The sequence below is a fragment of the Amphiura filiformis genome, chromosome 10 (assembly GCF_039555335.1).
Source record: "Amphiura filiformis chromosome 10, Afil_fr2py, whole genome shotgun sequence".
Classification (NCBI taxonomy): Eukaryota; Metazoa; Echinodermata; class Ophiuroidea; order Amphilepidida; family Amphiuridae; genus Amphiura; species Amphiura filiformis.
In genome coordinates this window covers 41720481-41864659 of record NC_092637.1, presented here as the reverse complement: position 1 = coordinate 41864659, position 144179 = coordinate 41720481, and the positions used below count along the sequence as shown (strand labels likewise).

Sequence of the window (144179 nt, the reverse complement as noted above, 5' to 3'; positions counted from 1 at the left end):
AGAAACGATTAGATCGATACTTCTTCTTTTTTTTTTTGTCGTGTCAACACACATTGTGTTTCAGCCAAAGCTGGACACAACTCTTAGCAATTGTTCTCAAGAAGGTCCTCAGCTTTGCATTCTTGCTCAAATAGAGGACATAGCAATTAGGTGCTCTATGGTTTGTGGTTCAGTCCCACATACGCAGGTCACAGCGTCATCATCCTATATCTTCGTGTCAAAAATTGCCCTGATAGTACGGCGAATCCACTCGTTCTTCAACAGCTACGCATGGCGATTTCGTTCAAGATATGCCGAGCGACTCAGGCTAAGCATATCACTTACATGATATGAGATACCGCATCGTTCCTTTCATCTCGGGGGGTTCACTCGCAAACCAAAGTGGTATGCATGCTCGTCCCCCGGGCTCTTCCCAGTACCTCAAAAATGGACCGTAAATGGCGTAATCAGTGTAGAAAAATTTCACCCCTTATTGGCGTACGGCTTTGTAAATCTTACCCCTAAAATATGGCGTAAAATGGACCTATAAATGGGGTAAACTCTAAAACAAATCCATTGAAGTTGAAAAAAGATACCCTAAACGTCGAAACTTTACCTGAAAAGCACCCTTTTTTCTAAAAACGTCGACGCCGCCACAAGGCGAAAAATTGGCAAAAAAATGACGAGCATGCATATCATTTTGGTATGCGAGTGACACCCCCGGGCCATTCATACACGTTTATACGATCTGCGCATGGTCAGTGCCCCATATGATGTTGCCATTACAAGAAATTTCGATTTGTTTCAGGTACAACCCAGGTTTTGTTTTCAATTAACTCACTGGAATTTCAATTAAGATACGATTATCGTTTTCTTTCAACACATGAATTTCACCGAAATGTTTTTAAATCGTAGGATAATAACGTGATATATTCAACTGTTTGAGAAATAATCATATGAAAAGAACAGGCATAGCCCATTCAGCTCAGATCCGCGTGCGCAAGCACAGGCTATAGAATATTAAATCGAACAGATGTCAGACGAACTTCTGGATGTTGTTTTAAACTATTCCCGGTATTATTAAAATGGTTATATTTGAACAAGGGTTTGAAAGATTGGCTAGTACCGAGTACAGATTATATAAGATAAAAAACTTATAACATAGAATAACGTTTTCATGATAACAATAAAAGGGTTTTTGTTTGTAAATTTCTAATTGATACAAATCTGTTGCCTCATGCTTGTGTTTTGGTTTTATTCGAGGGGTAGTAACCTTCAGATTTGCACTCGACCAATTTTTTTAGCGCGGTATAAATTATATAGTGTCACTACGCACTGTCAGTGAGGCATGGCAACACTTACTTACGTTCGTATGTGATCATAGTACAAGTACGGTGGTTTAATTTTAGCAAAATTGTTATTTTAGTCAACAGATTTTTATCAACGATCATTTATTTTTCATGTGTACATGTCCAATATCATAGTTCCACTAAATAATGTCAATATATTTAACATGATGGCTTATTGTATATACACAGTCATCAATCCTTTAACATAACTTTTGACAGTGTACTTCGGTTATATCTATAAATGCGCTTTTATAAATACGCACGTGACCTATGGGCACGACATACCAAGACCACAACACAGAAAGGAATAGGAGCTCTGTAGATAAATATCATCGAATTCAAGTATTAATTGAATTGCAAAATTATTACACATTTTGCAATTCCGAATTTGTAATATGTGATCAAAAACAATATTTTGAAAATATATGACGACGGAAAAAAATATTCAACGACGGAACCGTTTACAATATAATCACAAAGTTGAACAAAATAGACAATTTTGCTGCACAAAAGCAGTCTCATGTTGTTCCGCCTTTGCATTTAAATGTATAGAAATACCACTCACTATGTAGAAGGTCACTTCGAGAATTACCGTCTGTAACTTGTTATGGCAGCGCGGAGGTGGTCACGTGCGCATTTATAAAAGCGAATTTATATATATATATAACCCAAGTACACTGTTTGACGTAACAATTCAGGCTTAAATTGGTAAATTAATCAATCAATAGCCCCTAAAACAAATCAACTTCGCAGAAAGTTACTGCTTATGCAATTCCAAATAAACGACGTACAAGTTTCTTGGCTGGAATACCTCACCTAGGTTTCATTATCATTGAGGTATAGGACTTTTTATTTTTTCGGAGAAGAGCAGGTAGGGCAACTACTTGATTATATTTCTACATGTTCATACTACATACTCTGAAAATTTTAGAAAATTCGCGCGAGTCCGTTTTTTTTAATCACATTTTGTTCCTAAAATGGGGGTTATAGGCACATTCTCCGATAAAGTGTCCAAAAAGCCAAATTTGTGTCGCCCATAGTTTCAAGTCGTATTCAGACTTGTTTCGTCAGAAAGAAATGACTTTTATTAATATAACTAATACTTAAGAGTTGCTTTCTAAAATGTGTGAGGCTAGAGGTTGTAACATGCCTAGAAAGTATAAAACAATAAAGCTGATTATGCATATCCATTGTTTTCATCCATGTCGCCAGCCAAGGTGCGATCCGTATAATGTGTCCCTGTTCGCTATACATGCGCGCATAATAATGGATTATAGGTACTTTTTATTAGCTGGTATCATGCCCTAATTATAAAGTATAAAACATCACAACGCAGGTTATTAAATTATTCCAACAGGTCTTTGAGACTATGTCGCCAATATTGTTCACAGATACGTTACCATATTTCTAATGGATAGCAATCTGTCAAAATAACTACCTGTATGAATGTTCTCATATGTGATGGATCAAGCAGGCTCCATAGTTATATTATATATGTGGTACATAACACAATGGTTTCAAGTATAAAAAAAATCAGGTCTATAATGGCAAAAAATTCTGACGTTACGTTCATGTCGTCACAGATACGTTACCTAAATTCCATGTTTAAATGTCGGGTTATATAATTAAAGGGTATAAAAACGTTTTAATAACATTCCAAAAACATTTTTGAAAACTTGATACAAAACATTCTAAACAATATGTTATTTTGGGGCTGAAAAAATATTTTGCCAAAAATGTTTGCCCAAAATATTTGCAATAACGTTTTCAAAACGTTTTCATGACCTTTATATAACCCGACATTTAAATGTTATTAAAACGTTTTGAAAAAACATTTTAAGAACATTTCTGTGTTTGCTGGGTGCAAATATTTTAACATACTGATATTTAAGTGTTGACAAAATATTTGGCAAAAATGTTTGCAAAAATAGTTTACAATAAAAATATTGTTGTAGTGTGTTTTCATACAAAACGTTTTAAAACGTTTTCATGACCTTTATATAACCCGACATTTTAATGTTATTAAAACGTTTTTACCTAAGCCAAAAGCCAAAATATAACTTATTTAAAACATTTTAAAAATGTTTTTGTGTCTGCTGGGTTACCTTGCTCCATCGTCATTTTTAGGGTAATAATCTTTGTTTTATAATCCATGGGATACATTTTCAATACTATATCAACATTTTTACTTTTGAATAGATTATGATAAGGATAATGAACTGAGTGCAATGCATTCGTCAAGATAATCGCACGCGCCGTGGAGTTATTGCATTTAGCTCGAGAGCCGATAGGCTCGAGAGCTAAATGCAATAACTCCATGGCAAGTGCAATATCTTGACGAATGCATTTGCACGATACATTATCCGTCATACACTTTGAGTGTATTAAAACAATAGGCAATATTAATTGCTACATTCATTATATTAGTTTTAATATTAGGGAAAATATCTTACATTTGAAAAACACCGTCAGGCCATTGACCAGCTAGGTAGCATTTAACTGGTAAAGAAAACCAATCCCTGTATAAGTTAGCTATCAATGGTATCGATTGCGCCATACGTCATACTTTAGTAACTTATTCACGCATGGTTTGTAACCAATTGACTTTATGTTGTGATCATTTAATATCGTGGTTTCGAACACAGAGAGCACTGAACAAGTTCACCTGGAAACGATCGATTTAGATGTCCGACTAGTACTACGGTGAATCAGGGACCGTCTATACAAGGTCCCTGGGTGAATTGAGATGAGAGAAAAAAACATATCAATATTAACTGGACTTTATAATTTGAACTTTAAAATCTACTTATATTAAAACACACGACATTGGGATTTTACAATTTGTTCAGTATTATAAAGCATGATCATGATATTATGCGCTAGTGTGTGTTTCCCGGGCCCGGCCATGTTATTTTAGATATAGGCCTACATGTATTTCATTTGTTAAATGCTGAATATTTTGCAATGGTGTCATCTTGTATAATTATGATCCACCTGTTTTTGGCCATATTTAATTAATAGAAGCTCGATTATTCTCATTTGATGTTTGATTTATTTTAGGTCATTAATCATAATTTATGACAATGATATTTGCAAAATAGAACACCGTTTGTAACTATACCATTTTAACACCACAGAATGTATATTCGTACTTTTTTGATGGTATATATATCGAACAGACAATATATAGTTATGTGACCTCTGTGTCGAAAGCGCCACCTAACTCTACTATATAGTTATGCGAAAGTAGTATTTCTAGTATTTGAGCGTGCACGTATTATCTAGAATCTACTAGTATTGTTTAGCGTGCGGGTTTTAGATAATGCATTGTTTAGCGTGCAGGTTTATATAATTTGGGCTATGAATTTCCTCAACTGACCTGAAAAGGCTACAATGGTTTAATTTGAGCAAAGTTCTTATTTTTGTTAACAGATTTCTATTAACAATTATTTACAAACTTTTCTTGTACATGTCCAATATCATAGTTCCAGTAAATAATTTCAAGTAACATATTCCCAGTAAATAATTTCAAATAACATATTCCCAGTAAATAATTCCAATATAAGACTACAATAGTTTGATTTTAGCAAAGTTCTTAATTTTGTCAATAGATTTCTATTAACGTTTATTTACAAACTTTTTCTTGTACATGTCCAATATCATAGTTCCAGTAAATAATTTCCAATAACATATTCCCAGTAAATAATTCCAATATAAGACTACAATAGTTTAATTTTAGCAAAGTTCTTATTTTTGTTAACAGATTTCTATTAACAATTATTTACAAACTTTTCTTGTACATGTCCAATATCATAGTTCCAGTAAATAATTTCAAATAACATATTCCCAGTAAATAATTCCAATATAAGGCTACAATAGTTTGATTTTAGCAAAGTTCTTAATTTTGTCAATAGATTTCTATTAACGTTTATTTACAAACTTTTTCTTGTACATGTCCAATATCATAGTTCCAGTAAATAATTTCAAATAACATATTCCCAGTAAATAATTCCAATATAAGGCTACAATAGTTTAATTTTAGCAAAGTTCTTATTTTTGTTAACAGATTTCTATTAACAATTATTTACAAACTTTTCTTGTACATGTCCAATATCATAGTTCCAGTAAATAATTTCAAATAACATATTCCCAGTAAATAATTCCAATATAAGGCTACAATAGTTTAATTTTAGCAAAGTTCTTATTTTTGTTAACAGATTTCTATTAACAATTATTTACAAACTTTTCTTGTACATGTCCAATATCATAGTTCCAGTAAATAATTTCAAATAACATATTCCCAGTAAATAATTCCAATATAAGGCTACAATAGTTTGATTTTAGCAAAGTTCTTAATTTTGTCAATAGATTTCTATTAACGTTTATTTACAAACTTTTTCTTGTACATGTCCAATATCATAGTTCCAGTAAATAATTTCAAATAACATATTCCCAGTAAATAATTCCAATATAAGGCTACAATAGTTTAATGTTAGCAAAGTTCTTATTTTTGTCAATAGATTTCTATTACGTTTATTTACAAACTTTTTCTTGTACATGTCCAATATCATAGTTCCAGTAAATAATTTCAAATAACATATTCCCAGTAAATAATTCCAATATAAGGCTACAATAGTTTAATTTTAGCAAAGTTCTTATTTTTTGTCAATAGATTTCTATTAACGTTTATTTACAAACTTTTTCTTGTACATGTCCAATATCATAGTTCCAATAAATAATTTCAAATAACATATTCCCAGTAAATAATTCCAATATAAGGCTACAATAGTTTAATGTTAGCAAAGTTCTTATTTTTTGTCAATAGATTTCTATTAACGTTAATTTACAAACTTTTTCTTGTACATGTCCAATATCATAGTTCCAGTAAATAATTTCAAGTAACATATTCCCAGTAAATACTTTCAATAACTTATTTCTTAATCATCTACTGTGTGCATAATAATGTTTTACTCAGTCATTTCACCATTAATATTATCATGTTCTTTTCATGACCTTATAATCTTTTCTAATCCTGATGTCTAATTTTTAACAGGCCTTATTTTATTTCATCAATCCTTTTTTTATGTCTAAACTATGCAAGGCATTAACAGCTGCTATCGGTATGATAGCGCTGATGGGTTGGCGCCAAGATAGTTGTTAACCTCCCGTTTGAAGCTCATCCGATTCTGGTTAGAGATAATTGGACCAGGTTGAGCATTCCAAAGGTGAGCTGAGGATGGAAGGAATGACCTCTGGTGGCTGACCAGGTTGGATCTTGAGATTTTTACAGCTTGGTCGTGGGATCTGACAGAACGCCGCAGACGAGGATCAACTAGAGCGATAACCGCACCATAGCTGAACCATGTGGCTTCGGCAGTATATTGTGGTAGGCCTATACCACTGTCACCCTGAGTCTGTAATGGACATAATCTCGAAATGCTACGAAGGTATGAACGCCCGAGTGGTGTTAATGAAAGAGGAAAAGTAAAGAATATAAAATAAACTAGAGCAACTGTGCCCTTTGCAAGGGCACGAGGTAAGTTAGGCGGATGACTGTGACGATCTGATCAAGCAGCAATACTGTGCAGGATAGTATTAATTTTAATAAGACTGTTTCATTATTTGCCGTTTTAATATAGGCCTACCTTGATCGTGAGAAGCTGGCATTTTGAAAACTTGACTTTTGACCTCTGTATGACCCCTTAATGACCTTAAATGAATTTTAAAATATTTAAAACATGTTAAGAATGTCATAAGGATCATTGCATTTAAATTTCAGCTGAATTGAAGCATTTTGAAAACTTGACCTTTGACCCCTTTATTGCCCCTTAATGACCTTCAATGAATTTTAAAATATTTTCAACATGTTGAGAATGTCACAAGGATCATTGCGTTTCAATTTCAGCTCAATCGGAGGATTTTTGGAAAACTTGAACTTTGACCCCTTTATGACCCCTTAATGAACTTTAATGAATCTTAAAATGTTTTTTAAATGTTTAGAATGTCATAAGGATCATTGCATATAAATTTCAGCTCAATTGGAGCATTTTGAAAAAACTTGACCTTTGACCCCTTTATGACCCTTTAATGACCTTAAATGAATTTTAAAATATTTTTTTAATGTTTAGAATGTCTTAAGGATCATTGCATTTAAATTTAAGCTCAATCGGACCATTTTCGGTTAAAATGACCTTTTTGACCCCGTGACCCCTGGATGACCTTCGACGTTTGGAAATATTTTTATTATATTCTTTATGTTTTCCTCTTTCATATGACACCACTCATGGGGTCATACCTTCGTGGCATTTAGAGATATGTCCATTTCAGACCAAATGGTTAGTCAGTTAGTAAGACCTTTTTGACCCCCGTGACCCCTGGATGACCTTCGACGTTTGGAAATATTTTATTATATTCTTTATGTTTTTCTCTTTCATATGACACCCTCATGGGATCATACCTTCGTGGCAATTAGAGATATGTCCATTTCAGACCAAATGGTTAGTCAGTTAGTAAGTAAGCTAGTAAGTAAGCTAGTAAGTAACATTCACTCCTATAGGCTGATACCATTTCATGGTTCAGCAAAAATCATACGTTATGCAGTTATTGTTAACTACATGTATGCACACAACACAGGGGCACTCACATAGGTAATTGACCCGTACTAGTAGCGCTGTGCTGTGGGTATAGGAGATGAACTAGTTAGCGTCATATATCAAAAACTATAAAAGCTCTGATTTTAGTACTTGCTCTATGTTTCAATTACTTATTCTTTTCAAAATGTCTGAATTTTTAATACGGTACAAGCTTTAATAACGGGGTAGCATGCATTTGTATGAGAAAGGAAATCTACCATCTTATCCAAACTCCCGTGTTAATCCAATGCACATTTTGCTTCACCGGGCCGCCCTGACTTGGTCGCGTTTGTAAGAGGAGTGTCACCAAACCGTAATAGGTACAGATTTAGTACTTTCTGTCAATCAAGTATGGTTTATTTTCTACATGTCAATCTTTAAATTGTTAGCATGGTCCTTATAATAACGGTGGAGCGCCTTGATGACTAAATGATGGCAAACCAGTGAAAAATCCCCAAAACTCAGTCAGTTGAGCTCCACCCGTACATGTCAATAGCGTCATTATCGATTGGATTAGTCGACCATAGCGGACAATTCGATCACTCATTGGATTAATATTATCACGTGGTAAGAAATGTACATTGGACAATCGATTACTATAATGATTTAGTACTGCATATTTCGGTTTAATCTTCACTAAGCAGGGTTATGGCTGAAAAGGTCACGGTGAATTTGCCATGGACAAAACTGCACTATGACTAGCTTTTGTGACATTTGTCAATGTGTGCTTGCTTTACGCTCACGACGATCTGCTATGGCACTCGCTAGTGTGTAGAGAAATGGGTTTAAAGATGAATTGATTGGTAGAATGAAACCTACTGTCCATGCGTACATTTCTGGCCCAATCGTAAATAATCCACATTGTACGAACAAACAAACCAACGCCAACGGCACCCAGCATAAGAAGTCCGTTAGTACTATACCCGACATTTTCAGAGCCATTCTAATTTCTCTGTTCTGCGCTGCTGAATTTCGAACTGTTTTAGAAGAATTACGGGCGGTTTGAAACATTTGAACATAAAATACAACAATTGCGATGAAACAGGTGAGGTTGATACCAATGAATACAATAATTGATACGTAACTAGCTAATTTATATCCAGAAACAAATGCGAGTTTATAGTCAAATTCCTGACGAATGTTGAGGGTCTTTACCTCCCAGGGATCATGCACTGCTGTAATTACACTTCTGATCGCAAAATTCATATGGCTGTTACTTGCAGATTCGGGCATGTCAAAATAAGTCAAAACTTGTGGATCGAGGTACTCCTGGACATACATGGTAAAATTAACAATTGCGTCATTTTCTAATGTAACCACCCGTCTAACAATCGGGACACCAACACATACTTCTGAAATTTCATAAAAGCCAGGTATGTATATGTCTAATACAACAGGTCCGATAGAGATCAGAAGAGAAAACAACCAACACATACATACGCATACTTTAATTTTTGTGCCGCCCAATCCTCTGTTTTCAGCCAAAGGATATCTGATGCCGAGGTATCTATCGAATGCTATGAGTGTCACCAAACCTACAGAGGCTTCACTGGAGAGGGTGGATAAAATGGCAACTGTTTTACACAGGGCTCCTGTAATCCATTCACTTGAATAGGTTGGAAAGTATTTGGAGTAATACAAATCTGCTGACGATAGAATGAGCATGTCAATTCCCATTATCAAATCTGATAACGCAAGATTCAAGATGAGCACATTTTGTATTTCGGTCTTCATGTCTGTGAATAACCGATTAAATACTACTGCAATGTTAAAAACGACTGCAGCTGAGCCTACCAACCATACCATTATTCTTAAAAAAATATTCGGCAATAATCGCTTGCATGTTAAGTAAGTAGGACGAGCTTTTGCCGAAATGCACGTCGCCATTTTGTCTATAAAGCAACATGTTGAATATTCATCGACTAAAAGTGTGACGTTTCCTGCAATTTTGAGAGATACTTTATCTAATAATTTAAGTGGATTTCCTCTTAAATCGCACGTGACCGTCTGCGATGACATCATATCCGTCAAATAAACGTTGTCAATGTTATTCTGGGAAACATTTAAAATCTCAAAATTCGTAAAATATTTCCAACGAATATCAGACATACTGGTTAATTTATTGTGCTCCAAGTTCAAGAACTTGATATTCTTTAATCCAAACAAAGTATCATTTGCTACATATGAAATATTATTAAATGAGATATTGAGACTCTCTAGGTTTCCCAAATTTTTAAAGGTATTCGAAAGAATACTGTTGATTTGGTTGAAATCTAAAAAGAGAACTTTAAGCTCAAATAGCGTCTTAAATGCGTCACTTTGTACAGCGGTGATAGTATTATGCTCTAAATGTAAACGTTGTAAATTAATTTGATTTACAAAACTGTCAGTAGTTATCCGATTGATTAAGTTGTTGCCTAGGAACAAATTTGCCAAATTGGTGCACGAAGTCAGAGTAGGTACATCAATTAACAAATTGAAAGCTAAGTTGATTGATACCAACGAAATTAGTGGTGCAAATGTGGTATTTTGCAAATTACTAATCTCATTCCATTCCATATCTAAATACTCAAGTTGTTTTTTCATCTCAAACGTGTTCTCATTAAGATAAGATATGCCGTTGTAAGCAGAATCGAACAGTTTCAACCGTGAAGCAGATGTCAGAAGACCCTCTGGGAGTTCTTTTAGACTATTCCCGGCAAAGGTTATATATTCTAATTGAGTGAGGGTTTGAAATATTGTGGCTGGTAGCGAGTACAGATTATTATAAGATAATCCTAGCAATTTCAAAGTCTTGTTTGGAGTAAAAATACCTGAAGGTAAGACGGTCAGGTTGTTTCCATCAAGATGCAAAATTCGCAAGCGGTTTAACGTTCGAAAGGTATCATTGTGGAGCGTGGATATAGAGTTAAACTCAAGCTGCAACTCAACTAAGCTGACTTGGGAGTCAAATATTCCAGTTGGCAAATCATGTAATTGGTTCGAACCTAGCAATAGTACATTTAGTTTAGAAAGATTACTGAAAACATCTACATGTAACACTGAAAGCCTGTTCTGTTTCAGAGAAAGAAATCTTAATTTCGTATTTGTGCGGAATAAACCAACTGGCAACTGCTCTAATTTATTGTCGCGTAAATCCATGATCTCCAGCAGTGGATATAAGAAAGAATCATTATGCAGCTCGACCAAATTGTTACTGAAAGCGAGTACGAGTTCCATGTTCATATAGGAGGACGTATTTGGAAACGTCACCAAATTATTTCTATATATAAATAGAAAATTATTCACTCTACGTTCGTTGTAAAAACGCAAATAAGGTAAGTCAGTCAAAGCATTTTCAGCCAGGTGAAGTACACCCAATTTCTCTAGATTGCGAAATATACCATTTGGTAAGGTTACTAGCAAATTATTATTCAACCACAAAATCTGAAGACGAGTTTGTGATACAAATACAGCATCGGATAAACTGACTATCTGGTTGTAGCTCAGTCTGAGGATAAATAATGTCGTGAGATTGAAGAATAAACCCGGTTCTAAGGAAGTGAGTTCGTTGCTGTCAAGGTAAAGTATAAATAAGTTCGGAGTCCTAACAAATGCGGTTTCGTTGAGGAAGGCTAATTTGTTAAAGTTTAATGTTAAGTATCTCAAGTTTTCCGAGTATAGAGTGGGTAGCGTTGTCAAATAATTGTGGGATAAGTACAATGAAGCAAGATGTACAGCATTTTCAAAAAATTGTTCTGGTAAGGAATGTAGTTGGTTGTGTTCTAACCTTAGCAATGTTACGTTCGGCATACGATCAAAGGCATTATCACCAAGCGAGTACAACATGTTACTTGACACCCACAATTCCTTCACGTTTTTCAAATACAACTGTGGCAGTTCCAGTAAGTCATTGTTAGACAGCTCTAGAGTTAACAGATTATGCATACCGTCGAATAAGTCATTGGGTAATGAAGTTAACAAGTTATTAGACAAAATAAGCTCCTCTAAATTACTTAATGAAGTGAATAAGCAGGTTGGCACATCGCTAAGTTGATTCTCATTTAAATTTAAATAATGTACTTGCGTTAGATTTCTGAACAAGTCACATGAATCTAAAACAATTAAATTGTTGAATTCCAAGTCCAAATATGTCAGATTTTGTAAAGATTTGAATATTTCACTTGATATCGGTCCTGAAATATGGTTGTTACCCAAATGTATCTCTACAACTTTTCCAAGTGCCGAAAATACACTATCAGGTAAAGTGTGTATGTTGTTTCCATTAAGGTTACACGAAGAAACGTATAAAAAACGTATAAAAGACGTATAAAGTTGTTCTCTAAAACCGCGTTTTCTCAGCAATCAAATATCGCAGTGAGTCAAATGTTGGTTCATAGATGTATCTTAACATTATTTTTGTGTGTTTATACAAATTTTTAGAATCCGTTTGAAAATCCTTCGTATAAATCATTTTTACGCACCATGTTCACAAGATCAAAAACACGTTCCATGCAGTTTTTTTCAAATATTCGCTCCGTATAAAACCACGCCGAGTGATTGTTTTCTCCTTTTTTTGTATTGTACTACAAATCGACCAAAGAAATAATGTTGCCATGGGGAAGAAGCAAATACAGTACCGATTAAATTTTATTAGCCCGTTTTTGGGAACAATTTTCGAGAATCTTGTACCACAAAACACTGTTATGTTACATTATCGATATCTGGATTGTGGAACGTTAATTTTGATTTCTAACTGCCTACATTATTTCTCAAAAGTATGTCGATCCCTTTACCATTTGAATTTCACTCCAAATTTAAGCTACTTTTGCAAAAATCGAGGTTTTTCGCCATCGATACCTCCGACATTTACAGCGGTGGTGAGATTGTTTATCATAAGAGCCTGGTATGCACTATTCCATATAATAATAGTCAGTTTGAGATCAATCGATTTCACAGGTCACTCAGTAGCTCAATCGGTTAGCGCGTCGGACTCACGTTCGACTATATAATACTACAGTTTTGAGCTGGAAAACTTTGGTACGTGTTCGAGTCCTTATGTGGTCCATTCCATCTATTTTTTTTTCTTCTCTCACTTTTTTCTTTTTTCTTGTTCGTTTCTTTCTTTCTGACTGCAGCGATTGATTGTTTTTGCCCGGTTTTTTTTTCATTATATAATTCAGGAATTTTTAGACTATACTAGTCTAATAGGCGCAACCTATGAATATATTTTTACAAATTAGATTAACAAAATATTGGTTGTTGGTTTTGTTACTGTTGTTGTAGTTATTGTTGTAGGCCTATATATAGCATAATCAGGGTATAAATAGGCATACTAGACCTATTATAGCCTAGAAGCATTGATTTATTTCACGACAGATATCACCCAGGATAATTTTAAAAATTGAAAATTTAGAAAATCCAAAGGAAAATTGCCGAAAACGGCTGCCCACAATCACCCCCCCCCCCCATCAGCCCATATGGTCCTATCATGGTCGCCCCTTCCCTATCCCTGCAACATATAGGATGACTCACGAGCCGCGGTTTGTCCGTGGCCCTAGTTCAGATTGATACACTATTGTACGCGTGATTTCATTCTTTTCTGCATGGCTGTTTCCATTATTAACTTACGCCCCTCTGGAATCAAGCCTTGAAAATCAATTGTATTTAACCTTAACCCTATTACGAAGGGGGTGGGATGCGGGTTATACCCCCTAAGATTTTTATCCGTCACAAAAATACGCACGCGTTTACGCCCAAACGACCTAAGCTAATCGTAGATCCATCCTTTGCGCTCATTTTAGTGATAAAATTTTACCCCAGCACCTTACCCGGGGGTAGGACCTGCCATCAAAGATGCCCATAGGGGGAGGGGAGGTGAGACCCACCATTGGTTTCTACAGTAAAATCAATGCTTTTATTTCCCTCTAGTCAAATTATTCCAAGAGCTACTGACTTTTACGTGTCAGTTAGGTTGAAATAGTCATTTCCTTTTATATTGGGAGAAAATTCGGTGAAAATTGCATTTAAAACAATTTTTAGCCGAAAATGAACTTTTGTACATAGTCAGAATTTCCCAGATGATGGTGGATGCGATATCGCTATTTTTGACGTCGCCATTGGATTAACACATAATCATGAAATCTTCACAAACAATTCTAAATTTGTTATGTGGTGTCAAAGCAAAATTATCTTACTCTAAAACCGTTGGGGTTCTGCAAAGTACCCCACTGCAAGTATGTTAATTGTCCATTTATAATCGCTAACCGTGTATTGTGAATGGGCTGTCAGCCCTGTATCTTCGCCAGCCTCGTACGTCCGTGTTGCGTGTCCTATGCCGCCTGGAATTTCCCAAATTTGCATGGGCGCCCTCACATTATGACGTCGGAATATGACGTTTATAATTGAAAATTAGGGGGCGGATGCAACCCCAACCCCCAACCCAACCCTTCGTAGTCCGTGTTACAAAATATGGCTCAGTAGTTCTAGGGTTAATAAGGACTCAGTTGCTATTTTTGTGAGCCATGATGTAAACATGGTAAAAACGCAGTTGCGCAAAGTTAAAGCCATATTATAACATTTTCAAACAAAATAGATTGGCATTTCTTTGCCATAAAATGTTAGCTTTTACTGTCAGATATATCCCCTTTTATTTTTGAGCCGAACAACTACGGCAAAGCAAAGAAAATTGGAATTTACTACCAGCGCACATGTCGCCAATACGTACCACTCCTTCGGTCATGTTGTGGTACGACCCTTTGTTGGTTGTCTGCACGCCGTGTACGCACTGTGTGTTATGAACATCGTGTATGCGTTCGACTAATAATTCCATCGTAATAATAAAGCGCCGAATCCGGCGTTTTATTCAAAATATCGGATTTTGACAAAACTACAGCAAATAGAGTCTTGATTTTTGCAGGGTATATTGGTTTAATAAAGTACAATTTAATCGTGTAAAAAAGGAATTTTAAAAATTCAGTGAGGGCGTCTTCCTCAGCAAATGTTATAATATGGCTTTAATCAAAATAACATGAAAATCACAGTTTCACCCATGGTTTCAACACTTTCTTAACAGTACAGTAATTGACAGAACGCCTTGCAGAATTGTTTGGCAATCGTGTGATTGCTTTGGAGCACCAAGTGGAATGGCTCCTAAGATCTCCTGTTCTTACACCTCTTGATTTCGTCAGAAATCAAAGGCAATCCTACTGCAGACCTGGATGAACTCCAGAGGTATATTGCACAAGTTGACATCCCCCAGGCAGGACAGACCTCTCATAAGACTCTGATTTGTATCAATTTGTGCACATTTGATAGATCTTCACATCTGACCTTTTCAGTCCCCGTACTCCCTCTGTTTGTTAGCTTCCCAAGTGATTTTAGCTTTCGTGATCATGGTAGATCCTAAAATCAGAATTGTTCAGTATTGAAGTGAGCCATTATAATTATGCCATATGTTGCATTCAATAATATATAATGCCTACGTATACTTAACTTTTACTGTCAATTATATAAACTTTTTAATAACCATTTACTAGTATTTTGAAGTAACAAACATCATTATAATCTCGAGTTCAACTGAATGCGTTCATCATGATTAATAACATATTTTTATTTATCAAAAATCGACTATGGCATAGTCTACATCCTACATTTCCAGTATACAATGAACTATTCTTAGCGGGATTCTTAGTTTATGTGACCCCAGCAAACACACCCCCACGTGTAATCGCCTCCAAACGTGGACGCTGTTGAGGACCATGCAAACGTCTGAATCCGTACTCAATCGACATACCGAGGACGTTTTCCGCCATTTTGTTTGTGTATTTTTGTGTGTATGGAATTTAACCTAGCAACTGCGGACGTTATTTCTTATATACCGATAGAGGTCGTATTTCGCAAATTCATTTTAAATGCATTTGCGGTCGTTTCAGGCATCCAGAAACCGAGGACGGTCCCCCATTGCAGGGTGGTCCGCGGTTTGAATGTGAAGTGCGAGTGTGTGTCCTCGTTTGCTGGCAAAAACAAACGCAATTTCATCCAAGTAATAGCTCATTGGAAGCAGTGCCTTGTCTCTACACAGCACGTGTTTACACTACACGGTTGAGTGCATAGTATCATAAGAACGGTGTAAGTTTCTAGCTAGTGACTAGTGGAAATACGACATAATGTGATTGGTTTTTGCAAAACCCCGAGTGTTTCCTTCATCCAATCAAATTTTTTTATATAATCGAACGAAAGCTAACACTTCCCGCTAAAAACACTTTTTTTCATTGCGTCAACAGATGACGCAATACAAGGCGAATGTGGTAAATCTATTGAAAACAGCCTATTCACGCACATTTTTGACCGAAATGTCAAAACCCCGAGTGATCCTTACAATATTTTTCAATTTTTATGTCATTAAATCAACTTATTCCAGATTCATTTCAATGAGCAATGTCCAATTCTCTTTAAATCGCAAATCTTGTTCGAAAAGTTACTATTTTCGCCTATTTGTCATACGGTTGTAAATTCAATGAACATTATTACTTAGCTTCAAGAGCGCTTACAAATTGATATAAACAGAAAAAGACTATTATTAACCAGAGGATGATTTAAGGAAGGCCCATCATGCACTGCAAAACAAAAGTGTTTTCACTAGAGTTTCAACTGCCACTTTACTTTTAAAATCCCATTGAATTCTGTGCAAAATATGTTGTTTAAGAATTGTGTGTGTGGCATTATTACTTTGGTCGATTTCAGAACAAAAGTGATGTATGCATAAAGGATAATTCACACCTTCTGTAGATAACATAAAATGTGAAATCGACCAGCATTTTGAATGTGTTTTTATTATAAATATATCAGTCCAAATTCAAATTTAACCATGCACGTCTATGCAGTGTGCGAGCAGTGGTGCCATGTTCACTCACACAGCTGTGCTATAACCGCAAGTCAACACAGTGGCGTGATGGGTAGTGCTTAAATCATCCTCTGATTATTAACTGGCCTTTATATCCTTGTCATATAGCTCAACATTTTAGCGTAGCGTTTTCTGTCAACCTTTTTGAGGATATTAGACAAAAATTACAAAACTTTTTGTGTTTGTTGGGCCCAATCCATCATTCGATGTACTTACCGGACAGCAAAGCAATAATCCAAGTGTTATCACAGCGAGTATTGGTTGTACGAGTGAGCTTCTTCCCTATATTGTTCTCTCTGATAATAGTTTAGCCTTTTCTATAATTTTCTATAACGGTTTACGTAAATACAACCAAGTGGCGGTAATAGCCGTGCAAACGATGCTTTTAAAATAAACATCTCAAAAAAAGTAACTAACCCTCCTTAAACAGTGTTAAATAATAGTCATTATTCAAAAACGGGCTATTGAATTACAAATCTGTAAAATGTGTTTGAAGCAGAAATTATTTCTGCGCATTTTGACATCTCATTTGTAATATAATTGCCCGTTTTTGAATAATGGTCATTATTTAAGGGGGTTAGTTACTTTTTTTGAGATATTTATTTTATACCTCATTGGTCAATTGGTCAAGGAAAGAGATAATGCATTGCAACAAAATCTACAAAAAGGTCAAAATAGCACAGTATAGGATTTAAGTAATGAAAAGCTTTTAAAGTTAGTACCGTTAGGGTAATTACGTTTTAAATTTTAAAAGTTCATTTTGTATCTGACAAGGCCGGCAAAATGGGCTATTCCAGAAATTAGATGCACACCCCATATAGAGGAGTACGGATTTCCAGACATTTTGTCCAGTCGTGACGGTTGGAAATGTAGCCTTTTAAAGTGTCCAAAGGCGAAAAAATCCAGCAGAAAAATAGTTCAAAGTCAGAAAATCCTGAATTTGGGAGCTCATTTTAGACATTTCCGTGACTTTCCCTTCATTTAATAGGATTTCCAAGTTTTTTCAAGAGACATTGACAACTGGAATTCCAGTCGTTTTCAGAAAGCAGACTTGGAAATCCAGACATTTCGTTGATTAAAAAGTTACTCCTAGTAACTAGTATAGGGGGTGTGCATTTATTTTCTGGAATAGCCCAATGCAAGTTCAACAATCATAAATGGTATGAAAATGAAATGAAAGAATAAGATGTATCATTTTGCCTTTAAAGTTTAATAACCTTTTAGCGATGACAAATTTTTCAAAAGGGTTGAAAAGGTCGAGAAAGAGAATAGGCCTATACCCGGCCCCTACAAAGCTAGCTTGTACCCCGGGGAGAGGGGGGGTCTTCGAAAAAAACATACGGGGATGTGCCACGCATGCAGACTTTCGGATGCTGACTTTCTCTATACCTTTTTGCTGTTTTTGTCACCCATCAGTATACCAATTTTCCACAAAAACACCCAAAGAGCACCCAAATTTGCCTTAATTGGGTGCTTTTAGGGGCACTTTTGCCCAAATGCGCCCAATTGGGTGCATTGGTCTCCATTGAAAACCCACCCATCGATATACCAAAATTGCTGAAAAGGTACCAAAACCGTGGCACATCCCCGTATGTAGGCCTATACCTTCAACCAGGGAGAACCCCCTCTTTGGGGCTTGTACGAGACTAGGCCTATACAGGCGCAAACCGAAAATCACTGTCGCACTAAAAACGGACAAAAAAAACAAAAACAAAAAACACATACTACCTACCTTGATCATAACCCAACATTTTAGTGTTTTCTGACTACCTTTTTGAGGGAAAAGTAACAGAACGTTTTGTGTTTGCTGGGACCAATCCATTATTCGATGTCACTTACCGAGCAAGTCAACATATCGACCGCAATAGCTGCCCTGTGAACATTTGACAATATTTTACTCATCTATACACCCGGTCTATACATGGCAGCTACACATGCCAGCTATTGCACTTACCCACTTCTGGCACTGAGCAATCGATGTCCAGATTTTGCAACAGCGAGTAGTACCTGGGGGGTTCTTCGAAAAAAAATTTACGGGGATGTGCCACGCAGACTTTCGGATGCTGACTTTCTCTATACCTACTTTTTACTGTTTTTGCCACCCTTCTGTATACCAATTTTTCACAAAATACACCCAAAAAGCACCCAAATTTGCCCTAATTGGGCGGTATTAGGCCCATTTTTGCCCAAATGCGCCCAATTGGGCGCATTGGTCTCCACTGAAAACCCACCCATCGATATACCAAAATTGCTGAAAAGGTACCCCAAAACCGTGGCACATCCCCGTACACCTTCAACTAGGGAGAACCCCTCCGGGGAGTAGTAGGCCTAGTACTAGTAGTTGTACGAGTCAGACTTCTTCACTTTCGTACACTGAGTAGGGTAGACGAGGTATTGTTGGTCGAAGCAGCCAATTTTTTTTTCATTATCTAAATCAATGTAAGTCCTGTTATTGAAAAATAACACTTTGATGTTTTACAAAATTTCATTCTACATTGATCGTTGTGAATGAGTTATGTACGTTTTACAAAAGTGTTGTTGTTTCAGCTCTCATTACAACATAACTCAAGAACCACAGGACCTACAAAAGTATATCTGTGATATACGAATTCTTTTACACACTCGCTATATGAAATGATCAATGCAATTTTGCCAAAGCTCATACCATTCGCAAGATGCTGTGAACATAGTTGCTAACCTTAACCTTTTTTTATAAACGTTTTACGTCTATTCAACTAAGCATGCTAAGTGGTCATCTTTTACTGCAAATTATGCCTTTAAAATATTTTATACCTCAGTGGCCTCTTAGTAAAAGGAAAGAGCTCGTGCATTGGAACAAATTCTACAAAAAGGTAAATATAGTATTTATAGCAGAATTTACGATGTCGAAATACTATGAAAAGCTTTTAGCGTTAATTAAAACAAAACAAAAATCCAGGAAAACAAAACAATACAAATACCGTAAAATTCCGTCTACAAGCATATATATATGCCTCTAAACGAGTTTTTTTTGACACAAGAGATAAGAGGCAGACACTCTCAACAAAAACGTTATTTGGAGTTTGAACAACTATATTACTGATAAAGGCGGCTGTACAAACATGTATATTTGTAAGACCAATCTATTGCAATGTTTTTGAGAAGGGTATTGGCCTTTCATATCTTTCGTTAAAAAAACCCTCGTTTAGAGGCATATATGCTTCTAGACGGAATTCTACGGTAGTGGGTCAAAAATGCAATAAAGAAAGACATATTTGGGTTCCATTTTAAACATTCAGTAGAAGGTTGAAATTATATATCCAAATAGTAAAGTTGCCACCAAAAATGTTCAATGTTTATATGTCAAGGATATATCTGAGGTCCACTGAGTATTGCTTGTCATGAAACTTGCTGGGTGTGATCACCAATAAGCGCTGAAAATGTTCAAGACCATGTCAAGGTCATCTGAGGTCCATTGAGTATTGTTGGATTGTAATAAAACTTGGTGCATATGATCACAACTAAGTAAGGGTAGACTATGCCATAGTCGATTTTGATAAATAAAAATGTTATTAATCATGATGAACGCATTCAGTTGAACTCGAAATTATACTGATATTTATTACATCAAAATACAAGTATAAAATGGTTATGAAAAAGTTTATATAATTATATTTGTGACAGTAAATGTAAAGTATACGTAGGCTTATATTATTGAATGCAACATATCATAATGGCATAATTATAATGGCACTTCAATACTGAACAATTCTAATTTTAGAATCTGCCAGTTTATTATCCGAGTTAAAAATCGGAAGCTAACAAACAGAGGGCGTACGGTGACTGAAAAGATCAGTTGTGAAAATCTATCAATTGTGCACACATTAATTAAATCAGAGTTTTAAGCTTAAATGTAATAGCCAGAGTATGCACAATTGGCAAGTGGACTACGGAGAAGTCTAGTGCAATAATTACCCCCGGTGTGGTGAATTCGAAATGGTCAGTGCCCAAATCGCTTGCTCCCCCTTTTGGCCGTGCCAAAAAATCTTTGCCCCCCCTTTTGACATGCCAAAAACCTTTGCCCCTCCCTTTGATGTGCCAAAAATTTTGCCTCCCCTTACACATGCAAGATTTTTTGGAACCTGAATTGAAAACCTTAAATTGTCTTATCATGTAGGCCTTATGGGAGCGCAGCGAGCAGAACATTTAGCATATTTGAACGTGTTTCTATCGTTTTCCTACACCTTTTTAGGGTGTAATAGAGAAACGGTGCCCAAAATATCCAGTGGTCTTAAATGAAATAGTTATCTTTCAAGATAAAAATGCCGAAAATGTGTTTGGGATGTTATTATTAATGCATTTCAATTTAATTTTCATCAAATATTTTCACGACTTATAAAAAATACGAATAAAATACGAATAAAATTATAAAATGACAAATTTATGAATGACAAAATTAATATGTAGCATGACAAATATTTTTAGTGCATGACAAATTGATGATGGATTATGAATTAACGTCATTTAATTTGTCAGCACTAAAAATATTTGTCATACTACATACTTGTCATTCATAAATTTGTCATTTTATAATTTTATTCGTATTTATTTATTTATAAGTCGTAAAAATATTTGTATTGATGAAAATTAATTTGAAATGCAATAAATTGTTTCCTCAACATCCCAATCACCATTTTCAGCGTTTGAAAAAATATTTCATTTGCAAAGACTAATTTTAATTTGTCAAAATAAGACCACTTTTTATGACGAATTAAGTCTTTTCAGTGTAAATATATAGGGGCCTAAATAGCACTGATACATTTTAAAAGTAAATTCAGTTTTAAACATGAAACTTCTTGAGTACTTTTAAAATGTATCAGTGCTATTTAGGGTGGAAGCTCTATAATCCGACGGTTCTTTATTCCGACGGTTCTTTAGTCCGAAGGTTCTTTAATCCGACGGTTCTTTATTACGAAGGTTCTTTATTCCGACGGTTCTTTATTTCGAAGGTTCTATAGTCCGAATTTAAAAAAAGGTTCCCTAATCCGAATATTAAAAGAGGTTCTTTAATCCGAATTTTAAAAACGGTTCTCTAGTCCGAATATGAAAATAGGCTCTATAGTCCGAATTTAAAAAAAGGTTCTCTAGTCCGAATATAGAAATAGGTCCTCTAATCCGAAAAAAAAAAAAGGTTCTCTAGTCCGAAATTGCAAAACGGTTCTATAGTCCGAAACGGATACCGTGTTCTTTAGTCCGAATTGGTAAACGGGTTCTATAATCCGAATTTTATTTTTATCATTTGTTTCAGTGTCATATCATCAATTGTTAAATACAAATCCGCTGCTGTTCAACATGGTTGGTTTCTCTGGATATTTTCCGTAGCGTACATTGACGTTCACCTTTATTCTGGTGATATTTTCTTCATTTTTATCCTTTTTCATTCCATTATAATATTATATACTAGTAATACTCTACGATGTATTCAAATTTTCATAGCGCCATCCAGCCATGTAAATGCTGCGGCTTTTTCATTAAATTTTAGTCATTTAAACAAATTAGTTTACAGAATAGTTTTATCTTGCGATTTGGGGGAGGGGAGGTGCCCGGGGTGTGAAATGTTTCAATGTACGGGTAGTCTTGTGATTAAATCATCATCATTTTCGACCCGTTCTCTATACCCTAAAAACACGTTTCTGGCCATTTTTCAATACGAGGGCCTACTTTATTCAAAAATTGTATTATACAACTTTTTGGGCGATCCAAGTTCATGTGTAGATCTCAAATATTTATTTAAGCTATAACATGCCTCTCTTTTTTCACAGAAAGGCCAAAATCTCTAAAAATATTTTTGTTTTTACCGTAATCCATCTACATTACATCGTGATTTGGTGGTGTACGCCCTTTAAGCAGTAGAGTCATCTCGTTTACCATAAACTCTGCTTTAGTCTTATTTAGCAAGAGGTTATGTTAATGTTTTAAAAATTCGGACTATAGAACCTTTTTACTGATTCGGACTAAAGAACACGGTATCCGTTTCGGACTATAGAACCGTTTTGCAATTTCGGACTAGAGAACCCTTTTTTTGAATTCGGATTATAGGCCTAGAGCCTATTTCTATATTCGGACTATTGAACCCTTTTTAAAATTCGGACTATAGAGCCTATTTCTATATTCGGACTATAGAACCCTTTTTTAAATTCGGACTATAGAGACTATTTTCATATTCGGACTAGAGAACCGTTTTCAAAATTCGGACTATAGAACGTTCGAAATAAAGAACCGTCGGAATAAAGAACCTCTTTTCATTTTTTTTTCGGACTAGAGAACCTCTTTTAAAATTCGGACTAGCGAATGCTATGAACACGTGTTCGGACTAGCGAACCTTCGGACTAAAGGACTTTCGGATTATAGAACCTTCGGATTATAGAGCAGTCCCCATTTCACCACAGATTAGGCCTATAGAAGGTGATTTCACAGTACCGGTACACAGTGTCGACTTCCTATTCGATAAATATAAATTTAATACTCCGTTGGTGAGCGACGGGCGACTGGTATTTCACCGAACGCAAGAAAAGGAGTTCTATCTGATTGGCTAGCAATCGATCGCTTAGGTCGCTTAGTAGTCAACTATAAACTCAAAACTGAGCATCGTATTCAATTCGATTGAAATCGATATTCTATTATTGCCGTAGATAAAGAGAGTGATAGTGTGTCAATAATGTACATTGTATTGCAGCTGGATTTTACATGCATTCTTTTATATAATTTTTTTCTCAAAGAGTTGAATATGATCAAAATTTTTACTCAGGATTTCAAATTTTTACCCGCAAATTGCAGTTAAACATATCCACAGCAAAATACCGGTCCTCACTAATTAGTGTATTTAATTTCCAGTTAGTGTATTTAAGATAAAACCTGACAACAAATAAAATGTTCTTGCAATAGAAATATCATATGGGATACTGATATGGTAGGCCGCAACCGCCACAACGTGGAGCTGGATATAGGCCTACGCGTAGCTGACTTTTTGCTCCGTGGAGCCAAATTGACCAATCATGATCATGTTAGAGTTTTTCATTACTCGGAGGTAAAACTGACTAATTAAGTACGACATTACGTGAAGCGAAAAGTACGAACTGACTTATTATTAAGATGGACATGCACTCATAAGAAACTCATACAGTATTGTACATAACTATATAGCTAGGCAGAGTGGTGGTAAACTAGGCACACAGTTCTGCGATCTGCAGTGTATCGCCGGGAGCTAATTTGTATAACTTGCGCGGTGTCCCTGCGGAATTCGACCTTCAGCAAACTGCAAACCAGTTCGGATTTACTTTATATACTAGTAGTAGGCCATACATACTGTAGTTACTGTCCGTTTTCCTATACACAATACTCAGTGCGCTCACCATTGACGCGTGACCTCTACAAATAGTGTATGTTAGAAGTATAGGCCATTGCCTAGTTGACGTCACTACTGTGTAAAAAATAACCGGCCAATATTTAAAGTATTCTCTGAAATTCTAGAAAATATAGTTTTGTAACATGTCCTAAATTTTAGCTAATTTAGGTGTTTGGAAATATTGGTACATAAGTACCAAAAAATATGAAGAAATTATTTCTAAACCGTGTTAAGTCATTAAGCTTCTCATTTTCAAGAACGCTGGTTAACAATAAGCAGACTATTGTCTCATTTTGTAAACAAAAGCCCACAGTATTGTTACCTTGCGTTCGCTTTATAATCGTTCACCCAACTGAAACTATAATACCAGCTCATTGCTCATTGCACAGGTAAAACAGACACAAGTGCAGTATGTATTTAACCAGAGAAGATCTGATGTAACATAGTTGAGCCGTTTTCATTGAGTGTTATCTTGGTTTAATAGCTTTTAATAGGGTTTAAGTCCTTCAAAGGTCGTGGTGAGTTCTACTGTAGACATGACTGCATCATGATTATTTTTAAGTCAACAACATTCAACAATATGATCACCGTGATAGTATGAGAGTATCAGTACCGTGGGTGTCAGTGATCCTGGCCTGACACAGTAGACAAACAAACAAACAAACACGCCACACACATGACACATGCATGCAAGGTAACATTGACTATACACTAATCAAACAATTGTATTGATCCTGTACAACTGGTCGTGGTTTATTTACAATCGATTCATTTAAAATCCCCATAGTAAACATTAATTTTGGCAAGAGTTTTCTCTCTCTGGAACGAGGATGCATCCACTGGCTCCGCGTAATGAAAAGATCTAACATGATTGGTCAATTTAGCTCCGCGAAGCGAAAAGTAAGCTACGCGTAGCAGCTCCACGTTGTGGCGGTTACGGCCAGCCATATATTGATCATGCGAAAATCGTAAAACATAGAATAGAAACAGTGTGGCAGGCGCTCAAAATCTCAAATTGTATGCTTAGCCTGAGTTGCACGGCCTATCTCGAATAAAATCACCATGCGTAGTTGTTGAAAAACGTGAGGATTCATCGTACTATCACGGCAATTTTTAACACGAAGATATAGGGATGATGACGGTGTGCGGTAGGCTACCCGGTACCGTATTTCCCAGTAGGCCGTTTACCAAGAAATACCGATCATGATTTCTCACATGGTTAAATTATTCCACACACAAACAAATTGCCAGTACATGTACCAGGCAAATATTTCATTTAAGACCACTTTTAATGACGAATAATTAATCTTTTCAGTGTAATTAATGTATTTATTTTTCAATGTAAACTTATCTGTGGCATTGTCAATTTTAAAGACATTTCTTGTTTCAGTATACAATGTTAGTCTCTTTAACAGACCTATCTTACCACCATACCATACTAAGATACGTGTAGCTTTTGCCACAACGGACACCTAGTAAAAGAGAACATTTTGCTGGTATCCAATAACTTCATATACCAATACTACGTGTATTACGGCATTTACGGGATGGAACTACGCAATGTGGGGAACCCATTAACAAAAATGGCGACGAAGATGATCGGCGAAGATTCGGTCATTCATTCATGCACTGCATGATTTGTTATTGAAGAATAGAAGCAAGCTATGAGCAAACCAATTAGCATGGCTAATATGGAGAAGTTGGCACGGGCCTTTGAGGCTCTGAAGACTCATCAACAAGCGGGAACAACTCCCAAAGCTGACCAATCACCGACCCCTGGCAGGTGGGTTGGGACGTTTGTTTTCATTCATTCAATGATTCATCATGATGTTCATGACATTCACATTGCATTGCATGAATATGATTGTCATTCATGTCATTCCAACCATGATGATTCAGATACAGACATGTCAGATTCATAGATTTCATGATCAGTCATGTCATGCCATGCAATATTGATTGTTGTATGTCATGAAGACTGAGTGACAGCAGAGAGGAATGTACTCACCGGTAGAAGAAGATCAGTCAGGAAGGGACTGTTTTCAGCTAAAATGTTGTCAGTCATCAGTAGTCCGAATAATCAGACCCAGAACAAAAAATTAATTTCTGACATGATCCTGTTCTGGGTCTGAACTGTTTCCATATATGAAATCTTGATGGCAAATTGGACAATAGAAGCACATGGTTCTATGTCATATGTGACAGCTTTTTAATCCCTATATAGGTAACCCAGGCAAACCTTAGTTAACACATTTGCTAGTCAGCCAAAATCGCCAACAATGTCAATGCATATTTACATAGAAATTTAAAACAACTGGCATAAGAAGGAAACGTACGGTACGGTACATAAATATGTTTTCTATACTTCACTTGACCCAAATATATGATTTTTTATGGTGATAAGTCACCCGCACATGGGATTTTAGAGGGATTTGGATAGCAGTTCCATTAAAAAAAGCTGCTATCATAATGAGACTAAGATCTAGAAACACCCCCGAAATGCCGTTTTGGGGAATTTTGCTAGCTGAAACTTTTGATGAAAGTCAATCTTTGACAAGATGTAACTTTGCTACGGAAAGTGCTATGAAAAAATGGTTTTCAGTTTTGGCTTTGTTTACTCAAGGGCTTTGATTTGATATATAAAATGATGCAGTTTGATGGCAAATTTGAATTCACCTAGCATACCTACCCTATGATGATTGGAGAGGCTATTCATGTTACGCGTCGTGAATCACGCTATTGTGGACCATCCTTCTGATACTTGAGTGTTTGGACAAGCGGAACGGTGTCTACCTCTCTGTTTGTAAACAAACCAAGTCGAGGTCGAAATCGTCCTCCTCGCCGAATACGAAAGTCAGCGTAATTTAGTACGGCACTAAGTCATCAGCATGATCAGTGAAGTGCAATCATAATCAATTCAATCCAGGAATTCAATGCTGACAAACATGACTGATGCTGTCAAATCATGAAATAGTATAATAATTTAGTTTTTGCATATATTTTTTTTGTGTGTTGTAATTTGTATCACATCCCTGGTGTTGTCACTGCCTAGCTATTCAAATTCGTAACACATCATGACTCATGAATTGACAGTCACATGCATGACATGATCGTTCCCAAACTTGTCAAAGAACGTTTTCAGCATTTGACTTGTTACACAAAAACGGGTACAAATCAGCCTAAAAATTTACCCCTATTTTGTGCATTTCAAGTAGGGGAGATTGGGGTTAGTTGGAACGCGGGGTAAGTTGAAACATCGTATTTTTTCTGAAAAAAAAAATTAATTTGGTAAAATACTGGCACCTAGACAGTAATAGGTATTAGTAAGGGTCATCCACCAAATTAGCAACAGCACTGATGCCCCACCAGTGTTGGCTTGGGAAAGTATCTGTTTTTTGACTTACTGACTAATTTTTATACCCCTCAGAAAAGATGCATTATCTCCATGTTGTTTGAAGATTCAGGGGATTATTTTTTGAGTATCATAAGCACTAGTAGTAAGTCCCAGAATAATGTTAAAGTTTTATTACAAGCCGACGACGAACGTCGGCTTGTACTGTCTTCTTCGCGTTCTTTCTTTCTTTCTGTCGACCACATTCGTACGTATAACTCAGTCACGGGTTGACGTATTTTAACTAAACGCTTGTCAGAAGGACCGTTGGCATTGCCCGCACATGTCATATGACTTTGACTTGCATCTGACCTTTGACCTAGCTACAATGGTAAAAAACATGATTTTTTTTGCTTTTTCTTAGCAAAACGTGACATTTTGCGTGATTTGCCACATTTTGCCCTAGCTCTGCTATGCTTTGACCGATTTTGATCATACTTGGTCACAAACACCACTGACCATGTCCCCACATGTTACATGACATTGAACTCCATTTGACCTTTGACCTGCTCACAATGGCTAAAATGCGATTTTTACTATAAAATGTATCTTCTTCCACAAATAACATGTGATGGTGACATGCTTAGGTCATGTGACTTGACTTTGGTCGGTGTCTATAGGGTGTTCACATATAAGGGGTCAAAGGTCATTAAGGGGTCATTTCCGGTCTGAAAGCTAAAAATATTCAAAAATCACTGTCTTTACAAATTACATAGCAGAGAGTCGCCATTAGCACACATGCATCGCTACCAGCCAGGGTCTTTAGGATGCCTACAGTTTTTGGGTCAAAGGTCATTAAGGGGTCACTTCCGGTCAAAAACCAAAATTATTAAAAATGTTCAAAAAATTTTTATCTCAAAAGATAAACAGACCAGAATAATATAACCATCATACTTGAATCAGAGTTCCCTGATGTATGCATGGTATTTTTATTTTGGGGGTCAAAGGTCATTAAGGGGTCACTTCCTGTTTTTAGCTAAATAACTTCAAGAATTTTTATCTCAAGAACTAAACATGCTAGAATTTTTTAATAAAAATTGGAACAATGCATTTTGTCAGTGTACGTAAGGTTTTTTTTCCATTAAAGTCAAAGGTCATTAAGGGGGTCAAAAGGTCAATCAAAAATTTAAAAAAATCAAAATCCATGTATAAGTTCCGATTAAGCTGAAATTCACCAGGAATCTTTCTTATGACATCCTAAGCACAATGCAAGAGCAGTTGACCCCATCCGTGACCCAAGGGTCAAGTTATAGGGGTCAAAGGTCAAATTTCGAAATTGGTCCAATCGAGCTCAAATTCAACAGGAATTATTCTTACTTACGACATTCTAAACATGTTAAAAATATTCATGACCCCAAAGGTCAAAGTTTAGGGTCAAAGGTCAAATTTCTAAATTGCTCAAACTTGACCCATCAAAAGGTCGGCTTGTGTGTCATGTCTCGCATGACAATTTCTATATAGCTCTTGTTGTATTTCTTCTTTTGTGTAATGAACTTTGAAATGTAAAAATAGGCATCGGGTTAGTTGAAACTTTTGAGGTGGGGTTAGTTGACACGTGAAAATCGCATCTATGGTCATGTTTTTTGAGGTGTGCCCCATTTGCTTCACATTTACAATTTGTCAAAAATCAACTCATTTTTTGTATTTCTGATTATATTTCAAAAAGTTTTCACCTAAACTATGTAAAGGTACACATTTTCAGAAAGCATATATTGTCAGGATTGCAAATCTGTAAAGTTTGAATGGATATACAGGGTGTGCCAAAAAGTATACAGGGTGATTCCAATGAAAAATACCAAAAAAATAACATTTCTTTACCACTCCAATATTTCTACAAAGTGTAGGCCTATTAAATTTGAAATTGAACTTGATATTTGGAATGTGTGTAATTAGTCCTTTCATTAAATATATAGTTTGCACTATATTTGTAAAGCCCATTGTGTTATACCCGTGTGATATCGTGTCATATCACACGGGTAAGAACCAATAAGATTGCAGGAACATTCTCAAGTGTATTGGCAATGTCAGACACTTGATGATCACACTCGGCAGTCCACGCTTTTTAATGCGTGCCGGTTCGAAATTCTGAAAATTGGTGAAAGCGTGGGGGTTTAAACTTTTTGGGTAAAAAGCGTGGAATAATATAAAGCGTGGGATTAAAATAAAAAGCGTGGGGCTTCTTCCAACTTATAGTATATTTTTATTGAATGATAAAATAATCATAGTTCCAAGAAAAATCGCCAAAACTCGCACACCATGTCGCAAGATAAAATTCCATTTGATGCAGGCTAGCGCTTGTCGAGTGTCCATTGCAATGTACACAATATCCTCCCCGGAAGCCCTGCCAAAACACATACGTCATATGCAAATGTCCGATTTTCCATGACATGTTATTTTTCTTTACACTGATCGTATATGAGTGACGTCATAATCATGCATAATTGATTGAGCGAAGCAGCACGGAAGAAGTAGGATATAGTCGCTGTCAACACAGCGCACGTCAAGTTTCATGAGAAGAACAACATTTGAACGCCATAAAAGTACAGTTATTCATTAAAATGCTTATTATACAGTTACAGTAGTAGTTTTTCACATATAATTTGCATTGTTCACGTAATGTATCAACTTAATGGAGAGAAAAACATCGGACTCGCACGTGTGAAATAGGTGCAGAATTCGGCGTACTTGATTTAACCAACTTGCGTGTGACTTCGTCAATGTTTACAAATAGCGGAAAAAGCAAAAAGTGGTGGGGTCAAGAAATTTCAGTATAAAGGGTGCCTCAGTAAAAAGCGTGGGGGTCAGGAATTTTCAGTATAAAGGGTGCCTCAATAAAAAGGGTGGGGTAAAATAAAAAAGGGTGGGAGTCAAACCCCACTGCCGAGTATGATGATGTCATGCATGCATTGTCATTGTGGCAAAGTTCAAATTGAATGTTAGCCACTAACCAGTTAAATTAATTATACAGTAGGAATTTCATTTTCAATGGTATAAGAATAAAAACAGCTTTCAGTTTCAACAGATGTCCTCGATCCCACCGCGATCATATATCGCGTCCCATACTCAGAAACCACCCGTCCAATCTATACCAAAATTTGACCTATTTATTCTAGTGCCAATGGCCATTTTGACATCACTCCGTCAATGTGTTTACAATAAGAGATGGTACAACATTGATCTCAAATAAGATTTTTTGGACAAAACAATATTGTTGACATTTCTCTTGTACCTATTACAGAAAGAAAGATAATTCCCTGACTAAAAAAGACAGGATTGGACATTGCACCACCATTGCAGAAGGGATATGTGCATCCAACTTTAGGTAAGTTTACAAAATATTGCAGGGACTGCCTTTTGAAGATGAGAAAAGAGCTGTAGAATGCTCTTCTGGTCTCTTCAAGAAGAGCTTTAGAAGAGCTGTTTGCACCTGTGGCCATTAAAGCATAAAGAATTTAACGAGTCACCCAGAGGAGCTATAGTATAAATAGCTCTTGCAAAGGCAACTTAACTTAAGAAGAGCTGTAGGGGAGTGATTGCTCTCACTCATCTCAAAAAGCAGCCCAGCCGCGGTAAGCTGAAGACTTGAAAGTCTGTATTCAACCTGTTTAGGGCCCCTTATTGGGATATTCCAATTGAAATTCATACACCCCCTAATGGAAGACATCATGACCTTATTTACACAGGGAGTGTAAATTTCAAATGGAATCACCCATTTAGGTAACCCCATTTGAAATTCACACTGTGTAGGAGATGAAGGTCATGTCTTCGAATAGACAGTGTATGGATTGCAATTGGTATAGCCCGTGCAGGAAATGAAGGTCCCTACTGACCCAGATATTTTTATGTTTACTTGTTTGAAATTTAACGTAATGTCATTTTTTGGCCTACATGTAATGTACTAACGGTAATGTTTTATGTATTCACTTTTATTCTTCACTGCTTTATTGCCAGAACTGTAGCAGAATTTCCCAAGTTTTTGGGCATTGCTATGGAGCTGTTTTTTGCAGCATGTGATGATGAGGAATCCGACGTACGGCTTAAAGCTGACGAGTGTCTCAACAAAATTGTCAGGGTGAGTTCAATTAGTTTATCATCATAATTATTTTTTCCCGATCTTTTTTAAAATAAACTTGTTGCAAGTGGATATTGAGCAGCAGCAATCTGACATTGGCAAAGTTAATTAGCAATCTCTGCTAATAAATTTAGAGGATTGTCAAATAAATAATATGCATACATGTAGGTGGCAGAAGTGTGTGTGTGTGTGGGGGGGAGTTGCAGGAGAGGGTTTGGGGACTGGGGAACCACAGTCCCTAGATTTTCCATGGGGGTGTCATAATATAAGAAATATCAAGCAATAATTCCCCAGTACATCTCCCTTTTTAGCACGAAAAACACTTGAGGCCAAAATAGGGTAAAATTGCGCATCTTCATTTGTGACTTCTCTGTAGTCCGAAGGGTCGCTAGTCCGAAGGTTCTCTAGTCCGAATATAGAATAAGGTTTAGGGTTATGGTTGAGGTAATCATTGTTGATTTTGTTGCTTCTTCTAGGCCTCTATGGATGGCAACCTTGGTAGGGTACAGCTGGAACTCTACAAAGAAATAAAAAAGGTAAGATACTCCAGAATATTGCTGACTATATGGGTGTTATCGACACATGATTTCTAATTCAACACTTCGTCTTGGAAAATACGACAATCGACATTTGTGTCGACACTCGTAATGAGATCTAAAAAATGCTGAAAAAGCTTAAAATACACCGAAATGAGTTACGATCGCCGACTTGCGGTGTAAATATACTTGCTGAAGTTGCTGGTTTGTTCTACTTCCGGGTTCGGGTCAACTTTGGGAGGTAATCTCCAACTTGCCGATGAAAACATGATCTTACGGTAAGCTTATTTGGACAAAATAGCATGGCAATTTCTTCGAAAAGGGCCAGTTTATTTTGACATGACAGATTTAGGGTCATGTCGACGATAATACGACACGTACGACAATCGATAACACCTTTATTGCTGACTCCCAACTTGTTTTCCCGGTATGTTGTGCCACACTTCTTCTGTTGGCCTTCACCATTAAAAAATCATTATGTATGTCAAGTTTTAAATGCTACTTAATCGAATTTTCCTTTGAATAGAATGGATCCTCAAGAAGTCTGCGTGCAGCCATGTGGCGATTTGCAGAGATGGCACATTTGATAAGACCACAAAAGTGCCGTCCGTATGTGATCAACTTGCTGCCTTGTATAGCCAAGGTATCACGACGCCAAGAGGATGCCATACAGGTATGTGTGCTTCATAAGATCAAATGGGCTATTCCATTTAAAATCCACACTACCCCTGTGGAAGATTTCGGAAATATCTTCCACAGGGGGAGTATGAATTTCAGATAGAATGAACACATCAGGCAGCTCAATTTGAATTTCATACACCCTATGAGAGAGATTCAACCTGAATCTTCCACAGAGGGAGGATGAGTTTCAAATTTGCTAATTCCATTTGAAATTCATACTCCCCCTGTGGAAGACATTTCCAAAATCTTCCACAGGGGTAGTGTGGATTTTAAATGGAATAGCCCAATGCAGTTTATGCTTTGTTATTTACACAAAGATTCTGCCTTTTAAAGAACGGGGGCGCAGTGATCTGAGACTTTGACTCACAATAGTGAACGGTGGCGCAGTGATCTGAGACTTTGACTCACAATAGTGAACGGTGGCGCAGTGATCTGAGACTTTGACTCACAATAGTGAACGGTGGCGCAGTGATCTGAGACTTTGACTCACAATAGTGAACGGTGGCGCAGTGATCTGAGACTTTGACTCACAATAGTGAACGGTGGCGCAGTGATCTGAGACTTTGACTCACAATAGTGAACGGTGGCGCAGTGATCTGAGACTTTGACTCACAATAGTGAACGGTGGCGCAGTGATCTGAGACTTTGACTCACAATAGTGAACGGTGGCGCAGTGATCTGAGACTTTGACTCACAATAGTGAACAGTGGCGCAGTGATCTGAGACTTTGACTCACAATAGTGAACGGTGGCGCAGTGATCTGAGACTTTGACTCACAATAGTGAACGGTGGCGCAGTGATCTGAGACTTTGACTCACAATAGTGAACGGTGGCACAGTGATCTGAGACTTTGACTCACAATAGTGAACTGTGGCGCAGTGATCTGAGACTTTGACTCACAGTCGTGAACGGTGGCGCAGTGATCTGAGACTTTGACTCACAATAGTGAACTGTGGCACAGTGATCTGAGACTTTGACTCACAATAGTGAACGGTGGCGCAGTGATCTGAGACTTTGACTCACAATAGTGAACGGTGGCGCAGTGATCTGAGACTTTGACTCACAATAGTGAACTGTGGCGCAGTGATCTGAGACTTTGACTCACAATAGTGAACGGTGGCGCAGTGATCTGAGACTTTGACTCACAATAGTGAACTGTGGCGCAGTGATCTGAGACTTTGACTCACAATAGTGAACGGTGGCGCAGTGATCTGAGACTTTGACTCACAATAGTGAACGGTGGCGCAGTGATCTGAGACTTTGACTCACAATAGTGAACGGTGGCACAGTGATCTGAGACTTTGACTCACAATAGTGAACTGTGGCGCAGTGATCTGAGACTTTGACTCACAATAGTGAACTGTGGCGCAGTGATCTGAGACTTTGACTCACAATAGTGAACGGTGGCGCAGTGATCTGAGACTTTGACTCACAATAGTGAACGGTGGCGCAGTGATCTGAGACTTTGACTCACAATAGTGAACGGTGGCGCAGTGATCTGAGACTTTGACTCACAATAGTGAACGGTGGCGCAGTGATGATCTGAGACTTTGACTCACAATAGTGAACTGTGGCGCAGTGATCTGAGACTTTGACTCACAATAGTGAACGGTGGCGCAGTGATCTGAGACTTTGACTCACAATAGTGAACGGTGGCACAGTGATCTGAGACTTTGACTCACAATAGTGAACGGTGGCACAGTGATCTGAGACTTTCACTCACAATCGTGAACGGTGGCGCAGTGATCTGAGACTTTGACTCACAGTCGTGAACGGTGGCGCAGTGATCTGAGACTTTGACTCACAATAGTGAACGGTGGCGCAGTGATCTGAGACTTTGACTCACAATAGTGAACGGTGGCGCAGTGATCTGAGACTTTGACTCATCACAATCGTGAACGGTGGCGCAGTGATCTGAGACTTTGACTCACAATAGTGAACGGTGGCGCAGTGATCTGAGACTTTGACTCATCACAATCGTGAACGGTGGCACAGTGATCTGAGACTTTCACTCACAATCGTGAACGGTGGCGCAGTGATCTGAGACTTTCACTCACAATCGTGAACGGTGGCGCAGTGATCTGAGACTTTGACTCACAGTCGTGAACGGTGGCGCAGTGGTCTGAGACTTTGACTCGCAATCGTGAACGGTGGCGCAGTGATCTGAGACTTTGACTCACAATTATGACGCAACATGAATGTGTTGTACATATAGTCAAGGCTCTTCACCCCTATTGCATCTCCCCACCTGGGGTTACAAATGGTAAACAGCTTTATTCAATGCCGGGAAGGTAACATACTCGTTGTGGAGGAGGTGTAGCGAAACTACCCTATTCCCTATCTACTGCTTTTTGACTTAAAGGGGCATTTCCTGATCCACATCCCCCACTTTCTTAAAAAAAGTTGAGCTTCTTTATACCACTGGAAACCTCTGGCTACATAATGTTTATATACAAATCATTTCTTGCAGCTCAATTCGTTTAGCAAAATTGTCACCAAATTTGAATTACGTTCTGGTACACCAGAATGAAATTACAACACAGTGGCCTATGGAGCGATGCAATACACATTATCATACATAATTCGCAAATGCAAAATCAGAATCAATTTTGGGAATAAGTTTTTTTTTGATATCTCCTGAAAAATGTCATAAAAAGAAGATGCTAGGATCACAAATTACTTGTTAATGCACTGATGCATGTTTGAATTTGTGTATGTGGGGGATTATTTTAATATGTGGGCCAATGGGAAACTCACATTTTCTTTTCATTAATGGGGCATCGCCATCTTATGCTAGCCAACTTGTTCATTTGTTCTGTGTATACATGAGTGACGCCTGATCTTTTTGTTTGGCTTACTTTTTCTTTTTTTTTAGGAATCCCTGACTAACTTTCTTCAGAAGATTCTACCAATTTTAGGCTCATTTCTCACAGACACAGAAGTTAAGGTAAGGCGAAGTACATATTCTTAATAGTAATTTTTGTTTTACTTCATGCATCTATCCTCTATTGTATGATAGATAATAAGCAGGTCCAGCTGTTTTAACTATGGGTCCTGTGTCACAACCTGGGGTACCTTTGTGTTACATAGTAAAAAAAATGAAATGGTTCAAACATTTTACCTACACATATCATTTGAAGTGGTTCATCCTTCTGAGCATTTTGACACCTTTTTTATGGAAATCGGTTAAAAAATGAGAGAGTGCGGGCAAAAGCAATCACAAAGTAGGGAGGATGTAACCCCACCTCTTTTTTCCACACTTACAATCATTCTGAGCAAGTATTGGTCTTTTAAATGAACTTCTGCATTTATTTACTTGGTTTAGATGTCTGGGAGTTCATTTAGACATTTTTTTACTAGATTCAAATTTTTAATGGGGCTTTTAAATCAAATTTATATATATGAATCCCTCCCCCTAATCCTCCTCCCCCTAATCCTCAGCCACCCTTGGCACATTTCATGCCAAACGTCATAAGAAAATAATTGAAAAATACTTTAAAACAGGATAAAAACATGAGTAATATAGAATAGAATAAATTAGCCTCAATTTAAGACCTAATTGAATCTTCTAAGCGAATGAAAACTCAAGAGACAGTGTTTTGAAATCCAAACTGCACACCAAAATGTAACAAAGCCACCTTTTTGTGTACCCCAGTATATGGCACAGGATCTATGATAAAATATTGGTCCTGCCTATCCTCTATCGAGGTATGATATTTTCCAGAATCTGTACTTTTTTATGACCAATATACATGTATATGTTTTTCATTTATTTTTAGCTTGATTTTGGGTTTTTTAGCCTGGCTTTAATTTATGCTGTTTTCTCTTTTCCCCCTTATTTGACAAAGGATCAGGCCAAAAAAAAAAGTTGTTTGTTTGTCCTCCACCGCCCGCTCCTCAGATTAAGGCCTGACCAATATATTTTTTTTAAATAAAAATAAGTAAAATTCATTTTTTTTCAGATTTGGAGTATCTCTGGACCTAGCTAGAGCTAAATACTAAGATCTTTCATGGTTGAAAATAAAAAAAGCCCCCCAAAAACATTTTGTGTCTTTATATATGCAAAGTTATAACTTGTGCTCATGTCATAGTCTATTATTTTTAGTGACTTCCAAAATACAATGGATTTGAAATCATTAAAAGACTATGACATGAACACAAATTATAACTTTAACTGCATATTATAGAAACAAAATGTTGGTTTTTTTAAGTCACCATGAATGATTGTAGCATTTGGCTCTAGGTAGGTCCAGGAATACGCCAAATCCAAAAAAAAAAATTTGCCCGCCCGCACGTCCTCTTTCAAAGCTGTGGAGGACAAACAAACATTTTTTTTTTGGCCTCATTATCATGCCTGTCTATCGCACAATAGAGGAGAGTAATAAAAATGTTGATACTTTTTTCTCATTATTATTATTATTATTATTATTATTAATGAAAATATGAAGTTTGAGGGAAATATGATCATATACAATGTTTTATATCAAAATAATCAAAACAGTGATTTAGGTTTTTCTACTGCCTGAGAGATGACAGCCAAAATAATGCGATTTTGCGATTGCGATTTGCGTCCGATAAGATTTTGAGTTTATAATCTAGACCACACCAACTGAATACTTAGAACAAATTGTAAAGGGTATGATCATCAGTAAAAAAAATAGTACATGTGCCCTGTTTCCTTGAGTGACCTTTAGTCAAATCATAGTACCCCTTTCCCAACACATATAGCCATACACACATCAGGTTCTTCATAGGCGGGGGATCAGTGCATAAGATTTGTATGCCTGGAATGTGTGTGCGTATGTATACACACTTGCATGTTGAATTCATTATTTTGAATGGAGGCAGCTAGGCATTACCGTTTTATTTCTGTAGATTTATTGTTGATATCAATGTTGCATGGTTGAGTGGCAAACTGACAATGACTATTATCTGTTGCAAGGTTCCTTTAATGTGTTAACCTTCGCATATACGTGCGCGACGTCAACATGTGCATAGGACCTTGTGGAAAATAATACGCACTGGACGGCTGGCAGTATGCTTAATTTGTAAAAGGAATTCTGAAAAAAAAAAAATAATTGACATTTGTCAGGTAATAATAATGTGAATTGGACAATCTTTAGCTTGATTTTGTTGTTAAAAGGATTCAATCGTGTTTCACCATTGTTCATCATTGTTGAACAACTTGTGGTTAACTTTGCTTGGGCAGCTAAAGCTAAAGCTGCTGTAAAGCTGCCCTGCGAGGTAAGCCATGCCAGTGATAAATCCCTAAATGATGCAGTATAAACAGACAAGTTATTTTGTCAAAGGTCAAGATTATATTGATAATGGATTTCAGTTTCGCTTCCTTGTCAGTGGTAAGATGAAGATTTGAGTAGCTGACAAACAGGTTCTGAACAAATTTTTTCTGTAATCTCTTTCAGAACTTGATGAAAGTGCTGTTTCCCAACCTGAAGAACGCCTCAGCTGCAACTAGACGTACTGCTGCCAACTGTCTCACTCTCATATGCCAGTATGGGAGAAAGCCAAACCTGTACTTTGCTTGGCTCATACAGGCATTGCTCAGTAAGTACAGTGATACATATTCTCATTGAGATGTTAATATTTTATGAATATTTCAAAATATTTAATTGTGCCTACACCGGAGGTATTATGTTTCCTGGTTGTCCATCCGTCATTCCATCCGTTATTCTGTCCATTTATCCGTCCGTCCGATGTTTCGAGTGAAATTTCCCCATAACTGGAAAGGTGTATAGTGATGGTGAAGGGATGGCAATTAGGCAGTCTTCAAATTCCTGTAGGTTTTCTTCACAAAATATGCTAATTTGAGAGGACCGGCAATTTCTCGGAGCTGGACATTTTTATTTAATTATTTTGTTTTAGAACTGGAATTTGTTGTTTTTTCCCCAGCTCCAAGTGAAATCGCCCGATTAAATTGCTGGGTGTCAAGGTGAGGCATTGTGGCCGATGCTTTGTATCGAGAACCGCAAAATTCTAGTTTTGATCATGGATTGCCAGGTCTGGGATTGTTTAACGAGTTATCACAGCAGTGTTATTGATTTAAACGATAGGCTTTTACGACAAGTATTCATTATACAAATTGAGGAGGGTTGCAATGGGTTTGCCATCGGACAAGTGTAAACCTGTCAAGCTCTGCAGAGCCACATCTAGTAGATAAGATGTAGTCTACTATATCATTGGGGAAGGGGCAATCCACATGATACTCTGTTGACAAGGGGCAGTCTATAATCTACATGCAGAACTTGCAATAGTTTTATCCTGAAGAAGTCCTAATCTTGATGAAAGCTTGACAGACAGTTTTACACTTGTCTGGCGGTGAACACGTTGAAACCTTCAAGTCTTCATGTGCTGTTCTCCTAACAAAGCGAAGCTTATCCAAGGAGTAAGGTGATGATGCTCATAAATGTGCAGAGTGCAGAACAACAAACGGTGCAAGTAAAAAGAACTGGAGAGCTGATTTAGTGTATATAGTGTTATTTATTTTATGGAATTATAGGTGCATTTGAAAGGTTGTGCTTGATCAAATGAAAATTACCAATTTAAGGATAAAGGTGAGCTGCTTCTGTCATAGTTGCGCATTTGTCCAGGTTTTGTCCATCAGGGTTGTAATGAAACATGGATTTGAAGGAAATTGATGGAAGGATCGGCATACGATGACAGGAGGCATGGGATTGAAATCACTCCGTATGACAGATGAGCATACTGTAAAAGTGGACATGTTTGTTTGCGGTTCATTAATTTTTGCGCTTTTCACCCTCATTGCAGCTACCCTGTAGATAAAAATATTTGACATGATCAAGGGGAATGAGTCGCATGTCGACCCTGGTCGAAAAAGAGTTTTACATATTTTTATAAAGTAGACATTTACAGCTTTCAAAAACTGAAAACCCCGAAGTTATGTCAATTTATCACTCGCTGAAAACAATGTAAAACAAAAGAATTTTAACACCTTCTTTGCCAATATTTCAAAATCAATATTAGCAACATCCGACTCATTTCCCTTGATCGTGTCACATATGTTCTTTTTATGTAGGTCTCGAAATTGCGGATTTAAAAATAGGTGAAATGGTTAAAAATCGGCAAAGCGTGCAAATTTACACACGTGAAAATAACCACTTTACAGTAAACGTTTTTGAAGATCTGCACACAGATGCATCCGTAAGATTATAGATCATAAACTTCCTGATTTTTGTGTGACAATTCCAAGTTCAAAATTGTTGGATTTGTCACACAAAAAGAAGCATTTTTTTGTATTAGAAGATATTTTTGAAAATATTCAATGTGGTCTGGTAAGTCAGAATTCAATAAGGATGAGAAGGGAATTTTACTAAAATTTCATGCAGAATTGGTGCAGATATTTGATCAGCTATAGTCATAGTATTGATAACATGAGAGAATGATAGATATATTGTAATTTTATATTTTCAATCAACCACTTAGACCAGCCACCAATGGAAGGCACTATTTATACTTGGCGTGAGAGTAAGGAAGCTATAATCTTGATTCCAGGATGGTAACAAATTGATTAATAATAGAGATACATTGTTTACTCATAATACAGTTTTCAAATTCCACTGGTTAAAATTTATACTGGTACATAAAATGTATCATGGTATTTCATATATATACTGCAAAGAACACACACAGAGGGGCTGTCTTTTGGGATTTGCAGGAGAGCATTAAAAAGCTCTTCTGGAGCCTTCAAGGAGAGCTGTTTAGAGCATTTACAATAGAATGTAAGGAGTGAATGGTCAACTAAGGAGAGCTAAAAATAACTCTCCTATATCAGATTTAAGGAGAGCAGTAGAGAGTGATTGCTCTCGCTCTCCTCAAAATGCAGTCCCTGCATACAGTCCTGCACATATGATTGCAGCGTTTGTAGGACTAGGAAGGGACCAAAATAATCTAAGACACCTTGGTTACCCCAGGTCTTGGTGCCCCTTCAAATGTGTAATTTTAGACTCATTCTGTTATAGCATGTGATTCACCTTGGTGCCTTAACAGGATTTAGCCAAATTGTCATGAAAATGGGTACCCCTCACAAAACAAACTTTAAACCATGGTAAGGACATTAAAGAAAGAAAGATTTTATAGGAATTAATTTTGATTGCAAATTCCAAAATAACCTATATGCATATAACTGCGACAAAACAAAGGTTCAGTTTTGTCTGACTGGACCAATTCCCCTGATATTTCAAAGCTGCATAATCCTGCAACACAAACCCTGTCAACAATGTATTTCAATTAATTGATTTGTAGAAATATCCATATTTGGAATCAGGTGTGATGTCATGATACCGGATTGCCTGCATGCTGTGGTTCAGTTGTCTCACTCATGATGTGGGCATCTATTAAACTAGGAATGCACTGGGAATTATTGTATGGGATGGCCTTCTTTCCTGGTTGCTACTTAACTACATTTTGTACATTCTCATCTTGAAATGGAACAGCATGCCAAAAATAGGTTTCAATCTTGGCTTGGATATTTTTCAGCTTGAAATGCGGATATCTGGAAGAATGTTCTTGTATTCTCTGTAGGTACTCTATATTTCTGTTGTGGGTTATCTTTCACTGTTTGACTGCAGATTTCAGTCGTACAAAATGTCTGGAAGAATGTTGTTTTCTTCTTTACCTTCTATACTCTATTCTGGTGTGGTTCTATCTTCTATTTGAATTCTGGACTTTGGTAATAAAATGTGAGCATTAAGGGGTACTACACCCCTGGCCAATTTGTGCCTATTTTTTTGCATTTTTCTCAAAAAAAATTATAAGCGCATTGGTGACAAGTAAGATATGTATATTATAGGGGCAAGGACTACAACTACTGTACTGAAAATTCAGCAATTCAAAGCAAGTAGTTATTGATTTATTGATCAAATATTGGTTTTCCCTCATTTTTGGCTGTAACTCCACAAGTGTTGTATGTGCTGAAATAAAATTTCCAGTGCAGTAGTTGTAGTCCTTACCCCTATATTATACATATCTTACTTGTCCCCAATGTGCTATAATTTTTGAGAAAAATACAAAAATAGGCACAAAATTGGACAGGGGTGTAGTACCCCCTTAATAGTTACATAAAGAGTCTTCAGCTTGCCTGCCTACTTTGGGGTTTTATGTGACAGGAACAGGTCTAGATTGGGCTATTTGTGTTGAAATCCATTTACCCACTATGAAGTACATGACCTTAATCTCCCACACAGGGGCTGTAGATTTCAAATGGAGTCACCCATTTAGGTAACCCCATTTGAAATTCACACTCCCTGTGTGGGAGATTAAGGCCACATCTTCCATAGGGATGTATGGATTTCAACTGGACAAGCCCATTTGATAGAGATACTGAGAGATAGTTATAAATGCTAATAATTGCTGTATTTTCCAACAATATCACTGTAACAATGATATTTACTGTTGCACAACTATTTTTGAACCAAACCTGATATAAACAATGATAAAGTGGCAAAAAACAAACAAACAACAACAACAAAGGCCTGGAAAGAGGATCCAGAGGTCCATGCTGAAATCTCTCAATGTCCATTTTATCATTTTCCGTTTTCATAGGCCTGCTTATTAACTTTACATCTTCAGTATTCATCTGTGAATGTTTCATATCTTTGATTGTATTTTGGTTGATGGCTTAAAAATGATATACTTTAGAATCAGGGTTGTTTGGACCAAATCAAAGGGGTGATTGAGCCCATTGTTTCTGCTAAATAAAGTACTCAAACTAAATGCCATGCATTGTTACTCTTTTGTCATCAGTGTTTGTGGTACCGGTGAAAGAAGATCGGAATTCCCAGATGTTATTAGGAGTAATGCTTTGTCTCAGACATGCTATACCGCATCTTGCTTCACAAGAGGTCAAAGACCACAGTATGAAGGGAAGTTTTGGAGTTACCAAGCAAGAAGCTATTACTGGAGTAACCTCAGAACAATTTTTACAGGTAAGGTCAGATCTGTGAGGTTATATGTAGGGATGCAAAGGTCATGTCCTTCAAGAGGTCAAAGGTCATAGAATGAATTTTAGTTTTGGAGTTACCAAGTAAGAAGCTATTACTGGAGTCACCTCAGAACAACTTATACAAGTAAGGTCAGATCTATGGGGTCATAGGTTGTGATGTTTAGCTTTTCAAGGGGCGCGTCATGTAAGAGGTCACCGATCATGGTGTGAATTGAAATTTTGGAGTTACCTACAATCCTGGTGGCAATTCATTGGCACACCAGCACGTGCTGGTGTTAAGCATGCAATCGAAGCTAAATATGTGATAGTTCCGCATTATCTTTGTATAATAGTTGCAAATGCACATTCAGCTTACACTCACTCCTTCCCCACCCCCCCATATTTCAATGATGGGAGACTGTAATGTAGATATGATGACGATTTTGTCCAAATCAACAATGCGATAGGGGAGCGGGGAAGGATGTTGACCAATTAACGCTCTGTTGTGGCAACATTTTTTGCCAGGATTGTAGGAAGTTATTTCTGGAGTTAGATCAAAGCAACTTATACAGGTTAGGTCAGATCCATGGGGTCATAGGTTGTGATATTTAACCTTCAAAGGTCACATCTTGTAAGAGATCAAAGATCATAGCTTGAATTGAAGTTCCCAGAGGGAAGCTTTTAATGGAATTACTTCAGAACTATGTGTTTGAAACATTTACATCAATATTAAAAAAAATCTCTTTTGAGAGGACAATAATTGAGTGCTTTACTGATATTTTTGTGATGCAAAGTAATATTGATGAGTTTTAAATGACAAAATGATTTGTGAATGGCCTAAAATACCCTTGGAAATGCATTTTTTGGTATCATAGTTTTATAAAATTTTTAGGAAGATAAATAATTTCAGATTTTTTTTCACACCCCAATGGCATCTTCTGGAGGTTTTTTGTGAGCAAAATGGCAGAAAGCAAGTAGGAAAACTTTACATTTTGCTGAAATTTGGCATGGCATTGGTGGATTGCACAGAAAAAGCCAAATTGCACGGACTAAATCTTATTGCACGGAGAAGGGCAAATTGTTTGTCATTTTTAGATAGGAAACAAAATGTACTCCCACACATGCACATGATATGCAACAGCACACAGGGATGACAGTTTTCGGGCCAAATTTCCATACACTATTTATTTTCAGCCCGTTTTGAGGCTTAATAGCCCAAATTTGGGCACTTTTCAGGCTTTCCTACAAAGTCACGTCAGGCCACTGGCATCCCTGATCACAGTTTTGTTTAATCTCCTCAATCTTCTTTGCAGATCTATGAATTCCTCCTGTACTGCACTCAGCATGCAGACCACAATGTCTTGACGGCCACGCTGGAAACGCTTCAGCAGTTGCTGCGCACACCACCGCCACCCCTGCTGAAGATGCTGCTCTCACCAGATGGTCTGCCTTCCAAGTTGATCTTCCCTGCAGAACAGGACAGAGGGAAACCTGAGGAAGAGGAAGATGAGACTTCAGGTAAGGAAATGCTGGGATGAGAACTACATGCCGATTGGCCAAAATGAATATTGTGTCCAATTTTGAGCCAATAAAGGAGGGTATTAATAAAGTGATCAGCAAATGCAAGTTTGACCATGAATAGTTTAAAGTCTAGTTATAATTGGCGATTGAAATAGCATTTCAAGTTACCAACCAATCAGAAATACTGTTAGATGACCAGTAGTGTCCAGGGTGTTAATTCTTGTAATAAAATAACATCATCAAGTGAGTGCAAGAAAGTTGTGTGTGCAATGTCAGCCTCGTGTTAGAGTTTGAAATTGCATTTGAAGAGGAAGCAAAAAATGTAATTGTGAACCTTTGTAATGTACTGTAGAATTGCCTCATATAGGCCGCTAAATGAGCGTGTTTTTTTTTTTGACAAAAGAGATGAAAGGCAGACACCCTCCAAACATGACAATAGATTGGTCTTACAATAACACACTGTTTGTACAGCTGCCTGTATCAGTAATATAGTTGCTCCCTTGTTTTTGTGGAGGGTGTCTGCCTTCTGTTCTTTCGTCAAAAAAATATTTACCCTCTAATGCCAATATCATTCTAGGCAAATCGCAAGGAGCGTAGCATTTTTTTCGTGACATAATTTTGTCAGTTATCAGAAAAGCTTTTGCCAATATCTAATCGATAGGTTACTAGCATGCCACATGCAAGTACGATATGGCCATAAGATGCCAATTATTGCACCATTTCAATCATACCTAAAACAATGTAAAGGTATGCAAGCTTTGTTATCTATGCCCAGGCTAAATACAGACTGTATTTAATTAATGTGTTTTGCATATCAGTTTGAAGTGGTTATAGACATGACTGCCACATCAAAATATTATTAGTTACCCCTTGTTTGTTCACGAAGTTCATGAAGCCGAAGGCTGACTAGGATACGGCACCATACCGTAGGTATTATCCTTTAGTGAACATGAATTTTATTATCTTCCGACTTGTTTGTAAACTTTGCTGAAGGAATTTAGTTTGATAATCTTACTATAAAATAGGCCAGTTTTTCTTGCTGCCGGTGTGAAGTATGTGCGCGAGTGTTAGGATATACCGAGAGTCATGTTACCCAGATGCGCGTGTTTTAGGACTACGCATAATACGGGAAATATTACCTGCCTGTATTTTGATGAGGAGTACGCAGGTAATACCAATTTTTATCCAAGAGGTGTTTGACCAGTGAGATTGCAGAATTCTTATCAACTAAAGGATAAAATATTAGATCCACCTATTTTGTAATTAAGCTGTTATAAAGTTCATAAAACTATATATTTTGGTCATTTCAACTGGATCTACTGTAATTGTATTTTGATGCAACAGGCATTTTCATTAAATATCAGAACTGATGGGTGCCAATCATTTTGATTTGATATATATACTGCGCCAATAAAGTATCCTTACACTTGGAAAAATAATCACAATTTCAAAACTGAACAATATTGGGGTAAATTTGTTTTTTAATAGATGCACTATCTAATCCTGCACATTATGACACCACATTGAATCCAAAGTGACCTTAAGATGTAAAGTTAGAAGCAATTGAATAGACGAAGGTCCAGTTTTAAAAGTGACAAACTGGCCTATACAAGGCGCAAAAAGATTTCAACAAGCACAATAAAGAGACAACACAGTTTCTTCAATGAAGCGTTATTTAAAGCAGTTTTTATTTCAGTTTTTACTTTTTATTTTAATTGTAAGTACTTTTGTTTCAGTTTTCTTTTGTTCCTTTTGTCTTAAATTAAAACCAAACGCATAAATTAGCCATTCACCACTCTCAAACCAGATCTCTAGTCTGTGAAGTTTTGAATAGGCCAGTTTGTCACTTTTAAAACTGGACCTTTGTCTAATCAAATGCTTGTAACTTTGCTTCTTGAAGTCACATTGGATTCAATTTGGTGTCATAATGTGCAGAATTAGATAGTGCATTTATTAAGAAAACAAATTTACCTCAATATTGTTCAGTTTATAAATTGTGATTATTTTTCCAAGTGTAAGGATACTTTATTGGCGCAGTATATATCCTGTATGGTGAATTTCACATCACTTGGCAATATGTTTCAAACTGCATTCAAGCAGTTGCCTCTACTCAGTCTAACAATGCGATTGTCCTCATATTCTTTTACAGTAAGCAGCAGTATGCCAGGTGTTTTTGGTGATTCCAATCTAGACGAGGACCAAGATGGCGCTAGCTCCTTAGCAACGGCAGCCAGCTCCATCAGTGGCGACACCTCCTCCCAGACCAACTTATCTGACATTGGCATTGACACTGCATCTGAAGGGACATCTGATGCCCCAACGCTGAAATCCTTTGAGTCTTCTCTGCTCTCTGGGGAATCAGGTTATCCGGATTCGATCCCGGACGATTCCGATGTGATCCTCAATGAAGAAGAGGACGATGAGTATTCAAATATCGAGATCGGAAATGTGGCGGATGATTCAATACCAACAGTGGATATCGAAAGAGACCTGATAGAGCAGACGGAAGAACTTCATATACGAGTGGAAGACGAAGAACGATTAAGCGATATGCAGAGGGACAGTTCCACCGAGTTTCTTCGAGTGGAAGATTCGTCAGAGTTTCAAGATGATACTACGAGTCGGGAAGATTCTTCCGCTAAGAGTTCACCAACAACAGAAGTCAAGACAAGAAAGGGTGATATAGGTAGGAGAAAGTATGACATTTTGTTTGTTTTTCCTAGTGAAGGTGAATTTTGATTTCATTGAATACTGCAGCGAGTCTCTTTTGTATTTTAGGGCATTTATTTTTTTTTTTTTCATATTTCAAGGTTGTTGTTTTTTTCTTTAGTTGTCAGGGAAAAATTCAGAAAAAAAAGTGGGCCAAAAAGTTGTAAAAATTTGGAAAAAAAGCATGTACCTCTTTGCTGTGATATGGTATTTTGAAGTATTACTTTCAAATCAACATTAAAAACAAAACAATATCCTTAACTTGCTCTAAATCCATGGCAGAAATTAAACGTTTGATTTCAACATTTTACTCATAATTGGATGTCTTGGAAAAGGTCTAAGGCATGTATTTTCTACAGCCTATGCCCTGTAGTAAAAAAAAATGTGAAAATTTATAGTGATTTATTAATTTTGTTCTTCAGAAGACTACATAGATCCAGAGGTCCCTCTAACCCATTGCAAAAAGTTTACTATTAGAATTATAAATATGAATGATATTCATCTTCAATTGTGTAAAATTTGTCCTTCCTAAAACACAGGAGACTACATTGAACCAGAGGTCCCTCTAACCCACTGCACTCGCCTTCTATGCTCATCATACCTGCTCACTGGATACGGCGGTGGCTTGCTACCAGACAGACACGTGCGTATCAGTGTGAAGGCGTTGGCTATCGGTTGTGTTGGGTGCATTGTTGGCATGTACCCTAAAGCATTCTACACCAGACTCTTCAAGCCAGGGAGTGCTGATAATGCCGAAGAAGGTAAGGGGCTGTTCCAGTTGAAATCCTTACACCCCCTGTTGAAGACACAACCTTAGTCATCCACACACGGTGACACAGAGGGTGTAGATTTCAAATGAGGTTACCTGAATGGGTGACTCCATTTGAAATCTACACACCCAAGGCAGGGTTTTCTTTAAGCAGTTTGCTGAAGGGGTATTTTCAATTATTTGGAACCTTTCAATTGTGAATTTTTCCTCTGAAGAAGTCCAAAACATTGCCCAAGGGGTATTTTTTTTTATTTTGGAAGACGTTTTTGTGTTTTCATATTCAAATCTTGTAATATTTGAACGCATACGTTTTCAAGTACGCGTTGGATTTTGAACTTTGGATTTGAAGGGATCCGCAAAGTGCGTGAACGTGTAAATATGTGTGTTTTGTGCGTTAAAGTAAACCCTGACCCAAGGTGCAGTACAGGTAAATTTAGTTCGAGTCCGGGTAGCATACTAAGTGTGTACGCAATGTAAGACACGTGTATGCTGCCCTAAGTACCACGCTATGTGCGCATGTGTTTATCGCGGAGCCACTTGCGTTCTAAGTATTCAAGCTTGGCCAAGAATTACCTAGTTTACCTGTAGGATTGTAGTCATTCAGTGGCATGTGGAATTTTGCAAACAGTCAGTTAAGTGACAATATATTCACTTTGTCAGAAAATATTGGAAGGTTTTCTTATTTTATTTTTTCTGAAAAGGGCTAAATGACCCTACAAAAAATCACAAAAAGCTTGAAAAATCTGAAAAAAAATCCGTGAGCTTTTTTTTGCAAACATAGGAAAATTTTCTGATTTTTCCCAAAAAAAACATTTCAGGCAGAATCAATTCTCTTTGTTGTTTAAAGAGTGCATGAAATTGCATTGAAGAAAACATTCAAATTCAGTTTACCACTTTTTAATTTCCTTCTTTTCAGAGGAGCAGCTGGTTCGTGACATCCTTCTATACATCACCCATTCAGACCCTCAATTGAGGGCACAGACGGCGGTATTATTAGGCAACTTGCTACATTCCTCATTGATGCAATCAAGATTTGACTTCAATGGTTGGTGCTGGGATGTGTGTCAACAACAACTCCAAACAGGTGAGACCAAATTCACTGGCGTAGTGCTCATTAGAACATGACCATTGCTAGGTTAACTGGATGACACTTTCATTGTTACGAACCACTGATCGAAATGATCACAACACAAAGCCTATAGCATATCAAAATTCGGAACAGGTGTATGAGCCCAGGCTTGGAGCTTTAACCAGTGGTTACTAACATGCACTACAACAGCGAATTAACTGGCTATGTGCCTCATCAACCTATGTGCTAATTGGGGAGCTGGATTGTTATTTTTTTCAATTCTATTTAAATGATTAGTGTTGGAATAATGAGAACCAACGCCAACTCCCAAACAGGTGAAGACATATTTACTGTTTCTTGTGAAATAATTCAGCTAATTTGAAATTACCGTGGGCAAGGAACTGACTACTTTTGTCTACAATCCCGGTCAAAATAGTTGTAATATTTGTATAAAAGTAGGACTGATTTAAAGCTTACTTCCGTTATACCTGAAATACTAACATTTCGCTTTCTTTGGTGTGAAGTCTGAACCGTTTCCTTCTACTACAACCCTCCCCAGTCCCACTAATCAATGTTAGATGTCTCTAGGGGTGCATGACCAAAAAACAACTACCTACATTGATTGGGGGAATGGGGTAATATTTGAAGTACCCATGTTCTTCTTCTTCTTCTTCGGCCACCGTCACTACTGACGATTGGCTACCATCTGGCTGCATCTCCTTATCGCCTTCTTCCAAGCTGTTCTGTTCTGAGCTACACGATTGGCTTGCACTAGGTTCATTCCTGTCCATTCTTTGATGTTGTCAAACCATTGTTTCTTCTGTCTTCCTCTCCTCCTTCTCCCTTCAACTTTTCCTTCTATTATCTGGAGTGTTAATGTTAAAGTGTTCAAATGATTTTGACTGAGATTGTAGGTTACCCGTACAAGACCTCGGATAGCTGATCCTGGCTGTGATGGTTTATTGCGGTATATAGGGTGTGCGCTTCTTAGCTGCAAGTCCCTGATTATAGCTGAATGGTTTATTGTGGTGTGTCATGGGCCTGACAGTGGTCAGCAAATTTCTTTAAAGTGTAGTCTAAATCACTGATCTGTTTTTTAATTGCAATATTTTGTTGTATATTTCAGATCCAGTAAGCTTAGACTATTTGGTTTCATTACTTACAACTGTCCTATCAGATGAATCGACAGTAACAGTAAGAGCAGCATGCTCTGCAGTTAAGGTAATTAACCTGCTGATCTAACATTGCCTCTGATTGGTCAATTATGTGATATCTTCACTTAAATCACCAATCAGAATGGAGCTTTGCAAATAATTCACCCTAATTTTTTTGTGTGGTGAAATTATTCTAACAATGTTGCTGATTGGTCGAATCGATAATGAAAACTTCTTTTTCGCCAATCGGCAGGTAGATCTCATGGGGTTAACACATAGGCAAAGAAATGTTTGGTCATCCTCCACCATCCACACAAATTTTGGAAAACCTACTTGTGGAACCTAAGATTAAGTAAGGGTGGGCAACGCCAGGGTTTTCCATGTCACAATACCGCGGCAAAATTTATCAAGATATCGATCATATTGCGAAAAAATTTAAGACTTAAACAAATTGTAGTATAAGCTTAAAATAATGATGTATAATAATAATGTTTCAATTATGTAATTTCTAATCTTTCCCTCCCTCATTGCATCACTAGTGATTCATTATACAGGGTGTCCCAAAAAAAGAGGCCCCTCATTGCGCCCTCTTATTCTCCTATTTCTGAAAACTTAATCAAATATATTTTGGTATGTAAAAAAACCTTGAGTCGTTAGCTTTAATAAACCAAAACAATTTTATCAATTGGTTCACAACTTTTGAAGATATGCTCTTTTAAAGAAATTACCCGTTTTTCACTCTGTCCACGGAGAAGGTTTGGCTACTTCAAAGATTGAAAAGGAGTACACATACCATGCATGAATATCAAACATTCCTCAATGATAACTTTATAAAATAACTTTATTTATGGAATGGGCTTTACCGGTGGGTTTATGGGTAATGGATTTTGTTAATAGTGTCATTAATTTGTGGGTAAAATGGATGCCGAGTTCTTTTGCTTTACTTGCAATTATTTATTTTTTCTTGGTTATTTATGCCTTTTTGTTTTATTATGTTTCTTACTTTCTTACTTCTTGATTTCTTTTTTTATTTACAACATAAGTCATTTCTCTTTTTAGGATAAAAGGTAGCTCTAAAAGGCTGTTTGGTTTGTCTTTGGTTCTTCTGAACTGAGTTTACTGTGCTGCTCTGCCCTCTACCTGGTTGCCTCCTTGGCGAATACAGGTTTCATCCCGTCCTCATTGCATCAATTGCGTTATGTACCATCCTTTTATACGCCGGATACTTGCGAATGCACTCAGTAATACGTCTACGAAGATCTTAGATTTTGCCACAAAGGAAAACTATTGGTGTGAGGTCTGGTGATCGTGCAGGCCACTCCACAGCATGAGCCATCCCAACCACTCTGTTTGCTATCCGTGGACAGAGTGAAAACGGGTACTTTTATTCAAAAGGTATATCTTCAAAAGTTGTGAGCCAATTGAAATAATTGTTTTGGTTTATTAAAGCTAACGATTTAAGGTTTCTTTACATACCAACATATATTTAATCAACTTTTCATAAATAGGAGAAAAAGAGGGCGCAATGAGGGGCCTCTTTTTTTGGGACACCCTGTATTTAGAAAGGAAAAGTCCGACTACAAACATGGAATCTGACTACAAATTGGCGACTTTATTTAAATTTCATTTGGGAGTTGTTGAGTCTATAGTTTATCGTGGGGTCACCGATGAAGCAGTGAGAATTATCACATTGCGATAATTAATATTTTCTCACGATATTGTTGCCTAGCACGATATTGCACACCCTTACTTAAGATGTGTTACTATTTAGCAATGCATGCTGGATATATTGAAGGTAATTTTGAACAAAATATATCTGAATGAGCATGTTGTCTTTGTCTGTGTGTCATTGGCCCTTGAACATGTTTTAAAAGGTTACCTGATTGACAGCCCCATCCCTCACTTTACCCCATCAAAATGCAGATTTTGGTATCAGCTGAAAGCTCATTTTTTTCTCATTAACATATTGAAATTAGGCATTCCTAATGGGTACATGATTTGTATATTTTTGAAGAAATCAGCAAAAAATTAGTCTTAATTGTAGTATACCACATTTGAGGCTAATTCAACTTACAGTGTTTTGATGATATCTTCGGAAATACACCGATTTAGAACTCCTATATTTCAATATGTTACTGAGAAAAATAGGATCTTTCATTTGATATATCGGTTTATTACAGGATCATGATGGTTATCATTAATAAAACACTGTAGACTACCAGTATCATGCTGTATAAATGTCAGTAATTCCATAAGGGATTAGTCACAATTACAAGGAACATTTACTTGTTCTTTTTGCATGAATGCTTGAAAGGGACAACATTTTATGTTATACATATTGTTTTAAAGAATTTGATTTTCAAAAAAACCTTCTCGTAACCTCTTTGCAGTTTTGTTTTAAACATTCAAGGGCCACAAGTACATAGGAGGTTTTTTCTACCCAACAATGATGTGTAAAAATAATAAACTGGTTTCAGCTAAATATATTGTTTCTCAACATTTTGTTTACAGATTTGCTATCCAGACTTGTGCAATAGTATCCATGGTAACCTAGCGTTGCAGCTGACATTTGACCTTTTGGAACATCTTAGTAACAGTTCCTATTGGTTGGTTCAAGTTGAACTTTTAGATCTTATTAGCAGAATAGATTTTAAGTAAGTATGGTGACTTGTTTTTGTGTGTGTTTGTTAATAATTATAGGCAAAATAACTAATTCTCGATCATGAGAGGATTACCTTTTGTGCTGGTGTACTTTTCAATGAATAACACGATTGTGTGACCTTCATGACCAAACCTTGACCTTGCCCAGCAACGACCGTGTGATTGGTCACTTCTCAAAAGTAGTGTTTGCGCTGTAAGTGCCGGTCTTTGCATAGTACGCTCGACGTAAATACCTGTGCGTACCGAAGTTGGCTCTCATGATCGAGAATCAGATATTCTGCCTTGTTAGTTAGTTTGTTTATATTGCTGTTCCTTGAAGACACCAAAGAGTTTGTACTAGGAGCTGCCAGCTCATAGCCTCACACATGGCTATACAGAGTCAATACTCTTCTCATCTAATTTCTTTGTTCAGTTGATGTGTAATGTCAAGAATCTACACAATTTTATTGGTTCTCGGGTATCCATTATCAGACGGTAGTGGATACTGATATAAGACGGTGTAGTGGATACTGGCTGCTCCGGCATCCACTACTCAAAATATTGGCCAGCCCATCCATTATGACATGATATTTGATAGGCAAAAGACAAAATCCTATCTTTTATTCTCTAAATACAAAGAGTAAAAAAGGCCTTATGTAGTAAATGCCAATTGTTTTCTGAAATTTGCGAATTAGCTGTCAGTCTGGTTCAATCTTGATGTGAAAATCAGAGACATAATCATCAAGTGTGTAATACAGTGATTAAATTATTTCTAGTAAATGATTTCAAACTTTAGTAAAAAAAATATATGAGAAATGCACACATACCCATTATACGTCTTTGTGTTTACTTTGTTGTTACAGATTAATATATTTTTTAGAACAACAGCAGCACCAGTTGTTAGGGACACAGAGAAGTCTACATAAGGTGAGTCAGTGTAAAAGCTTTGAATACTCAGTCAAATAAGATTGCTAATAAAATTAGCTTTTCTAAAGCCATCAAGTTTTGGTTTATACCTTCTGTAACATAACAGGCAGTAACTCTGCAAATGATACAGGCTGTGTCAAAATGATTGTTACCCGTCAGTTTTTAGTGATTTCTGACAATATTCATGGTATATGGTATGCCTTAAATTTTAATTTAAAAATCCCCCCTCTGAGGTTTTACCATGTAGTATACTGCTATTTAGTCAGTGGTAGCAGCCCATACCACTATGTAGTGTGTTGTGCTCTTAGCTTATTCTTTTGCCGCTGCCTATACTGTCATAAAAGATTGACACTCTTTTGCTCTGATCATGAGTGCCTGGTTAATGAATGATATACAGGGAGCTTTGTGTTCCATTTATGAGCTTTGTTCTGCTCTGACTAACACTTGGATGTGTAATCGGCCAATCAGATTACCGGTGAGATGATTGATTTAGCCAATCAGAACCCCACTTTCGCGTTTATGCTGTGTACGCTCTCAAAATGTTAACAACTGCCATTTTTCTCTGCTAGCATGTGTAACAACAGTTACGCATAACATGGGTGCCATTGTATATTATATAAATATTAACTGTCTATGAGTGATAGTCGAAATATAATCACGAGGTGAAAGATGAATTGGAACAATACATCTTAGTGATTATATTTTGACCATTACACAAATTTAAGACAGTTAATATTTGTTTTATATCACTCATACATAAATTCTGTTGCTCAAAAATACTAGGGAATACATTTTTTCATCAACATAACACCATGTTTTGCTGTGACATCCTTAACATGTTGATGTCCACCCCATAACTAAATCGGCGCAAGGCTTGGCGCAGGCGCACTACGGCGCAGCACTATATGATGGTAAAAACTATCACACGGAGAGGCTGATGATAAAAATGATAAATGGCTATCAACCAATGAACTGTCTAGAATTTATGTATGAGTGATATAATATGCAATATCACAATTGCACTTTTGTAAGTATGCAGCAATGGGCTATTCCACACTACCCCTGTGGAAGCTTTTGGAAATATCTTCCACAGAGGGAGTATGAATTTCAGATGGAATACACACATTACACAGCTCCATTTCAATTTCATACATCCTCTAAAAAAGATTCAACCTGAATCTTCCACTGAGGGATGGTGAGTTTTAAATGGAGCTGCCTAATGTGTTCATTCCATTTGAAATTCATACTCCCCCTGTGGAATATATTTCAAAAATCTTCCACAGGGGTATCATGGATTTTAAATGAAATAGCCCAATAGACTTGGAGTGAGCATATCAATTTTGTTATGGAATCTAATCAGCGATTGTAAACATTTGAAACACACTACACTTGGTTTTAGAGAAGAACGGCAATCCCTTGCTCAGATTGACGCGAGCGCCCTGTTAATGAGCGACATACGCGGAACTTTGTTTGCGCCAACCAACGTTTTGACGCGGAATCAGCCAATTAGAACCCCACGCAGGGTAGTAGCTACAGTGGGAGGTGGTTTTGGAGCCGACCACTCAACTACAATTTTAGTACTGGAGCCCACCACTCAAGAGTCCAAAATTCAACAAATTTATTGAATTAGTCAAGAATTTGGTCAATTTTGATAGCAAATTGCCAAATATCAAGATTTTCATCAAATGCCACCCAGCTCAAAAAATATCCTAGCTACAATCCTGACCCCACTTCCGTATTTATTTTACGCTGTACACGCTCTCAAAATGTAAACAACTGCCATTCTTCTTTGACAGAAACTGCAGTATATACTTTATTTGTCTACTTTGATTTACTTATTCACATGTTTCAGGTTAGCAGTATTCAAGATATTATTTTAGAAGATATTGTGATGGAGTCTCTTGCCAGTGAAGATGCCCGTGTAAGACATGCAGCTGCAGAAGCAACAATCAGGTAAGACTTGTAACAAGGCTAGCAGTAGGCATGTTATAATAAAGTATTAGAAGATATTGTGATGGAGTTTATTGCAAGTTAAAGAAGATGCATGGTTAAGACATGCTGCTGCAGAAGCAACAATCAGGTATGTGAAGACTTGTAGCAAGGCTAGCAATGGGCACGTTATAATAAGCATAGAAGTGTCAAAGACCTCTTGAGTTCAGATGCAAAAATGGATTTGAATACGTAGCTTCGTAGTGTGCTTCAATCAAAAATTTTATAACATATCCTATATATTATTTCTTCTGCTATGTTTCCAGGTTGGTACCCAGACTATTCTTTGCAGTGGACCATCCAAGACAAGAACCACTCTCTGCTCTTGCCAAAGAAAACGCCAGTCAGTATCTAGACCCAGTGATCAGTGATCCATTACCCTATATGCAGTCACACACAGATGCCATGATGTCAGTGGGTATATTTGGCAGCATGATTGAGAGTAAGAGCGTGACCTTTGACTCTGCATTGTCCAGAGTGGTCAATATGATCATACTGACGTTGAACAGTTCCGCTACTAAGTTCCTGACGGTGAGTCATTGTCTTCATTGGTTGGCCAGGCCCACAGCAGCTGAAGGGAGTATCCCATTATGCTTGGCGGTACCATAATAGAACTGAATGTGCCATAGAAAATGTACACAAAATCCCTCACTTCAACTTCAAGAAAATGTACACAAAATCCCTCCCTTCAACTTCAAATAATTTGCCAGTTTGCTCGAGCCCCAATCACGTCATTTAAATCAGGGAAGCTTAGACATTTGTTTGCAAAAATATGACCCCTAAAGTATTGTGAAACTATCCATAGCTCTCAATATCTAAGCGGCTCTTGTTTATATTTTGTATACATTTGCTATGGGGCATGCAGATATACTGCAATGCATGATGGCATACTCCTTTCAGCTGCTGTGGGCCAGGCCACAAAAAATTGTTAACTTCACAGAACAGGCTGACAAAAAAAAAAAAGAGTTTTGTAACAAGGTTTGTTGGGAACATGTTTGTGTACATCCATATCAAATGGATGCACTTGTCAGCTGCTACATGTGTCCCTTTTTACTTAATAATAGCTAGGAATAAATATCAGACTCATCTCAAGTGGAGGTCACTTCAAATCATCACCAAGTCACATGGTTTAGGAATATTCTAGCTGTATTCCTAAACCATGTGACTTGGGGACAATGAGGTCTACTATACACTAGAGGCAATATACTGTACATTTTCACGTAACCTCCTTCAACTCATTTGCATAATTTAGATACCAGGATCGTATTCTGATTTGTTAAACTTCTAATTAGCATGCTTTTGGATATCTCCATATTTGGGTTTACCTTATTAATTATTAATGACCCGTATGTTGTTTACGTTGTGATGTCATTAGAGCTTGTCTCTTGTCCGATGTGAAACACAACAAACATTTTGCACTTTTAAATGTTGTATCGTAAAATACCATATAGCGGAAGTGTTAGTTTTTTATATTAGGAAAATATTTCGGCTGATGACCCCATGTTGACAATGGCTAAATATGCTATATTAATTCTGGAAAGGTTACCCAAAATGGAAAATTGGGTGTTCTATAGACGAATCCAATTTCACGCATTCCTACACCTCAATGGCAGCCATAGCCACGACGGGGACCCAGCTATCTCACCTAAAATGTGAAATGATGTGGCCTTGAAGTGTATTTTAAACTGCATTCTATCACCTGTGTTACACATAGACAAAAGAATGATGACAGTTTACAACACAAAAAAATCTAACATCAAATTTTAAGCAGGTTTAATCCACCCAATTGGGCACTCACAACACCTGTTTGGTGCATGCGGGGAGTCGGGAACCCTATAATGGCCGACCAAATCCTGACCATGACTTGGCTCCTTGGATTCGTCTATAGTCTTACATTGTAAACCCTGACTTCTACAATGGTTTACAAATTTGCACATTTTGTTTTTTCAAACAAGTATGCCATATGTAATAGTTTCAATAGTGTAAATTTACTTGTTCAACTAGTTTTACCATTATATCTTTACAGTATGGTTGTTGTCACGTGCTGTGTCGCCTTTCCATGAATTACTCAGTAACTATGCATCCAAATTCGTGGAGCTGTGCAACATCGTTATCACCTCTGGCTAAAGATAAAGGCTCTCTTCATCGGACTGATAGCCATCGCTCTATGGGGAGTACAGGTGGTGCTGGCAGGTAGGTCTACTTGTATAATGCAGAATGTATACAATTGTATGGTTTCGGTCAAAAAGTAGCACTGACCTTTTCAGAATATTTAACTATTAAGAGTTATGCATTTCGACAGTCTTGTGTCAGCAGATTTTCATATGGGGCTGCCCCTTTGTCCAAAGATATGAAAAAGTATATTTGGTCCTTAAGGGATCTGGAATGAGCGTTTGAGCATTTCGACAGTATTTTTGTGGGACATGAGAGCACATCAGACATACCAATTGCATTCTGAATACTGAAGATTGTCTCTCTGATATCAAATAATTTTCATTTTTTGAATTTCACGATATAATACAAATTTTATGACAAATTATTAAAATTTGATATTTTTCACATTTTTGATATATATAAACAGTCCTCGAAGTAAATTTTTTAAATCTAATGATATATTCTTAAAGTGTATGTAGCTGGGAGGAAAAGCCGACGATCAATTGAAAATTTTGACCTTTCATATTGAAGATATAGAAAAAAAAAAAAAAAGACCTAATATTTTTTTGTGTTTTGGGAAAAAAAAATCCATATCTTCAATACGAATGGTTAAAATTTTCAATTGATTGTCGTCTTTTCATCCCACCTACATACACTTTTATTATAAATCAGCAGATTTATAAAGTTTACTTTGAGTACTGTTAAATATCAAAAATATCAATTTTAATCATTTGCCATAAAATGTGTATTACATTGCTAATTTCAAAAATCTAAATTATTTGATATCAGAAGGACATTCTTCAGATTCAGAATGCAATTCAATATGTCTGATGTGCTCTAATGTCCCACAAAAAATACTGTCGAAACGCTCAAAATGCTCATTCCAGATCCCTTAATAATTTACTGGAGAATCAGTGGCTCTGAAAAAAGAGATGTTTAAAGTAAATTGTCTCTTGGTCCAAGAGAAGACATTGGGTTCTTCCTATCATGCTTTTATGCTGTCCAGATATGGATACCTTTGTAAGGTATACCTTTTTAAAACTGCTAATTGCTATTCTGAGAAATGGGCCAATTAGTTTTCTGCTATATACAATATAAAAGAGGGATTATCATAGTTCAGCTGTTAATTATTGATTACTTAAACCTTGTTTTAATACATTCTTTTAAGGATTTGAAAGTCCACTTAGTCCCGCAGTTAAATACCATGAAATTAAGAATTTCAAAAATTTGAATTTTTTTATGAGCTGCCATCTTTTAATTGAGGCCTATAAAAAATTCAAAAACATGTTTGGGCACTTGTTTTGGGTTTTGTTGGAGTGGGACACATATTCTAATGGCAGAAAATTGGTTGGTTTCTGTAGTTTTCAAAGGCATATTTTCCCTACATTCTTTGATTCTATAATCAAAAACAAAGATTTCAAGTTCTTTAACTATTGATCCATGTTTACCCAGTTGACCTCTGAAGAATCAGTGCCTCGTGATATAGTCCTACTTGATTTAGGGATTCAATCATGTTTCACTGTTGTTCATCACCGATTAACAATGTGTCCGTGTCGTCTGAGTGGTTTAGCTTTAGCTGTCCGAGCGAAGTAAACCACGCAGATGTGCCGGACGCGAGTTGTTAATCGGCGATGAACAACGGTGAAACATGATTGAATCCCTTTCAACAATGAAACAAGCTAAAGATATCTAATTCACATGATTCTTTCATTCAGAATGTCCGTTTGTCATTGCCACTCAACCTTGCAAGAAGATCGCGGTATTTCTCTATTGGTATCAGCAATTAAACTAAAGAATAAAGTGGTAATATTTCACGTATTCAGTGTTGCCAAAACTTTTCAGCATCAAGGCGTGGCGCATTGACTCGCCAGGCCGCGGTAAAGGATTCTCAAGTCGCCCAATACCGGATATTTGGGCGGATTTACCCTAATTTAGAACGCAAAACACCCAATTGGGCGGAAAAGCACTTGACTTTAAAACTTTCGGTACTTACTGGGAAGTTACTGACCGATCAATAAATGGTCACAAAACCCATTGTAATTTCAATTTAGAGCTTCAAAGACATCAAATTACTGCCGCGGCATGAGACTGGCAAAAGTAGCCCAATTTTAGACAAGTAGCGGCATGCTTTTTTGCGTAGCAGCAAGTGATCGCCAAGTAACCCAATTGTGCGCCTAAGGCGCGGCGTTGGCATCACTGCATGTATTTAGCTGCTACTGCCAAAGAGATCTCGCTCATGTTTACGCATACGTTCCAGACATGACAAATTTTACGCGCTTGTGCGTAACGCGTACACGTAACCTTGAGTTCACGCATACGCTAATGTTCTGTGGATTCATCATGGATTAACAACGCTTGGCTCCTGTACAAAGGTATAGGAAGAGTTGTTGAAAATAGGACAAATGTTTCAAATTGCACGTATGGTGAAAAGATGACCAAATTATCAAACCCACAGATTTTCCATAAAATGTTCAATAACCTTATTTAACATTACATTTCAGTTACGGCAGTGGTGGTAGTCGTGGTCATGTCAGTATAGAGGAACTGTGCATGGGTTCAGGGTGCGGGCCATTACCCCTCATAGTGTCATCCATTACATCATCAATACTTATGTTAGATCTGTCTGCACATCAAGACACTCTGCTGCTAGCAGGCAATATGCTAATAGGTAAGTTGTTACACATTTTGAGATTATATTTAAAAAAAACACAGTGATTTATAGTGCAAGATGCACATTCACAACACCTAGACGTTGATCCAGAGGCCTCAGCACACTTTACAGGTTGTCGCTGACCACTACAACCCCCTTATTCCATAAACCATTGAACAACAACACGACTTGAAGTTAAGAAGCGCACACCCTAGACTTTCCACAATTGACCTTTGCAGCCAGGATCAGGTCCCCAAGTTTTGTACAGGTCACAATTAGACAATTAGCAGTAAGTTCCTTATCCAGGGGAATTTCAAGCTAACCATATTTTTAACACCAGAGCGTACTAACCACCACCAGGGTTCGAACCCGCAACCTCTCGCACCATAGTCTAATGCCTTATCGATTGAGCTAACTTCATCACTAAATCTGGGCTCTCATTATAGATGATGCTATATAAATTATGTGTTTATTTGAAGAAGCACTTCAGGTTTCATTCCGAGCTGGTAGGACAACTTTGTGTAAAATTTAGAGAATAAAGGATAAAGAATTTTTGTTTTTGCTATCCACTACCGTGTGTTAGACGATAGGCAGGTCCAATAATGGATGTCAGTTTTGTTATACAAAAAAAAAAAAAGTTAATGAGAACTCCCCTTATTCTAAAATGAACAAAACTCGTTTGCAAACTCAGTTGCGCATACTGTGATCTCGACGTGTGTTCTGCGACGATGCCACCAATGCCATCTACATCCAGGACCAAATTGAAATTCAGCACTTACAAGCTAAACCACAACCAATGACTTAATACAAATTTATATTCTACCCTCACAGGTGCTGCCTACCATTCACTGAAAACACAGCGTGCTAATACCAAGCCACATAGTAGCCCAAAGAAGGGTGCTCCAGAGGAACCTACAGTCCATTGGTCATGTCTACAAAACAGGCTATTGGTACCGCTAGTAGAACAACTAATACAACATATCACTAGGCTACTCAGTATATGTGCACATGTGGTGGATTCAACACAGCCTGGTCCCCCTAAGGCACAGGTATGGGATTTGCTATGTTATGAACAAAAAGAACTATTTTGTATTGTACATCACTACTTTGAATAGTATGGCTTCATAGGGTGTGATTGAAAAAATTTTTATACTACTTTTCATCCCAACTAGTCTGTGACATTAGCGTGCATTACATTTGGTGCAGCTTCAAATCGCAAGCGTTTGCTCAAAGAGCTGCATGTCGTACACCCGTACGTTGATGTTAACATCACTGACTTGCCGAGATGACAAATAGTAGAGAGTATAAGAGTATGAATATGATGCATTATTGTCATTTCTTGATCAGTGGTGTAGTCATGATCACATGATTGGGTCACATGATTGGGCTTTTCCAGTTGAAATCTATACACCCCATGGAAGATGTGACCTTTTACACCCACACATGGGGTGTAGATTTCAAATGGAGTCATCCATTCAGGTAACCCCATTTGAAATTCACACTCCCTGTGTGGGAGATTAAGGTCATGTCTTCCATAGGGGGTATAAGGATTATAACTGGAATTGCCCATTGCATATGTTTGCATGTTCTTTAATATATCAAGTTGTGTTGAGCACTATTAAGGTCAAGACTCATTCCATGTTTTCCCTCTCTGCATGACCTGTGTGTATACTTGCATAGGGAATGGGTTGGTAAAATAGACTAATTCAAATGTTTGACCCAAATCATTTTTACAAATTAAGCGCATATCGTCCAGTACATATTATTTTACACAAGGTCCAATGCACATGCTTCACATTATGCACATACTACGCGAGGACTATGCTTAAAAAGGTTTTGGCAGACATATGAGAGATAGTGCTAACAGCGTACAGTAAGTTTGTCCATTTTCACTGGGGAAAGAGATTGGCTCTTCAGTGTATGAACTTTGCTCTTTAACCTTTCACCTGCAGACCATCCATAATCTTGAACAAGTTCAATGCAGTTTATGTGTTTGTAAAAGTATGTGCATTTTGTGATACTGCTTGCACCTTGTTGTCTGGCTTATAATATTTTGCAGATTTCCTTTTACAAATTAAGCGTACTGCTAACCGTCCAGTGGATATTATTTTGCACAAGGTCGTGTATGCACATGCTTGACGTCATGTGCGTATACGCGATGGTTAACACTTACAAGGATCCGTGCAAAAGATTATGCATTATATTACTAGGGTAAAAGATAATAGGCAAGATATTCGCCAATGAAAATTTCATGGTTAACACTTACAAGGAACCGTGCAAAAGATTATGCATTATATTACTAGGGTAAAAGATAATAGGCAAGATATTTGCCAATGAAAATTTCATCATTTGTTGAATAGCAGCCCAATAGAGTTCTCCAGTGTTTTTTTTTCTTGATTCTAGACTTCGTTGCCATCACTCCCATCTGGCCCATCACTAAGTCCTATCAAGAGGAAAGCCAAAGGTAAAGATGGCAATCCTGAGCAAGGAGCTACTGCTACACCAAGCCCTACCAAGCCTAATCAAGGTAAGTAGTACATCACTCCCATCTGGGCCATCACTAAGTCCTATTAAGAGGAAAGCCAAAGGTAAAAAGATGGCAATCCTGAGCAAGGAGCTACTGCTACACCAAGCCCTACCAAGCCTAATCAAGGTAGGAATAAACATAAAATGATTTACACTGGAAAGAGCCCCGCATCTCACACTTGTGTTAGTGTGCAGTGCATGGTTCTTCTGTCCCCTGTATATGGATATTTATACAATATTTAATTAAGCCTCTTCCCTGGTTTATAAAATGATCATTCTTTCTTATTATATTGCTGTTATAGTGTTTAAGTGTGCAAATATATATAAAAATAGGATTTGTATATATCTGTGAATCAGGTTGTGAAATATTGGCACAGTCAGTGACTGTATCAGTAAAAGCAGGGGCTAGAAAATTCAACGGCTGCCTGGCATCCTGGAATAACCCCATTTTTTAATTGAGCTAAAATAAGCACTGACTTGACAGTCCAACAGGCTAAAATTTTGACACCAATAAATTTATAATGTTAATAGGACTACTGCAATTTCAAGTAGTGACTGGCATGAATGGGTTTTTAGGTAGACAAGATTGACGGTGTAGTATAAATTTTTCAAGGCTTCATTTGTTACACAGTAATTGGTGAGTGTGCATTGGTAAGTATGAGCATTGAAGGTAGATGTGTATCAAAAAGCTTTTTGAATTTTTTGTTGGTAACTGATCTAGTAAATAAACCACAAATGTTATTTTGAATTTCAGACAAGCAAGAAGGAGGCGAAGAAAAGAAGAACATCAAAGCCACATTTGGAGCCTTTTATCACCTCCCACAGTACATGAGACTATATGAGATTATGAGAGGAGCTTACAATAATTACAAGGTAAGTACTAGATCTGGACAGCAATAGAAGATCATTTCTCCCATACTCACCAAATATTGGCTACCTAAATACATTTCTAGTGTTAATGCTAGGATTAAAAGTGCATTTAATGATGTTTCCCAAGACCTTTAAAGCACTCAGCCACGTCTACCGACTGTCCAAAGTTGGGGGCAGTTGCAGAAGATTGAGAGACTTGACAATAGGATATATTTTAACCTGGACTTAAGATTGCGCATCCTAAAAATGTTGATGCAGGCTAAGCCAGATACAGCCACACATGGCCATGGTTTTCAATCCCTGTTGGGTAACGTATCAAGGGGTTAGTGCAACAAAGTGCCATCTACAAATTGGGCATTCTGAGATATGAGTAAAATTATTATTATTATTTTTATTATTATTATTATTATTATTATTAAAGCACATTTCTATAGCGCTCTACAGCGCTTTTGCTACAAAACAAACATGACAAAATACATATGGAAAACAACAACAATAAATTACACATTAGGAAAAAGGTTTGTCTTCAGAAACCGCTTAAAAGCAGCCACAGATCATTTTTGTTGCACTAAACAAAAGGGCACTTTTGCTCAGGAAGTCTGATTTTGGAATCCATGTAATTTAAATACAAATGTCATTGCAGATAGTCATTTGTGTCCAGAATATTGCCATTGTTCTCAGGATTATTTTGGTACCAAAACCTCAATATTGCCAAAAATGCAGATAGCCCTGTGTTACACTAATCCCTCGATATGCACTTCATCACATTCTTCATCCTCACTTTATATGTTATACATTTTTTTGCATGCCTGTAGGTAACCCTTGAGTTAGGCCGAGTAGACAAGTTTGCCAGTTTACTCAAGACAGCATTGGATACATTCAGTCAACTACTGGAGATAACAACAATGAATGAAATAGGCAAGGTAGGTATGATTGCTTATGAATATAAAATTCAATTGTCACTGATCAGGAACATCTATGTCAAGAGAATGAAGCAAACCTATGAGAATAATTCATTTTATATAACACAAATATTTCTGTCATATATTTATTTAATTGGTGGGCACATCACCTGACATTTGTGATGCGATCAAGCAAAATCAGTCGGAACTAGGAAATATTCAATTTTCAGTTTCTTATAGGATAGTAAAAAGCATTTACAAAGCTGCATTTTGAAAAAAAAACCCATTGAAATTGAACAACCAATTACAAAGATATGAGCAATTAAAGAGTTTCCAAAACAAAAGGAAACAAATGGAAATATTTCCTTTGTTTGGCTATATCTCCAAATCAATATGTCCGAGTTCCGACTGATTTGGCTTGATCGCATCACATTTGTACTATTTCCCTGATATTTCACAGTAGGGAAAAAAGTTCCCTTAAAAAAATACTATTGACTGGCGATGACATCATATAGGCATACTTTTTTATGAAAACCTTTCCCTGCATGGCATGTTGGCATTGGTATTTGTCTTTTGGTGCCAGTCACGCATTACAGAGGTGTAAGTCTTCCGGAAATTCCCCTGAATTCCGGAAATGTGACAAAAAAAAAATTCCCAAAATGTAAAATATTTTTAATTTTTAATTAAAATTTTTTTTTTTTTTTACATTTCCGGGATTGGATGATGATAATTTGTCATAAAAAGAGCCAAAAATGGAAATTTGGCGAGGTGCACGCCTTTGGCTCGCATGTTTTTCAGGGAGTGGATAGTTACCTCACTTACACCTCTGGCATTACACAGCTAGTGTGTGCTGCGGCCAACCAACATTTTATATTCTGTATCAATACCCAATGTTATGAGTTTAATTTTTTTTTGCCAATTATAACCTGAACAAAATTTACTTGTGGACATGTTTGCATCTTGAATTCTTATATCACGAGAGTCCTTCCACTTAGGTATTTTGTTGTATACCCCCAGTTTGTTATTACTACTTTTCATGAAACATGTTTGTTTACCATTCTCTTACAGCACACAGAGGAGTTGCTTGGATATCTCAAAACATGTTTCCTGATAGAACCTACAGCTACTATTCTGACTGTTGAACAGGTAGGAATGGCAAGAAAAGACTAGGGTGTTTACCCCTGGCTGTCCCAAGGGGCTGAGTTTTAGGATTTTTTATTTTTTCGGAGAATAGCAAGTAGAGCAACTACTTAATTATATTTCTACATGTTGATCCTACATACACTGAAAAATTTCAGAAAAATAGCATCAGCCATTTTTTTTGCATTTTGCTACTAAATTGGAGGTTATAGCAGGCACTCTATGCATAGAACTACTACTACAAGTAAAACCCAGTTATAGAAAAATGGCCCTGAAATAAAAACGCCCGATTCTTTTCCCCCATGTGATGTAGATTTAACATATTGTCATTGGGCAGGAAAAACCTCCTATGTGTCTTTGGCCCGAACATGTTTAAAGCAAAACTGCCAACAGGTTACATAGGAGATTTTGCTTTAAACATGTTCAGGGGCCAAAGATGATATGCTCTTCTAAATTCATTATAAAATTTCCGCCCCATACCAAGGTGAGCCCTTAAGATTAGCTTCCTATTTGGGTATTCATCTGCGTAAGCAGTAAAATAAAATAGAAATGATAATTATGGTGGCCTAACAGTTCGACTCATGTTCTAAAGGTTGTGAGTTTGAACCATGCCAAAGGGAACAAGTTGTGTCTTTGGGTAAGACACTTTATCTCACTTGTCCCACTCTACCCAGGTATAAAATGGGGAGCTGTATGCTATTATGGCTTTGTCATATTGTGGCAGCCATGTGATATCTTTGTGGCAGCTCTAAAATTGCTTTCTTATCTGTTCTAAAGACGCTATACAAGTGCCTACACTTAACATTTTAGTAATTATTTGTTTGATCATTTGTTGATTTGATTTGATTTGATTTGATTCGGTATCTCCATATTGCACATACAACAATACAAGGTAATAGATATAAAATGCATTAAGAATAATAACATATAATACACAAAAAACAAAGCAAGGAGATATCACAGGATAGCCCTTTAAGCCCAAAGGCTTATTTCCGAAGGGGTCCTTTATACATAGAAGGGCAAAAGGCATACATACATATAAAAACATACAAAGAAATATATATATACAAGTGAATATTAAAAGTAAAATAAAATCTTTAAACATGATTAAAATCATTAGAAACTAAATTTGGTTAAAAAGATGAGTTTTACAGACTTTTGAAACTTGGTTTATTAGAAATTGATTTGATTGCACTTGGTAAGTTGGCCCAATCCTGAATGGCATTATAATAAAAAGAGCCAGAAGTGATGGTAGTGGATTTTGGAACACGAAAATTTTGAGCACTGTTTCTAGTACTGTATTGGTGCACGTTTGAAACTCTGGTAAAATTTGAACTAAGATAGTCTGGGCCAACTTCATTAAAAATATCAAAAACATGGTTCAACCTGAGTTGTTTAGCCCTATTTTGTATGTTAAGGAAATTAAGATCTTTAAAATCATCTTCTGTAATATGATACATGCAATTCTTATTTAAAATAAATCTGATAACTTTGTTTTGAGCAATTTGTAGGCTTTTACTCATCTGCTTATGTGTGCCAGCATGCCAAGAAGAAATAGAGTAATCAAACAAACAAAGTACAAGAGCAGAGCATAAAATTTTCTTGATATTTTGATCAAGAAACTTTGCCTGTCTGTAAAGAAATTTGAGTCTAGAATTTACTTTTTTTATGACACCAAGACCCATTTCGTCACCATTCAAGCACTGGTCAATAGTAAGGCCTAAGTATTTGACGGAGGGAATAGCATGAATTGTTTGCCCTTCACACTCAATGGTATAATTTTGCCAATTCTTCAATTTACGTTTTGTTCCAAAAAGAATGAGTTCTGTTTTACCCATGTGGAGAGAAAGTTTATTATCTATGAGCCATTTGTTACAGCTTTCGAGATTTTTGCTAAGCTGCTGCCCAATTTTCAACGGATCTTTATCAGAAACCAAAAGAGCGCTATCGTCTGCATACTGAAGGAGCATACAATCAACACAGTTGGGCATGTCGTTCACATAACAAAGGAACAAAATGGGACCCAAGATACTCCCCTGTGGAACTCCACATGTTAAAGCCATAGAGTTGGAGTCTGAGCCATTAACATTAACAATCTGAGATCTGCAATTCAGATATGACTCAAACCATTTAGTGGAGTTCATTCCCAGAGCAGTAAGCTTTTGACATAAAATAAAAATTGAAATTCTTTGCTCTCACTCTCTTATACAGCTGTTGAAAGCTCTGTTCTTCACCAACATGGCCAGTCACTCAGACCTACCATCAGCCTCAGGGCCCAGGAAACCAGGCAAAGCTACCAGACTAACAGCCAACATGAAGCCAGGGTTATATCATGACTGTTTCATAGCGCCATATACACAGTACACACAGTCTCTGACTAGTATGGGGCCTAAAGTAGGGGCTGGGGTGGAATCAGATAATGAGAGTACAGGGTGAGTACCAAACTTGCTGTGGAGGAGGTGTAGCTATCCTCCCTCAGAAGACATAGCATATGTAGCAGTTAGATGGTTAATGAAAAATATTAATGTGCATGCACCATCCAAAAGTTAGGAGTTATATATTATGTCAGAAACAATCTTGTGGGCCTATAACAGTTTTTATTTATTTTTAATTTTACGCCCCTAGACCCCACCCATTAATGGGGTGTCAAGGCATGCTACACACATATACATTGGTCACTATAATTTATTGTGTCCCTTGTTCTGAGTTTCAGGGGTTGGCAAGTCTGTGTTGTAATACACAATGCTCATCTTCAACATATTATATCCTAACATTGATTGGTAGGGGTGGGATGGAGTGAGGGTATACGGAAGATGAACATTAAGGCAACATTATTATAATTCTTAGTTTCCAATGACTCATAATTATATGTAAAGTGTGCTGAGGCTTGTGGATCAACGTCTAGGCATTGTGCCTGTGCGTAGCGCACTATAAATCACTGCGCTTTTTAAAAATATATTATGAACAGTGTTATTCTTAGTGTGAGAGAATTTGGTGAATGGATAACAATAAGGTATTATGAGCCTTATTCTGTAATCTCTTGTTCATCATCTTCCCCTAAAGATACACCCCATCTGACAATAGTGGGTTTTCCACCACCTCATGCATGGCTACCCAAACCAGGGGTGTGAATCTTCAGGAATTATTGCATGCACAATTTATGCAATTGTATTGATTTGTCAGCCTAGTTTTAGCCCAATTTCAAACAGTTTTTCATGATTTTCTACTACTTTCAGGAAATTTCCAAGCTTTGAATCACACCCTTGCCTAACTGGACAATGTCAGAGATGTGGACAACTTCCTTACACTGATGAACCAAAAAAATTATCACTTTTATATTTTCAGATGGTTCGGCTGGGTGAAATCCAAGATTGACAGGAGAGGTTCGATATCAAAACTGGGTAGTAAAGAGAAGGTCAGTATATATGTTGAAAGCTTCACAGTCAGAAATTCAATTGAATGAACCCAATGTGCCATTTTAGATATATGGATAATATCACAGGTCTGTTGCTTTGCATAGCCTCCCTGTGGTCACATAGTCATGGGTGCATGACGGGAGTGTGGGGGTTTCTCTACTTCGTTTATTTGATTGGCTTTCCAAGTATAGTTTAAATTTTATCATAATTTATTTTGGTACACATGAAAATGGGACATTTTTTGAAATGAAATGCAACAAAGTTCTCCCATTTGTGAACTAAAATATCTCCCTTCATTTTGTACCTTTGACTTCAACATCAAAAGTTATGAGCAAAAAAGGATTTAAAAACATAAAGAAATAGTGAAGAGTTTTAGCATGTATTATCTTTATAAACCAAATAGGATAATGTGATGTGTGAAGCGTTTTCACAGATCACATCACAAATATGGAACTCCTCACTCCCCATTGATGGAATAAAAGGTTATTTCTTGAGTGAAACATTTGATGAAAACCTATTATAGCAAAATTGAAGGGTGCGGATTGCAATACCAGGAATGATTGAGGGCACCATGTCTCGTGGGAGACAAAAATAGCATTATTTCTGATAATCTTAATTGAGTGAACCTGGGTCAATGATTACATAAAGGTTATTGAAATCAGGCATAGGCAGTAAATGATAAATGATTAACATTGTGCATGTGTGTAGTATGTATACCACTATTGAAAAATATGACTAAAACAATGTTCTTGCTTAAGGGGGTACTACACTCTTGTCCAATTTTGTGCCTATTTTTGCATTTTTCTCAAAAATCATAGCGCATTGGTGACAAGTAAGATATGTATATTATAGGGGCAAGGACTACAACTACTGCACTGGAAATTTTATTTCAGTACAGACAACAGTTGTGGAGTTGCAGTCAAAAATGAGGGAAAACCAGTATTTGATCAATAAATCAATAACTACTTGCCGTGAGTTACTGAATTTTAGTGCAGTAGTTGTAGTCCTTGCCCCTATAATATACAAATCTTACTTGTCACCAATGCGCTATAATTTTTGAGAAAAATGCAAAAATAGGCACAAAATTGGCCAGGGGTGTAGTACCCCTTAATTAACTTTTGGAATGCAATTCTTCATTAAACACTGATGTATAAAAAATAAATGTTACTCTTTATTGTATGTTTTCCTTTTATTGAAAGGCATGTTCTGTTTCATTTATCTTTACAGTCATCCGTGCATGGGTACATCCGTCTATTTGAGCCTCTTGTCATAAGAGCATTAAAGCAATATACAGTAACTAGCTCCATACCTCTACAACAACAAGTTTTGCACCTGCTGGCACAACTAGTACAACTCAGAGTCAACTACTGTCTCTTAGATTCAGATCAGGTAATATTTAAAAGAAGGGACTTTTATGTTTGGGTGGTTATCTGCGCGCTGTCAATAATTATCACTATGCTATTTGGAATATAAACATTGGAATAAGACTATAAGAGGTAGAGTTCCACAAGAATGTGACTGTGCAGTCCTCCTCCAGTTGTACCTGTTATATTCAATGAGAATAGTAATCATCTCAACTTCATACTGAGATACCTCCATTCCACTCCATTCAGTACTCAAAATAGTACTCAACATTGTTCAAGGGGATTGGGGATGCATAAAATGCATAAAGCGTCACAACATTTGCACACAATTTCTTGTTACAAGCTGACAATATGTGATGTAATCAAGCAAAAAGAGTCGTTTGTTGTCAAATTTGATTTTGAGATATAGCTCATAATAGTGTACAATTTCCTATGCATATCTATGGTCTAAGCAACATAAAAATAGCCATATCTCTGGAACTGCATGTCCAAATTTAATGGCATTTTCAGTCAAATGTAGCTCTGGAACTGGTAGGTTTAATACAATGGCAAAAAGAAATTCGAGTTTCTTCACACAAACGACTCATTTTGCTTGATCGTATCACATAATGTGACTCGGTAAATGATACTTATTTTTCATATAATGATGTATTGGTGTTGTGTACCCCCCCCCCCCCCCCGAACCAAGGGGGCGGCACAACATCTTCCTGTCTGACGTCATCAACATCTATGACGTCATCGGAGGTGTCCTAGTACTACATCACTAACAACAACAACCTTCTGAGCAATAACATCCACTGAAGACGCCGGTTGACCCGGTGAAAGCGCTCTGGTGAGTGTACCAAATTTGAGTAGCGTAGAAGTATAATTTTGCTTTCGTTAATTTTTCATATTCATTGATATTTTCAGATTTTCATTGGGTTTGTGATCAAGCAGTTTGAGTACATGGAAGAAGGCCAAGTCAAGTAAGTCTACTTTTCTTGTTACTTTTTTACTTTTGCCCATTTATTTTATTGACATGTTTTATGATACTTATTTTTTACAACATTTGATTGGTTATCATGAGGGGAAGCTTTCATCCAATTTACTCTCAGATGTCGTCAGTCGCAATATCTGACACGTGAGGGAGCTGTTGTGCTATCCTCAGCCATTGACACCAGCAGACGGTGTCAGTCGGCTCAAAAGAGAGTTGTGCACCATTGGTCGATAGTATCTCCCGGCATCTCTGTTCAGGGTGCTCTTGTTTATTCTGATGTGGCATCCTGTTCGATAACTTTGACCTAATCTGTGAAGATGTTACATGTATGTCCTGTGTTCCTGCTATTATTTTACTGGCATTCTAAACATGCTATCGTATCATGTAAGCGATATTCAAGACACCGAGTAATCTCTTTTTCATTTTACGGCTTAATATATTTTGGTAGAACAACTATTGTGATGTCTCAAGTAACATCCAACCATTAATGCTTAGTGTATATTTCCCTTCATCTCCATTCTAGGGACTATGAGACCCTGATACCACATATCTTTCATTTCCTGGTATTACTTTCATATGAGAGATACCACAGTAAGGCCGTCATAGCGATGCCAAAGATCATCCAACTCTGTGATGGGATTATGGCTAGTGGTCAGCAAGCCACTACACATGGTAAGTCTATTTATAAACAATAACTTTGTGAATTACTAAAACAGAAAGAAAAAAGAAACTGATTTATATAGATAGCCCAATTACATAACATCAAGGTCCTTTACAGGTCAAAAGTTGCTGATTTTGAGAGACCAAAGACACATCCCATAAACCTTTTTCACATATGTGACCCGCTCTGACGAAACCCGCCATAAGTCCCACTCAGCCATTTTGAGATACAGCAAGTCAAAGTTGGGAAAAGGGTGAAAAATCTTGCAGATTTTGTTTTTCAGTTTTTATTATTTTTTGCTTCCTTAATATGTTTACTTTAACCTACCATTGAAAACAAAATATTCTTTTACGTCTAAAGCACCCAAATCTAGCCTTTTCTGGGCCAAACCAAGTCCTTATGTCGTTTTACAACTTTAAAGCCATTTTTCTTGCATTTGCTTTTTCTTTATGTGTCGCTTCACCCCTTCCTGTTGAAAGACCGTAGAATGAGGACTACATATCCCAGAAACATAATTTTGGTATCAAATGAAAGCTGAAGACCTACTAAATGATGACATCAAAAACTCAATTTTCAAAATTATAGTGACTTATGTCTGGTTTTGTGGGAGCGGGTCACATATGCGGTTGTTGCTCTGTGCACTCACAGTATTTGTTAAGCAGTCAAGTTACAATATGAAACATGGAAATATTTTCTTTGTTTGCAGGCTTTATCTTAATATCAATATTTCAGAATTCCAGCTGATTTTGCTTGATCACATCACATCACATTTATTTTTCATTTTTTGTTTGCAGCTGTTCCAGCATTGCGTCCACTAGTCCATGATTTATTTGTGTTGAGGGGTTCAAGTAAATCAGACGCTGTCAAAGAGCTTGATACTCAGAGAGAGGTGGTCGTATCTATGCTACTGAGACTCATCTATTACTATGAGGTATGTGTTAGTGTACATGTGTTGAGGGTTCTAGTAAATCAGGCGCTGTCAAAGAGCTTGATACTCAGAGAGAGGTGGTCGTATCTATGCTACTGAGACTCATCTATTACTATGAGGTATGTGTTAGTGTACATGTGTTGAGGGGTTCTAGTAAATCAGACGCTGTCAAAGAGCTTGATACTCAGAGAGAGGTGGCCGTATCTATGCTACTTAGACTTATCTATTACTATGAGGTATGTGTTAGTGTACATGTGTTGTAGGGTTCAAGTAAATCAGACGCTGTGAAAGAGCTTGATACACAGAGAGAGGTGGTCGTATCTATGCTACTTAGACTCATCTATTACTATGAGGTAAGTGTTAGTATACATGTGTTGAGGGGTTCTAGTAAATCAGACGCTGTCAAAGAGCTTGATACTCAGAGAGAGGTGGTTGTATCTATGCTACTGAGACTCATCTACTACTATGAGGTAAGTGTTAGTGTACATGTGTTGTAGGGTTCAAGTAAATCAGACGCTGTCAAAGAGCTTGATACTCAGAGAGAGGTGGTTGTATCTATGCTACTTAGACTTATCTATTACTATGAGGTATGTTTTAGTTTATGTGTGTTATAGGGGGAATCAATGGAGGTATGAATGTCAAACAAACATCAAAAGTTCAGTTTCTACTAAATCTCAGTTTTGATACCTGATGGACTTATGTATGAGAATATATACTAAGCAGATATACTAATCAATTTCATTTGTAGGATTGTTTCAGATAATTGGCGAATCGTTGATAGATAAATCCAATGTTTTACTTACTTTTCTGGGCTTTCGATGATAAAACATGCCATATCATTACAATCACATTATGTCCAGGCTCACTGCACTTCCTAGAATACCAAATGCCCATACCGCGGAAGGTGGGCAAGTTGCCTATATATGTGGGTCAACAATAAGTAAGGGATGTGTGAGCGAACTTAAAAATAGCGCTGAATTCAAGTATGCTTAGAGGGCATAGGCATGGAATATTCCAATCTATATGTTATTAATCTATGCAAATACCAGATACAGATAAGCTTGCAATAACAGTGTATTAGCCTTTTCGAAGCATGGCGTACACAGCAGGAGGGCAGTATTCAATATGGGTAAAACCATTGTTTGTCCGGCATGCTTTCTACAGCATGGGGGTTGGAAATTCTGAAAATCTGTAAAAAGGTGGGGGTTAAAATTTTGCGGAATAAAGGGTGGGTTTCTAAAAAGCGTGGGAGCAATATATAAAGCATGTGGGTAACGCTACCAATTGAAAAAAATACATATAATAAAGTAATTTGATGATTTGTTGAAAAACATTCATATTTTCTTCATAAATCTTGAAAGAAAATGTTCAGAAATTAATTTGCTGATGTTTTCAATTCGTACGATGTCACCCATTGTAGAATCGACGCGCCATGAATTTTATGAATGAATATAATTTTCAGTCTATACACTAGCCGCTTTGGCCCGCTAGCTCCACACTGAAAGTGGAGCGATCGGAACCACAGCGGCTATGTAGAGAGTAGGGACTGACGTATTGCAATTAATTCAGTATGTCAGCCCTTTACCATTCGTACATGTGTTTCACGATAAACCTGGGAAGGATAAACAATCTATGGCGAAAGTCATATTTTTCGAAAGATGATTGCAGTGATTCAGTTGTGCCATGTCGCAAATGTTTCGGATGAATAAGAAAATCATGAGTGTTTGTTAGATGAGGATAAGTTCTGCATCAATTCGGATTCTGAAATGGATTGATGGTGCAGATAGTGATAAAATGGACCCGGAAGTGACCGTATGAAACTGCGGCAGCGCCGATGTTCAGTCTTCCGAATTTGATAAAGTAATGTTGTATTTTGGTCACAAACACTGCAAAATGTTGGGGGTTCAATTTTTGATAAAAAGGGTGCCTGTCTAAAAAGCGTGGGGGAAAATATAAAGGGTGGGGGTTTGACCCCCTGACAAACAGTGAAAACCCGCCAAATTCAAAAGACTTTACCCACTTCGTGCAGCGCCATCCTATTGTGTCCGCCATACCTCTAAAAGGCTAATTGCTTCCATCTCTTCCCCAACCCATCACAGGCACTAGAGATGTTCATTCCAGTACTACATCAAGCTCACCGTGAGAGTGAAGACAAGTGGAAGAGACTGTCTAGACAAGTGGTGGATATGATTCTACCATTGCTAGCTAGGCAACAGGTAAGATGAAGGAAATTAAGGAGAGTCAGGTGGCAGACATAATTAATTTCTTAATATTAATACATTGATCTTATAGGAAATGAGTCAAAGAAGCCATATATTTCCATAAGTCTTGCAGTTCTTAAGATAAGGCCCATAATGTTTCAAAGCAAAAGTTTCAGGCCTTTTTCCCCTCCCGAGAAAAATCCTAAGTGGTTTATCAGCATGCTTGTAGTGCAAGCATGTCCCTTGAGGTGATATAAAGTATAGTCATAGATTTCTGTACATTGTAAATTAGACCAGCTGTGTATAAACATAATAGGCTACCAATAACTGTTCTATTTTTCTAATTTCGTAAAAAGCTTTTCAATTTATTGTAAGTTTTAGCGGTAACTTTGAACTTTTGTACCCTTTATCATGTTTGTGAAATCTTATGATTTGAAAGGTCATGGTACTTTTATGTGTTCATTTGTCAGATCAACCTTGATAGCCAGGAGGCATTGGACACACTGCATCATCTACTAGCTGCTGTAGCTCCGAGTGCTCTGAGACCAGTAGATATCTTACTGAAGACTATGTTCCTTGTGCCATATGATACTGTAAGTGGACCCTAGATACCGTAAAGATTTGCCTAATGGCGCACATGGGCTCCTTTGCCTTACAGTAAATTTCATGTACAAATAGAGAGCTCCTTTCTCAGATAATCCAAAAAAGAATGAAAATGTCTGCCCTTTTTTGCTGGTGGGATTTTTTTTGGGAGGGCAGTTTTTGTGACTAAAATTCCAGCTATGTTAAGGGACCCCATTTACATCATTAGGCGAACCTTCAAGCTTACGCCCATTTGAACTACAATACTAAAATACAAGTGTCATGTAAGGTACAAGTTTGTTTTTCATTAGGCAACAAAAGAAAAACCAACCAATCCTATTCTACGGGCCAGACCGACCCAGATTTTGATCTCCATTATTAACAAAATACCATTTCATATTAAGTGAAATCACATAAATTGGTCTTACACAGTGCCGTTTAAATGTGGAAATGTATCAGCATAAGCAAATAAATTAAACCCAAAGTGCATGCAATATGGAAATTGGGCTAGTTCTAGTAAAAAGAACTGCATTCAATTAGTGTTATGCAGTGAATATATGCATGATGTGATTCAAAAGTCAATTAGGGCTCACTTGTGTACACACACTAAAGTAAGCCAAAGAATTAAGGTACCAGTTATGTTCACCCCTGTATATCGTAAACAAAGACAAACATGTCAAAATTAAAACAAGCAGCCAATACCTGTACTCTTTAGCTCTGAATTAAGACCTTATTTGTTGAAATTGATTGAGTATTAAAGAAATGGTAACGTCAAACCTAAGGAAGAAACAGAATCAAAAGTTGCACTTTTGTGTTCTAATCAATGAAAGCATGACGCTAGTGTTAACATGCTAATCAGTGTGTTCTAATCAATGAAAGCACAACGATAGTTTTAATGTGCTAATCAATGGAAGCACTGCGCTACTTTGATTGTTTGAGAATGCTTTGTGTACAAATCAATAGGGCATGCAATGGAGCAAACTGCAGCTTTTGAAATTGCATCTTCATTGGGTTGTTGGGTCGCCATGTCTTTAATTCAAGTTGAACAATTTCAATCAATGAGGTCTTAAATTTGAGCTAAAAGATGCAGCTATTGGTTGCTGGTTCCAATTATGACATATCTATCTTTGTTAAGGATATACAAGGGTGAACATAGCTGGTACCTTAATTCTTTTGCTTACTGTATATAAGCAAAAATGTGCAAAGAAATCTGATATGGGTGATGTGTCTAGCTGCTACCCATATACAATGTCTGCTTTATTGTGTACGTGTTCTGACAGCTCTGTTAATATTTTTTTCAGGTGGACAAGATCAGCATGCAGCGTTGGCTAGGTATGGTGCTATCCATACTCAATGTACTCATATCACAATCCAAGGAAGAAACCATACTATCACGCCTGCAAGAGTTGGGTCTTACTAATGACCTGTTTGTGTGCCCTGTAGAAGACGAGAAGGCCAGGAAGGAGGACATAGTCAATGCAAATATATCACCACCTGAAGAAGTTATGGCAAGGTATGAGGGGATGTGTTAATGGGGTGGGGCTGGGGTTGTGGTGGGGCTGGGGTGTGTTCTGTGGAAGATGAGAAGGCCAGGAAGGAAGATATAGTCAATGCAAATATATCTCAACCTGAAGAAGTCATGGCAAGGTAGGGGTGTGTTTATGGGGGTGGGGTGGGTGTCGGGGTGGGGGTGTGTGTGTGGGGTGATTTACTATACATCCAACATCTGTGTGCCCTATAGAAGATGCAAAGCATATTGTCAATGCAAATATATCACCTGAAGAAGTTCCGGAAACAATTCATTTTGATAAGGCCAAAAAAAAAAAAAAAGTTTGTCTTAAAGCTTGCGCGCGTTTGTAAAATACCACGATTTGACAAAAAACAAATGCGGAAATTTTTTTTATTTCAAACAAATTTTTTTTTATAGTTTTTCCCAGAAAAAATCGGCGAAAATCAGATATTTTTTCTCAAAATACCATGAAAAAAAGTCGGGAATAAAAAAAAAAAAAAAAAAAAAAAAAAATTGCATTTCGCATTTTTTTTTAAATTTCTTGTGAGCTTTTATACAAACCTTTTTTTTTTTTTTTTTTTTTTTTTTTTTTTTGCTAAGATTGTCAGTTCAAAGTGATTATACCTAATCAGAATGAACAGTATATCTCATCAATATCAAAACAAATAGTTACAGGAAAAATAAATGAGTAGGGATTCTATTAAAATAATGAATAGTACGAAATAAGTGTGCAGTCGGGGGGGGGGGATTATGGTGACCAGTTGGGTTACCAATTACGGTGAGTCAATTTCCCTCAAGCCATGCATAGACCTATTCAAAGTTCATGTGTCAATCAATGATTGACACATGTAAGGTCAAGAAAGGATAATTGGGTTTGTGGAAGTTAGCTCAAATAATGTATTTTGCAGGCTTAATTGATTTACCTTATCACTTTTAATAGGTGCTTGTGGAGTTAAAATTTCTTAGTGAGCCAAATGGCGCCTTTCGCTGCCATCTGCTTGTTGTTTATGGTGGTCTTGTTCAGCAAATCACTGAATATGGTGGTTAATTTTATGTAAAAATATGAAATGAATGCCCCAGGCCTATTTTGGTGATGGGGAAGGAAAGGAGGAAGGACAAAAGAAAGAAGAAGAGAAACCAAGAAAACTTTTTTCTTGGTTGCGGTTTTGAACCTGGGACCCTTTGGGTGCCAGACAGGCACACAGCCACATCTTGCCATGGGGGTCTTCCTTGGCCGGCCAAGCTTTCCGTGCCCATAAGACTGTTCGCATGATGATGCAATTGCATCATTTTGGATACCTGCGCTTGCAGGTGCTTTGTGAATTGAGGTTTTTGGATGTTTGTATGGTTAGGGTTAAATTTTGTGTTGTATTATCGTGTTAAATCCTATCCTGTCATTATGTCTTCTCTCTGTTTACAGGTTTCTACTGCAGGTGATAGGGTTCACTGTGTTAGCAATACAGAAAGGCACAGGAATAGCAGTTACTGAGAAGACTAATCACTTCATACATAGTCAACTCTCACATCTACTGTTGTATGTAACACACATGTTTAAATCAGGTAAAGGCTTCTTTTGTTTTCCCCACCCTTTAGGTCTGAAAACAAGTTGTTTGATTGGCTTGGCGTAAAAATTAACAACCTCGATAGAATCTCGGTCTGATGGGCTGTCATTTTCTTCAGAAGGTGGAGGGGGGGGTCAGGAATATGTCAACGCTTACACCTTCTACCACGAAATGAGTGTAAACTCGCAAGTTGGTAGTTTTAAAATGCCCTGGCTACTGCGTTGGTGTTCATTGTTTCACACGCACATGTTCAAGCAAGAAGTATGTCTGTAAGTCCTTTGTGAATGGGGGCACAATGGGACGTTCATTAAGGACATACTTCTGGCTTGTATAGGTGCTCAGCAAACAAAGAACATCAACTCAGCCAGGATGTCTTGAGACTACCAACTTGCGAATTATTACTCCTTTCTTTGTAGCAGGTCACATAAACTCCTCAACAAAAGTTTGGAAAGTTTTTTCAAGCATCTGTATCTCAAATTATTTGTGACATATTCATATCGTGTTGCATATCAATGGATAGCTATAATATTCCCCTTTACAATGACACCCCATTTGAAAAAAATAACATTTTTCACGGCTGAGTACACACCTTGTGAATGTAGTGGGGTCTCAAAAAGAATTTGCCAAATTGACCATTATTCTGTGCTCAAACAACGCTAGCCACTAACCTCAATAGCGGGTAGAAAAACCACAGGCAGCCACAATAGTCAGGCACTTTCTCCTCATGCTGCTCACCGACCTGGTTACACGTTACTGTGGGATGGAATTCCATTCTTCAACAAGGATTCGTCGCAGGTCATTCAATGTGGTTGCATATGGGCTTCTCTGGCACGCACAGCACGATCAAGCTGGTCCCACAAGTATTCAATCTGGTTGAGGTCTGGCCTGATGGCAGGCCATTTTGACTCTACTACCATATTCTGTAGGTACATGTAGTCGTTGACTACCGTGGCTATATGGGCTAGCGGTGTCATCTTGGAGGATTGCATTAGGTCCCAGATTGTGAAGTTATGGGATTGCAGCTTGCTGCACAGAATAATGGTCAATTTGGCAAATTCTTTTTGAGACCCACTACATTCACAAGGCATGTACTCAGCCGTGAAAAATGTTATTGTTTCAAATAGGGTGTCATTGTAAAGGGGAGTATTGTAGCTATCCATTGATATGCAACACGATATGAATATGTCACAAATAATTTGAGATACAGATGCTTGAAAAAACTTTCCAAACTTTTGTTGAGGAGTTTATCCTCAATGTTATGCTCATTTTGTGAGAGGAGGTCACATTATGGAGTCAGTGTTCTATTCTTGGCATGTCCTTGATTAATGCAAAATTACCTCTTGTAAACTAGAGAGTAGTACATGTATGCGCAGAAATTAGGTATTGGTTCTGAAGATCTTATTTTGACCTCAAGAATTCCACGGGCATACGTACATACCGTATTTAAGTCAAATAAACGCCCGGGCGTTACATTTTCCCAAGGGGGGCGTTTATTCAAGGTCAATTTTAGAATGATAATTTCTGTTAAAATCATTAGGTAAACTAAAAACACACGCTAAAATGACGGACTATGAACTAGAAACACTGACTTCTGGCTCACTTCCGGGTTTCTGACCCAGATTTTCGCCAATTATTGACGCTATTATCGACCATGTGTGCAACTTGGTAAGCTTACTACACAAGATAGCATGGAAATATCAGCATTTTTGAAACATCTTGGTTGAAAAAAGTGGTGGGGGCGTTTATTTGAGGGGGGCAACTATTTGACGAAATACGGTAGCTACTTAGTTGAAGTAGCCAATGAGATACTGTATCTATTCAAAATGACATATTTGCAGTCATAAATTTCAGTCTGAACATTTTATCTTTCAGTTTATTTCAATTTTATTAAAACACACACACAAAACTATTTCAGCATTTGAGCTGGTCATCTTTGGACAATGTTTTATAAACAAGAACAATAAAAATAAATGCAAGTACAATATAATTTAAAACAAACATCAAAGAATACAATGTAAGATAAAAAAAAAAACCCTAAAAATTGTATTAATATAAAAGCAGCAATGTCACAGTTACAGCAACCTATTCTACTCAAAAATTTACAAGCCATTTCTGTTTTATTATTCACCGTCATAGTGTGATGTCAAAATTGATTGTTGCTAGGTCAACTGGTTCACACAATCTGTTTTGGAACCACCATCAAAATGATCACAACACAAGAGTCAGTGGGTTGCTAACAGGTGTGCAAACCAAGCATGAACCAGTATACAAATATTAACTGTCTTAAATTCGTGTAATGGTCGAAATATAATCACTCGGTGAAAGATGGATTGTTCCATTCCACGAGCCGGAATATATCACTCATACATAAATTCTATTACTAAAATACTATTTTAGGTAGGAAATACATTTTTTCATCAACATAACACCATGTTTTGCCGTGATATACTTCACATTTTGTCGTGCACCCCAGTGTTCGAAATTTTGGTTGTCCGTTCGCCTGGGACAACTAAAAATGTCGCCGGACAACCAAGAATACTGATTCGGTTGTGCACCGGACAACCATAAAATCTGTAGCCTTTGCCACCGTTGTAGGCCTACAGACAACCAAATACTGAGACGGACAACCAGAAATTGTATTCTAGTTGTCCGTGGGACAACCATTAATTTTTCCTTAATTCGTACACTGGTGCACCCCATAACTAAATCGGCGAGTCTAAGAGTCAGCGCATGGCTTGGCGCAGGCACACTACGGGGCAGCACTATGATGGTAAAGACTATCACACGGAGAGATTGTGATGGTCAAAATGATAAATGGTAATCAACCAATGAACCGTCTAGAATTTATGTATGAGTGATATAATAAGACATATTGACTACGACGGCAAATTATTTGTATATATTTGGTTTTCTTTCACAGGTGGTTTTCGTAAGGTGTGTACAGTCATGTCCAGCATGATACATAGCAGTACTCAGTCTTCATGTTGGTTCACATTACATCAACTCAATGCAGCTTTCATGGATTTGGTGTCATTTGACCCCATACTAGTCCTACAGTGGAGCCAGGTGAGTCTCATAAAATATTGGGAAGTACTTTGCACCTAGTGTACCAACATAACTTGCCCTACACCATTTTCAGATGTTTTCGTATTATAACATGATCTGATCCGCTCAGACGAAAGTCGGGAATTTCGCCAATTGTGTTCTCCTATATCAAAAGGATGAACCTGTCAGCTGCTATATGTACTGTGTCTCTTATTACATAATAGTTATGAATAAATACCAGACTTATCTCAAGTGGAGGTCACTTCAAAGCATCCCCAACAAGGTTAAGGTTGGTCTGAACCCTGGAATTATGGAAACTTTCGGGACCTTATAACTGCTTAATTGTTGGTGTGAAGTATATAAAAGTATACATATTTAGAATGGCAAAGACTTGATAAGTTCATCTGTGAGGTCCAATTTGGGCCAAAATGCTAATTTTTGCCCAAAATCCAAAAAAAAAACGTTTTTTTGGCCCACTTTTTTTTCGTACAACGTAAAAAAAGTTCTTGAAAAAAATTTTTTATTAATTTTTAAATACTAGGTAAAAATATCTAGGAGTCGTTTTTTCATTTTTTTGAATTTTGACCAACTTCACAAAAAATATTTGAAATTTGGGCAAAAATCTGGCTTTTTTATGATTTTTTTGAAATTTTTTTGACCATTTGTGACCGTAGCATCGAATGAGCCGTAAATGTCCTCAATTGTATTCTGAGTTACAGTGTAAAATGGGCATGAAGGTCGTATTCATAGGTACCTCAATTTGGTGCTACGTGTACCTCATTTAATGAGATACACGTAGCACCAAATTGAAATACCTATGAATATGACCTTCATGCCCATTTTACACTGTAACTCAGAATACAATTGAGGACATTTACGGCTCATTCAGGTTGTACGGTCACATTTTTGGTGCAAATTTCTTGAAGTTGGTCGAAATTCAAAAAAATGAAAACACGGCTCCTAGATATTTTTATCTAGTTTTTAAAAATTAATAAAAAAAATTTTTGGCCCAAGAATTTTTTTTTTTACGTTGCAAGAAAAAAAAAGTGGGCCAAAAAAAATTTTTTGGGGAATTTGGGACAAAAATGAGCATTTTTGCACAAATTTGACCTCACAGATGAACTTATCAAGCCTTTGCCATTCTAAATATGTATACTTATATATACTTTAGACCAACAATTTAGCAGTTATGAGGCCCAAAAGTTTCCATAATTCCAGGGTTCAGACCAACCTTAAGGAATACTAATACAGAAAAACTCCTAAACCACATGGCTTGGGTATGATTTAAAGTGACCTCCACCTGATACGAGGCTGGTGCACCCTTTTGATGTGGATGTACACAATTAAGTTACTATTATTTCTAATTTTCACAGTGCCTAAGTGCACTGATGTTAAAATGTCAATAACCCTGGCATATATGGTTGCAAACTTTTATATGTTTTTTTTCATGTTTTATTATAAAACCGAACCCAAACCTTACAGATAGTTCATAGTTGAAGCAAATTCCAAACCATTTTGTTATTTAAAACACTAATTTATTTATTTATTTTTTTACAATATCAATCATTTTTTTAGGTGTTACTGCTACTGAATTACAATGAGCAAGAGTGGTGGGGTGCATCCTGCATACACCAAAGCGCCTCCATTGTCCAAGTCATTGTCGTCTGGGAGTCTAGACAACCTAGAAGATAACCAGGATATCAGCAAAAGCTGCCCTAGTGATATTGTCAAAAAGGCAGCCTTGGTTGTCTTCTGTGATTTTGTGGTAAGTTGAATAATGGTTTGCTAGTGAGTTCTGATCAATATACGCAAGTACTTTTGCGATCATAGAAAACGTTTTGCTCCTTGCGACTCTTAGTATGCTATGGGCATTACACATGATGGTAGTACTAGTAAACATCAAAAGGAAATTAATACTGGCATTAGCTTTGTTATCTGGCTAGTTTCAATAATAAGAGACATTGCTTTCAATATGATTTAACTTCAAACTTCAGAGATAGGGGTATGTATTCCCTAAACCATTGACTCCTGAAGTGTTCATTACTCTATCTCTATATATACTGCGCCAATAAAGTATCCTTACACTTGGAAAAATAATCACAATTTCAAAGCTGAACAATATTGGGGTAAATTTGTTTTTTAATAGATGCACATTATGACACCACATTGAATCCAATGTGACCTCAAGAAGTAAAGTTATCCAAGCAATTGAATAGACAGAGGTCCAGTTTTAAAAGTGACAAACTGGCCTATACAAGGCGCAAAAAGATGCCAACAAGCGCAACAAAGAGACAACACAGTTTCTTCAATGAAGCATTATTTAAAGCAGTTTTTATTTCAGGTTTTACTTCTCTGTTTTTTTCATAACTTTCATTTATTTGTCAGTTCTTTTGTTTCAGTTTTCTTTTGTTCCTATTGTTTTAAATTAAAGCCAAACGCATAAATTAGCCATTCACCACTCTCAAGCCAAATGTCTAGTACATCGAGTTTTGAATAGGCCAGTTTGTCACTTTAAAAACTGGACCTTCGTATAATCAAATGCTTGTAACTTTTCTTCTTGAAGTCACATTGGATTCAATGTGGTGTCATAATGTGCAGAGATTCGCAATCAGCTTAGCATATTATGAAAGTACAAGCAAACATGCAACATATATTTTATTTTATGTTGTCACAGTGTGAAAACCAAACAGATGTTGAGCCGTTAACATTCCTAGTTGTGAATCATGTCAATGATATCATTCAGCTATCCCATGAGCCTCCAGTACAAGATCTTATCAGGTAAGTTGGGTGTTGGTTCTACCAGGACCCTGACAGCAAGTTCAGAAGTATGTTACTGCGTGGAAGCGGCCATTGACCATGTCATTGGTTATCCAGGAACTACAGTCGCGAACGGCACGCTTGAATGTGCCCTACACGCGTTATTGATCGCTTAGGACGCTTGTGCTGGTGACGTATTCGTTAGCACCCCGGCGACCCCCCGCGTTGCTGTTAGCACCCCATGGCAGCTCCCATATGTGTGTCAGTTTGTGATTCGCGGGATCTTATTTTTCAGGCTCTGTAGCGTGTAAATTTGGCTGGTCGGATTTTTACAGTGGGGGACCTGGTTCTACAGATTTTACCAGGGAATACAAACGATTGGGAAGTGTCACTCTATACATGTATAAAAGTAATAAAACTATGGAAGCCGCCATTACCCTGCCATCGCGTAGGCCTGAAACACTACTGCGATTTCTACCGGCTGCATTGCGTCCGTGCTCCGTGTTCAAGTAATAAAATTACCCGTAAAAATCACAACTTGCTGCATCCAAGGTTAGACTTTTTCAAGCCTGCTACAGTGTATTTTTTCAAATGTTGAACAGCTATTTTTAATATTTTAATGACATTTTTAGCCCATCCATGAATTAATCAAATCGACCAACAATCCTGCTATCCAGGCCAAGATATACAAGAAAATACTATTTCAAACACGAAAACTAACCTAAATTTACACGCCTACACGTAAGACTTGGCGATAATCTTTTCAGATATCGTTGAACTCGAGGTGATTGACCCCAGATGATTGACAGTTGGAAACGCGTACTGTACGCATAGCCATGGTAGCGGGGGTGCTAACGGACTTGCTGTTAGCACCCCGGGCGCGCTGTTAGCACCCCATGGCGGCACCCATACGTGTGTCAAATTTTGTGATTTGCAGCAACTTCTATGCAGCATCCCGTAGTGTGCAAATTGGCTAATCCACGTTTCACTGTCAGCCCTCTGATTTTACACAAAGGATAAACCAAAATATTAAGCCTTAACAGTCAATAATCACACAGTTAATGTGTCATGGAATAGACAAGTACCCTGTCGTAACACCCCACCAATAGTTTACAGCTATATTTTGCAATGGTCTTACCAAATGGGCTTTTTCGAACAGCAATAGATCCTAGGTATTCATCAGCAGACACAGAGAAGCATGAGATCTCATGAGTTTTACCCCAGTAGTCCCTGTTGCACACCAATATGATGCCATTATAGCAGCATATTCCCTCAGGATACCAGAATGGCATGCGTCTATCAGTGTTGAGAGTATGCAACACTTGTCCTGTGCTGTCGTCTACTACCTGTACAGTATGACTCACAGTATCACTGATGACAATTGTGTCATGGGATGTAGCAGCCAGGTAGGAGGGACGAATGTTTACATTGATACTTTCAATGTGAGCTCCATCTTCTCTATGTTTGCTGATATACTTCAGGCTCTTTACGTTACCTACCAGCAAGTGACCATTGTTATCTATTGTCAGTCCGCGCAGCCATGTGTATTCAGAGTCGGAGGGTATGTTATCAGGAGACATGGCTACCCATCTACCTTTATACACACACTGTGCAGTATACATTAGTACATAACAATTACAAGTCACATAGATGATACCATCAGCATTGACGGTGACATTCCTAGGATCTGGTATCACTTTAGTGTTCATCCCTTTCTTTATGTCCAGATGGGATTTGTGTAACCCTGCCTTATTATACATACATGCTCTATCAGTCACATAGTTCACTACTGCAATATCCCCATTGGGACAGACTGCAATGTCATTTAGCCTACCAGGTGTAACTTGATGACCAAACTCGTTCTCAAGCTCCCAAGGACCAGCAATGAATTGAGACTGTTCAGCAGATGCCAGCTAAAAGAGAATAATTAAAAGGGAGAAAGAAAGAGTTTTACTTTCATCATTAGGTTTCTGTTTTATTTCTATTATATCCTTCACCAATTTGTATGAATTTTGATGAGATTTTCCTCCACACATTCCATAGTTAAATTTGAGAAAATATCATTCGGATCCTTATCTCATCTCACTAGGCTTTGTTTGACCTTTGTTGGACGTAGCACTCTTCATGAGTCTGCCACACACACACCTACAGGGTGGTCCAAAAAACACTTTATGCAATTTCAAAGTTTCATATCTCAAAATTGAAAAGTCTGTCTCAGATTTTGTTGCAAATTCTTAACAACCATCTTTCTAAAAGTATTCGATGAAAAGCTGAATGAAAAAGAATTTGAATTACAAATGTGGCAGCAGTTTTAAGTCAAAGGAGACGGAGACCAAGACCTGCCCATCCAAGATCGAGACCGAGACCGAGACCAAACCTTCCGATACCAATACCAAGACCTTAGTATATATTCACAGTGGTGGCGAAGTATTCAAATTTAGGGAGCTGGGGACGAGCATCTTTTTTTCCGGTTTTACTGGCACTTTTTTGTCAATATCAATTTCAGACTACTTTAACTCAAAAATGAAGGTGTTTTTTGCTATTTGATGGGCAACTTACCTATTTGGGCCCAAAACACAGTGTTGTAAAAAGAAGATGCACAGAGCAATTATTGCTTTATTTTTTCTTCTATATGATTTTTAAGGGAACATCTCAAATTTTTTGGGGCGTGTCCTCCCGCTTCTGCCACCTATGTTTAATCATGAACTGAAATAATTTTGGAAACTCTGAACATAATCTCTTATGATTCATTAATAACTCCATTTATTGTAAAGTCCCTGAATAGTCTCATCATACATGCCATTATCATAAATGATTTCTGCATCTGTATTCTTAACAATTGGCAACATAATTGCTAATCAATGATTATGACATACTTACCAGCATGCTAAATTGACCTTTTTCAGTAAATCCCATAAGCCTTTGCGAGTACACTGGAGATGTTGTCTTTTGACGTCAGTACGCGTCAGACCGATGCGCACATCGGTTAGCGAACATCGTTACTGTGCATTGCAAGTCGCTGTGACGTCAAATAACGACATCTCAGGTGTACTCGCACAGGTGTATGGGATTTACCGACAAGGTCAATTGAGACTGTGAGCATAAAGAGAAACTGATCTGTTTGCTTCGGTCCGTTCTCGGATCACAGACTGCTCGGGTGCCCAGGGGGTAGCTATCAATGAGTGTTTCACTGGTTTTCCCTTTCAAAAGGAATTTTTATTATGTGAGTTTTTCTCATTTTGATTTGTCTTATGATTTACGAGGTCAGAGGTGTCAAATTTGTCTCCTTTAGGGATAGGGCCAAATTTTTCTGGAATTTCCCATTCTGCCCGCACCTATTCTGCCCTTAACTTCTAACTTGATAGGATGATAGAGCATGTAATTTGATATATCACCATTTTTGATCACCATTTAAGGGGTGGGTATGAACGTTTGGGCAGTATTTTTTGTGGGACATGAGAGCACTTCAGACATATCGAATTGCATTCTGAATACGAAGAATGTCATTCGGATACCAAATAATTTTGATTTTTTGAAATTCGCGATATAATACATATTTTATGGCAAATGATTAAAAATTTATGTTTTTGATATTTAACAGTCCTCGAAGTAAACTTTATAAATCTAATGATACGTGCTTAAAGTGTATGTAGCTGGGATGAAAAACCCGACGATCAATTGAAAATTTTGACCTTTCATATTGAAGATATGTATTTTTCCCCCTGAAACACCAACAAAATATAGGTCTTTTGGGGGAAAAACGTATATCTTCAAAATGAAAGGTCAAAATTTTCAATTGATCATCAGCTTTAAAAGTACATATACATATCATTAGATTTATAAAGTTTACTTCGATGACTGTTAAATATCAAAATTTTTTAATAATTTGTCATAAAATTTGTATTACATCGCTAATTACAACAAATCAAAATTATTTGATATCAGAAGGACATTCCTCGTATTCAGAATGCAATTCGATAGGTCTGGTACTCTCAGCTCCCACAAAAAATATGTGAAAACGTCGATAAATGTTAAAAATCAATGTGTGTTGCAATGTATCAAATAACCTGCCTTTAATTGAAACAGATTTCATAAAGCGTAAATTAGTCAACTTACCATCAACATCACTTGCTCCATACTTGGTCTTTTCTTCCAATCAATTTCCCAACATTGCTTCATCAAATCGACAATTGGCTTGGGACAGTTTGGGGGAATTGGGGGTCGTTCACTGTGATGGCATATTCTCCAAATGAGATTGGCAGGTACCTCCCAACCTTCAAACGGAATATCTGTCGTCCAAAGTTCCCAAACAACCACTCCATAAGCATAGATGTCATATGTAGGGGAAAGGATGTTCTCTCGCAAAAGTTCTGGAGCCATCCATGGATATGATGCTCTGTCTGTTGCATTGGTCATAGTAGCATCTAGATTTTTGGCTAAGCCAAAATCACACAACTTCAAGACGTTGCCGCTTGTGACCAAGTAGTTCGGGGACTTAATGTCTTTATGCACGACGTGCATCTTCTTAAGATACGCAATCGGTCTTCCCGCTTGCTTTGCCCAGTCGTAAAACCGCAGACCCAAGTGCTCGCCACGATGTGCATTGAGATATGATCGAAGTGACCCACCGTCACAAAACTCAAGAATGATATTCACATCCACTCCATTATCCACCATCCCAATTAGCTTCACAATATTTGGATGGTCGAGTTTGGAGAGAAATTTCAGCTCGCGTTGCCCTTCCTCGCTGTCGACCAATTTAGCCGCAACCTCTTGGTTTTCCCATGTTGCTTTATATACAGTACCAAAGCTTCCTTGTGCGACCCGTTTCACAAGTGTCAGTTTCTCTTTTGGAATAGTCTTCACAAGTGTCAGTTTCTCTTTTGGAATTGATCCATATTCCATGATGCTGCCTCTAGTGTAGCTCTGTTTGAGGTTAAAATCTGTTTGGTTTGTCCATAATTACTCAATTGGATTTTGTCTTGAATCGTAGCCTATGAAAATATGGTTAATCTCAAAAATCATGATATGGCGCCAAATATTGTGCAGTTATATACAGCTTGCAGAGCAGTTGATAACCAAATCATGATTGTTTACTCTTATTGATATGAATATGCTATCATGTTTACTGACATATAGATTGTGCACTATTTTATGTCCTTTGTACCCTGTATGTACTATACTGTAAAAGTGGAAATTTTTTGGGTTACATTTATGTTTGTGCTTCTCCCAATCTAAGCAGCTACTGTAAAAATAGCAACCCACAAAAATACCCATGCATGTATTGACTGCTCATTGCTAGAAGTGGGTAAGTGCAATAGCTGCCATGTGTACATTTAGATGAGTACAAATAATACTGTGTGTAATTTGCCAAATGTTTACATAGCAGCTATTGCACTTACCAGGCGATATGTATTCCTTTTGTGTATAGGTCAGTGTAATTAAGCTAAGAATTTCCAACAAGTGAAACAGTTGGAAAGAAGCTACACACAAACAATTAATTGCACAAACATTTCCACTTTTAATAGTTTATCTTTACCTGTCTGGTGCACTGAAGGGAACAAACTTGTTTACAAACTTTTTTTGATACCAAGCCAAAGGCTGCTATCATGAAATTGAGTTATTCGCGCCCAAATAGGGAGCGAAAAACAGTGTAATGCAAACTTTGTGGTTATAAAAGTTCATAATTTTGCAACCAAGGGTATGCGCCAATGTAGGGAGCGAAAAACAGTGTAGTGCAAGCATTGGGATTATAAAAGTTCATAATTTTGCAACCAAAAATGATTCAAACAGCTCTACCATCATGTTGACCTAATTAGTGTCCTGAGCAGTGGTGTTGTCAGGAAGAGTGGGGGGGGGGCATGGGGAGATTTCCTCACAATCTTAGGGTTTGCACCCCTTCCCCTTTTCCTCCCAGTCAAAATAAGACATTGAAAAATCTCCACTCTTATGTCAAAAATGCCAAATTTTTGGAATTTTTCCCACTAAGTTGTCACCCCCTCAGAAAAAAGTTTCTAGTTTATAAATTTTGTTTTAAAAGAGCACTTATTATTTACTATACTTGTGTGTATCTTGTGACAAAGAACACAGTTTATATGCATTATTGTCAACCTAATTTACTATCAATATGATTAAAATACACTTTTCTTTCTTTTTCAGTGCAATCCATAGAAACTCGGCTGCAAGCGGTCTCTTCCTCCGTGCCGTCAACTTGCGCTTCAGCCACTACCACGACCCATGCATGGTGAAGCGCACTCTACAATCCCTTGAAGGCATCCACCTCAGCCAATCAGGTGTCCTACTCATGCTGCTTATAGAACGGTTCCTGAACACGCACCAGCAGGCGGTGTCGCGGTTGTGCGATTCCATTGCGTGTCGTAGGGTGGAGATGATGCTTGCAGAGAGGCTGGAGGATACGACAAACCACTTGTCATTGGAGGATCTGGAGAGGCTGGAAGGCAATATGCAAAGTCATAAACTGGATAAAAGGTATGGGTATATTTTAACAAGGTCCTTCAGTACTGCTCTTCCTGATTATCGCGTAAAAAGAAGTAACTGGGTCAACCGATGCTACGCAGATTGTTCGGCGAATGAGGTGCCGATGTTGTGGTGACACGATTCAATTATGTGTTTACGCTATAAATAGTGTGAAATCGGCAGACTGCTGAAGGACCTTTCCAAATACTATAGGTTTAAGAAATTTTGACACTTCTGTATAATCTATTGGGCTCTAAAACAATAGGATTTACAAAGGTCAATAAGGTGCAAATGTAGTTTTGTCTGAAATGAAATGAAGTAAATTTCACCTGTTTCTAAGTATGTATCCTAATTAGCTTGCTTCCAAGAATAAGAACATGGGCATATTTAGCAAACATTTTCTGATGAAAGACAATCTATGTGTATTAAAGGTTACCTTGACTTTTTTGTTTTGTTTTTGCTTGCAGACATCCTAGGTTATACTCACTACTGAGTAGATTAAAAGCAGGGTTAACTCGTCATGAGCCTCACAACTCACCGGCTTCCAAAGATCTCAAGACAGAAGACTTCACTGTCATGCCAAACAAGGTAGGTTCACATGATCATTTGGGTTAGTAAAAAGTATTTGGTTGGGTTAACATATGAACCAGGTTATTCATTGGCTTCCCAAGATCTTAGGTCGGAAGAATCCATTGCTATGCAATGGACAAGGTAGGTTCTCATGTTAATTTGGGTTGGTAAGAAGTAGGGTTGGACTAACAAATGAACTATGCCACTCACAGGCTTCCAAAGATCTCAAGACCGAAGACTTCACTGTGATGCCAAAACGGGCTTAGCTAGAAATCGAGGTTTGCTCGTCATTTGAATAAAATTGCCTGTCCTAATTTGACCTTGCAAACATTTACCAGACTCCTACAGCCCATTGGTAGTTCAATAAGATATGTGTTGCTATGGCCTTATTTTGCAAATCTGGTGTGCTAAAAAGGTCAATAGCTTTTCTCAACACCTACAATTCTAATGTAGCATCTTGTCAAAGGCATTAATGTTGCCCGCCCCTGGAGCAAAGTCCCCATCTAAAATGACACACAGACGGGTAGCTAGCTAAGACACTGATGCCAAACAAGGTAGTAACACCCCCAGGTACTACAAAATACTACATTATATGTGCACTGCACGTGTATGCATCCCATGTGGTATGATTGATACAATCACGCTAAGTGATATATACGGAGGCTTTCATTGGCCGGGCCAGCGAAAGACCTGTGGCTACCAGTCGCTGACCTAGTGCTTGGCACGCGAGGGGTCTTGGATTTGAATCTCGACCAAAGCAAACAACTTCTTTGTTTTGTCTCTTTATTCCTATAATTCCTTCTTTCCCGTCCAGTCACCAAAAATCCCTTGGGGCATTAGGGTTAGGCCAAAAAAAAAAAATTGTTTGCTTGCCCTCGAATGGATTTTAAAAATTGGGTCTGTCGGTCGGGAAAAGTTTTTTTTTTTTTTTTCCTGTTTCCCAGAAACAGACATGGCGAATACCGAATCGGCGAATGCAATTAATGGTTCAAGCATTTCCATAGCAGCAACATCACGCCATGGTCCAGCATCTGTGCTCGCCACTTGCACCTTAAACAATTGTAGCTCTTCTACATGTAGGCCTTCTGCTTTTCAAAACTATCATATTAATCAGCGTGTTCGGTCTCTTGCTTTACCTGTACAGCTAGCGCTACTCGTGTTGTGTCCGCCATGTTTAAAGTGAAATCATATTTATACCGAGCGATTTGTGCTCTTAATAAAAGTAGCCTCAACAAACATGTTGAAAAAAAATAGTGCAATGTTACTTCCTAGTCGATACAAACAAATATCATGAATCTAAATATTTATAAACAAGAAATGAATATCTGGTACAACTGTTTTCAAATTTTATCTACTTTTACCATATTTTAACATCTGCTATATTGTATCCATTCTTGCACGATAAATAAAATAAACTCATCCCTAGATGCGCCGTCCGAAATGTGCAGGTGGATAGCAAATTGTATTAGAGCTTAGACGCTGAGGTGGTATACGAAATTGCGGAACCCGACAGTCGGGTACAGCGGACACGTAAACATGCAGGATATGGTATTTTACAACGTTTCTTTTAAAGCATCGGTTTTTCAGACGAAAAATACATGCCATTTTTGGGAAAATCGCAAAAAAACACCTTTTTCAAAAAAAAAGTTCTACGGTCGGGACTGCCGAGACGGTCGGTCGGACGAGGGCAAGCAAACAACTTTTTTTTTGGGCCTTAAGAAAACGTCATTGTAATAATAATTAATGAGATGAAGTTTGCTGCAGGGTTCAGCCAGAGCTTCTCTTCAACTTTGGGATTAGAGTGCTTGTTCTCAACAGCTATGCTACACTTACATAACTCATTCTTATTCATGTTATGCATATTTCTGTTCATTGTTCTTTCTTTTCTTAATCCATATAGGAATGGTTCTTATCTGTGGTACAAGACTGTTGTCATGGCAACAGAGCAGTATCTGCTCGTGAGTGTTCCTTACTGGTTGCTCAACTGGATCCTCAGGACATACCAGCAATAATGAAACATGAGGTGAGCCAAATATATCACAATTTTTAATATAATTTAATATTGTTTTTTCCTATCAAGGAATATAATGATGTCAAATTTTGAACTGATCTGTTGTGTAGTACAGAGATATGTTGAACAAAAAGTATTGTATGATGTTACTGTTGTTCCACCTATGGAAGGTGGTATGGTTTAAGTGCTCAGCCAAAATGGAAGTACAAAAACATATTTTACCAATGGTTATTGATGGACCTATTAAGCAAAACGTCTTACCCAGAGCACATTTTCCTACCCACATTACACAATACATTCCTCTGACTGAATACGCAAGTCTTTTTCTAACCAGTCTACTGAGGCATGTGAAGATAGCCATGTTGGTATCCTATGTGTGACAACAATGAAGGCCTATTTGTGAACATCTTTATAATTGACATCTTTTAATTATCTGGTGCAGGAAACCTGTACAAAACTTAATTTGTATGAAAAGTCAACTCCATCCATTGTGTTTATCAGTTTGTGTTTATTTGATATCTTTTGTATTGCAGGAATTTAGCTGTTCACTTCTCAAAGACTCTATTGTTGTAGGCCTGGAAAGGACCAAATACCAATTACAAATGCCTTCTTCCGTAGACACATCGCAAATTGTGCCCGATTCTCAGGAAGAGCGCCCTCATGCCATTGATAGACCACCTAAACCTCTTGTACTAGACCCTCTGCTACGGACTGCATGCACCACGCTGCTATCTAGAATACACAATATAGTAGCGGCATTACCGCCGCAGCACAGAGTGGTCAGGACTGATTCACGGAGAGAGACTGATCGTGTGTATCGTGCTAAACTGATGGAGTTCTTCCAGGATGGCGGTTGGTGCAATACGCTGTATGATTTGGCAGCGGCTTTAGTGAAATATTTGGTGTCGGCACGGACGCTACAACAGAATATACCAGCTGATAGGCTGGAGGATATAGGACAATTTGCAATATCATGTTTAGAGGTAGGTCTTTTTTGTCCTTTTTCTTACAGGTTCTTTCTTCTTTCTTTCTTCTTTCTTTCTTCTTCTTTCTGCCGACCACTACATTTGCTCTAGCACTTACATGCTTACACCGATGTTGACCTAACTTTGTCACAACCATCATTGACCATGCCCCTACACGTCATATGAAACTCGTGGGGTCAAAGGTCACGCAGGGGAAAAAAAAAAAAAAAACGTGATTTCAACTCAAAATGCTTCTTCTCTCACAGCTTCCGTAGGGCAGTGACACCACTTGCCCACATGCATTGTTATTATCTTGTGTCTATGGGGTCCTCACAGATTTGGTGTCAAAGGTCATTAAGGGTCACTTCCGTATAAAACGAAAAAACTTCAAATTTTTTTATTTGCTAAGAAAAACATAGGACAGTAACGGTATGTTCACACATAAATTGTAGTTACCCTGTGTATATGTGGTATTTTTTAATTTAGGGTCAAAGGTCATTAAGGGGCCACTTCGGTATAAAAACGAAATACCTTTAAAATGCTTCTTCTCCCACAAATTACGTAGGACAGTGACACCACTTGCACACATGAATTGTTATTACCCAGTGTCTATGGGGTCCTCACAGATTTGGGGTCAAAGGTCATTAAGGGGTCACTTCCGGTATAAAACGAAAAACCTTCAAAAAATTTTATTTGCTAAGAAAAACATAGGACAGTAACGGTATGTTCACACATGAATTGTGGGTACCCAATTCATATGTGGTATTTTTTTATTTGGGGTCAAATGTCATTAAGGGGTCACTTCCGGTATAAAACGAAAAACTGTCAAAATTTTTTATTTGCTTAGAAAAACATAGGACAGTAACGGTATGTTCACACATGAATTGTGGGTACCCAATTCATATGTGGTATTTTTTTATATGGGGTCAAATGTCATTAAGGGGTCACTTCCGGTCTGAGACGAAAAACCTTCGAAATGCCCCTTCTGCCACAAGTAACATAGCAAAGTGGTGCTACATGCACCCATGCATTGACATTAGCCAATGTCTATGGCCGTTTCATATATTTTGGGGTCAAAGGTCGTTAGGGATAACAACACGGCTGTGTTCGTGGGTTAGACCACAGCTTAGTCTAGTTAACCTTATACCCTAACACTGCTACAAACTACAAAATACTATGCACTGCACATGCATGCATCTCTCAACCCTAAGTGATATACAGTAAGCAAAAGAATTAAGGTAGCAGTTGTGTTCACCCCTGTATATCCTAAATAATGACAAATGTGTCAAAATTAAAACAAGCAACCGATGCCTGTACTCTTTAGCTCGGATTTAAGACCTTATTTGTTGAAATTGGTTAAGAATTAAAGAAACGGTGATCCAAAACCTAATGACGATACGAAATAAAAAGTTGCACTTTTGTGTTTTAATCAATGAAAGCACGACTCTAGTTTTTCGTGCTAATCAATGAAAGCACGGCGCTAGGGCATTCAATCAATAGGGCATTCAATGTGGCAAACTGCAACTTTTTCATATGCATCTTCCTTGGGTTTTTGGATCGTCGTGTCTTTATTTCTTGAACAATTTGAACAAATGAGGTCTTAAATTCGAGCTAAAAGATGCAGCTATTGGCTGCTGGTTCCAATTATGACAGATCTGCCTTTATTCAGGGGGTGAATGTAACTGGTACCTTAATTATTTGGCTTACTGTATATGCATGGTTTCGTTGGGCAGAATCACTTGTGGCTACTGTTCGCCGACGTAGCGCTTGGCATGCAAGGTGTCTCGGGTTTGAATCCCAACCAAAACAAGCAACTTCTTTTTTCATCTTTCCATTTCCCCAAACCACTAAAACTCAAATAATTATTCTAAATTTTGTCCTCCTTTCATTTCTAGGTTACTAGGTGGTTACTAGAAGAGAGCCTTCATGGTGTGTCATCTAATAGGCTGCAAGTATGCATGGAGTGTATGGCATTAGTACTACAGAACAACCAGTTATGTAATCTGACAAGTCAAGCCAGTCATGTGACATGGGTGTGTGCAGCGGTGAGCTGTGTACATTACATCACAAATGCAGGTGAGGGATAATGTCTAAATATCAAGCAACTATACTTTGATCAGCTCGTAATCGGCAAGAATTGTTAGGCTCTTACCACTACGCTGAAAAGGTCCATCATTGTACCTGTGGAAACTTTGTTGCTTGTTATGGTTCTTGTCATGAAATTTTGATTAATAAAATCTCTTCAACTAGAAAACTCATGTTTTTGGTTAGATGGAAATACAGACCAAAAAAACCAAAATATTTCGTCACTGGGTGGGAAAAACCTCATATGTACTTTTTGCCCTTGAACATGGATGAAGCAAACCATTCAATATAAAGTATACACCTACAAGGCTTTATCCATTTTCAAGGGCCAAAAGTAAATATGATGTGTTTCCTGCATGCACTTTTGGCCATTGAACATGGATGAAGCAATCTCTTCAATATAAAATGTACACCTAGTAGGCTTTATCCATGTTCAAGGGCCAAAAGTACATGAGGTTGTTCCCGCCCAGTGACGATTTGGTCTTGAGCTGGGTTGATGACCTAAGGTTGTCTGGAAGTAAGCTGACGAGGAAGTTGCTTGACAAACCTATCCCAATAATGTGACAGTTTAACTCTAATGACCCTGTTCAGGTGGAGAGATGGTTGTTCTGTTTGTAATACCCACACTGCTTCTATGACCCCCTGATCAAACCAACAGGGTGTTAAACTGTCACATGGTTGGAATCGGGTCATCAAGTAATTTCCTCACCGGCTGACCTCGGACAACCGTAGGTCATCCACCCAGCTGAAGACCAATATTTGGTTTGATTTGAGCAAGAATTGGGGTATTCGGTTCCACTCGGAATGTGTTCGAGACAATCGTTGTCTTGTGAGTGTGATATCGCATACTTAACGCAGAATCATTTTCATTTGTTTCCGCCCACCGTCGGCAAGGACCCGAATACCCCCAATTTTTCTCTCTTAGCTGATGTCGCTATTGTACGTGGCGGTACAGGAAATCTGGGTTCTCTGGTTTTATTTCACTGGGTTGACCAGATTTTATTAACCATAATCGAGATGAATGGGAGTATAACACAGTGCCTGTCATGAAAGCCTCTCTACTCTTTAAAGTGATTAAATGCTGCATACATTGTACATGGAGAAAGCTTAAAATAAAAGATCCAGAATAAAAGACAAATTAACAACAAAATAAAAATTCACCGAATTCCACTCTGAGTATAGTCCTGTAGTTCTGTATCATTGAAAGGCAAACCTAGGCATGTATAGATAATATTTTGTGTTTTTTTTCTTATAGTGTGTGATGAGAAAACGGATAATGCTGATTCAGCAAGAGGGGAACTTGGTAGTCTGTCAAAAGGTAAGACTTAGTAAGAAACCTTTTTCAATAAGCAGACACTCCAGGAAAACAAGATCTTCTCTAATTTAATTTTGTATTTTGTAATTTCAAATTTGGTGCACTTAAAAAACCCAACAGACCTGTTGTATATTTTCCCGACTGGCCCATTTGACCTGTTGTCAGAAAGTACTTTGCACTTTGGCACTACATGTCTAACAAAAGTGCCTCTTTATTATGCACTTCAATTCTGTCTCTTTAAATGAGCTTTTAACCCTATTCTATTACCCTCAATCATGGCACGAAATGGCTTAATATGCATGTAAAAAATTATTTGCACAAATAGGGTCTTATCTTTTAATCAGTTTTGATAATTTATCACTTCTCTTTCAACAAAACACCCTTTTTCCTAATATAACTAACATTTTGACATCATAAAATGATTTAACTTAGAAAACTTGCATATTTTAAACATTTTTTTGGCCCAATTTTGCTGTAAAAATAGCCCAAAAGTGTCCATAAACTTTTAAAATATAGTTTAAGTAAATCGGATTTCTTTGTATTATATTTAGAAACCCGCCAGTGAATTTAAAACTGCATGAAAATGCCACATTGATGTACTCATACACTTCTAAAATGTAAATCAAAATATTTTTTTCATCATATTTGGCTATGAGCTCATTAATTATTCATGAGCTAATTTGCATAAAATTTACATAATTAATTATTAAACTTGTTTTTCTAAAAGCTTGAAGTCCAAGCTTGCCATTGGTATGCCACTTACTGGTTTTTACTCAACCGATAACACTGCAACACAGTAGTTAATATGTTACCTTCACACCACTCAAATATTTGTGGGGGTAATAGAATAGGGTTAAATGTCTGACAAAGCGATTTCAGCCAGGGTCGTATGGGCAAGTTGTTGTCAGAGGCTTTTGCTAACACCATGCAGGGGCAATTTCTCATGAACCAGTGCCAATTTGTAATGCTGTTTTTTTTTGTGTACATCCAAATAAGCACAAGAAGGGTTAAAACAGACTGCAATTTTCTTATTTACTTGACCCTTGACTTCCATATTAGATTGCTCCTGTTATAGATATTTTGAAATCTAGGATATTGAGTGCAAACACTTTATCCAAGGACACAGTAAATGGTGACATAATACTCTTCATTATTTTGACATATAGGCATAAGTCGATTACATTCACAAATTTGAATGACGATTGTGAAGACAGAAGTATATTGTTTTCAATAATTTATTTACAGCATAACCAAAACAGCTGCACCCAGCTGTGGGGAAACAAACTGCTGCATATCATGTGACAAAATGTTATTATTTATTTACAAAACTTAATTTTTATTCCTCCCCACTTGACAGAACCAGAAGAGTTCCAACAAGTCTGCCGCCAGACCGCCGAGCTCATTGAACTCCTACATCTTCCATCTACCTCAGACAGCAGTATACTCTCAACAATCCCACAATTCCTTCAGAAACCACTCAGGAATGTGGTAGTAGGTCTGGCCAGGCTGCCATTGGTTTACGGCTATGCCAGGACTCCTCCATTTGTGTGGAAATTGGGATGGAATCCAAGTTTGAGGGGAAATAGTCAGGATATGCCGCCATTGCCGATGGAATATCTGAAGGAAAAGGAAGTGCTGAGGGAGTTTATAGTCAGGGCAAATACTATAGGTAAGTTGAATCAGGAATTCAACTCATTCATTAGGTTTCACTACCGGACGAGAATTGTTCAAAAATTGAATTCCCTCTTGAGGTTGGTATCTGTCAATGAGTTGACTAGATCACAAAGATGTCATTATAGCTAGAGGCAGTATATAACACAAATGGGTCAATGAGTTACATAAAAATGACCTTGTGTAGCATTTAGTTCCCAGGAAGCGAGTTTTGCCAGGGCAACTTGTGGTTAAATGTTGATCCCTCACTACAACAGTTACTGTCGATTTGGTTGAAAAAGGAGGTGAGGCATGATCAATTCTGTTCAGGTTGTGAAACCTAATGTTGATGACATAATGTGCTTGATGTATTTATATATAGGCCTATTACATAAATGTGACATGATCAAGGGGACCGGGAATGAGTCACATATGTCAGCAATTTTCATTAAGAAGTTTTTTACATCATTTTCTGGCAGTTTACGAATGCTACATTTTGATCTGGAAATCTGTTTACCAAGTTATGAGTAATTTATCAATGGCTGAAAACAATATAAACCAAAAGAATTCGAACACTGTTTCTGCCAATATTTCAAAAACAATATTAGCAACATTCGACGCATTCCCCTTGATCATGTCACAAATATACACTTTGATAGAAGAAAACACCGCAGAAAACATCGAACCCTCAACCAGCTTTGAGAGAAAGGAGATCTGTCGGATACGACGGCTCACACCATCATCAAATCCACAGCCCCTTGCGAAGTTTGGCAGAAATCCATGCATAACTTGATATTTAAATCAGACAAAAGAACTGGGAAAAACCCACACTTTATCAGCTAAAACAGAGCCATTCAACCATGAGGTTCTTGTGAGATAGTACTTCCATAGGTTGTGTCGCATAGGCGTAGCGTATATGCTTTAACTAACTGAACTGCACAACAACGCGATGCGTTATTGCGCGTGTATGCCCCAGCTGATTCGGCCCGGTCAATTTGTTTTATTTCGTGTTTAGAAAATATATATCATAAGCTTTAAAATGGTATATCATTTGACTTCAAACGATATCCAGAAGCGGGGTTATGGTTTGTTGTTATTGTCTTCAGCAATAGTATTATTGATTGGTTTGATGAGATACTTGTCGCAATGAATTGATATAGCCAATAGGGCTAAATTCAATCAACACAACTGTGACGCAGCCTGTTTGCTGTGTGAAATAGCTGAAGAGGATGTGATGCATTTTCTTATCAAATGTCCTGCACTTACTGAGCAACGCTGTTACCATGAATCCATCCTGAAGAGGACACTTCTTGAGCACTGTAAGGTACAAGAAGTCGATGACCTATTCACAAATGAGGATGTTCTACTACAATCTGGACTCCTCCCATGAATGTAATCGGAGAGTCATCACCTTGCCAGTAGATTGGCCCAGTTTTACAGAATCCATCACTCGTCAGTGGTGTTATGGTTTACACAGTAGAAGATCGTCCCAAAACAGCTTTCTTATGCCGATATATAATTTGTTTGCTCAACTTGTACACATGCCTCTGTGGCCTAGTGCATTGTGTATATTCTTCCTTGATGGTCTAGTTGATGTTTGCATGGCCGATTCATCACATTTATGTCGCCTGTCCAAACTTAATATTCATGTATATGAACTCACACTTGTGATTACTTAGCAATCTTGTACATATTGCCTCTTGTATATGATTGCTTTACATTATGTATTTTTGTGTAGAATTTAGCTAATTGTTATGTATGTATCTTGCACTGAAGTACCAGTATTTGTATTTTGATATGATATTTTTAATATTTAATGGGTGCACCCTGCCATGTCCATCCCTACATAAGCATGTTCTATTATGATAACGAACTAATACTTGTTAACGCATCTTGTTTACTGCGAACTACATAAATGATTGTTTTTTGGTATGGATCCTTCAACAGAGCATCTGTCTTCGAAGGGGTGCGCCTGAAAAAAGAGGCGGGAAGTCCAACCTACTACTACTACTACTACTATAGCTATGAATAGACACATTTCAGACTGTAACTCAGAATGCAATTTGCCGAGTTTACAGCTCATTCGTAGTGTCCACTCACATATTTGGTCACAGTAAACTCTGTTAATTAGATGATTAAAGGAAGTGTCCGGTAATCACAACATTAAGCCTTATATGTTAGAAAAATAATTATCAAGCACGAATCACATGGTTTTATTTCAAACAAACTCATATTAACCATAAAAACGAATAAAAACATCCATCTCTCAACACGCGATATTCAAAATTCCCGCGCCGAAATTGTCTAGAGCAGTGACGTCCCCATAGTTCAATGAAGCCTGTCGACAACTGAGCACAAATAACCATGACGTCACTGCTCTAGAACATTTCGGCGCGGGAATTTTGAATATCGCATGTTGAGAGACGGCTGTTTTTATTCGTTTTTATGGTTAATATGAGTTTGTTTGAAATAAAACCATGTGATTCGTGCTTGATAATTATTTTTCTAACATATAAGACCTAATGTTGTGATTGCCGGACACTTCCTTTAACTATCATTTTTTGTTGTTGTTGAAAGGGATTCAATCATATTTCAATGTTGTCAAACACTGTTTAACAACATGCTCAGGCAGCCCTCGTGAAGTAAACCATGTAGCCATGGACACATCATTCCCTAAATCAACATTACTATAGATACGAGTCACCCTGAAACTATGTATAAAGAAACCATCCAGCCATCTTCAACATCCCCACTTTTGTCGCAGTGTATCCATACTTTCCCTGTTACCACAATTGTCCAACGCTTCTAGGAGAACTTCCTTAGTTGCTTTAGGTCCATTCTGCTTACGCCATTCCAGCAACACCGCCACTGATTTACCCCATACATTGTCTCCCTCTACGCTGAATTCGGCTGCCTCTATCGTATCCTCTGATAGGCCCAGGTATACATATAACCTCTTCATATCCCTTGGGTTGACCTCATTGGCCATGTCAAGGATTTCTCTGTCAGAGGGTAACATTCCACCCTTGTAAGATTCTGTAAGAATGTGAATAATAATCAAGTATGGTTAATTTCTATATTTTATAATGATTGATTTCAAAAGATGCCCCTGTAGCTGTAAAATAGGTTTAAAAAAAATAGGTAGGCTGTAAAAAAATTTGCACCTGTAAATTATGATCATATACCATTTAAAATCCACATTCCTCCTGTGGAAGATTTTGGAAATATCTTCCACAGAGGGAGTATGCATTTCAAATGGAATTAGCACATCAACCAACTCAATTTGAAAATCATCCTCCCTCTATGGAAGATTCCAAGTTGAATCGTTATCAGAGGGTGTATGACTTGAAATAGAGCTGCCTAATGTGCTCATTCAATTTGAAATTCATACTCCCTCTGTGGAACATATTTTGAAAATCTTCCACAGGGGTAGTGTGGATTTTAAATGGAATAGGCCAATGTAGCATTAATATTGTTATATCATATTGCACATTTCATACGAACTCTTTGTGAAGTCTCCTATGAATTTCAAATTCTCACTGATAAAAGATGGAGTACAATCTCAAAATTCCAAGGTAGGATTTTAAACAGGAATTAAAATTCCTGTACTGACTGATGCGTTTGGATCAAAAGTTTTAAATGTCAGTCAGTATAGGAATGTCATGGGGGAACATTGAACAATAATGAACATTGCTATTAGTTTTTAAAAAAAATAAACATCCCAAAAAGGAGGATGGAAAAGTGGACTTACATGGCAAATAATTAGGGATGGGAACATAAAATGTATGTACTGTTAAACGCATGCATGATCCATTAAACGTTTTGCAATTGCGGTCACTTGACATGTAACACGCAAGTTGTTTTCAACCTTCAATTTTCCATTCCTCTATGCTAAACAACAATTGAAAGTAACGAAATCTGAACAGAAGCTTGCTCAAAACATTCATCCTTTAACAATAATACGTCATAATAATGCATAGTCAGCAATCGAATTCGACGGTATCGCATCGCAAAATGCGATGCAATTTCCATCAACTGCTATGCACTTTTCCAAAATGCATAGCTAAAAGTGCTATACTGCTATGCAAACATGTGTTTTGCATAGCACAAACTGTGATGCAAAAAAATTGACTGAATTTGAACCCTGTGCATAGTTTCTGACATGTTAGGGCTGTGCTGTTGCCTTCGCAAATTTTACCTTGTGTACAGCACAATTGGAACTAGCATGACCTGTTAGAAATTCCTGTTTTGCACCGTACCTATCGTGTATCGTATTTCAACTTGACATTGATGCATGGTAATACGTTAAATGCACGCATCACTGATGCGTTAAACGTTTGAGGAAATAACACATCCCGTTCAAAGGATATGGTATAGTCTACATTCCTTGCCCAAAGTTCTGATGCAATCTGTATATATTCCATCAGTACTAAGTCTTGTAATTGTTGTCATCGGCTTACCATGCCCTTGATGACCGAACGCCTCCTCCCACCCCCGCTTTTCTCTCTGAACCTTCATATCGTCCCTGTCTGTGAGTTTGACCAAATTTGACTCTTGAATGATTTCGTTCTCAGATATTTTCGATCTACCTGCTTCATAAGATTCTGAAAAGATTAAAATGATATAATACAAATTGGGACATCATGATTAGATCAATGTGGGTTCAAATTATATATACTGTCACCTAGACTTCATAATAATATTGCAGAATACGGCATACCTTCGCATCATTTGCTATTTTCAATGATCAGGACCACAATTGGCTTGCTAATTGTGCTAATTTTTCACATTTATGCCAGCTGAAAATGTTCTATTTTTTTAGATCCACCAAAAGAGTTTGCAACCTCAACACAAATCAATTGAGATTGTCCATTCTCAGCTTAGGCAGGGCATATTAAAGCCATATTATAACATTTGCTAACATAACGCTGGTTATGTTAGCTAACATAATTCTGGTTTTTACACGATTGTAATGTACTTTAGTCAATAAAGATACTCTTTTAGGGTGAAAAATCTTGTGTGTGTCCTCGTTTGTCGGCAAACACGTGACGCACCGAGGATCGTACCGTGACATACAACCAAGGGGAGTAACATGCATGGGCGCTAGTAGTAAATTCCAATTTTCTATGCTTTACCTCACTTGTTCGGCTCAAAATTAAAAGGGACATATCTTACAGTAAAAGCTAATATTTTATGGAAAATAAATAAATACTAATCCATTTGTACAGAAATGTTATAATATGGCTTTAACTTCCCTAGCTGGCACCAAAGTGTATTAATGTGGATAGTGAATTGAATATTATGAGCTATTCTATTACCCCCACGACCCATTATTCAAAATCGCGCACTGTGATTTGTTGAAACGCGTCATGTGACAGACCATTAATTAACGATAAAGTGTCAAGGGCAACGAATTTTATGTTCTTCTATTATCACAACGCACAGCAGAGCGCACAGCACACCTGCTTATGTTGGGGAGAATGGAATGTCAGGGGTGTGTTATTGTATGTGCATACCTGCTTATAGGGGAGAATGGAATGTTAGGTTGTGTTATTGGAATGTGCATACGCTTTGGCTACGCGTATCACAAGTTTTTCCCTCTAATACGCTCTATAGGATTAATCTTTTCGCTCTTTAAACATCGCCATCTATCGGTATAAACGATGTACGTCTAATTGCCTTCAATCTATAGTTAGTGGTCGCTCATGATTATAACCGCAGAGAACCTTTTGTTACTTAAGGAAAGTGCTCTATAGGCCTATGTGATTGATTGCATATCGATAATTCGCGGCTTGGCGACTGATTGTAGATCACTATGAATCGGAGGAGCCTTTTGTAAGCTATTTGACCCCGATCTTATTGTTAGAATACAATAGCTACCTTCTGATTACGTTTCCATATCAGGCCAAAAGGATGTATGCTTTGTGTCAGATGTATGTACTGTACTTCTTTTGTCGTGGTATGAAATTAGAGACCAAAAGTCCCGAAGCTTTATTATAAAAAGTACAGATAAAACGCATTCTTCTTTTGGATATTTGAGACAAGAACTATTTTGTGTGCAAGATAACACAGATAGATTTTCTTTTGAGACTTTAAATTCCTTGTAAATCGTCAGTTTTACCGAGGTTTGTTGTAATTTTTCGTTTCCATGAAAGTGGTCAAGAAAAAGTTAAAAAATATCACATTTTTGGCCGGCAAATTAAAATTTTATTCAGGCTATCTTGCAGCTTCGACTTTAAAGTAAAGATATATGTGGGACATTTCATATTTCTTTGAGGAGTTTTCTAAATATTTATGTCAAAAAGATCATGGTTCAATACAAAACAATCACCAAAAATATTCACTTGCCAACTTGATATCATTTATTTTGAAGACGGTCCCTGCATGCATGCGTACATGGGTGCAGGCAGCTAGTCTCTGTTCGAGACGACAAGTATCTATTAAAGTTATTTATGTTCATACAAATGGGATACAAACAGGGCAAGAAAGTTGTTCTTCGGATTCCTATATATTTAATTTCAAGGTGTTTAGTAAACATATGTTATTCTCCGGGTTATTCTTAGCGGGCTTATTTTCAAATAGTCAAGTTTTATGTGGCAGTTTTGCAAACATTTCACATTAAATCTTTTCAAAAACGAAGAGAGACTTGTTTCGGTCTATAATTGTATTTTTTTCAATGCATTAGGGACGCACCATTTGATATCAAGGTTGGGGGGGGGCTAGGTCGTGACAATTTTTTTAGTAGGCCTACCTCGGTGCAGCAATTTTTAGCACCTCGATAAAGCAAATATAGTTTTACATTTTGTAGCACCTAAATTTCGTGTAGCACGAAAAAAACGTTCTTCTTATGTTAAAATGAGTTCATATCAGGGGCGTAGTCAGCTTTCGTGGTCAGAGGTGAAAAAAGTAAAGGTTTTTAAAAAAAAAAAAAAAATAATCATCAATTTGAACCGGTATTATTGATGGGATATGTACATATACCGATTTTTTTTTTGTGTCTGTAGGGCCTCCAAAAACCGGGCCAAAACGATTTTATTGAGACAATGCGCGCGCAACAATTTGGTATTTTACATTCCTTTTGGTCATTTGGTGCATGATCGGGTAATTTTGGTAGGAAACAGACTCCTTGCCCTTTCTTTTCCTATGCCTTCCGATTTCTTTCATTTTTGATATCGGGCACTCTTTTCAGGGAGCACTCTGCCCCGCTGGTTAGTAGGCCTCACGCTTCTTGTTCAAATGGTGAGTTTTAGCATGTTTTTTTTTCATGAATTTTTTCAAAGGATTATTTTCTTCAAAATAATAGATTCATGTGAGGATATCTCGCCAAAACCATACTCGGATCCATCCCCACATATGGCTCCCATCATCACGTGGCATAGATTTCTTTTTGACTTTGGGGTGGACTCTGGTGAAAATCTTTGAAGTGGGTGAATTTTCGCTCACAGAATAACTTTTCACAAACAAATGCTAACAAAATACTTGCCAGTTTGAAGCTAAAATAAATATATCTGATGAAAAATGGAGCACCCTTGCCACCAAATCTTTTTTCTGGTCCGAGGTGGAGCAATTTTTTTTTTTTTTGGGGGGGTCTGAGGTGAAGCAATTTTTTTTGATCAGATGGCACGGCGTGACAATTTTTTTTCCAAAAAACACCCAGCCCCCCACCTTCGTATCTAATGGTGCGTCCCTTATATAGGTTTATACAAGACATGCATAGTGTTGTATTTTTTTATTCGACATCAAGTGATTACATAACTTGGGTCACGGCCGGTCGCTCGTTGCATCAATCAAAGAAGTTTAGTCAGACTAATTCGGGAGACCACTCCCACTTTGGAGGTGACGCGTACTAGTATGTAGGGCTGTTAAGACCCCTCCCCCCTTTTTCAGCATCGCTGTCACCCAAAGACCCTATATTTTTTACGAGCACATGCTCTGTCACCCGAAGACACCCTATTGTTCCATTCGATCTGTCACCCAAAGACCAGTGCCGCACCGGGATGAGGCCGGTGCAGGGGAGGGGGTGATGTGATGCACTAGTACTTATCCCAGGGTGTTGAATTATAGGGCGAGCCTTTTTGGCGGGACAAGGGGGGAGCAAATATTGGCACAGGTATAGGTATTTGCACCGTTTCGATATTGCGACCTAAAATGTGATGTAGAAACATGTCAGGATAGGCCTAAATTCAAATGGTATAAGGGGAATATTTTTGGCATGTCAAAATATTTTGATGCATAGGCCTAATAGTAGCCATGAATAATCTTTACCTATTAAAACCAAAAGGAACTGTTTTTGGGTCACTATGTTTGAAAAAATCGTTTTGATTAACGAAAGATGTAGCTCGAAATACTAAAAATGCCATTTTGCGAATTTAATAATTGCGAACCGGGCTGGAACAAGTAAAATGGGGACTTTTGGAGTTGCGAACAGTCAAAATCAAGGGTCTTTCTTGGCTTTTGGTTGAAAATCCCAGAAATATGAGGAATGAGCAATTTTGAGGTCTTTTAGAGCTAACTTTATCAAAATCAAGGGTCTTTCGGAGTTCTATTTTGGGAAAATATGGAAGGTCTTTCAGAGCTGCGAAATCCTAAAAGGGGGGTCTTTCCGGGGGAGCATACCCGTATGGTCATTTGTGTTAAGTGCCCTTCCCCCCGTGATTACAATGCATTTGCCACTTCCGAAAGGAACTGCATAGTTAAGGTTCATTATTGATTGGAGATTCAGTAGGCCCTATAAAGAGACAAGTAAGTAGCATTACGGTGCATGCGCTTTTAAAATTCCGTAATCAATAAGAGCTAATATTAGTATAATGAACAAAATCATTTCTGACAGAACAACGGATAGCACAGTAGTATAAGCGCTCGACTGTGAAACCGGAGGTTGAGGGTTCGAACCCGCAGAATTTTAATTCAGATAATTTTCTTTTCTTTCGTGAAGAATAATAATAATTGAATCCGTCTTATAAAATTTAACATAGTGTAGTAGAATCATGGATAGGCCTATGTGTTATCAGATATGATCTTCTGTAGATTACCATATCAAAAGAATTTTGTAGTTTTATCAAGCAAGTTTCTAAGTGTGCCCCTAATCGTGGTTTGTATAGAATTGAGGCTATAGCTTTGTTTGCGAGTAACCAATGACAGAGCCGCTACGATATTAATTGAAAACAGGTCACCGCTCGGAGGCGCTGCATTTAAGACGCAGCCTAAAAAGTTTATTACGGGACAAAACAAATGTGGTATGTGCTCGATCTTGAGGTAAACAACTTGAAATATTTGGGCAAAAAATTTGATATTTTCTCTTTAAATCACACTATTTTGTGGTAATAGAATAGAAATAAAGGGTGCAGCATTATCCTTTACGCAAATAATGTGTACTGGCAGTAAAAAGCGCTTTAAATAATGAGTTCGCTGCGCCTCAACCATTATTTACGCTTTTACTGCCTCGACACATTATTTTTGTGTAAAGGATCATGCATTACCCTTTATTTCTTAAGTATATGGCAAGCTGTATGCGGGGAAATCAAATTCCTATTATAATTCATTATCCTCACTGGGATAAACTATAATTATATATGGCAAGCTGTATGCGGGGAAATCAAATTCCTATTATAATTCATTATCCTCACTGGGATAAACTATAATTATATATGGCAAGCTGTATGCGGGGAAATCAAATTCCTATTATAATTCATTATCCTCACTGGGATAAACTATAATTATATATGGCAAGCTGTATGCGGGGAAATCAAATTCCTATTATAATTCATTATCCTCACTGGGATAAACTATAATTATATATGGCAAGCTGTATGCGGGAAATCAAATTCCTATTATAATTCATTATCCTCACTGGGATAAACTATAATTATATATGGCAAGCTGTATGCGGGGAAATCAAATTCCTATTATAATTCATTATCCTCACTGGGATAAACTATAATTATATATGGCAAGCTGTATGCGGGAAATCAAATTCTATTATAATTCATTATCCTCACTGGGATAAACTATAATTATATATGGCAAGCTGTATGCGGGGAAATCAAATTCCTATTATAATTCATTATCCTCACTGGGATAAACTCTAATTATATATTATGTAGCATCTATCAGATTACCAGATCCATGCTGCTGACCAAACTCCTTCTCATTGGGGTCAACAGTGAAATGCTGTTGTCCATTTGCCTCCGAGTCAGCAGTTGTCATCTGACTTGCCTCCGAGTCAGCAGTTGACATCTGACTTGCCTCTGCCTCCGCAGTTGACATCTGACTTGCCTCTGTCTCAGCAGTTGACATCTGACTTGCCTCTGTCTCAGCAGTAGACATCTGACTTGCCTCTGCCTCCGCAGTTGTCAACTGGTAAAATCAATTCAAAAATGGAAACAAAGAGTTTTTAGGTCAACAAAAAAATTATCTTGAATGTTTGTGCATGTAGCTTTGAAAGCTATGAAAACTAGCTTTGAAAATATTCTAACCCATATATTCATAATTTTTCCATGTTTCAAGAATGTTGTTCCTTAGCCATTTAGTTGAAATTTTGCAGACAATTGCAAGAAGGATGAATAAATAATATCTGAAAAAATGGCGGTGTTTTGTTGTAACATTGCAAAATGCAGTCCATTTTCTGCATAACCTTTTTACGGGATGTTGTATAGATCTTCATCTACTAGGAACAAAAACTCATTCAGTTCTTTCTTCCCAAATAAACTTACCATCAACATCACCTGCGTCATTGTAGGCCTCATCTTCCAGTTTGGTTCCCAGCATTTTGTCATCAAATCTCGGATTGTTTTGGGGCAGTTGAGGGGAATTTTGGGCCGTTCCTTATTTTGACATATCCTCCAGATGAGATTAGCAGGTATCTTGCAATCTTCAAATGGAATATCTGTGGTCCAAAGTTCCCAAACAACAACTCCATAGGCGTGAATATCGTATGTAGGAGAAAGGATGTCGTCCTGAAAAAGTTCTGGTGCCATCCATGGATAAGATGCCGTTGTGTTGCTCTGCTCAACGTGACATCTATGTTTTTGGCCAAGCCAAAATCACACAACTTCAAGATGTTGCCGCCAGTGATCAAGTAGTTCGGGATTTAATGTCTTTGTGAACCACGCCCATCGCTTAAGTCGCTGATAGGCCTTGCGGCCTGCTTTGCCCAGTCGTAAAACATTGGACCTAAATGTGTGCCTCTGTGCGTATTAAGATACGACCGAAGTGACCCACCGTGGCACATCTCGAGAATCAGGTAGATTTCTACGTCATCTTCAACTTCACCAAGTAACTTCACAATATGTGGATGGTCAAGTTGCTTTAGAAATCTAGCCTCATGTTCCGCTTCACTTTTACTTAACCTCTTGACTGCAACCTCCTGTTTTTCCCATAATGCTCTGTATACTATGCCAAAGCCTCCTTCAGCGATTCGTTCTACTAGCTTCAGTTTCTCTCGTGGAATTCTAGCATATGCCATGTTGACAAGTCAGTTTGCTTCAGAAAGTTGAAACCTGATGAGAATGATTAATGTATTAATAGTCCAGCTGTAGTTTTTTTTACCCTCGAAAATGTTGATCAATATTGATATAAAATTGGATCGATTGAGCCCATATTTATTGGTCGAGCTATGAGTTTTAAAATATTTTAAAACTCATAGTGAGACCAATAAATATTGGGCGTAAAGCATCCAATTTTATCATTATTATGTGTTGGATCCAATATTTTCACACACTTGGATTCATCAAAACATAATAATGATATAAAATTGGATTGATTGAGCCCATATTTATTGGTCGAGCTATGAGTTTTAAAATATTGGACGAGACGTAGTCGAGTCATGGCGAGACCAATAAATATTGGGCGAAAAGCATCAATTTTATCATTATTATGTGTTGGATCCAATATTTTCACACACTTGGATTCATCAAAACATAATAATGCAAAATATAGTTCATCATTTGCAGATTTCAGTCTCATTTTATTGGAGAACAGATCAGTAAATAATCGCTCAAAACAGATGATGCATTATTCATAATCATACAGCATATTGCACAGCAGGTAGATACACCGCAAAGCTACTCCCATTGCATGATCACATACAACTATATAGCACACAGCTCAAGCTAGGCATGCACAGAACAGTGCAGCCAGCTATGTTTACACACCAGGTTATGTTAAGTTCACAACCACTGACCTTGAAGCCTATCTGATCATTTCCACTTCCCAGGTATTTCCAATCACAATGCATATAATGCACGGAGCTGTCAAATTGAACATTGTCCATTGTGTTCGCCTGGTTATATTTTTGTGTTACAGGCTTGCTGTGTATTTTCATGTGATTTATTTATTATTTATTTATTAAAACCATGTCTATACAGGGTTACCCTTCAAATAAATCTGCTATTACAGGGGCCCTGTGTCATAAAATACAATGCACATACATATTGGTAGGATTATTAAGAGCACAAACTAGCTGCAAAACATTAAAATATGTTATTTAGTGTTGACAAAATATTTTACGAAAACGTTTGCTAACAAATATTTACAAAAGAACATTTTGAAAATATTTCAAAAATTTTTGTTCTAGTATTTTTTCACATAAATCATTTTAAGAATGTTTTCATGACCTTGTCCTCGATATAACCCAACATTTAAATATTAGTAAAACGTTTTGACCAAAACCAAAATGCGTAACATGATAATAATGTTTTGTATCTGACAATGCATTTTTCTAGAGTAAAAAAGAAGTAGAATGTATTACAATTACCGTAATGGTCCGAGTATAGTCCCACCCGTTTTTTATGTGAAAATTTTTCACAATTGGGGGTGGGATTATACTCAATTTCAAAATTCTAGACCTAGATGCTAGGATCATTAATGGTTGACCTAAAAAAAAATATAAAAAATTCAAGATATTTTGTATTTTTAATATGAAAATTGATACTTTGTTTTCATGTCATACTCTATTAATGATTTCAAAATGCATTCAAATTCAATGCATTTTGAAATCATTAATAGAGTATGACATGAATACAAATTATCAATTTTCATATTAAAAATACAAAATATCTTGAAATTTAAAAAAAAAATTTTTTTTAGGTCAACCATGAATGATCCTAGCATCTAGGTCTAGGTCCAGCCAAAACCGAAAAAAAATAAACTTTTTTACAATTTCTGAAATTTTTCGAAAAATGGGGGGTGGGATTATACTCGAGCGTGGGACTATACTCGGACGAATACGGTAATAGATATATACAATCAGTGGTATTTTTTTTAAATTTGAAGAAATTTGCTTTAATTTAAGTTTTCAAAAAACTCAGAAATTGTTTTATTTAAAATATTTTCCTCCAGGTGATTTTTTTTTGCCTGGTGAAAATGTTTCAAATAAGATGCAATGTAAGTGTGTAAAATTATTATCCCCTGATCACTTATTAAGTGATCATGAACAATTTAGGGTTAGTATGCCAAATATGTTGCTTATGCAGGAAACGTGCTGCCTGCTGGGGCAGTGTTTCCTTGCCAGGACTGAACTGATTATTAAATCAATTTACCAGTAAGATGATTATGAGCTTTTTATGAAAAGTAGCTTTGTTCCATGTTGTATAAAGCTTTGCTTATAAAGCATTGACTTTTTTAGGTTTATTTGATGCAAAATTTTGCAGTTGTTATTGTAATGTCTGTCCTTCTATTACTTTCACTACAGGCTGGACATCTAGGCAGCAATTTGAAGAGACTTGGGCAGGTCTACTGGGTGTGTTTAGTAGCCCTGATATACCAGAAGAAATGGCAATAGAGGTAAGAGACTTGGGCAGGTCTACTGGGTGTGTTTAGTAGCCCTGATATACCAGAAGAAATGGCAATAGAGGTAAGAGACTTGGGCAGGTCTACTGGGTGTGTTTAGTAGCCCTGATATACCAGAAGAAATGGCAATAGAGGTAAGAGACTTGGGCAGGTCTACTAGGTGTGTTTAGTAGCCCTGATATACCAGAAGAAATGGCAATAGAGGTAAGAGACTTGGGCAGGTCTACTGGGTGTGTTTAGTAGCCCTGGTATACCAGAAGAAATGGCAATTATATTACTTGCAGTTCCATTATTATGCACTATGTGCGGGAGAGCCTCGAACTGGCAGCATACATGAATGGGAATTGAACTAGTCATAACGCTCTGTGTAAGGTTACATAATTCTTCCTTTCATGTATGCTGCCAGTTCGAGGCTCTCCCATACATAGTGCATAATGGCGGAACTGCAAGTAGCTAATAGAGGTAAGAGACTTGGGCAGGTCTACTGGGTGTGTTTAGTAGCCCTGACATACCAGAAGAAATGGCAATAGAGGTAAGAGACTTGGGCAGGTCTACTGGGTGTGTTTAGTAGCCCTGATATACCTGAAGAAATGGCAATAGAGGTAAGAGACTTGGGCAGGTCTACTGGGTGTGTTTAGTAGCCCCGATATACCAGAAGAAATGGCAATAGAGGTAAGAGACTTGGGCAGGTCTACTGGGTGTGTTTAGTAGTCCTGATATACCAGAAGAAATGGCAATAGAGGTAAGAGACTTGGGCAGGTCTACTGGGTGTGGTTAGTAGCCCTGATATACCAGAAGAAATGGCAATAGAGGTAAGAGACTTGGGCAGGTCTACTGGGTGTGTTTAGTAGCCCTGATATACCAGAAGAAATGGCAATAGGGGTAAGAGACTTGGGCAGGTCTACTGGGTGTGTTTAGTAGCCCAGATATACCAGGAGAAATGGCAATAGAGGTAAGAGACTTGGGCAGGTCTACTGGGTGTGTTTAGTAGTCCTGATATACCAGAAGAAATGGCTATAGAGGTAAGAGACTTGGGCAGGTCTACTGGTGTGTTTAGTAGCCCTGATATACCAGAAGAAATGGCAATAGAGGTAAGAGACTTGGGCAGGTCTACTGGGTGTGTTTAGTAGCCCTGATATACCAGAATAAATGGCAATAGAGGTAAGAGACTTGGGCAGGTCTACTGGGTGTGTTTAGTAGCCCTGATATACCAGAAGAAATGGCAATAGAGGTAAGAGACTTGGGCAGGTCTACTGGCAGGGCCGTTCCTAGGGATTTTGCCGCCCTAGGCAAAGCCCCTCCCTGCCGCCCCACCAAAGCACACCAAAAAAGTGTTAAGGGGGTTAAGCTAATCAGTTTTGACCTATTTGTATACTGCACACCAAAGGCGTCAATCCGAATTTGATAATGGGGGGACATGCATATATTAGCCTACATTGGCTATCCAGGCTTGTGCATTTGTATGAGCTTGGAACGGTCCATGGTTTTCCATGGATTAGCATGTGTTCCTCACGGACCAACCTGGGTAAACAAACAAACAAACAAGTTTTGTAAAATCTGACTGCAAACACAGGGCTTGCGTCACAGGGGGATGACTGAGGGGGGATACTATTTGAAGTGAAAGTTGCCCGGTAAAGTTGATACACATTGGCTCACATTTTTTCTTTTCATAAGACAATTTTTAGGGTATGTAAGTTTTACAGGCATTTTCCTCAAAATAAGTTCCAATATGTTCCGGGTTAATTCTGTGAGAATGAGTCACAAATGTCAGTTTGTCAATGCCTTCTCCTCCATGCTTTCTCCTCCATGCTATGTCATCTATGGGACTCTGTGAGCTATAGAAAAATTATTAAATTTGTGTACATCGTGGAATATTCAACTACGCTTGTTACTCCACGACTAATCATGCTAATACACAAGCGTACAGCGCTACTCTCGCGTCCATGTTAGCGAGGTTATCTGCGTACAACAGCTTACTACGCACAGCCACGCAAAGAGTATGTTCCACGATGTACACGAATTAAAGCCATATTATAACATTTCTTTAAAAATAGATTAGTATTCATTTTCAATAAAATGTTAGCATTTACTGTCAGATATGTCCCCTTTTAATTTTGAGCCAAACAAGTGAGGTAAAGCAAAGAAAATTGGAATTTACAACTAGCGCCAATGCATGTTACTCCGGTGGTTGTAATATGGGACGATCCTGTGACGATCCGCTGAATCCGGCGGTTTATTGAAAATCTCGGATTTTGACAAAACTACAGCACCTAAAGTCTTGATTTTTGCAGAGAATCTTTGTTTACTAAAGTACATTACAATCGTGTAAAAACCTGAATTTACAATTTTTTTGAGGGCGTTCTTTTCAGCAAATGTTATAATATGGCTTTAAGTAATCTTTCTATAGTGGTTTGCGGTCTAATATTATCTGATCTATTATCAACAAGGTCATTTGGTCCTAACACTTCTTACGCATCTGGGGAATTTCCTTCCCAAATGGAAATGCTTCGGAGCTATTGTACCAACAACTTCCTGTTCAGCTCCAGACTGACCCTCGATCTCACAGCCTTGCATTTCAAATTCCAAGATATAACCTTGTTAGACATGAGCGATCCTTCATTCCATCTACAGCCAGCACACGGAATACACTGCCGCCTCATTCCAGGCATTGTGAAACGGCCTCTTAAAGGGCAGGTCTATTGCAAAAACAACATCATATCATTGGCAAGCTAATATTATGAGGACAATGAAAATGACTCCTTTTTTGAGAAAATAAGATGTTTAAAATTGATATTCCGCAAAACCAACTTAAGCGGTGAGTTCCTTCAACAGAGAAGATGTAAAGAAAGGAGATAGATCCAGCTATCCTCAAACAAAATATGTGTGTTGCCGCTCATTCAAAAGCAATCACGCTATTTAGGTTTAACAATAAAATACAACAAAAGGGTTCGAACCCATGACGGGTGTGATACACAAGTTGCTGCTTACTAGTTTTAGGGAAAGGTCAGTCAATACTATGCATACCATGCATGCAGATCCTAACATCCAGTTTATTTCAAATAAAATATGACCGAAGTTCCATGGCAAATAATAATTTTGCACGCTTGGTTACGCTTTCAACCTCTACGATTTATGATACAGACTATTTCCAATTATCAAAATATCTTTATTAGGTTTGCAGGAAATGACAGGAAAAATACATAAAACAATAAAATATAGATGATCAAAAATCATCCCTTTTCTAACAAAATCCTAAAACACTCTCCTAAATAATTAATATATATTCCAAAATGGGCGGATTTTTTTGGAATCTTTACAAAACTACATTTCTTTCTTATAGTATCCACGTGTGGTATCCCTTCAGAGCAACATCAGGTACTTAACACACACGTGTCATACTTTCAAGGAATTCTCTATAGAAACATTGGATATGGTTTCAATTCTGGAGTGAAAATTAATCAACCGTAGTCGGCAACACACATCACATCACATCAAAGGCTACTTCAAGTAGATGTGTAACTACTTGAGAATAAAGGACTATGAATAGGTGCGACAGGATTACCTACGGGATTATCTCAAGGATATAATTCCGTTCTCCCTCCTTCTTTTTCAACTTTCCTGCTTCGAACAAGACAGATTTGGCCTAGAAAAAAGGCGACATCATGAAATGAGATGTGCCCGCTTTGAGAAAAGGGACTATAAACGCTCTCAATGGACAGAACGTATACTGTTGTTGTTCACAGAAAAAATTACAAATTAAGTATTACAAATTTAATGGTTTTTAAACATATGGATAAAATCAGCCGCTTCTTTTTTATATATTAGACAATTGTAATATTAAAAATCATATGTATATCAATATCATGAGAAATATTAGGCCTAAAAAATAAATTCATAATTTGAGCTTAGAATTTCATCTGAGACTAGCATATAAACCGTGTTAAGTCCACAAACTCAAATATCTGATTTCCCTGTATATTGCAATGCTATAGTTTCAGTTGGATGAAATATTACAAAGCAAACACATAGTAACAATACTGTGTGGGCTTTGTTTCCAAAATGAGAACAACAGTGTGCATATTGTTATGCAGCATTGTTATGGTAAATGATAGTACAACTCATTGTTGCTAATGTCAAACTTGTCAAAGTGATTGTGATTGTATGATGAGAGCATGATATAGTGCCCGCTTCATTTACCTACGCTCATCAGCCAAACGGGGGAGAACACGTCTGAGGCTGAACTTTACCCACAAATAAAATTGCAACAAGTGTCAACTTGTAATGTAATAATTATTCTCTTCGAATAGAGATAAACTTGTTTTTGCAATAGACCTGCCCTTTTATGCTTGATACGTCATGACATTAAAAAAAACCCATTTAAGATGCTGCCAGGCATGAGAATTATTCACAGTGCAAGTTTTGGGACAGTGAATTTCGTAACTGAGGAATGATCATTTGAAATGTTTAGTTTGTACTTATATTATATTACTTACATTTTACCTGCATATATCCAAGATGACCGCACGGGAAGTGCGATTTTGTGCAATTTGCATATTGGGACATATTAATCAAAATGAATTATATTTCACTCACCTTTACAACAGTTGTGTTGAATCCATAAATCTTGAATAGTTTATGAATCCTGACAGATGAAAGCAATTTTTCCCAAAAAGCTTCAACTTTTCTTGTATTTTCAGGAGGACATTGAGCATAGTCAGGCAGCCTGTCTAGCAGTGTGTACCATATCATCACTGCTTGTGAACAGTTTACTACATCCCCAACCAGGTAACCCAACCAATAGCATCATCAGGCATATACCAAGACATGGCAATGAGGAAATGCCATTCCTACACTCGCCTAGTGGACGCAAACTGGTCTGGTTGAGGCAGGTGGTGGAAAGAGAAATGCAAGCTATGCAGTCTGTTAGGTAAGTATGGTGTGTTTGTGGTGTGTGTGGGGGCTGCACTTGTGCCAGCATTATTATGGGGTACTGTGTAAGTTGCAGCAATAGCTACTGGGGTACAAGTTCTTTGTGGGGTATAAATCTTGGGTCCCACAAAGAAAAAATAGCTTATTGGTCCCCCATAAGGCCTGAAATGCTATTTCTAGAGGTACCTCATAGAGGGGTAATGGGTCTGTGTAAAAAAAAGTTCCTCACGAACTATTGGTGATACGTTTTTTGTACCCGACAAGAATGGTGTGATAAGAATTATTATACCCCAGAAGACACACACACACAAACATAATGATGGACCCCCAAGAATCCATGGTGTGAGTAGGGGTGGATCATGGATGTGCTTGTGTGGTAGTTTTGGAAAGCATATTGGTTTTCCAAGAACCTAGTGACCAGAGTTTGAGGACCTTCCACACATGTAAGTCAGTGTCTACTGGAAACACACCCACCGTTTTTATTTGAGTGGGCACAGCAATTTTTTTATTTTAATTTTACCACTTTGTGGGAACATGTGTGCATACACATTTCAACTTGTAGGTCCTTGGTAAGGTAGTGATCCCTGTAGGGGTGTGTGGGGTGTGTTTTTGGGCGTATCAGTATGCAGTGGTTTTCAAAAACCAACTGTGGACTTGTGAATATGAACTTCAAATTTGGGAGTAAAAAATATCCAGACAATTTGTCAAAATGGTCCACATTTTGGTACAGAAGTGTAAAGATATAAGACGGCGCTAGTTAAAGTTTCGCTTATCACTCCCGGAGTGCGAAATAGTGTACCACCAGATTATTATGACATGTGCTCGCCAAACTTTGCGCAAGTGTTCTTTTGTCTTCATTTAATGCGTTGTGCTGAGGAGGCATATTAGGGGTTATACGCCTTCCAAACCTTTGTAATGCGCAAACTTAACAAAACTGATTGTTCGATTGTGGACAAAAAATGCCAGAGTTACACTATTCTTGTCCCCGTGGTGTAGCAACCTAATACAGTGGATTTTACAATGCTGTAGAACATGAAAACTGCTGGGAACAATTTTTATCTTTTGTCCAGGAACTTCTTCTACAAGCGTATATGCCACTATGTGAAGTTCTGCGGTAGTGTATTGTCAGCCAGCAATGTAAATTATCCTGGGCCATAAATAAAAAAAATCCTAGATATATCTTTCTGGAATTGGCTGTTTTCAGAATTTGGACAAGTACCATTGTGTTATGAATGAATAATGAATGCACATGGCTATTTAGAATCGGGACTCTTTCCAGTCTTATCTCTACGTGCACACTTTTATTGCAGATGTGATGTCACTATAGTGAATGGTATGCCTAAGTCTTCATTGGAAGTAGCAGATGTGATGTTTGGTGCAAACTTGGAAAGAGAACCAGAATACATGGGATTTGATCTAAGCCAGGTAAATTGCTATTATAATACATGACAACATTTCAGAATTTAATATTTCAAAATTCTGTCTGCTTTTTTACTGAAAGCAATGACATCAATGTTCAGAGAATAAAAGTATTATTTTTTGACCCAGCGTGTCTCTATCACCTGATATAACATGGGAGATAGCACTTTAAGTTCCGCCGTATTGTTCCACCTAAAAACAATGCTGTCTCTGTGTTATATCAGGCTTCTCATTCTTAAACAGGTTACCCTTAAAATGATGTTTGCATGTAATATATGTCCACCCTTTGTGGCTATTTTTATCAAGTTCAACCTTCACTCCTGTCCTGTGCAAGGATGTAGCTATTTAGTGCCAGGCGGTATTTGAGGGAATTTTTCGTGAAATTGGCAATTTTATTAAAAATTGCCTAAATCTGGCCAAATTCTATGTGATTTTGCAATGCAATTTTTGGCACTTAAGTACTGGGTGCTAGAACTTTAATTGTTTATTTATCAGTGGTGGGCTCTAAATCTGAGTGCCGGGCTCTGATGCCCGCCACCGCCCACCATAGTTACATCCCTGCTCCTGTGTATGAAATTAGCAAATCTATTGAGTCCTTCACAAACAAACGCAATATATCACACCACACTGACATGCAGGAAGATCAATGTGCGCATACCATATTATGCGCAATGTAAAGGATACACGCAACCATGCAGTTCAATAAGCACCCAGCTGTGCTCTATTGTCTCATATAACACCGGCAAGAAACGATGATATTAAAGGAAAAAGGAAAACTGTTTTAAGAATTTTCCTTAACGCAGTAGTCCCATCTTGCATGTCTCCTGTCATTAAGAGGTTGCCTTGATGCAGTAACCTGAAGTCCTATCAAGAAATGCAAATATATGCCGTAGGTGATTTCACTAAAGAACTAAACTCAACCTGCATCTTATCCCACCGTTATTGACTCGATGCAGTTGGCCTTACACTCACATCACAATTTGTCTCTCTATATTTCTAGATTTCTGTACATGGCATCTGGGCATTACACAACATGCTCCCTCCATTAGTTGACAGTTCAGAGGGAGGACCGGCACCTGTGGCAACATCTCCAGTACGGTTGCCAGGCAACCTGGATGTCCATTCATGTCTCATGTTTCTCCTGGAGTTGTACGGACAGTGGTTGTCACCGACGCCGACGCCAAAAACACCGCTCATGCTGCTCTGTGAAACAGTGAAATCTGTAAGTACCATTACTGTAAAGCCACAATTTCTCTGTGTTACAAAATTTAAATTCTGTGTTACAAATTGGACGATTTCCGTGATTTTCCATTTTCCACTATAAAGCACTGAAAAGTTAAACATGTTTTAAAAGTGTATTTTGTCTTACCTTTTACTCTAGTGTGGCCAGAATTTTGCACCGTAGGCCTATAATTAATGCTAGAATGGGTTCTTTAATGGTTGATTACTGCTAAATAATCACTTTTCTTTGTTTTATTTTGTAAATCAACATAAAAGTTAGACATTTTACACAGTTTTTTACTATTTTGTGGCATTTTCAAATTTCCGTGAGCAAACCCTAAATTCCATGAATTTTTCAGTTTTTCCGTATCACAGAGAAATCATGGCTTTACATTACTGTAGCCGGGTTGGGGGACTAATGCTGCATCTTTGACCGTTTCCTGTTGCATAGAAATCAATGGTTAAGAAACAATCAGGCTCTTTTGACATTAGCCGCCACAGTTTGCACAATTTTCTGTCCCAAAGAAATCAATCATCAAAATAAAAATGGATGATTTATAAATAATTTGTCCTGTGATTCAGGCTAGACATTTTTGGCAACCTTTCTTTTCAATTACTGGATATGAACTTAAAACGAGGCAAGCGTGAAATTTCTGAACATAACAGGCCTAGAAATTTGGTGAGAATCCAAGAATCCATTCTTGCAGAGATTCGCCTAAACTAATTTGCGTGAATCTAAAGATATTTAGCCCACACACTAACAAAGCATACATAACAGTCTAAACTTTAAGATTACATTCTGCATGCTTTGTGAGAGTTTAATGGTCCCAAGTGCAACTTTCAAAACAGCATGTGTAGCCGTCCATCACAAATTAGCCCAGAAGTCGGTAAATGTGATTTTGAGCTACAGTGCAAAATATCAAAACATTTCATAATTTGAAAAAAAAAAAAAGAAGATTTTCACAGATTTGAAATATTTCATACTTCTCTTATACAGCTGCAAAGTTACACAGCTAATACAAAAACTATAAATTATTAAAAAATTTATGGAGCTGGTTTCAACAGAAATAATAGAATTTTGTAACTTTAAGTGCAGTTTTCTCAGTGTTGTGCTCTGTTGTAAGGCAAATTTGGAAGAAATGCAACTTCACCTCAGGATATCATGATCATATAAAGTTGGTTGAAATGTCATTTTGAAGCTTCATGTATGATCTTTCTGAATCTATAAAAAGCTCAACTTTATGAATGGCAGACTTCAGGGCTCATTTGTGGTGGACGGTCACATATTTTCATACATGATAGAACGCAACAACATTTGACACTGTAAATTGGACCAGGTGTGTAAAACATAATAGGCTACCAATAATTGTTATAAATTGTTTTCAATTTATTTTAAGAGAGTCTGATGGGGGAACTTAAAACTTGTGAACCTTTTATATTACCATACATTACCGTCCCCTCACAAACTTTTTTCCCATCTAGGTTCTAGTAATATCGGATGTGTTCACTCAGCGTGGTCAGTTTGAATGGATGTTTGATACCTTACTTGAAGTACATAAGAATCACCCTGTAGAAGATGAATTGGTCACACAGTATGTCATTCCTGGTATATGCAAAGCAGCTGCTGTATTGGGCTTGGTGAGTAACTGCATTATCTGGGTTCACACAGACTCTAAAATAGTTGTGGAATTTTAAAACGGGCAAACATTATGGGATGGAAAAGTCATAAAATTTCGATTACAGTCATGGAAATTGCAGAGAAATTCATATTTATGCAGGAAAAAGTTAATTCAAAGAGAAAGTATGAATGCAATTAGGTTTCACTGCCTGAAGAGAATTGAACACAACTTGGAATTACTCACTAGGGTTAGTACAGGCCTTCTCAACTATTGTCTGTCCAATTAACTTAGACACCCAGTTTTTGTTATTTATTTGAAAAAATATCCACTTTCAAAGAAAGTCATGAAAGAAAAGTGTTAACATTCGCTGAGACCTAACAGGATTTTTGTGTTTCCAAAGCATTGAGTGAGAGTTTACCAGAAATTCTATTGAAATTGGAAGGTTTTTCTCAACACTTTAAAAATAATCCGGTAGAAGTTGGGTACCACTATTTTGGAAGGTCTCATTATACAGATTTGTAGGTATTGTGATTTTGGATAGTGAATGGATGAATAGTAAATTAATTATATTCCTCACCAAAAACATTTTATAAAAATGAAAAATATAATTCAGTTCATAAAATGCAGACAGTGTTTCTAATTAGCATATTTATTCTTAGTGTATTAACTCAGTGATCCCAGTTGTCCCTCAACCAATTACAACAATTCGGCGCGGTATTTGAATCTTGTTCTGTGCATGCTTTTGGCCTGGCCCAATTCCAAGAAAATACAAATTGTATGCCCTATGAATGTTCTGATGTTATTGGTGAGGAGTGTAATTCACAATACACTCCAGACACATAGTAACTTGCCCTATCATTTGTTATAATGCACCAACTGAAATTATTGATTGGCTCCAAACAAAGGATTTGAACCGGTGTCCTTCACCGAAATCATGGCACAGTGCAGTCCATTCAATCAAATATTGTCATCAACCTATTTGATCGTAGTGTATTTGTAATGCGTGTGGGACCTAGATTGCAAACATGCTTTTGTTGAATGCATTTGAGTAGACCGCCATTGTTGTGAATTAGTAAAAGGATCAAAGAAAAAAGGGTGGCATCACTGATCAATATGCACTATTACAATGTTCAAACACCCCTTACTGTAAATAGATTATCCCATCAAAAGTTTCAAGTCATTAGGAATATTCGGCTGGACCCAGATATCTTGCTGTAAATCGGTCAAAATTGAATAAAAGTAGACAAGGAAGAATATTTTTTCATCTCTTTACTAATAATTTCTGTTAGGTCTGACCGTGTTTAGCAACTTTTCTTTCATGACTTTTTGCCAAAGTAAAAACTTTAAGAAATATATCCTAAAAACCGGGTGTCTAAGTTATTTGGACAGACAATAGTTTATTTGAAGTGCCAACTGGAACATTGTAGTGATCATGAAATGCCAACATGTCAAGGGAGGACTCTGCGATGTAGCGCGCGTGCATAGCGGGTAAGGTACAGTGGTGCTTTATTGGGGTTCCAGGGGCAGCGCCCCCCCTCAAGCTCCTGGATTTTAAGGTTTTTAAAGCCCAAATTGGATATTTTTCACCCCCTTTTTGTTCAAGATTTAAGTGAAAAAAATATTAAAATTACTGTGCGCCACTTCGACTTACTCCAAGCGCCACAAGTGGTGCGCACGCCGCCAGTTGAGAAGGCCTGGGTTAGTATCTGTCAATGAAGTGACCAGATCACCAGGTTGTCATTATAGCTAGAGGCAGTATATGACACATATGGGTCAATGAGTTACATAAAAATGACTTTGTGTGGTATTTAGTTCCCAGGAAGTGAGTTTTCCCTAAGGCAATTTATGGTTAAATGTTGATCCCACGCCATAAGAGTTAGTACCATCAATTTGGTTGAAAAAGGAGATGAGACATGAACAATTCTGTTCAGACAGTGAAACCATAAAAATTAGTGTCAAAAAACAGAGGCAAGACAGAAAAAACATTGTTTGTACATTGAAGTGGGAGGCAAGGTGGTGGTGGTGGGGGGGGGGAGGATGTTAGTTGGAGGCTGATGTTGTAATATCTAATAAGCATGGAATATATTTTATCTTACAATTCACAATGGCTTCCTTTGGCCTGGTTCTGTCCCATTGTGTCAGATTTTTTAAATAATGAAGCAATAAAAAAATCCATCTTACTCAGTTTTCAAACTTTTTTCCCCTCAGGATCGAGATGTATCTGAGAAGATTTCCAAACTGTTAGAAGTGACACTACGCAGTACCCACCTACCATCCAAGATTGGTGCCCTGTATGGGTCATTGTATCTATTAGAATCAGATGCTATAGAGGATATTGATTTCATTATACCGGTTGTGTCGGAGTACATCATGAAGAATCTGAAACCAGTCTCACAGTAAGTGTCCTTTTGTGTGTACAAGTTCAGATTCTAGAGATAATGGGCTGTTCCAGTTGAAATCTAGACACCCTCTATGGAAGACATGACCTGAATCTCTCACATAGGGGGTGTAGATTTCAAATGAAGTCACCCATACAAGTAACCCCATTTGAAATTCACACTCCCTGTGTGGGAGGTTAAGGTCATGTCCTCCACAGGGAATGCATGGATTTCAACCATAGCCCAATCTGTATCTCACCCTAAAAGGAACCTAATAAGAAATTTATCATACTCCAGTGCAAAGTTATGTATTGATATAGAATATAGTTGGGCACAGCGCAGCACTAATGCTAGTTGCGTAATTGGCGCACACTTATAAGACTTAAAGCGATCGTCAGACGACGGTGGACTACATTATTCAATGTGGCAACAGCCAAAAGCGTAAACAAAACAGACAATATGACGGCAACACTGCCTGCACGATGGACACAATTATTTTTTCCCGGAGCCAAGATCCGTTTTTAGCTCTAAAAAAATGCACAAAATATATTTCCCAGTGCAATATATACATTTTCACATGAAAATAAATAATTTTAAATTCAAAGAAAAAAGAAGAAGAAAAATTTTTAATCATCGCCGGGGATGGGAATCGATCTCGGGACCCTCTGCGTGGGAGGCGAGATCCGTAACCACTACACCACGTAAACTCATTGATACACGCAGGGGAAATTTTCAGTATATATCGTAACATATCGTGCGTTATTCATACAAAAAAATGAAAAAAACCAATACTTACAATGAGGTTCACTGGCAAACCTCAACGGATTTAGACTGATAAAATAGTGCTTAATAACATACGTACAGTTTTGGAATAATTTGAGACATTTTTGTGTTTACGTGTAAAACCAATGACGACGTCAAAATTGAGCCAATCTTGGCCGGCCCCCCCTGGCGATCGTAAGTTGGGACTATATTGATGTGTGCTGTAAAAAACAAATAATTTTTGCCTAAAATTTCAACAACAAAAATCCTGGCCAATACCTTGTGTGAAAAAACAAACTTGAGCGGCCAAAAAACTTCCCGCAACCTCAACTTAAGGGAAGGGGTATGAACGTTTGGACAGTATTTATTGTGGGACATTAGAGCACGTCAGACATATCGAATTGCATTCTTCTGATATCAAATAATTTAGATTTTTTGAAATTCGCAATGTAGTGGCATTTTATGGCAAATCATTAAAAATTGATATTTTGATATTTAACAGTACTCAAGTAAACTTTATAAATCTGATGATTTCTACCTAAAGTGTATGTAGGTGGGATGAAAACCGACGATCAATTGAAAATTTTGACCTTTCAGTATTGAAGATGTGGATTTTTTTTTCCCAAAACACCAAAAAATTAGGTCTTTTGGGAAAAAAAAATCCATATCTTCAATACGAAAGGTCAAAATTTTCAATTGATCATCGGCTTTTCCTCCCAGCTACATACAGTTTAAGACTATATCATTAAATTTACAAAATTGACTTCGAGGACTGTTATATCTCCAAAATTTGAAAAATATCAACTTTTAATAATTTGTCATAAAATTTGTATTATATCGTGAATTTCATAAAATGAAAATTATTTGATATCAGAAAGACATTCTTCATATTCAGAATGCAATTCGATAGGTCTGATGTGCTCTCATGTCCCACAAAAAATGCTGTCGAAACGCTCCAAACGCTTATTCCAGTTCCCTTAATGTCCCCCCGAAGTCAAATAGTGCATCCTCATTGCATACTCATCAAGGGGGCTAAAATATTTGATTTGATAACATATTTGTTGTCATTTTCAGTTGTAGCAGTACAGTAAGTCAGCGCCATACTCTCATCATGGTGGCCACTGCATTCTATATCATTGAATACTTCACAGAGGACATCAAAGCCACAGAATTCACCAAAGTGACTTTGCAGGTGAGTGTACTATCAGAGTTTTAACATGTCGACTCATTTCATGGTCGAGTCAACTCATTTATAAATAGCAATTTCTTGAGTTGATTCAGAAGTCATGAGTCGCTGTATAATTTAAATGGGGAAAATGGAAAAATCTGAGTCAAGTCATTTCAAATTTGTACCCTTTTTTGAGGGTACTTAAGGTGGTACTACACCCCTTGATAAATTTGTGACTATTTTTGCACTTTTCTCAAAAAATAATAACACACTGGTAAAAAAAAGAATCCAGTTACTTTACTGGAATTTCAGCGACTCAAGGTAAGCGGTACGTTATTTATGATAAGAAAAAGAGGTTATTAAAATCTATTGCCAACTGTGTTCTGTGTGGATCAGAAGTCCTTAACTTGAATCTTTATTTAGACAATAATAACTGCGTGCTATCTGTTTATAGGTTATTGTGTGAAATGGAGGGTTTGTTTTGGGCGAGATATTTTTCCGAGGGCGTCAGCCCCGAGGAAAAATATTGAGGCCCAAAACAAACCCCTCGACGATTTCACACAATAACCTATAAACAGATAGCACAAAGTTATTATTGTCATTCATTACCGTATTTGTAAGAAAAAAAGTCAAATATTACGATTTATGCGATATAAAATAAATAAAAAAGTTAAACATCACTCCTTTGTATTTAAATCACCCCTTACAAAATGGATCAGCCTTTGGGAATTTCCCTTGAATTGTAATGTCATCAGCTCAACAACAACCTTTGACCAATTAGAACACGGGATTTGACGATGTGTTGCAAAAGCTGGTTAAAATTTGCATAATTATTCATGATTTGAAATTCATGTTCAGGGGCCAATTTAACTGGTTGGCGGGAATCACTGGATCGCATGTCGTTGACCGAAGTTTGTGCTTGGGGTTTGTGTAAAAATTGAGCTGATGTAACCATTTTTCACTCTTCTTTGTAATCATGCTAATGGAATATCAATGGAATATCATTATAAGAATTACTGACCATGCTGAGAGACTCTGGGATGGATATATACAAGTGTCTGATCACTATTTTGTGGAGAAAAATACGAAGTTTTAATATTCTGCACACGTGCATGGAATACAGTATTTACATGCTAAGGTCAACACACAGGAAATTATGATTACTTGGAATGTAAACATACTTTGCAATGTCGATGTTTGAGTTCTAATGTTTCTAACCTCGGATTATTACTGCAAGTAAACATGTGCACATAACTTGAGATGGCCAGTGGAATATTCAATTAATTGATATCTTCACGGTAAGTACATGTATATCATCAACATGATCAATGCGAAGTTTCTATGTATTTTCATCATTCACATCATGAAGCTGCAAAAGGTAAGTCATGTAAAGTTCAAGCTTCAAGTTCAACTTGACTGTATGAGTGTATGTCACTGCCACTGACCATGACAAAAGATCTCGATGATATCTCCAATCAATCATGCTCCTCAATATTCCATGTAACATTTTCAATTTGATATTATACAGTTCAAATATAAATAACTTCACATTTAACCAGGCATGTAGGCTAGGACTAAAACAAAGTCATTGTGGAAAATATAAAGGTAACCAAGCAAATTACTTTTAAAATTAACTCACGTCATGCTAAATTGTTCAGGCTTATTTCTGCCAATACAAAATTGATTGATATTTGACTGACGTTTTAACTATACATACACTGCAGAGTACCATGTTTCATTAAAATGCAAATTACAATTTAAATTGTTTACAACTATTAAATCTGAAATAATTGTCATCCTTTTCAGCACACAATTTTCCAGTGCAAAATTATGCAAGTTTAAGTTTACATCTCTAACACAATTTACAATATGTGATTTTAATTAATTTTTGTTATTGTCAATTATAGATGTGTACATCACAAATTTATATTATTTACAACTGATTTGAAATCCTTTTCAAGACCACATACATGTGCAAAATCATATACATCACAATTTATTGTGTACAATCGATTGTCATTTTCCAAATTTCTCAAAGTGGTCGTGAGTTGTCTTATCAGGATTTATACATTTTTTATTACAATTAAAATTTTTATTTACAACTGATATCATAGATAATTGTCATCATATTCACAAATTCTTACAAATTGTTGTCTTCAGTTGTCTCGTTAACATTAAATTTAAAACTTGCAATTGCAGATTTATCTATTTGCAAGTGATTTGCTATTTAGCTAACCTTTAAAATCAGAATTAATTTTTGTTATTGTCAAGTTAGATGTGTACATCACAAATTTATATTATTTACAACTGATTTGAAATCCTTTTCAAGACCACTACATGTGCAAAATCATATACATCACAATTTATCGTGTACAATCGATTGTCATTTTCCAAATTTCTCAAAGTGGTCTTGAGTTGTCTTTATCAGGATTTATACATTTTTTATTACAATTAAAAATTTTATTTACAACTGATATCATAGATAATTGTCATCATATTCACAAATTCTTACAAATTGTTGTCTTCAGTTGTCTCGTTAACATTAAAACTTAAAATTGCAGATTTATCTATTTACAAGTGATTTGCTGTTTAGCTAACCTTTAAAATCAGATTATGTTGTCAGATTTTTGTCTCGGAATCGGTACCGATAGTTGTAATTACTCTAATTTTAACAAGATAGTGTTTTATTTGGTTCTTAAATTCATTAAATACCGTACTTCAAGCTCTTTAATACTGGTCTCCATTAATTATTGAAATAAAAGTTCATAGTTGCACCCTCAAAACTGCATCCTGTAAATAAGGTTGGGAAACCCTGCTGTTGAGGAGCCACCATATTCAGGACATTTGCAGATGCTGTAGCCGTAGCTGTGCCTGTAGTTTGAGCGGTTGTCAAGGTTGTAGGACTCTGTCTTTGAACAATCTGGCCTGCAATTGGTGGTTGATATACTGGCATTCTGCTGCTGTTAGATGGTACTTGTTGCGCATCCTGTATGGCACTTGTTGCGGCATCCTGTATGGCACTGGTCGCGCATCCTGTTTGGCACTGGTTGCGGCATCCTGTTTGGCATTGGTTGTGGCATCCTAACAGATGGTGCTATATTGGGTTGTTGATTTGAAGGTGTGTCTGGAGGTGCTGATATGGTGTGAGGTGCCTGCTTTCTACTGAATTTAGATACATGTAAGGCCTCTGACATCTCCCGTTTCTGGGAATCAGGCGCATCACTGCAGTAAGATCTTAAGCTGTTGATGTTCCGATGACCTGAAAGACTGCAGATGATACGGTCTGACACACCAGCAGCATTCAGGACCCTGATGGCGGTAGCTCTTATTGAGTGGGTGGTATATATCTGGGACAACTTGGCATCCAGTGAGATTTCTTTCATGGTATTGCCTATTGTATTATGCCCCAGAGGGCAATTGTTGTACCAAATTGGGTCATGAGAGTTAGCATTCTTCTTGGGTTGCTGATAGAGAGCATGACATTTGGGATGGAGTTTAGAGAGGTACAGTTTGTATGCCTGTACTGGACATTGTCGTCATTTGTCGCATACAGTTTCTTCTTGCGATTGTATTGCTCATTTACTGTGGCTGGATGATTCTTCTCATGTTCATTACACGTTGGAGTTAGATACTCAATTCCCGACCCGTCTACTTCACACTTGAAGGAATCTTTATTTAAATCCTCAGGCCCTCCCTGCCCGCCTGCAAAACATGAATTGCAGGCTAAAGAACACCAGACGTTGTAGTGAAACTGGGTTCTTGGTTGAGAGTGTGTCGCCAGCGAACAGCTTGTCTAGATCTTCTTCGGAGATTGCTGCATGTGACTTGGTTATATCATGCCCCTCTCTTTTCATTTTCTTGAGAGAGCCATCAAATACATTGTTGGCATTGCTAAACTCCTCATTGTGCATAATGTTGATCGTTCTTTGAAATGGTGGCGATGAGATGTGCCTCTGGATGCCCGATCTGATATTGCATAAACTTGATTTAGAGTAGGAATCTCCATTTTTCTTGCGCACTTCTCCATAAAATTTCCGCAATAATGTTGCCAATTCTGCTACTGGCAGCTTTTCAAAATCGTGCGGCAGGTTGCTTTCCTTACACCAATCTGTACAACAATAAATAAGAAACAAAAGAAAACTTACCAAATAGGTGTATTATGACCACTATTAAGTCCAATTACTATTATTTGGGGTTCATTCATATATTTTCATGACTAAACAGCATTTTTGTTGCATTTTGATGATGCTGTTCTAGAAAAAAGGGGTCATTGGGTAGCCGCAACCAAAAAAGGGGGTCATTGGGTAGCATGCAACTAAAAAAGAGGGGTCATCGGGTATGACAAATTAATTGTAATTTTATTGATTGATTGTTGTTGTTGTTGTTGTTGTTGTTGTTGTTGTTGTTGTTGTTGTTGTTATTCTGTTCTTGTTCTGTTCTAGTTCTGGTGGTGGTGGTGGTGGTTGTTGTTGTTGTTGTTGTTGTTGTTGTTGTTGTTGTTGTTGTTGTTGTTGCTGTTGCTGTTGCTCACTTTTTCTTTAGAAGGTCGTGAATATCGATGTCAATTATTTTAATCCCCCTATTGTGGACTGAAATTATTGTACCCTCTCACTCTGTTGTGTGGAAAAATTTTACGACCCCTCTTTCTGTGTATAAAGTGATGATGCATTATTTTGATTTAAATCAATTAAAAAAATACGATCCCATATTTTGGTGTAAAAATTCTATGACCCCCCCCCCCCCCCTATATTAAATCATGACCCTCTTCTGAAGATAATATTAATTTACATGTGTTTTTTATGATGGTTGCTGGTATTATTGTTTATAATGCACGAACATGAAATACGAAGTAATGTGTTCTGGTGTTTTGGCCACAATATCAGTATATAAAAAAAAAAGATCAGCGTGATCACTGATACCATTTTAGCTGATCTATGCTGATACTGATTGAGGAAATTCCTTTGAAAGTGAACCCCTCCCGAAGTATGATGTAAAGATACATTTGTACAATAACAAATGGTTGTGTATCAGATGTGAGATATTGTACCAGGTCATGCATGTGTATATATGCAGCGGCGTGTCAGCGTCACGTGCTGCTCAGCGCCAGACTACATTGTACATGTAAACAAAATACTGACTATGACTCGATCGAGAGGGAACAACATGTGGAATATTTCTGGGAATGGCATGCATAATTTGTAAGGTAAATAAATTATATGAAACTTAAAAACCTTGTGTCATTGATCTGTTGTTTACCTTTGAATAGGCGGACTGCCCAAGCAGTGCTATCAACTGTCTTTTTCTCATGTCTTGCTTGCTCAAGACGTTGTAGCTCTGCCTCCGTTGTTGAGGCGAAGCGCTTCGGTCTCACGGGGCTAGGCCGGCTATCCGTGGGGAGTTTTGCCGGCGTTTCTGCTGCTGGTGCTGCAGGTACTCGCGCTTGTTCTGTATATATTGTATATTTTATTATAAATCACATAGCAGCCAACGGCTGAATTGCATGACATTTACATTAAAAATAGCATTATGAAAAATACATACATTTATATTTAAAACACTCAAACATTAAAAAACGTACAAATAAATAAGAACACATTATAATTGCACTTGACTGGATTTGGAACAATATCAAAAAAATGACTGGCAATAAAAGCAAATTACATTGCTTTTAGGATGTTGGTGAGAAATGGTAGGGGACTATTTTGAAATCTGTTGGTCCTACATCTAAAAGAGTCAAATTTTGGTTGTCTTCTAAGAGTCATGTGGGAGTGATACTTACTAGGTGGAAACCAGTGTGAGAACCTCACAGGCGTGCTTGCTTTCAGGGCAAATTCCTTGCAGATGTTTTGTCTCCTCTCAGACAACGAATGAAGTTCAAGGGTAGCTAAGGAATCTGCATAGGTAGTATACTTTCTACCAAGGATGTATTTGCAAACACGTCTCTGAATTTTCTCAAGCTGGGCCACCTGATTATGAGTAAGACCAGAATGCCAAAGTGGGGCGGCATACTCTAAAACAGGGCGGATGTACCCTTGTACACCAATAACAACTCCTCGGGTGAGAGAGATGCTTCCTTCAGTTTACGGAGCATGAAGAGTTTACGAGTGGCCTTCCGATACATTGAATCAACTTGTTCATCCCAACATAAATTGTTTTGGATCATAACACCCAGGAGTTTAACCTTCTCAACAACAGCTAATTTATGATCATCAATGGACAGATCAACATGTGGGGTAGCCTTCTTACCAAAATAAACTTGCATGGCCTGACATTTTGAAGGGTTCAACTTCAATTTATTGCTCTTAGACCACTCATTCAGGGCATCAAGATTCTCTTGGATTGCACTATCATCTTCGGCCTCTATAGTATCCAGCTGAAATATGAGGTCATCTGTGATGTCATCTGGTACTGTATCCCATAAGGAATTAGAAGTGAGGTTGAAACCTGGCAGCACATCCACAGATTCCGCTGTAATATCGTCATCCATGATGAAGAAAATTTCAAAACGCCTTCGTTCTTGGAATTTCGTTTTGGCGCCGATTAATTTTAATCAAAATTACGAAGAAATCAATCATTTAAGAAAAATATTAATCTGAGTAATCGTAATGATCATTCAAAGAATATCTGTTTCAAATGGGAGACATGGCTAATGATATTTTTGTGAAAGGACCCTTATTTGAGTACATTTTGTGTGTATTTGTGTTTCGCTATCGTTTGTTTTTGTTTTCTGAAGGCGATCGCCATTTTGTATTTACCGCTGTCAAGATTCGCCAAATATTATCCATGTTCGGGGCCCCGATTAACTGAGCAAATGCATGTAGCAATGTGCTGTCAACAAATCGTCACACGCGGAGGTCTTTTATAAGCGTGTGATCGCACTTTGAGGTCAATTGTGAGATATTAATGACTCCAAACTGCGTTCGCGTTCAGTGCAAATAATCTGTTTTAATTGGATCACACATAATACATATATTCATGAGGTTATGAATTTCTGATAATATTTTTCATTTGACAGAATTGTCTCATCATGTGCACTGTGAGTGATGAAGCTACTAACATGATGGTATACCACGCTATCATGAGAGGTTTAGAGAGATTACTCATAGCAAAGGTACTCAATGCAGCAGACACAGAGGTGCTCACTAAACTCGGTGTTGATAGGTGAGTAAATAATGAGTCATCACCAGGAACTGTTCAGAAGAGGCAAAAGTCAGGTCCTTGAAATTTGTTAAAAAGTTTACATCAACTTTAATTTTTTGTTTTCCTGATATTATTATTTATACAATGTATGCAAAATGAACACAACCAAATATTCAATGAAGCCATAAATGTAAGTAGTTCTGATAAAAAGCTCATCCCTCACTCACTACTTCCCCACATTCGATCAAAATCACCAGAAGTTGGTCAAAATAATGTTTGTTAAGAGCAAGCGATGAATACTAAAACCATGGCCGCGTACAAGCAGTCAAAGTCTCAGCATCACGATAGTGATGAAATGCAGTGGGCAAAACTGCTTCACACTTACCACATATTTTTACGGTCTATAGCGTAATTGCGAAGGCACGCAATGCTCTTCGCATATACGCGAAGACACGCAAAACTGGCGTGATTGTTAGACATAGCACGTTTAAACAATTGGCCCTCATGAATATGTGAGAATTCACAGCATACAATGCACTGGGACTTTGACTGTTAATACATGGCCTGTAGTAGTCTGGGACTAAAACATAGTAGTTCCTTCATGTTACAAAACAGGTTTCATTCATAGTTCTGATTCAGTCTCCATTTTGCACTTCCCTCTACAAGTTCTAGAAACACTGTCATAAATTTTATTTTCTCAAAAATCCTTTAAAAATGGCAAGGAATTTGTAGTTTTACATCACATTTTTTGTGAGTGGAATTCAAAATATTTATGCATAATAAAATGTTTTTCTGATCGCCTGACCCTTGGTCCCAAGACGCATGTAGCCGGAAACACATTTTTTTTGTCCAGCCTTATCATGAGCATACAGTCCTAACACACCGACATCCTGGCTAATTATTACTTGGTACACCAGAGATACTAAAATCAATACCCGGGATCGATACACATGAATGTGCTATGCACGATTTTCAGACGAAAATCTTTGGATACCGGGGTAGAAAATGATGAATATCTCCCGTAAATGATTTCATCTAAAGAAACCAGATGTGGTTCCTTGCACTTGAATATATGTGTTGAACAGATATGATAGTCGTTAGCTTGCGTCTTGAGAAAGAAGCTTGCATCTTGAACTCAAAAACTGACATAATTCTGATTTTATATGTGCCGAATTATATAGCGCAGTGTATAGGCCAATCGTGGGTAGTCTAAAAGCATATGACCTATGGCGTTCCATGCTCGACTCACACACACCGAGGTCAGTCACCGGGCAATTGTCAGTAGCCTTATTCAGATGTCCTTCGGCCCATTATGCGTCTCAAAACTATTAAACAGGTCGGAACAAAATGGCCATGCGTGGCGGTGGATTCAACCTACCATGGCGATTTCTGCCATGAAGATATCGGGCGATGACACTGTGCCTAACCACTTTACCAGTCATGCTCACATGGGTTTATCATGCCATTCTCAATCTGCAGGTTATGTATGCCATCTCCCGTCCACGCCTTGGCAGCACTTGGTCTCCTTCTCACCAGCATGTATACCGGGGTTCTCAAAACGCACCAACCAACCGATGCTATCGGCCAATCAGAGAGCAATCATGAGTCACATGATCCAGAGAAACTTGTCATGGCAATGGAGAGAGTGTCTATCTTATTTGACAGGTAAGGCCTGGAGGTTGGAAATGCAATGGTGGTATCCATTTTTTGGATTTATTTCTTGTATTTATTTTTCCTGAATGGTCTTTAAATGGAGTGTCTCAACTGTAAATGTAGTTTAAAGGCCGTTTAAAATGGCAGTATTGACTAATTTGAAGCCCCATTCAAAATATGTGTAGCTAATTTCTCTTAAGTAATTACAGATTTTTGTAAAATGTCTTCTATTGTCTTTAATGCACGGCTTTCAGCTTAACCAATAGTAGGTATCTTATCACATCTATGACAGCAACAAAAATGCTAAAACCTGAATTTTGATGATTTTTACGATCCTCTGATGAGCAAACCACTGAATGGGCCTTTCAAGAAGAAAAAAAAATGGGAATTTCTGTACAATTTTATGAACAAGTCGGGCAGGGTTCGTTTTTTGCCGGCAAAAACCTGTTTGCCGGCAAAGTGGCAAAAACCTGGCAAAAACTGTTTTTGCCAGTTTTTAACCGGCAAAAATGGCAAAAACTCATAAATAGTCACTCAAATATTAAAAAGTGACGCAGAAAGCTCATAAACAGTAACACACATCTGTGTTAAAAAAGATTGCAAAATTTATCTTCCAGAAATAGCCCTGGACCCACCCAGGGGCCCTTAAGTGGGCCTGTGGCACCCTGGACCCCCGGCTGTGATCTGCGAGAGCCACACTCGCTACGCTTCGCATTGGTCAACATGTTTCAGTGGGTGTTTTTTTCAAGACCAGTTTGCCTGTATCTGGAAAAAAATCTTGTGGGACCAGAATGAACTAAAAGTACATATAATTTCCCCAAACCATAGGAGTTGGATGGTGAACTCTTGTGAAGACCACAGCAGCACCTATCTACTCTAACAGGGATAGTAAACAGAAAGAAACCTGGAATATTGCCCCTATTTTAAGTGCTGATGATCAACGTATATGTCAGGGAAAATATGTATGGAATCTAAATTATTAAAACGATAGAATTAACAAATTTTTGTTCAATATAATCATTGTTATGTTCATTTTTATTTTCAGGATACGTAAAGGCTATCCATCAGAAGCCAGAGCTGTCGCCCAAATCTTGCCAGCCTTCATCAATGACTTCTTCTCTCCTCAAGACATCATCAATAAAGTGATAGGAGAATTTCTGTCGAATCAACAACCTCATCCGCAACTCATGGCATTGGTGCTATTCAAGGTATGTATCAATTCTCTATTAAGCGATACCATAAATAAAGTGATCTTGGAGAATTTCTTTCATATCAGCAAACTGATGCTATTCTAGGTATGTATCAATGTTAAAATGTTTTCAATCCGGCCTTAAATGGCATGAGATTTCTGCCAAATAAATATTAAAGTGTAATTTCTGAAACAGGTACCTATCATAATTTTGAAGGTGCAGACCTATTAACAGATCCTTGATCTTTTTTTATCCTCCACAGGTATTTGGCAGTTTGCACCATCGTGGCCAGGCATCAGGAGTCAGAGACTGGGTCATGTTATCATTGTCTAATTTTACCCAGCGTACACCTGTTGCTATGGCGATATGGAGTCTGACCTGCTTCTTCATCAGCGCATCAACAAATCAATGGATTAGAGCACTGTATCCTTTATTGACATCAATTCTTTTTTGTTTGTTTGTGTTTGATCATGTTTTTTGATTTCTTAAAATGTGCCAGGGGTGTGGTTTTGAGTGTGCATGTTTGTGAACACCATTAATCAGAGACATACATGTAGACATGAGAAATTGTGGTGTAACTAAGGTCTCACAGGAACCAATATCATTTCATTTGAAATAATCCCAATAAATGAAGCTATGTATTAAATCCTCCAGTTTTCAAATTCAACTGTGTACGCATTCAAACCATATTAATAATAATAATGCATTTATAATGCGCCATCTCTCTAGACAACGTATTCCGAGGCGCAAACATTGAACAATTAAAAATTAACACACATTTATAAAAACAGTCACAAAGAAGTCAATTTTCATAAGCAATCTTAAACAGATGAGTTTTTAAAGTCTTTTTGAAAACATGAAGTGCCAAATGAAGAAAAAGTCCGATGAACTGAAAGAAGACGCTTATCTGATGATCAAAGGTCACTTGATGGAATATATAAATTGATAAGTTCACCGATATAAGAAGGTGCCATATCATGGAGCGCTTTCCAGGTGAGAAGGAGTTTGAAATTAATGCGATACCAAATTGGTAACCAATGCAGACGTTGTAAGACGGATGAAATATGATAAAATTTTCTAGTCCTTGTGAGCATGCGTGCAGCAGCATTTTGAGCCTGTTGAAGTTTATTGGAGCATGTAAGTGGTAATTTTTGTGAGGGTTTTATTTTCGCGATTAGAGCACCAACCGCGAAAATAACACCTCGCGAATATATGCAATAATGTATTACAAGTATAGGGATGGACTGGGCAATCGCAAAAATTAACATTTGCACAAATGTGTCTCTCACTGCAAATTGCGAAAATAACTGTACATGAAAATTACCACTTATACAGTAAGCGATTACTCGTTCACATTCCTTAATTAAAAAACCATCAGCCTTCCCCATGTGATAAGCAGAATGGGAAAACTAGAAACACTAGATAGGAAGTACTTCCTCCTCGTAGCCAGGGATTTCTTCAGAAACCAGGTAGGTTTTTTTAGCTCTCCTTCTTTAGTCCATCAACTCAGGAGAACAAAGTAATTACCGTATTTAGTCAAATAGTCGCCCCCCTCAAATAAACGCCCCCACCACTTTTTTTTTCAACCAAGATGTTTCAAAAATGCCGATATTTCCATGCTATCTTGTGTAGTAAGCTTACCAAGTTGCACACTTGGTTGATAATAGCGTCAATAATTGGCGAAAATCTGGATTGGAAACCCCAAAGTGAACTAGAAGTCAGTGTTTCTAGTTCGTAGTTCGTCATTTTAGCGTGAGTTTTTAGATTACCTAATTATTTTAACAGGAATTATCGTTCTAAAATTAACCTTGAATTAACGGCCCCCCTGGGAAAATGTAACGTCCCCGGGGCGTTTATTTGACGAAATACGGTAGACCTCGGAAACTGGAGGTATGAGAATAATTATTTCAGTACAATTTCGACCCCCGATGCCACAGATTTACTTTGTATTTCTGACTTGACAGAATAAGGTCTCTATATGTCTCCTTCTCAAGAAAAGGAGATGATTGCATAATAAAAAAATGTTCAAACTTGGCAATGTTTGGGAACGGCTCTTGGTCTGTCAAAAAACAAAACATTGATAGGCCCAGGGGCCAATTATTTGAGGTTCCGTATTGTCTGTAATAAATGATCCACCTCTAATAACAGCCCCTTCCAATTTTCTGTGAAAAATTGACAAAAATGCAAACATTTCCATGCTCTATCGTGCGAGTAAGCTTAAGGCCCCTAACAGTCAATTATTGAGTTTCCCGTCACATAATTGCTGAAAACAAGTGAGGTAACTTTTTCATTATTCATTATTCATTATTTTTCTGCCTTTCATTATATGACCAACACGCATGTAAAATTTGTTGTTATTTGCCGCTCACTCACTTGAAGATGGATGTTTAGCCCAAATGAGATTCAAAAGTAAAAAGAGTCTGCAAGGTTGACAGCAAAATGCATGTTTTGATTTTGATTTTTCCACAAAAAATAAAGGGATATTCATATTTTTTTTTGCAAATATAACCAGTTTTTATCGGTATTTGTTGGAAAATCACAATAATGAATTCAAGTGAGGGTCAGAAAATGAAGTGAGGGCGGGTGACGGGAAACTCAAAATCGACTTTCCTTGGCCTAAAACTTGTATCAGTCATGTCAGTGACAATTGCTAAATTGCATGGACAAAAGCTATTATGACTCGAACTTCCATCCATTTCATTGCCTAATTATGGTAGAATTTCACCAGATTCTTGCTTGCTGATAAATTACGGGTGTAATTTTTTTGTACTTACCATGAAAATATCATTTTCCTCTCAATTTTCATGAGCGCCACCATGGTAGTAGTATTAGTATAGTTGTAAATCCTCCTCCTACAGGAGCACCATCGAGAAAAGTTTTTTTCACTGACAATTACGCCTTCAATAAAGGCCCCCCCTTCGAAAAATGCAACACCCCGGCGTTTATTATAGACAATACGGTATATGAATTACAAATCAATAAAATTCAACCCTCACTAACTTATAATTCTCATATTAAACCTTCTTTATAATTGCTATAACCATCAATGTTTGAGGCATATTTTAGGATAAATTATGTGACCATCACAAAATACACTACATTTCGCATTTTGGTTTTCATGCTCCCTACAAACATTTTTTATTTGACCTTATTTGTGCAGGTATGTCAAAAACATGATTGTTCTTTGTTTATTCCAATCCATCTTACAGATTAGCGATGACACCAGCAAGAGGTCTTTCATCTCAACGTTCCAATCAGTTGCTCTAGCTGCTTCAGCGGATCATGTGTATGCCCAACTGCTAAACCATATTTGAAAACTTGTTTGTAGCCTTTAAATCTGTCTGCTGTTGCTCATCATTAATACAAGAGGTATATGAATCAGGATATTTTGTTGGATCAAGGGATTGTATTCTGATGAAGCTTCTCGGGTACATGTCGTGTCTGGGAAATTGAATATAGGAACAGTTGCATGGATCAATGTAATTGGCACCCATCAGCTTTAAGTATCATTGAAATGACTCCCGTCGATCATATATGCAACATTGGATGCACTTGAAAAAGACCATAATTGATATTTTTAGAGTCACTGTAAAAATTCCGTACAGTTAGCAAAAAGTCAGATCATTTGTAATTAATGTAATGTTGTATTTGGGTTGGGATGATCAAACTGATGGCAAAATTGTCACTAAGTGACTGCTGTATTCTACCACCAAACTTAAATGCAATATGGAAAGGATGAATGGAATAGCCTTGTTTTGCTATTGTATGTATCCTACCTAGACAGGTGCCATATTGCAGGTGGATGTGAGTTCATAGGACAATGTTGAAAGGTTAGGTCACTGGGAATTTATAATAGCATTCATGTGTTGTAATACCTATAGGTACAAACATTTAATTTGTTCACACGTTCCCCATTCCCAATAACTAAATACAAACACGGTGTACAATCTATAATAGTGAATCGATCAAACATGATCAAAATATCAATGAAATATGGCCAGAGATTGCCCTGTGGAAGCTATTTGACGAACATGCACACGTAAACATTGGTGCTCAATGGAGGGATTTAATATTAATGGCTGTCGAATGCATTTGTATCCCAACTTGACCAACATTGTCCTATATACTATTCCCCTCCTGAGTCTACTTGCATACAAGAAAGTAAAGAAGTGCTGGTATTTCAACAGATCTTTCCCACAATCCTTTGCAAAGTATGTCTTCAACAATGCGCACATTAAATTGCACATTAATAGTGTGCGCTTAGACGATAACGCCCGCTATTGAAGACATGACACTGAACTTACTGAAGGAGTGTAGATTTCAAATGGAAACACCAATTTAGGTAACCCCATTTGAAATTCACACTCCCTGTGTAGAATATTAAGGTCATGTCTTCTATAAGGGGTGTATGGATTTCAAGTGGAATAGCCAATTCTGTGGTAAATAATTTAAGTTTGCAAAGGCTTTCAGAAGTTGTTGAAATGTAATTGCTCAACTTAATCAGAACAATTTGATTAGTGAGACTATGGTGATAATTGTCTTCTCAGTAGGGTATATATACTCAGTTTGTGTAATTAAGCAATAAAAATGATTCCCCTGCAAGAAATACAGTCATACCACTGATTTGGGGCACTAGCCTGAATGTTGAATTTCTCTTAATTTTAGTATTGGAATATAAATATATTCCGTCGCTTCTGCAAAATTGTGCGCAACACATATTCGACTTATTTTATATATCTACTGTTGCTATTTTTAAGTCTCGTGCAAAAAGTGTACATGTTGAGTTGCTGAGTGCTGGCAGAAGCTCTGAACTTACAATACCTAGTGAGAAGCTATGAAAAGCATTAAGCAGAAATCCCACTTTGTAGCAATACTATTCTATGTGTTTGATTCAGATGTGGGGAATGAGTATGATTGTCATTGTTATGTAAACCTTATTACATGCTACAATTAGTACCCAGAATATATTGAAATTATTCTTATATTTTTCAGTTTTATTATCTCAGAATTATCGTCTTTCTATTATTCTTTCAACCAGTATGTTTTAATGCTAGATATGAACAAAGTGCTTTAGTTACATAGTGTTTGCCTTCCGTAGTAAGAGTTTGGATGCAAAAACTGAAAGTTATGAAAAACTGTTTGTTCTCATGTTGCATTAAGCTGCATTACCTGGGGTCTGTTTCACTAACTTTACAAAGCATTGTAGGTTTCAAAATCAATCCAAACTTAAAGGGCATTTCGTGATCCACAGCCTCATCCCCCACTTTTCTCAAAAAAAGTTGAGATTTTTATATCACTGGAAACCTCTGGCTACATAATGTTTATGTACAAAATATTTCTTGCAGATTAATTCGTTTAGCAAAGATATCAGTGAATTTCGCTCTGGTGCACCAGAACGAAATTACAATGCATTGTCTATGGAGCAGTGTAATACACATAATCATGCATAACTCGCAAACGCAAAATCGGAATCAACTGAAATTTTGGGAATAGGTTTTTTTTCGTGGATATCTAATGAAAGATGACATAAATAGAGGATGCTAGGATCACGAAATACTCCTTTAAGACACATTGTAATATCCATTTCACTATAATAACTTAATTGCGATCGGTACCTATTTAAAAGTACCCGGTAATAGGAATTTACTACAGGTACCCTTCGTAAAGTTACGTCTTGGAAAAGGGTATTCATAACTTATAAATGGTTACTTCAGATATGAAAGGTTATATAGTGAAATGGGGCCCAGATGAATTTGTGCAGAAAAGATAACAAAGGAAAATTTGACTATTCTCGTTGACATCCATACATCCCTATGCATGACATGCCCTTAATCTCACACACATGGGGTGTAGTTTTCAAATGGAGTCACCATCAGGTAACCCCATTTGAAATTCACACCCCCATGTGTGGGAGCTTAAGGTATGTCTTCCATAGAGGGTGTCTGTATGGATTTCAACTGGAATAGCCCGTTTGGAGGGTCAGAAAATTTGAATTCTTGAAAAAAATCAAATTAGATATCTTTATATTAGGCTTTTGCCTGGTTGCAAATGTGCTTTGAGGCAGGGGGCAAGTGTGGGGAGCACTAATTGGGGAGTATTTCACCATACTCCCCCATGCCACACATTGCTGGCAACACCTTGGTCTGGGGCAGACATTTTAAAAATGAATTTAGAAGAGCGGGAAACAACATCACTTGCATTACATTCCAGATGTTAAATCTACATCATATGCAAAATTTGAGGAAATTCGCACGAGTCCATTTTATTTTAGGGCCATTTGTCTATAACTGGTCTTTACATGTAGCCCTATGGAGAGAGTGCCTGTTGATGGCGCTTTAATCCCAATTTTAGGAACAAAAATGTGATCTAAAAAAAACCGGACTTGTGCGAATTTTCTAAAATTTTCAGAGTATGTAGTATGAACGTGTAGAAATATAATCAAGTAGTTGCCCTACCTGCTCTTCTCCGAAAAAATAAAAAGTCCTATACTTCAATGATAATGAAACCTAGGTGGCAACTGAGGCTCGGAACAATGAGTCATAGATTTTTATGTATGTATTATTAATCTCTGAGGGAAGGTAAAATTAAACCAGCATTACATTTTCTATGTACCTGTATGTCTACCCAGGGTTGGTGATTAAAAAAAAACATGTTTTTTTCCCCTTAATTTTTTTTTTTAATTGATTTTTCTTGAATTTCTAACCACATTTCAATGCCCTCTGAAGTCAAGCACAGTGGTGCAAAACAAGATTCTAATTATGCAATAAAAAAAACAAAAAATTTCATTGAGATGCCAAATATTGATGTGAATTTTGGAATAAATCATGTTAGAATAAGTGGTAAATTAACATTCATTCATAGATTACCTCAGATACATGTAGGCTAAAGCAGATGATTGTTTAACCAAAACATCTTTGAATTGTTCGTAATTAATAGGCCTGCAATATTAAA

General features: G+C 37.3%; 2 protein-coding genes across 3 annotated transcripts; one reads left to right on the top strand and one right to left on the bottom strand.

The window, feature by feature from the left end:
• Nucleotides 1-25812: 25812 nt before the first annotated feature.
• Nucleotides 25813-142484, top strand: LOC140162879 (huntingtin-like). The gene is given in 59 exon segments (XM_072186183.1): nt 25813-26011; nt 30858-30941; nt 31571-31691; nt 32168-32227; nt 32754-32900; nt 35784-35855; nt 38332-38473; nt 42689-42870; nt 44180-44384; nt 46537-47073; nt 47636-47857; nt 48782-48949; nt 50061-50155; nt 52600-52742; nt 53592-53655; nt 55508-55608; nt 55911-56175; nt 57671-57837; nt 60300-60466; nt 61280-61497; nt 62852-62975; nt 63729-63847; nt 64660-64767; nt 65815-65892; nt 68098-68318; nt 69232-69301; nt 70530-70691; nt 71576-71631; nt 72166-72314; nt 73098-73234; nt 75331-75447; nt 75903-76025; nt 77316-77527; nt 78945-79084; nt 82007-82152; nt 83707-83746; nt 83749-83769; nt 83772-83896; nt 84806-84909; nt 91048-91377; nt 91833-91953; nt 93836-93958; nt 94480-94929; nt 96807-96987; nt 98252-98314; nt 99669-99980; nt 113652-113743; nt 118447-118676; nt 119989-120103; nt 121098-121319; nt 122801-122956; nt 125146-125333; nt 127152-127269; nt 134261-134406; nt 135865-136050; nt 137084-137246; nt 137491-137651; nt 138607-138697; nt 140438-142484. Coding segments are annotated over 59 exon segments (9084 nt in total). The 5' UTR covers nt 25813-25892; the 3' UTR covers nt 140543-142484.
• Nucleotides 102186-111072, bottom strand: LOC140162878 (uncharacterized). Of its 2 annotated transcripts, none has more exons than XM_072186181.1 (4): nt 110674-111072; nt 110080-110317; nt 104422-104565; nt 102186-102997 (listed from the first exon to the last, which is right to left on the bottom strand). In XM_072186181.1, the coding sequence occupies exons 1-4, from the start codon at nt 110935-110937 to the stop codon at nt 102702-102704; spliced, it is 942 nt and encodes a 313-aa protein (XP_072042282.1). In that variant the 5' UTR covers nt 110938-111072; the 3' UTR covers nt 102186-102701. The 2 variants fall into 2 exon arrangements, with proteins under 2 accessions (XP_072042282.1, XP_072042283.1); XM_072186182.1 differs by having other exon boundaries at nt 110098-110317.
• Nucleotides 142485-144179: the final 1695 nt, after the last annotated feature.

Excerpts from the sequence above, each read along its gene's own strand:
- LOC140162878 (XM_072186181.1), bottom strand. The coding sequence starts at position 110,937 with ATGGCACCAGAACTTTTTCAGGACGACATCCTTTCTCCTACATACGAT. Across the intron at positions 110,318-110,673 it reads TGACGCAGGTGATGTTGATG|TTGACAACTGCGGAGGCAGA; the intron begins GTAAGTTTATTT and ends TGATTTTACCAG. Across the intron at positions 102,998-104,421 it reads GTTCGGTCATCAAGGGCATG|AATCTTACAAGGGTGGAATG; the intron begins GTAAGCCGATGA and ends ACATTCTTACAG.